General features: G+C 42.5%; 1 protein-coding gene across 1 annotated transcript; it reads left to right on the forward strand.

The window, feature by feature from the left end:
• Nucleotides 1–25,919: 25,919 nt before the first annotated feature.
• syndig1l (synapse differentiation inducing 1-like) lies at nt 25,920–104,939 on the forward strand. The gene is made up of 4 exons (XM_049590538.1): nt 25,920–26,487; nt 37,840–38,486; nt 86,792–86,929; nt 100,043–104,939. Exons 2-4 carry the CDS (start codon nt 37,995–37,997, stop codon nt 100,199–100,201), a joined length of 789 nt encoding a protein of 262 aa, XP_049446495.1. The 5' UTR covers nt 25,920–26,487; nt 37,840–37,994; the 3' UTR covers nt 100,202–104,939.
• The last annotated feature ends 39,240 nt before the right edge of the window (nt 104,940–144,179 follow it).

Raw genomic sequence — 144,179 nt, forward strand, 5'->3', positions numbered from 1 at the left:
CCAATGACATGGACCCCACATGTCCCCCTCAATGTATATGGTGACTACGGCCCTGTCAGCATGCATAATTAGGCTGCAGTTGTCTGGGTGCGCAAAGGTGAAGTGCACTGGTTTTGTCATACAAAGTTTGATGGAGTGTCAACTGGACAATATGGAGATATTTGCATCTTGAAAGCCGGACTACAAATGTGGATAGACAGGGAGAAACACACGCAAGCCTAAGACATGGTAAGATATGATATTCCTCACTATATGAAGTGACTGATAACAAGATCTGTATAATGGGTTGTAAAGAAATTCGTCAGGTTTTTTTTGTAGACAATTGATCTGGATTTATAGAGTGATGGGATGACAGCACAATGATGTGTGTGGTATCTTTGGAAAGCTCTGGTACTGAGCTTTCATGTGATATGCGTGGCATGTCTGTGCTACCCTGCATTCATGAGTAATCCATCCAAGAGTAATGTGTGTGCAGAGCTGTATGAAAGCTCTGTTATACATCATTTTAGTGTAACTTTATCATTTTTTTTTCACTGTGAAAACATTGGACTATCGACAAGTGCTTGGTCTTGTCGGAAAGGTTTTTGTGCCTAAACCTAACCAGACCTTAACCACAGGGCATCATGATGATTTTGGAACAATGGGCTGTCAAACCAATGGGCAGTTCCCACATTCCTCACTGACAGGGAGGACTCCAGTGATCAAACTTTGCAGTCCAAGGATAATGTGGCAGCCTACATCGAGTTCAAGACACATACGGAGGATCCTCCTAAGGTTTGATGGTGGTGAAAGGAGCATGTTAAAATGTTTCCTAACCTGGCAGTGATTGTGCAGAGTGTTTTCGCCATCCCAGCATCGAGCTCAGCCAGTGAGAGAGACTTTCCCTCTGCTGGATCTGTAAAGCAAGAACGGAGAACACAGCTTAATGTGAGTGACTGTAGCCTGTGTGTGTTTAATCATGGGTTTGGGTCTTTTTGCAGGACTTTTATTAACAGGTGCAGCTTTGACTTGGACATAATGATGGGTAATGGGTCGGTTTACAGGTATGGGCGGGTGTGGGTTTTCATAAATGGTCCCCTGCAGGACTCTGATCCACCTGTGCGTGGACTTTCTCACTCTTTCTCACGACAGTTGCTCAGAGTGCTGCCTGGTACATCTCATACTGCTGCTAAATGGTCCCCAGATGATGAATCTCAATGATTTTGGTGACCCCATGGCCCTCTGCGTGAACTCTCCAGAGGATGACACCTTTAGGTTTTAAGACAGCACTTACAAACATCTCATTTCTTATTTCCTAAATGAAGAAGAAGAAACACGACCTCTACAAGTATTTGTGCTGCACCACTGAACGTGCTTTTAGTTGTTGTTCATTTAGATCTTTTCCTCGGATGGTTGAATGCACAGTGCAGTGCCATTTTCTGAACTGCTCACAATTCCAAAAGCCAAGTAGCGGGAAAAATGTCCCGCTGGAATGAAAGGCCATTTGTCCGACAATTCAGTGTACCAAAATCAAAAGCACATTGCTTCGGAGGGCCATCTCTCTGACTGCACACTCCTCCAAACAGATGCATATGGCTAATAATCAGCAAAATGACTCATCAGACCTTCCAACTACCAGAGTTGGACATGAAGAGGCTAAAAGAAGGCATTCACTGAACATGGTCAATGACTGGTGAATACACACACATACATCAAGATTCCTGTGTTTGCTGATTGAATAAGACCTGTCGAACTGAACTGAGCTGTGGTCTGTTAGTTTGTGCAGTTCTGGTTTCTGGTGATATATTCAATCATTTGCTGTGTGCTGTATTGTTTTGTGGCCTCTGGTTTGACAGAGCTATTTTCTGTTTTATAACTATTTGTCAGACTCTAAAAGACACCTCACGTTATTTAAAAAGCATCAGACCTCGAATTAAAGGAGCAGTCCGGTATTTTGCACTGTGAGACCCATCTCTGGGTTGTTTATGATGAAATAGAGTGGTTAAGACCAAAATTGTGACGATTGCTCCTTTTTGGAGAATTTGTCTTTCCCCTGCCTGCCTTAACACTGCTGCCTATGGCCATGTGTGAACCTGTCCTAAAACCACCCTAAATGTTCGTTTTCAAAGCCATGAAACTCACCGAGTGCTCAGTGGTGTTCGTTGATGTTCTGACATAAGAATCGTAGCAAACTGTGGTTTCCGTGATGATGTATTTGACATTTTGTGTAATCCATTGGTTTTCTATAGAAGCCTCATTGTCCGTTGGTAGTAATCCGCCACCGGAAACGGAAAGGGGGTTGTTTACGACAAGGTTGTAGTCATTGTAGTCTTTTAGCTCAGAGAAAGTGCCAGCTCGACAGTGCTGTGTGCGCTCCTGGAGGAAGAACGAGAACAAACGAAAAAGTTTTGTAATAAGTTTAAACAACTGCACAATGGATTACTCGCTTGTAAACAACCTTTGCAGTACGATGCCTTTGAACACAACGCCAACCTTCTTCTTCTGCTTCTTTTCTGTGTCCCATTACATTGCAATGGTTTCCTGCCAGTTGGCGACACCCACGTAAAGGAGCATTATCGCCATCAAGTGGGCTGCAGTGTATAACGTGTCAGGGTCAAACGAACGATCAAGCAGAAGTTTACATACGGGTGTGAGACAGCTGAAAAAATAGTTCCAGAGTCGAGATGAAGAGCGAAAACACGGATGGAAACCACAGTTTGCTACGATTTCTATGTCAGAACATCAACGAACACCACTGACCACTCAGTGAGTTTCATGGCTTTGAAAATGAACGCTTAGGGTGGTTTTAGGACAGGTTCACACATGGCCATAGGCAAAGCCAAATTCTCTGAAAAGGCGCATTCGTCAGTATTCTGGTCGTAACCACTCTATTTGATCATAAACAACCCAGTGCAAAATAACAGACTGCTCGTTTAATTTGATTCCTAATCAAGACACTCTGGTAAGAACAGCTTTACTTTGGTAATATGGACTTCAAAACTGTTTTGAAACACAAAGTAATAGAATTTTACACATACAATTAAAAAAAACGTGATTAATCATGATTAAAAAATGAACCATGTGACAGCCCTTGTGGATTTGTTTACCACATTCATGCCCCCAGGATGGTAAACTGTTTTGACTTAAATGACCCTCAAGTCTTCTTAGGCTTTTATCCTCAGTACGCTGGTATCAAAACTGTCAATATGTTATTTGTAGCAGCATGTATCCAACAGTTTCACAAAGATCGCTGCAGCCCTCGGGGACTGCGACAGAGCTCTGGACTCTCAGTCTTGTTTGTGTGTATACCCTGCTCTCTCATACACCAAATTAGTCAGGGTGTGACTCACTCCCTGCATGTTGTCAGAAATAATGCTGGAGCACTCAACATCATGTCAGTGATAATCTACGACATACCTGGAGCGGGGTGGAGCTGGAATACTGATACCACCTGACTGTTATCAAACAAGAAATAAAAAAAAAACACACAACAACAGAGATGAATAAATCTCCTCTCTGACAGGTCTAATGGTTTGGCAGCTGTATTAATCAATCCTCATCTGGAAAGAAATGGCAGACTTATGGCGTTCACACCGAGCTGTGCTTTGTCTCTGTCCGTCCACTGAACCGAAGATGATGTGTAAAAAATTGCAATTGATTTGGTTTTGTACACAACATGCAGACGTGCTAATCATTGATTAATTACCTCATATGTTTTCTATCTCATTATGAGGGTGACCTCCCGACAGGCAGCGAGAAGAGAACAAGCTCAGTAAGTATGTTGTAAGCAAGTCATTATCTGTCTAGACTATCTGTGTGCTAGATTTTTAGAAATATCTGTGTAACATTTATAGATGTTTCTTGTATGGTACAAGGATTGTAAACAACACAATGAAACACATCTTAATCAAATAATGCTCTATTTTAGATACATTCTTCCAAAGAGAAATCCTCTCTGATCGATGGCCTCGACAGTCCGGCACTTTGTGAGAAGTCAACCAAACTTTCATTCAACTTCCTGCCTGCTGCTCTGTATTTCTGAGGACCCTGTTGCAAGCGGCTTTATAGAAAAAGTAATTTACTTACGGGGCAACCACTCGAATCTCCAACCTTCCCGCCTGCTCGCTCTGCTCCTCTGTACTCATATAATACACCCCGGCGTTATGCATGGACCAACACAGAGTCTGACATTTTAATTGAATTTACAGAGAAAGGGGCTTTGACAGCCAGATTCTCTCAGCATGGTATAGTAACTCCAAGTTAAGTTTCATTTCCAATATCCACCTCCGGCTGAGTCATTCAGTCATAATCTCCGTAGCTGGAGGGTGTCATCACTTTCTGCAAAGTGAGAGAAAATGTATTGCTCCACGCATAACCCCTTTAGTCGTCAATATCTCTTACAAAGAGATTAGGCCGTATGAGACGTGCTAAATGAGACTTTAATTGAATTGGGGCATTAACGCAAAGCGTGTGTCCACAAACCTCTTCGTTCCCATCAACCCCATATTTGACTTCATTCAGTTGTGAGTACGTGCTGGTGTAACTGTGGCCACTCTGAGGACCTTGAAATCACAGCGCAGTGAGGAGATGTAAAGGTGCCATTACATAAATGAATAGGACTCCATATTTAAGTAGATGGGTGATAACTCTGCGATAAATAAACTCACCAGAGTGATTAATTATTAACAAGTTATTTTATGTAAAGGCAAACACTGGAAATAAAGAGGGAAAAATAGTGATTGCAATATGTTCTGATCTACCTTTTGTCAACATGTCATAATCACAGCTGAATAAACTTATAGAGATTAATAACTGCATGTGTACTCAAGTGCTCAATTTGGAAATCAGTAATCATTCAGCTTACAGAGCTATTGCCACACAACCTCCCACATGTGGACATGAGCACCTGGAGGAAACCCTCGCCGACACAGGAAGAGTATGCAAACTTCACACAGACGGGCTCCTGCAGCCTGGTCCGAACCAGGAACTCTGTTGCTGTGAGGCAACAATGCTAACCACTGCACCACTATTCGTTTTTTTTACTATTATTTTTAACATTTAAAATGGGTGAAATCAGATTTTGCTGTAGAGCTGCCAGCAGCATACTGCTTCACTGCTAAACCTTTACCCCAAAAATCCCAAATAGCCCATATATTTAGAAATGATAATCAAGCATAATTCAATATGCATCATTATTAATTATTAGACAAGGACATTTAAACTTAATGAAAGGCCTAGTTTTTGTGACACTGACAGTTTGACAGATACGCCAGCAAGATGCCGAAAAAGTCAAGCTTCTGGAATTGTTTCAAAGATGTCACCCAAAACATTGAGTGCCAGATAAAGGAAACAGTCATCAAGACTGCAACCAGCCGGGCAAATAACCTGAACACTGCAAGTAACAGCTCAGCCATCCTTCAAAGTGTTCTTCTCCTGGCTATTATGTTAACGTTACCGCAGCCTGCATGCTAACAAAGTGGCTACTTGTCATGTTATTTAGGTGCAACGGCTGAAAACTCATTTCAAAAAATGTCCCTTCCCTTGAAGCTTTGATTAATCACAAGTATTTCTCTACAAAGCTTTGACGCCCTAAAATTGGTATTCAGGATGCCCTAAACATTAGACACTAGGAGACTACTGTTAGCATCTCAGGCTAATGTTAACTAATGGTTATTAGCAGGTTGAACGACAGAGTTGTATGTTTTGTATCTGTGTTAGTATGTTAGGGGGTGAAGTTAGTTTGACGCCTTATTAGGCCCACTTGGCAAAACCATTCTACGTTGGTGTGGGGTGTCTGGGTCCAGTAATGTGAAAGCTATTCAAGGAAATAGACTTTTCCCATAGAAAACCAGTGGAGTTTGTTAAAAAAAAAAAAAAAAAATAGCCCTACTCTATGTTGCTCATTGTTTTCTGCCTGTGAGAGGGAGGTGGAAATCACTGTTGAACCCAAAATGAATATCTAATATCAGTCGAATATCCAACGTCAAACTAACTTCACCTCAGTCTTGTGCTAAACAGGCAGAGATAAAGCTGGCGCAGAGTTAACTCTGAATCTATGCTTTAATAGGTAAATTAAGGCCTGGTTGTTCAATAAATAATGTCAGATTGCACTTTTTCTGCATTGTTGGCCAATGTACAGTCCTATTCTTACCTTAGATTTTTTTGCAAGTACTTTATAAAAATTTAATGTCAGCTTAAATATGGAAGTTACTTAAAACGTACATCCCTAATTTTGATATATCTGGAACTATTTGTAGCAAAGATATATTCACAAAGCCTCTGTCTAGTGACTGAAATAGCCACATCTACACATTTTGCTTAAATAAGTAAAACTAATAAAGAAAACTCTGCCAGTAAAGCTCACATCCATTTTGTATTAATGTCAAAATGAGCTCCGCACAAGAAGCAGTTTGAGCTTGAGAGCAGTGAGGCGTAGTCCTGATTCTGTGTCTTGTTTTTATAGTAATTCTGGTTTCTCCAGGTGTGTGTGTGGGTGTGTGGGTGTGTATGTGTCTTTGAGAACTCAGTCCTGGCTGGTGATTAGACTCCCTTGCCTCCTTCAGCACTCAGCAGTGAATATTCCTGCTGCAGTGCCTCTTAGTGCATTCTGACTCATCCACAGATTTCTTCAGATGTCTGCCCACAATGAAGGTGACTCCAGTAACCACCTCTCTGCACACGTAAGGCAGGTTTAAGAGGAAAGATAAGAATGCGAAAATATGGTTCACATCCTCTGAATTTGAGATTTTTGTTGATCTTAACTCAGTAGTAGTTTATTTCTTACTGTGAGCTCAGTTAAGAATAATTGCTTTCAGTCTTCACTGATGTTCCCCAAAATATACTCTGATATTAAAATGTCAGCGAACTGGTTTAAACCAAATTTGATGTGGACTTTATGTCTTCATGTTTTTATCTTCCTGCAAGAGGAGACGTTTCACCATAGTTTTAGTCATCAAATGTTGGTAGTGTCGTTTATTACATAGCGATGATGTGAAGGTGATGAAGGAGACTCCGCTGACACCGTCTTGCTTGTATATAGAAAGGTTTATTACAAGAAGTACAGCATCAAATCATGCATCCAGATTGCCCGTGAGAGTGTTCGAAGCCAATATGAACTGCTCTGAAAAACAGCTCCAAATACCATGCCTATATAGAGTTCGGTTGTTTTTGTGAACTTTGGGACAAAATGTGACAAGTGACAGAGAGACAATCCAGATGGAATCCAACCTTTCCACCTAGCTTATCTATCCTTGACCTGGGCCCCTAACTGATCATAACAGACCCCGGTCGTCACATAACATGGCACATCAGATACTACAGTAGCTCAAACATACTTTTTTGGTAAAATGAGAAAAAAAAAAAAAGGAAATAAATGTATGAATGTAATGATGTATGAAAATGTATATTTTCATACATCATTGTTCTTCTAGGCATAAAGTGATTTTTCAGCCTCTGATTGTAAAAAATATGTACCCTATACACCGATTTAAACTGAACTATAAACTATAATTACTACTTTTAACTAGAATGGGTGCCATACATCTACAACCTGGCACCTCTTCCTCTAAATTTTGCCAAAGTTCAATGGTGGTGGCTTGTTTTGAGTCTCTGTAGCTAGGCTAACTATGGATTCAAAGCTCAAAAACGGAAAACATTGAATTTAATGGTGAGATCATGAATAGCCAACTGCAGAGGAGCCACCTTGTGGTAAAAGATATTAATGCCCTCTTTGTTTTTAACCATTAGTGATGTTGATGGGCCAGTGTAGGTACCTTCATTATAAGGCTCAAATATGCCTTGTGGCTCCGTACAGATTTTTTTTTTTCTGCCAAAAATGTCTCTTTGAACAGTAAATTAATAATCCTCCAGGACTGTAACATCGGATCAAGGTCGGAACACATTCGCGCCACAAACGAACTGCACCGGAGTTCGTTTGTAACCGAACTGAGACCACTTCTTGAAGAAGGTCTCGGCCTGGTTGTTTTGGTGTTCACACCTGCACAAACGAACCGCACTAAGGGGGCAAATGGAGTTTGACTGAACCAAACCGAACAGAGCCGGTGTGAAAGCACCCTTAGGTCTCTCTAGTCTCGTCTCACCACTATGTACATAACAGTATATCTCACACACTTGTGTTGCAACGCTTTATCAGAATGCACAGATTTTACAGTGTGAGATGATTTAACACCTGCAGTTGGTCTAAGTGAGTTTCCTGGTCTGTTAAAACAGTGCAACAAATGCTGCACCAGTTAAAGGAGAATCACTTTGTTAAAATTTAATAACGCTCAATAATTTATCAGGTTAAAGTCTGGGTCTGAAGAGGACAGTGTCTGGGTCCAGACCCGGGGGATGCAGAGGCACGGCAGGTTGACAAGGGGGATGCATTTTGATGATTTTAAAAAGGAGGATGGCGTTCTCCCTCAAATTACCTGCTGATGGCAGCTGAGAATTTGGGCTGATGTTACTCATAGAGGACGGTTTGATAAGAATAGTTTTAGAGGCAGAATGCACCTTAAATTTAATATTTGCTACACTCAGGAAGAATATGTGCCATCTTCCACCATCTAGATGCAATGCTTGACAACCTTCTCTCCTATCAGACCAGCATTGCAGCAGCTGTCTTGATTCCTTTCCCCATAGCAACCTGGATATCACCCTGTCTAGACCACTCAGTCGACAGTCCGTCATGACTCCCAGTACAGGAATTATATTCCAAATTCTGCCAGAGCTGCAGTCTCTCTGTTTCCCAACGCAAGCTGAAAATACATCTGTATGTCACTCCTGATTAGAGACAAGAGGGAAAAAAACAAAGTCAGCACGGTTGTTGAAGTGTGTGATAAATATCAGGAGAGCATAAACAAATACAGCTCTGCTATCACAGCATGTGTAAAAATCAGCTCCAGCCACTTACGCAGAGCAGATGACGTCACCACAGAGAAATATTATCTGAAGGTTTGAACTGATGATTAGGATTTTCCACAGGGAGCTGCATGAAATATCAATTGTGCCCTTTGACTGGCATTTGGACACGCTGCTCCACTGATTACCCAGGGTAGCTAGCACTGTATTCTCTGCTAATAGGGCAAAACTGACATGCTGTTCATTAGTGGGGCCTAGTAATCAAAGGTACACAGACCCTCATTAAACAGTTGCCAATCATGTATCCAGGATCAAGTCAGAGACAGCAGCAGGAGGCTTTGCTGAGCACTGAGGGGCGGCGAAATTAGGCCTGGTATTCTGGCAGGCACCCCTCTTTTATGATAACATAGCAGCCGAGAGATGCAAACGTATATGGGTTTGATTTTGCTTCCATGCTGATTCTTAACCCCTGAAGAAGAAGGAGGTTTTCCTTCCCTCAAAAGACAGATGAAAGAGACCGCACCAAATTAAAAAGTGACAGACTATTAAGAATAATAATAATAGAGGCACGATCCACCCAGCTGCGCAACTGTTTCGGCAATATATTTCCATTAAGATAATTCAATTTGCAGTTTAGTTAATTGTTGAGGAGACCGTGCTGCTGCAGTCATTGTAGTGCGCGCCGGCCGAGTCATTTCTTGGCGAGACTCCTTTTCAAACGTCGATGGCTCAGTTTGTTGTTGGGTATTCGCTGGTGGGCGGGTTGTGTGATCTTAAAGCAGTCTTCAGGGGTTACCCGTGGTCACACAAGCAGAGATGCTGACTGGTCGGTGGCTGAAGCAGTAATTGTCAGGCACAGCACAACAAACTCAGGCAGGTGGTGGAATCAAAGAACCAGAGAGAGATGCTTAATAGGACACCCAAAGGCTGGCAGTGATGCAACAGAGATGGAGAGGGTTCCTGATCAAAGAGGAGGATGAGCTGAGAGCAGCCATCAGTGGGATAAAGTCCCACAGAAGTGCATTTTGCACTCTGTCTGGTTTATGGCTTAATATGAATGCAAAATACCAGTCGGACTGATACAGTACATCTGCTATGTTAACACTCAGACAGGAAATACAAACTTAATAGTAAGTATTTTGAAACCATAGGTGTTTATCATATGTGCAAACACAAAGACACACACAGCCCAGTCACCAGAGGAAAACGTTCACACAGTTGTTTCTGCAAAACAGGACTACATTACATTTGTGTGTTTCATATTGTACTTACATGTTTTTAAAGTGAAATAGTATACAAGCTGACTTTCTCACTGGCAGGTGGAGGGGATGGCGCATGGCGTGCCTGCCAAGCTGCAGACCACCGTTCAAGACCAGAAAAAACAACAATAAAAACCGCTGTGTTTCCAGCAGCTTCCCAGCCCCTATCGTTGGGTGTTTTCAGCACCCAAGACTCTTTTTAGTATTGATCCATGGCTGTTTATCTAGTGGCTTTTTAGCACCCAAACATGAGTGTCTTTATGGACCCACTGGTGTTTTGTTACTGCAACTTTTTAGCCTCCAATTTTGGGTGTTTTAAGTGACCCAAGGTTCTTTTTTCAGCAGTTTTTCAGCACCCAAACGTCTATGTTTCTCAGGGACTGGTCACTGTGTTTCAGCGGCTTCTTAACCCTCAAACATGGACATTTTTTTTAGCAACCTGGGGCAGCATATCCTGCTGGAATAGAGGCACAAAAAGTGGTTGTTGTTTAGAGTCTTTGATGAATTTCCAATGGCTCTTTAGCTCCCAAACAAGGACATTTCTAGCAATCTGTCACTGCATTTCTCGCTGGATTAACGGCTCCAAAAGTGGTTGCTTTTTAGTGAGTCATTGCTGTGTTTCCAGCATGGACACTGTTTAGCGATCCCCCGCTGCATTTCCCACTGAAAAAAAAGGCAAGACAAGGGGTTGGTTTTTAGCGAATCTTTGCCGTGTTTCCAGTTGCTTTTAGGACACCAAAGGTGGTTGTTTCTTAAGAATCAGTTGCTATTTCTCCTGTGCCTTTTAGCAACCAATTGCTGGTGTGTTTTAGGGACCTGTTGCTGTATTTCCATTGGCTCTTCAGCCGTCAAACACAAACATTTTTTTAGCAACCCGAGGCTGCATTTCCTGCTGGAATAGAGGTATGAAAAGTGGTTGTTTTAAGCAAAACTTTGCCGTGTTTCCAGGGGCTTTTTAGGCACCCAACGTGGATGTTTTTTAGCAACCTTTCACTGTGTTTCCTGCTGGAAAAATGGCATGAAAAAAGTGGTTGTTTTTTTAGCAACTTATTGCTGCATTTCCAGCAGATTTTCAGCCCCCAAATGTGGATGTTGTTAGCAACCCATGGTACATTTCTTGTTGGAATAATCGTTCAAAAACTGTTTTTTTTTTTTTAGTGAGTCTTTGTTGTGTTTCCTGCGTCTTGTTAGGCATCAAACATTGCTGCTTTTCAAGGATCCATCACTGTTTTTCCTGCGGCTTTTTAACCCTGAAACATGGATGTTTTTAGCAACCTCTTGTTGAGTTTCCCGCTTAAAAAGTGACAAGAGAAAGGTTGTCATTGCTGTGATTTCAGCGGCACCAGAGGCACCAAATATGGGTGTCTTTTAGTAACCCATTGCCGCATTTCCTGCTGGAATAATGGCAGGAGAAGTGGTTGTTTTATACCAAGTCACTGTTGTGTTTCCAGTGGCCTTTTAAGTATGCTTTGCTGTTTTTTCCGTGGCTTTTTAGTCCCCAAACATGGTGTTTATTAGCAACCTGTTGCTGTTGCCAAGTGCCATGAAAAGTGTCGGCTTTTTACCAAGACATAGCTGCTTTTCCAGCGGACATTGTGCCAACAAAACCCAGTATTTTAATTCAAAACATTATATTTTCCTAACCATAACCAAGTGGCTTTGCCATAATCTCATCACATATTAACCATAGCATGAAATGTAAAGTTTCAACATATCTGCTACATAATAAATTGCAAATGTAACGTGTCTGTGGGTTTGCAGAAATTTACAAAGCCAACATTTTTTCTGGTGATTGGGTTGCACATGCACACACTGAGAGATCCACATAAGGGTGAAAGCCTCGAGCCATGCCGGGAGCTTCACAGGTTCACCTTGAGGCCAACCTCGCCCTATTTTTCCTCTCCTTTTCTGCCACTAAAGGGATCTCCTTCATGCCAGCACTTGATGTTCGTCTTGCTGAGCAGCATAATGACCATAATTAAAGTGACTGGCTATTCTACCCTTATCAGTCATAACACCATGAGCCTGTCCAGACAGTTACACACTGGGAAGGTTTATTCCTTTTGTGACTGAACAAATCTGCGATTATTTAATTCTCTTATCTTGAGAGCGATTCATTAAAACAACTGACAGTGGAGAAATTGCTATGCACAGTTGAACCACTAAACCATGTTCAGTTTGCTCTGACAAGAGATTTTCTGTTAAAGGATTAATCTCAGCCTGAGTAGGTCTGTATGCCTGAATTAACTCTACTCGTTTCTTCTGCTTTTAATGACAACTTCCACTTTTATGCACCAGAGTTCATTCATCTGAACAGTTCTGAAAAAAAGATCAAATCTGAGTAACTCGTAGTGTGAGTCTGTGTGTGGCTAACAGAAGAAGATATTACCTCCATATGGGACGATTTAAGAGGTCAAAATAAAATATGGTGATATTAGCAATTACCAATTACTTGTAATTGCACAAGTGAGAATTCACCTGTCTTTTATGAGTAGGCAAAATATCCAGATGTGCGATGTTCACCAGACCAGAGACACAACAGTGAAGAGAGTTGTTTGAGCAATCCAATAGACACAAAATAAAAGGATCTCTGGTGGAAAATGGAAATTGCTGCGTCATTTTTAAAGGCAATAAGTGGGAAAAATGTCAATCTCAACAAGGAACCGAAAAACTATTAAACCGAGAGACTTCATGGATTCCCAATGGAGCTTAATAATAAAAGGCCAGTTTCTACAAACAGAAGGGTGCTTACAAGCGTAAAAACAATTAATGTTTGACACGAGGGTGGGCAAGAAAGACAGCATTATTGAGGACTCGCCATGAACGTACATTAAAGACATAGCTGGAGTGAGGAGATACGTCTAGACACAGTTTGTCTTGACAGCCTCGCTGCGTTCCTCCAATAATCTGCTATGACTGACTGCTCTCTTCATATTCAAATGACAACAACATTCATGAAAGACCTTCAAAGTCCTTTTCTGAGCAGTGTGTGTTCAGCAGCAGGGAAGGGTCCACTTCTAGCTTGATTATTTTCAGACGTTTTCTTTTTTTGTTCCATTTGGTGAAGGAAACACAAAGCTCTGTTTGAAAAGCCGCTGTGATCTGCTCTCATTCATTGTAGAATCACAGGAACGTGTAAACAAAGTTAGAATAACCTCTAAAAATGAATGGGATTTCATTTAAATTACTGAGACAAGTGCTTTGCATTCAAACAGACTTGAAGTCAACAGATGAAACAGCTCCGAGTTTGGTTTCCTTTATGTTCTGAGCACAGAGGGGTGACGCTGGTGTGTTGATAGCATGCAGACAACTATTTTGTCTCTGCTCACAGCCTGAAATTCTCTTAGAAACTGCAGCATTGGTGTGTAGGCGCTATGCTATGGCTGAGTGTACGTGACTGATGTTCTTACTTACTGATACCCTCAGCAGAGAGCTTAAAGCCCACAAAAGCTTTTTTTTTGTTTACCTCGAGGTGGTTGTGCTTAGTATGCCGCATACAAACCTTGAGCTCCTCTGCAATAGCCACATTAAACACATGAAGCTAAGGTGAGACTCTACCACGCTTGCAGCTGTTACCTTGAGACGACACTTTAGCCTGAGGGTCATAAATATATTCCAGTGAATTTACCATGACCTAAAGCAGATTCTGAGTCTATATAGGTTATTATACACGCTTTCTATTTTGATATTTAAAACTTTCCTTACCCCAAAGTAACTCTTTGCAATGCAGATATTGCGGGGCGGCTAATTGAATACATCACAAAGATATTATGGTTGTCAGTGGTCTTTAAGTGCTCCCTGAGGTTCTTCTTTGTGTTTTGTCAGATTTTCAGGGATATGTGGTCATTCACTTTCTTGGTGAGAGATAAGAACACTGACACCACCCTCGTGTCTATACTATACCACGCTTTTTCCATTCCACTGGATGCGTGTCCGTTGCGTAATGGCTGTGCTGGTTATCCGCTGCGTGCTCCGCCATCCGTCACCACCCACCGGCTGCGTTTGCTGTGCGGAGTGGTGCAGCTCCGCCGGACAGCGGGAGTCACGAGATCTCATGAATTCACGCATAATCACGCAATATAACAAGATGTAGTTTCTATAAACAGAACCACAAAACCAGAGGAGTAATAGGAAGACATCTCGGTGCACCTCCATGATTAAAGGGATAGTGCACCAAAAATGAAAATTCAGCCATTATCTACTCACCCATATGCCGAGGGAGGTTCAGGTGAAGTTTTAGAGTCCTCACATCCCTTGCAGAGATCCAAGGGGAGAGGAGGTAGCAACACAACTCCACCTAATGGAGGCTGACGGCGCCCCAGATTCAAACGTCCAAAAACACATCATTGAAACCACAAAATATCTCCATACTGCTCGTCCGTAGTGATCCAAGTGTCCTGAAGCCCCGACATAAAAAGCTGTTTGGAAAAACCTCATTTGAACTCTGTTTTTAGCCTCATTGTAGCCTGTAGCTCTGACTGCCTCTCTGGGCACTGCGCTCACGTGTGTGCGCTTGCACGAGACCGTGAGACATGGGCACCGCCTTCATGTGTGTTCATGTGCTTTTGCTGGTCTCACGAGCAAGGATCACTACGGACGAGCAGTATGGAGATATTTTGTGGTTTCAATGATGTGTTTTTGGACGTTTGAATCTGGGGCGCCATCAGCCTCCATTAGGTGGAGTTGTGTTGCTACCTCCTCTCCCCTTGGATCTCTGCAAGTGATGTGAGGACTCTAAAACTTCACCTGAGCCTCCCTCGGCATATGGGTGAGTAGATAATGGCTGAATTTTCATTTTTGGGTGCACCTCCATGATTAACATCTCCTCGTCCATGGTGTCAACGGGGTGAAATGACGTCTGAAAACCTCTGACCTGTTCAGGCCTGCCTCCGCCCATTATGACGTTTTCAAGGTGTAGTGCAGGGAAATATGATCCGCCGTGAACCCTGTGCATTTTATTTTGAAAATTAACCGGATGTTTTGTTTCTGTGCACGACTTCCTGCCCCGCACGATCTGCTCTGTGCTGAATTGCTGCGTTGTGCTCCGGCGTCCAGCAAAAATAGCAGTCCTGTGTATCTGTTGCAGAGGGCTCCGGAGCGCCGCAGCTGTGACGGAGCCGGTGGAAACACACACATTGACTAGAATTGAAACGTATCGGCTCCGCTGCCGTTCCGGAGCGCAGACGCAACACACACACATCTGGTGGAGTTTGGGGGTCAGTGTAGACGTGCCACTATGCCAAGCTGCGCCAGAGATGGACCTTATCCAGAATAGGTCAAAGAGCCGGGCAGCCCGCCCTCAAGCAAGTAGCGGTGACGTCTTGCGGACAAACGAGCCGTGTGTGTTCTGAGACTCAGCTCACCTCTGTCTGCAGGAGACGAGAGAGAAAGGCATTTTAAAAAGTCTCTGTGTGTTCAGCTCTCAGTACGTCTGTAGCTTCTAACTGAATCTCTGTGGTTTGGAGTTTAGTTTCTCTCCTGCGTCCTGTTTTTACTTCAGATATCTGCTTTATTTTACTGTTTCATTTTACGCTATCCGCCGAAGTTACCGCTTGAAAACTCAACATTTCCTTATTTGGTGCTTCACAATAAAAGTTTATATACAACAAAATAACGTGGGACTTTTATTGATAAGAACTGGGATGAAATGTGTCATTACTTAATTTGTGGAACTGAAAGTGAAATTAAAAAACAGCCACATGAGTGAACTGCATGTAAAGTCAATGTAAAGACATGATTGGACGTGAAATCCTGCCAGGCTGCACTTTGGACATGATGGACGCAGCGCAAATTAAGCAGTGCAAATAAAGCGAGTAGCATGATTTCACTTCATACACTTATTCGCGAGAGTTGAAAAATCGACCTGGCGACTTATTCGCACCGTGATATCCAATCAGCATTGAAATCCTCTGAGGACTTACTGGTGGAAGTTCATTCATCGATTCAGCAAGTTCATGCATGAATAACTCATATCATACATGAAGCGGGTCAACACAAAATATTCTAGTATTCAAACTTGCGTGAGTAATACATTGTGGAAAATTCCCATCCCGTTTGGTGTGAACACAACATAGGCCCTGTCACTGTGGGGGTGTGCCTTTGTCCTTGACACAGAGCTCCAGTCCTGCAGCAGCAGTCTCATGATAAACAGAGAGGGGAGCAGAGCGGATTAATACGCTGCACAGAGCTCTACAATGATATGAAATATTAACTATTTTAAATAGTAAAATTGCAGTAAAGTTGCTGCGATTGGAAAAAACTGCAAGATCGTACACAATTCACAGGGATTGGCTGAATGTGCGTTAATTGTTGTGATGAAAACATCATGAAATCCTGGAGGGATTTCCAGTCTTTAAGCTAAGCTCACTAGCTGCTCACTCCAGCTCCATATATCACATATAGATGTGAATGTGGTATCAGTTCACATCTAACCCTCGGCAAGGAAGCAAAAACATTTTCCAAAAACTATCCCTAAAATGTCCTGTAATGACCATCTATGCATTGTCATTTGCTTTTCCGGGGCCAGGTCGCGAGGGCAGCAGGCCAACCAAAGCACCCCAGACGTCCCTTTCCAGCTCCTCCTGGAGGACCCCGAGGTGTTCCCAGGCCAGATGAGATATGTAATCCCTCCAGTGTGTTCTGGGTCTGCCCCGGGGCCTCCTACCAGTGGGACGTGCCTGGAACAACTCTAACAGGAGGCGCCCAGGAGGATCCTGATCAGATGTTGAACCACCTCAGCTGACCCCTTTTGACATGAAGGAGCAGCGGCTCTACTCCGAGCTCCCTCTGGATGTCTGACTCCTCCCCCTATCTCTAAGGCTGAGCCCAGACCCCCTACAGAGGAAACTCATTTCAGCCGCTTGTATCTGTGACCTCATTCTTGCAGTCACTACCCAGAGCTCATGACCATAGGTGAGGGTTGAGTATATTATTTACACCACAGAGAGGCAGCCACATTACAGTGTTTATATTCAATCCAGAAACCTGATGAGAAGCATAATCAATGTTTAGGTTGAAGAACAGATGGCAGTTCACACCAGCATCGCCAGCAGCACGTCTCCTGTTGTGACTTAACTAAATTATGAAATATATAATACATCTGTGATTTAATTAGCTTTACGTGTCAACACAAATGTGTTGTGTGATGAAGAACTGAGGAAACATACACCGCACACACACATTAAACACTTAATACATCCAATGTAAACACTGCATAATGCATGATGATATATACACCGGTAATTACCATCCAGCACCTGTAAACATCACCATCATCTGGCTCAGCTGTACCAAGTTACGACTTCTCAAAACTTTATTTTCACATCACTGCTCATTTGTATTCCCTGCCGCTCCTCCCTGTGAATGTCTGCTGAGAGGTAAGAGTGACTCTAGATGTTGTAACTCCGAGCACGACACTGTGGACGAGGCCGCTACCTTCTAAACTCATTTGGGAGGAGGTCTCTAAAGGTGACAGATGAAACCATGAGGGGAAAGCGATAAAAAAAAAAAGAAGAAGGTGGGAGGGGAGAACAAGGCGTTCATAGAGACGAGGTACCACCGGTCTTAAAGAATTCTCCCCATGCATCTGCCATTATCCCAGCGTGCCTGTCTCCTGTCTGGAAACAGACCTGTGAGCCGCTGAGCCCAGGGATATTAATTTGCAGCCCTAATGTTCTGTGGCAAAGGAATTGGAGTCATCTCAACACAAACAAATTGGATCTTGCAGCTCATCTGTGATGCAAGCCATGCCCGCAGGTACGCTGGCGAGCTGAATGACCCCTTCCGACAAGCAGAGGAGGATACGGCTAAATTCTCAGGCATGACAGCGGTGCAGTGGACAGGCTGGGTTCAAAATAAAAGGGGTGAAGCAGGGAAGAAAAGCTGTATGGTACTGTATATATGATTGATAGGTTTGTGATGAGTTTCTGAGTGCAGCTGGCCGGTGGATCTATTTGTCAGATATGATCAGTGATGAATCTTCCTACAGGCAACATAGGAGACCTCCTAGGGCGCCACCTGAAGGGGAGGGGGGTGGTGTCTTTATCTCTCTTTTTGATTTGAAAAAAATTCAAACATAGGGGAAGGAATGATCCAAAGATCTAATGCTGAAGGGGAACCACCTCTAGTCCTGACTAGGGATGGCTATTGTTAGGATTTTATGTTTATGTTATTTTTCATTTCTAATGAGAGAAAATAAATCCATTTAAAAATAGTAAATTCAGAACAGGATTATTGAATATTTTAAATATAAATACGTGTTGTTTCTAGAGCAGCAACAGTATTTTTTTCAAAAGCAAGGTCACTATATAGATAATATTTCAGTCAGGAACACTTTTGTCAAAAAAAAACTTCCATTTGCAGTATTACATTTGGCGGTATGGCTCTGTTCTGGGGCCTCTTTGCTTTTCTTCAGGCGAGAAAGCCTCTTCCATGCACCTACGTGGAAAGCCAAAGGCGGAGAAAGCACAACTCTCTGCCCTTCCATGTGCAAATGAGGAAAGCCTAAGGCAGAGAGGCAAACCTCACTGCCCTTCCATGTGCATACATGGAAAGCCTAAGGCAGGGAGAGCAGCAGCAAAGACCCCCAGGAACAGAACAGAGCAGCATCAATGACAAACAGAAATGAAATTGATAAGTCAGGCACTGGTAGACCAGCAGCTCCTGAGTTCAGGGAGGTAAAGTAACTGTTTCTGCCAGTGGAGTCTGGCTTTGTAGAGAACATAGCTAACTTTCACTTTCAGTTCAATTCTCCATCAGAACAGGCTGTCCCAGAAGCACTGAGCATACAACTGGATAAATGGGACATGGATTATACTGCATGAGTTGGGTGAGAGTTTGTAAACGGACGTTTTAATATAGTTCAGTCAGGACCACTCAAGTGAAAGAAAACTTTATTTCCATTTGCAGTATTATATTTGGCGTCCATTCCGGGGCCTCTCTGCCTTTCCTAGGTCTAGGCAGAAAGCCTCTTCCATGCACCTATGTGGAAAGCCTAAAGCAGAGAGAGCAAAACTCTCTGCCCTTCCATGTGCCTACACGGAAAGCCTGAGGCAGACAGAGAGAGCAGCAGCAAAGACCCCCAGGAACAGAACAGAGCAGCATCAATGACAAACAGAAATGACATTGATAAGTCAGACACAGCATGAAAAGGAGGAGCTGGGGTGGAGGCAGGTTGCAAAGCAGCTTGAAGCAGGAAGCAGCAACAGTAGGCAGGACAGAGCAGTTTAAATAGGGCGCCCCCTGAATGAGATTTGCCAATTGGTTGCATAGAAAGGAATCATGTGATCTATCAGCTGACTCCCTTCATCAATCAGTTGCTCCATCAGTTGACTGGGCTGTTTGATTTCAGCTGATGGCGCCCGTTGTGACTTCCTTACGCCACTGGGGACACACAACATAAAACTACAGCGTCAGACGCTCACAGGCAGCCTGACATTGACCAGTGGCCAAACGTTGGCTGGGTGTGTCAGGGCCGTAAGAGGAATGAAAAGCCAAAAGCCATCTGGGCTGTAATACCAGACAAAGTAAACAGAAGAAGATGAAATTTGCAAATTCTGTTTGTTACTTATTAGTAATGTTTGTTTGCTAAGTTACGTTGTTTCATTGTGCAGATTTCTCATTATCTCTTGTTCTTGTTTGCAACAAATACAGTAAATATAAAAGATTCGTGGGAGGGATGAGATGCCCAATTTGTTAGGCCCCGCAGTGGATATGATTGCAGTGATACTGAGTTAGAGAAAAAAATAATACTAGATGACAATATGGGGAAAAAACCCCTGAAATTCTGAGAGAGTGAGAAATAAATAACAGACACTGCAGGGTAAGACCAGAGGGTGGTTTGGGAGAAAATGTTGAAATGGAGGTGTGATCAGTGTTTCAGAACACTCAGGCTATTACACAGCCTGTCAGAGCCACCTCCCCATGTGCTTGCCCTCTTTTCACTCCCCCGTTGTCCATCCCTTGGTCAAACCTCGGCAATGATCAGAGCAGCTACAAGACTACATTTGATCCTCTCACTTTCTGGCTATTTGTTGACCTTTCTCCCCCCTCGTCTTGCTCCGTAGTGCACACGTTCAAATGCCACAATATACAGCACATGAAAGGCAGGAACGTGTGAATCCCTCGCTGCAAAAGTGGGAGCATTTTCTCTAAAGATCAAAATGCCATGATCGTGCTCAGGACTCCACTTACGTACTGTTAAAGAAGATTTAGATCCCAGATAATGATATAGGATTTCAGACCTGGTGCAAGGCTACCTTTGAAGTTCACCCGCTTAAAGAGCTACTTGATCTACGCATTAACCCCGTAGAGGCTGTCGAGAACTTTAAGTAACGACCTTCATTTAACAGCAGCAACATAAACCACACCTATCTCAGAGTTATGGCCCATAAATCAGAAAGTATTTATAATCCAACATATATATATATATTAATGGTCAATAATGTAACGTCTGCATTGAATGAGATCGCTGCTGTTACTTTTTATAACCACATTTCTCAATATAAGAACCACCAGTGAAAATGACACCAAAATGATGGGGCACAGTCCTTCAGCACAGCAGCCGCAATCTGCCGCTGCTCTTCAGTTTTCATTTCCACACAGCGTTAATAGAGCTCCCTATCACTCCAGAGTCTGCGGAGATATTTGTTGAATTTCTTCTCTTCGCTCACACTCTCACGTCTCATAATGTCTCGCCTTCTTTGAACTCCAAAACACGGCTGAAAACATCGTGTGTGCGCAGAAACAGCAAAGCATGTGCACACAGAACATGGAGTCTGACACCATTTGGGTTTGTCAGATCAAAAAAGAAGAGCTGTTTTTTTCCAACCCTCACATCCTACGGTGTGTGTGAGTGTGTTTATTCTTTTTTTTTTTTTTTACCATACCAACAACAAGACATTCAACAAAAGAGGACAGTCGGCCACATACAGAAAACAATGATGCATATATTATTGAATAACGACTCTATCACATACATTTTCAAATTAATAATGTTATTAATATCTGTTAGAAGATGCAGGAAGAGACGAATGATCAGGCATCAGCTCCACCTGCAGGGAGGCTGAAATATTTAATAAATGATTTACAAGTCTCTGATTAGTCCTTATAGGTTTTCCAGTAGAGATCATCAGTGATGTCCAGTTCGCCAGAGATATCTTTTTGTTTCTTTTTTAGCTTTCTGTGTAAGTAATATGATTTCTTTAGTAAAGTTAGTGAGAGTAAAATGTATATCCTCGCATGTTTTAAGCTTGCTGAGGTCTGACAAGGTGCAGGGTGAGGTCAGGGGAGCACTCTGACCAATAATGGTGGGTAGGGGTGATTTTTGTCTATAATGAGATGCAGGGTGACACTTCCATAACAGTCAGGTGCAGTTTTTCTTTCTTTCTCAACAGACTGAGCTCTGCAGTGTTCCTACAAGAGCAGAAGATGATCGTTTTAATCTAAGATCGACTACAGAAACAACCAATTTGCCAGAACAAGTGTTGGCATTAGTATGTATTTGGTGCGAGGTTTGTATGACCTTTAATATATTTGTTTTAAAATGTCAAATAAATCCAGTCAAAATGTTTCTGTAAACTGCACATATGTTTACGCTGTTGGCAACGTGTGGTTATGTTTAGGCAAAAAAAGATAACACTTGGTGTTGGTTGGGAAAAGACACCTACGTTTGGTGGCACAAAAGTCGGTGAAAAACACCTAGGGTCAATGGTGCAAACATCACTGGGAGTTGCTGGGAAGATTAGGTGAGAATACCTGTTATCAGTGGCCCAATAGGTGGAAATTGCTGTGAGGGGTTGGTAAAAACACCTGGGTATGGTGGCTATGGTGGGGGGGGAGTAAGTGGTGAGGAGTAGTGGATATAGCAGACAATATAAACATGCAGAGTCCAAAACAACAAAAACAATCATGCACATTGTGGAATTAGAGGGACCACACAGTGTGGCTGATCACAGACACTGTCCTTGGCCCTGAAAGAGCCCACACTAACTCAACACAACAACACTGTCAACTATGCCAGAGTAGAATAAAAACTAATCCCTGCACTGCGCCTATGGCAGGCTAATACGTTGTTACTCATCACTAGACGTCTTTACAGAAGAACGATGCGTCTGTTAAGGCATCAATGATTTTATCTGCGTCCAGATCTTTGGTCCTCCTGCTGTTTGGTTGAATTGGTTGATCCTCTATCGCACGAGGTCGCTTAGGGACCAAGAACCGCCTGCCACACTGTTTCCACAATCACTTCAAGCTGGCGGGGGGTCACGTGCTGCGCTGGGGCAGGACCTACCGTAAATAATACATTATCAGGCACCTGATAATATATTATTTATGGTGCTTTCGCTAATTGATGCATTAGCCTATTCATAGATAGCCTATTAATAAATTCAAACCCCCCCCCCCCCCCACCCCCCCCCCTTCCGCGCCGCCTATGGTTGGCTCAAAAGTTGCTGGAAATGCAGCGATGACTCGTTAAATCACAACTGGTTTTGTTGTTTGTTGGTCTCAAACAGCAGGTGCAGGTGTCTGTCTGCAAAGCTGACACGCTGACTACAAAGTCAGTTTACACGAGGCGTCTTATAGAAGCAGCACTATGAGCTGACTGCGTATCTGATTTATCCTCAAAAGTTCAACTGTAATGTTGAAATGTCAACATGCCTGGCATTAATGCTGAAAGTCTGACTTCATTCTGAACCCAGTCAGGCAGCGACTTCCAGTGTCGGACACTGACAGAAAAAGCTGTCCTTTCACATCGGCATGATATGCAGCCGCTGGAGGAAACATGGCGGGACAACAGTGAAAGTTAACATGGCAGAATTCCAAGAAGGGTGGGTGAGACGGGTGGTGGATGGGTCCAGCAACCACTGACTGAATAAATAAACAATAAAAAAACAACTTTGCAGTTAAAATCCAGCTGAAATCATGTGTTCAGTAAACCATCTTTCTGTTACTGGAAATAGAGCCCTGAAGCAATGGCATTATTATCTATTTCATTATCTATGACATCACCTTTATCCATCTTAGCCCCGCCCACTTCAGAGCAGTATGAACAGAAACACAAAAACAGAATCTGTCATGTAAAATAAAGAAAACTTTGTCAGAAACTGATCATGCAGGAACCTCGTGGCTTATAAAGAGAAGCTGATTCGAGAAATACCTCTTCGGGTGCTTTATTCATTTCCGCTCTGCAGGTCTATTTTTAAAACTGAAGAAAGCTAAAGTGACTAATTTGTGTGCCAAAAAAAGGCCGGGGAGTTCTTTCTCTCTGACATTAGTCCTGTCCACTTGAACTAATGGACTCACAGCAGACCTCACTGGTCCTCTCACAGTAAATGTAGTGGCTGTTTAAGAAATGTGCTGCTGTTTGACCTGAAGGAGAATCCACAAATACCCAATCACAAACCTGCTCGCTCTGGTGTTTGTTTATACTTTATTATCACTTTAGTCCAGTCAGTCTAACTCGCAAATGGGTCCAACCTGAGGGAAACTGCAACAGTAACATTTCATAGTTTATATTGGTCCTAATACCCTCCTGCATCCTCCTGCATCGTATATTAAAAGCAGACCTGTGTGGCTTTAGTGGAACATGTTCTTTTTCAAGGTCAAACGCAACAACATTTTACAGTGACATGGTCTGTGTAAAATGATGTTAATATTAGAGGGTCTATGTGCACATCTTCAACATATTTGGTGCCTTTTCCTGAGATTTTGGGGCAAATCTTCTCAGTAAATCACTTTTTAAGAGGATATTCTGATGTGTTGTAACTGTATTTGCGGCACTACGACCCAACAACCATTTGTTTTTGGCAAATTTTCCACTTTCCACACCTGTCATGACATCTAAACTGGGTATAAATTATTCTGTATATATTTAGTGTCTATATCGACATCATTCTTTGTAAGTCTGAGAGTTAAGTAGGGGACTGTAGTGCAGGGCAGGTGAAGGGTTGGGTTTACACGGAGATACAGAGTGAGCGGACTGGTTCTATTAACAGCTACTCTGCTCTACTCTATCCTGTTCTATTCACCTCTTATATCAGCATCTTTACTCTTATTGTCATCATCTTATTGTCTTCATTCACGTAAAACAATTTATTTAAATTTAAGAAAAATGCAAAGGCAATATGAAATGCTGTGCCTCGTGGTGATGTACCAGAAAAAGACATCTTGTACATCTCAGATGGGACAGGAAACACAAACGAGACTGTCATACTGGTCCAGTCCATGGGCCCAGGTCAGAATATTCACCGGCTGGTACAACCCAAGTTGGCAGATTCTAGTTTAGCATTATTAACACTTTATCTAGATGATATTTTAACATATTAACCCAAATGGCAGCTTAGTCGCAGAGATAAACCTTCAGTGGCACCAACAGTTAAACCAAAGCATGAACTAGAAAAGCACTCAGAGATTGCAGACCTCCGCCAAGTAGGTGATATTCCCTCCCCCTCTGCATCAGATTTTGCATTCTGCATCACAATCAGGTTATTTGCATCACTATCATTATTAGGTTATATATGCCGTCACCATGGAGACACTGTGGTGTATTTATTTTTCGTTTTTATTTTGTACCAACACAGAATATAATATGTTTCTTTGTATTTTTCACTTTCTTTTTTCCAACACAGAACATTAATTTCAACTTTAGAATTACAACAACATTCAGCAAGTAGAACAAGACGTGCTTTCCCGCCACCAGATGGCGCTATTTTCACCATCTTAATCGCTGCTGAGGCTGTCAGACCATAGACTTTATTTACTATTTTATCCACTTTGCTTCAACCGATCACCACCAAAATTTTATCATCTGTTCCATTATCCACCTATCCTGAAAATGTCATCAAAATCCGTTAATAACTTTTTGAGTTATTTTGCAGACAAACAAACAAACAAACAAACAAACCAACACTGGCATAAACATAACCTCCTTGGCAGAGGTAAAAAGCCAAGGCATGTTTCAAGTTTGGTCTCATTCAAGATCTCAGTCTGAGTGCTGATATGCATCATGTTTTTCATAGACTAACAAATTTATATGTGCAGAAAACTGAATGATAATCTGCTTTATAACCTAATTTTACCAAATTTGCCTGGATTTTAAGCGGCACAGTGGTGCAGTGGTTAGCGCTGTCGCCTAACAGCACGAGGGTTCCTGGTTCAAGCCCTTCTGTGCAGAGTTTGCATGTTCTCCCCGTGTCAGCGTGGGTTTCCTCCAGGCACTCCAGCTTCCTCCCACAGTCCAAAGACATGCAGGTTAATTGGTGACTCTAAATTGTCCGTAGGTGTGAATGTGAGTGTGAATGGTTGTCTGTCTCTATGTGTCAGCCCTGTGATAGTCTGGTGACCTGTCCAGGGTGAACCCTGCCTCTCACCCAGTGTCAGCTGGGATAGGCTCCACCCCCTGTGACCTCTAACAGCATTTATGAAAAATGAACGAATGAATGTCTGGATTTAAAAAAAGAGATCATTTGGGTTGCAGATACCCCCTAACTGCACATATATATTCAAAACAGGTCACATCTGATGCTTATATATAAAAAACATCCCAAAAACAAATGTTCAGAATATAAATTATTATGTTCAGATGCATATTGGCTCCACATTTTGAACCCTGATCCACTGAGTATATAATAGCATACTCTCAATCTGTCATTTGGAAGTCCCGAGAGATGACAAGAAACTTCGAATGATTACTATTGGAACTGTTCCTGAGTCAAAGCACAGACTGACTGCACTGCTCGGACAACATTTAGCTCACAGGCTTCCCACCTGCTTCCAAACTACTGTGTCTGACATTATCTGTGCTGTAATTGTCTAAGGTGTTGCGTCCTGGTGACGCTTTGCAGGAAAAAAAAACAAAACATCCGCCCTAAGAGGACATGAAGCACCTTCACACGGTGGAAGTACTCAGTCAAAGTGAGCGCATGCATGCAGGGAGGGTGGACGCTGTTTTCCGTCTGTGCGCGCATCGCAAAGCGCATCGGACTCTCCTCCTCTCTCCAACCGCGCCTGCCTCTCTGAACTGAACCTCCCCGCGCCAGGAGGACTCATCTCTCTTCCTCCCTTCCTCACACACACAAGCTGCTTTAACTTTCAGAAGGCGACAACATCTCAGTGTGCTCTCAAGGTAAACGCTTTGTTGTGGAGGGAGACCTTCGTATTTATAGAGGAGAGAGATTACGAGACTGTGACGGCGCGGCGGGTTTTTCTCCTCTCTTTGCCGAGCGGAGACCTGTTCAGCCCGAAATGATTGGCTATTTCTTCCAATGAGAAAGTCTGAGAAATGTGTTTTTTCCCCGGGCGACACCGTCAGCATCCCAGCCAGAATGTACGGGCGGAAACAAGCGAGCGTTTGCATCCTCCAAACAATATTTGGATTGTCCAGAACTCAAAGGTAAGAGGATGAAATCATCAATTAAGGGCTGATATCTGAGTTTGATTTTAACAGCGCGCCTTGTGCTGCGTTTTAAAGCTGCAAAACGCGTAATTATAATTATCTAATGATTGCCAAAAATGTGTTTGTACATTTACGCACACCTTTAATAGAAAGAAGTGAAGTGTCGCATCGCAGTCTGTGTGTGTGTGTGTGTGTGTGTGTGTGTGTGTGTGTTGTGATGGAGGATGTTGTTGATAAAGAACTCACACAGTTCCCACCTGCGACTGCTGGAGCATAAATCCAATCCTCTTGTCTTTGTGTGTGTTGTGATGGGAGATACGCTTCTGGCATGAAGTCATCAAGTCACTCTGTGGGCTCTGTGCCGTGAAAGTGCCCTTTTTCTGTGTGGGGATTGGTCAGAGGGACACTTGGCCGGGGACACAGAGTGCATCCAAGAATATGTTTCAGACAGGCAAGAAAAAAACAAGCAGGAGCTGAGAAGGAGTGGTTCAGTGTCTACATCAGTTTTTAAAATGCAATGCTGTAAGTTGCTTTTTAAGGCGCTAACAGGGATAAATGTTGGAGCCAGGGTGAAGCAGCTTGTGGGAAATAAAGAGGCATGCAGCAGGGAGCTGATGCCCTCTCTGTCTTATAAACACAAACACACACACTGCTAATAATCCACAGCGTCTCCCTCTGATCTACCCCAGGTGCCTGCAACAATTGGGACGGCACAAGTGATGTCAGGTCTGATCGCTGCTTGAAATGCAGTCCTAATAGATTGCAAAACCTCAGCCAGAGAGGAGCTGATTTTCCACTCAGCTTCAGGTGGATTTTCTTGAAAAAAAAATCAGAAAAGCTTTTCAGCCTCACTCCACGACACATTTGTTTCACCGTGTTGTCTGATCTCAAGTGTTTTGTTTGTTGCTGTCAGTGGAATAAGCTGTGGAGCTCTATCTATCCGTCCATCCGCAGAGCTGCAACGATTAATCAATCAGTCCTCAACGATTAAATGAATCACCACTAATTTGGTATTGATTAATCCGGCTGAGGAAAAGAAGTCAAAATCGTCTCATTCTCTTCTGTGGATATTTTCTGGTTTCTTTACTCCTTTAGACCGCTGTTTGTGTCCTCTGTGAAACCAAAAGTCAACGCAGTTATGTGACTTTAGACTTTACGAACTACGCAAAGTACTTACATTTATGTCGCTTCCGTCCTGTACATTGTTATTTTAACCAAAACCACGATATTTTACTAAACTTAACCAAGCATTGTTTTGTTCTCTAACCCTAACCAAGTGTTTTTCTTTCCCCAAACCGAACCAAGCTGCGAAGGCTTCACAACAAAGACTTTGCATTGGACTATTTCTTCATGTTGCCGTCGTGTAATTTAACACATTTCGTGCCCACCACCACGTAATGCCTTTTAAAGAAGTCATGTGTGTTTCTGTGAGACTGTGGTGCAGTATCAGTGTGTTATATAGTTGGCACGTGTAGTTCAGTAGAAGGAAAATAGTTCCTACATGAAACTGCTCAGTGCTTACTCATCTTGAGTAACCAGGTTATGATTTCTGGAAAGAGACACTGATGTTGAGTTTTTAAGCGTATTTTCTTTGACCAGGGGCGTCATAGTGGGGTGGGGGGGGTAATGGGATTGATCATCCACGATCATCCATGGCCCCAGTGGGAGGTGGAGCTTATGCAAAGTCTGGAGTGAAAAGTTTGGTTTCGTAGTGAGTAATAGGTACGGGTCAATACAGCATAGTATCGCTGTGTTTCTTTGTGGCGTTTCATCACACACTGCCAAGTGTTGATTTTATCATGTAAATTATTTGTAAGCTAAATATGTCATTCCACTCAGCAGATATTAATTGTATTTACTTCGTATGTACACCAGGTGGCGCTGCATTGATATTTTGTGCATTAGCGTATAAAGGTAGGAACAGTGTTGTCGCCATCAGGGCAAAAGGTTTGCGACTGCTGTGGCGCGGGACAATGTGCAACGTGCTGAAAGCTGTGTATTCGGTTTGGATGAAAGATGAAGAAATGGACATTGATCCAACGTGTGTTTGGTGGTACGAATAAACACGGTGACTGTTTGGCAAGTGGAAGCTGCAGGTTGTTGTCCAAACTCAACACAACCGATGAAGCCGCGGCGTCAACTGTGCAAAGTGCGTCAGCCAGGTGAAACATCCATGTAGCTGCAAGTAATAGGCTTAGCTGCTATATTATTCAGACAAATACAAATTGAACTTTTAGCAGCCTAATAGAATAATATGATCATTGCTTCATCAGTCCATTACATACACTTTGTTGTGGCAAACAATCAAGTGAGATAAGCAGACTGAAAACTTTATCTTATTAGATAAAACAGATGGTGACAACTGTTTCCTTTGGGGACAAAATTTACAGGTGAAAAAAGGTAATAAATCACAATATATTTTATCGCAATACTCAGCATATCGCAACATATTTAAAATCACAGTAATACTGAATTGTGACTTAAGCATCATGATAATATTGTATCGTAGATTCTCTGGTGATTCCCACCCCTGGTAATTAGTGCCTTAAATAAATTAAAACTGGCTGAATGAATTGGTTGAAAGACTGAACTTTGTATAAAAAATAGTGGAAGCTCTCTGAGGCCCCTCTCACCCGTTAAACGTGCAAAATGGTTTAGTCTGTTTAGTCTAAAAGCAGCTAGAGCTGTGTGAGTGACAAAACAATTTCTTTGCAAGAGAAAGGGAAAATGGGTGGGTTTGAAAAAAAGAAAAAGAAAGCAAACGGACTATGCCAAAACAGAAAAATGAAAAAGGTGCTTAAGAGAGAGAGAGAGGAAGGCGGGGGGCCCACAGAGGCTGCTTATGTGTAGGGTCCAGAATTTGGTGCTACACCCATGCCTGTGACAGTGAACTGGATATCTTTGGGAGATGGACAAAATAAGATGTTAAAATACGTCATCTTGGGCTTTGAGAAACACTGATAGATGATTTTCCACCATTTCCTGACATTTTATAGACCAAACAACTAATCGATTAATCAAGAATATAACCAACAGATTAATCAACAAGCATCTATCTATCTATCTATCTATCTATCTATCTATCTATCTATCTATCTGTGGTTTCAGAAATTAATGCAGGAGACAAACTCAGTCGAGCCATCAGCTCCTGGAGACTGTGATCAAATGATCAATAGGCAATGAGGACAACTTATCCAGAGCCTGCCTCTCACCAACAACAAATCACTCTAGCAACAGTCTACGTGGCTGCTATTGACAGCAGACGTCCCATTGAATTATTCAAACACATGTGGAGATTTTCATTGGAGGATTTACACATCAAGGAACACTTTAAACCGTCTGACGGAGGTGTGGAAAACACTAAGCCATGTGATAAAAGTGCAGGCTACGTGAGGAGGAGATGAGGGTCCAGAGCGAGTCCTGACTCCGTGTGTGCGCGGAAGGCTCCTCGCTAAGGGTTTAATGTTTTATCAGCTCCACAGATAGACGTGCAGACGGAGGGGACAGACTATCAGCAGCGGCTGCTGACACAGGAATAGGATTGAGATTAATTTGAAGTGGATTATGACATTTTTTACACAGTCTCCTTTGATGATAATAGTTCATAAAGGGATCAGTCAACACGGTTATAAGCCCATTACTCACTTCATCCCTTTCTGGTGCTTAATCTGTCAGTGGACTTTCATGTGCCGCGGCCAGGGGGTAAGGTTCACATGACAAATGTGCTCCGGGATGCATTTGCATTTTCCGCAATGAGCTCTCATGCATTATCCCGATCTGTGATCATCAATAACTACCTGCCGTTACCTTATTACGCACATTATACGCCAGCCACCGCTTCCGAAATGAAATTACAGAAAGATGAAGTTGTTGTTGTCGAGTGCAGTGAGCAGCAGATCACCACAGGAAAAAAAAAAAGCTGTGAGAGACACAGGCTGGATGAAATGGGTTGGTAAACATGGCCGACAGATAAGATGCATTGGTATTCAGCTGCATCTCGCAGTACTGGCCTCGAGGCCTGGCTGATAATACCCGCTCTCGGCTTCAGGGTCAGAGGTCTGGGGTTGATTGGCAATGGGCTGACACAGGGAAACAGAGTGTGCTGACTGGAGTCTAATGGGGTTGAAGCGCCACGGATGTATCAGCGTGGCTGGCATGTTAGTAACGCCAGTCTCACTCTTAGCCCCGCGCACCTGGATGCTTACAGGTTGTTCCCTAATCTGTTAGCCCGTTGTCAGACACCTCTGGGCTCTCTGACACAGCAGCACTGCAGCACACAGGGCCTGCGCCTGTGCCATCTCTGTCATGCTGGAGTATTTTCCTCGCCACAGCGTTTGCTCTGCCTCATTCGCTTTCAGCCGTACCTCCCAGCTCTTTATACCTCCCGGCTGCTGCTGTCTACCAACATGCCCAAACGCACTCAACCAGAGAATCGCATATAAGTATGATCTCTCTCTTTCCTTTCCCGTCTTCTCTCTGTCTCTTTTGTTACGCTCTCTCCTGAACACCTCCACCCACTCGTACACACGTATATTTACTCAAGGCTGTCCATGCACAAAAACACAAACGGCCACAAACAAATGTGCATACACAGAAAGAGAGAGACACGCAGATTATTTCTATGACTCTCCGCTGATTCTGAGGTGTCCTACATTGCTCTGCTCTCACTGAAATAGCTTATTCACACTTAAATTCCCATTTGCCGAAAGAAAAAGAGCCCCTCTCTGCAGCCACAACACGGCAGCGACGTATTTTGGAAGCATGACAACAGCAAAAAGATTTCTCAGAGCGTCCCTAAGTAATGACATGAAAAGTAATCCGCTGTCAGCTTGTGTAGCCTTTGTGCAGAGCAGGAGCGCTACAGGAAACAGGGAAGTACTTGGAAGAATACTTATTATGGCGATATGGATGACAGCCATTGTGTCTGGTTCCATGTCAGAAACTGTGAGTTCATTAGCATTGATCTGTTTGCGATACCCGATGCTCTTTGCTTGCTGAGGAGAAAACAAAATGGTCGTTTTTTTGTCTGGGGCTGTGTCGTCTGCCATCTCTGAAATCTTTAAATCTTTTTTGGAAGAGTAACATTCAGAGAATATTTCCTGGAGCTGCAGAATTCCACCATCACATCTGAACTGTGGCGCAGGAGCAAGTAGAAGTAGCCTGTGCTCTCGCAGGCTGCCTCACGTGATTATGGTAATCACAGCTGCACTTCACTGTTAATGCAGTGGTGATTTATTGATGTTAAAATGCTATTTGTAGCCCCTTCAACTTAAGTGGCAATCCTCCGGTTTGAAAAATATGCTTTCTGACATTCCAAAAACTCACAAGGGTGCGTTATGTAAAAGTTGTCTTTGACATCCAGCTGGAACTGATGAAGAGGAGCCAGTGCAAATGAAGAAGAAGGAACTAGATGTCCACAGAATTGGTTTTGATTATTCGTCAAGCCTACCCAGGAGGTCACAGCTCACACAGCAACACATCATCAGTACATTAAAGTCACAGTTCAGCCCCAAATGTGAAATACATGTTTTCCCACTTACCTGTGTCTATCAGTCGAGATTAGGGGTGGGGAAAATCGATACAGTATAGTATCGCAATATTTTTGTGTAACAATATTGTATCATCACACAGTCTTAAGTATCAATTTATATGCTATATAAATTATTGATATGACAAATACAAATTAAACTTTTGGCAGTCTACTAGAATAATAATATAATCAGTTGCTTTCTCGCATTTTATCAAGCATTTTATCGCAATACTCAGTTTTCTTGTGATGGACACATATTATGCATAAAGAGCGAGAAAATCCACGTAGTGTGGGAGGCAAGGGTCAAACAAACATGGGCTTTCAACCAGGAGACCGCTGTTTGTGTCCTGTGTGAAACCAAAAGTCGATGTAATTATGTGACTTTGCAGACTTTACAACTACGTCAAGTACCAGAAAACTTCAGTTGTAAGCCTCGTACCAGTTAAACTCCCAGCCCCTTTTACCAGCCCTGTGTGGCTCCACATTTTGACAAATAAATGCCTGTCACAATTAGAGGCCTGGTCTGGTTGCCAAGCAGTTTATTTATTTTATAGAAGTTCTTCACTTGTATAAAACTGTTTTGTTGGCTACCTCAAATTATGTGTCCATTCCTCGATTACCCTGCAAGTTATTCATATTCCTTTAGTCCGTAAGGGTCCTCAGATCAAAAGAATCAAAAAGGTTTTTCATAAGTATTAATCCAAGTTGTGAGAATTGTTTTAACAGGATAAAGTGGTGTGTCGGTGTGCCAGCTGCCGTAATCCTCAAGTGCTGTAACTCTCTCTGAGGCATCTGTCGGAGCTACACTATATGAACGATTCATAGCTGAAATGTTATCTGAAGCCTAATTTTTATACAATTATATTCATACTGGTTTAAATAAACAATTTGACTGCAATTCCTTTTCTTTGCTGAGCCACAGTTTTGTGTGAAAGGGTTTAAAGGCCTGTCCCAAATATAGGCCTGTTGATTTCAGTAAATTAAACAAATAATAGCCTGAGCTATTAATTGAAGTTTTACATATATGGTATATGTCACTTACATCCTGTGCATTGTTATTTTAACCAAAACCAGACTAAACTTAACCAAGTATTGTTTTGTTCTCTAAACCAACCAAGCTGCAAAAGTTTCACAACGAAACTGCCACCGTTCATTACAGACTTTGCATTGGACGTTATTTGTGTTGCCATCACGTAACTTAACACACTTTGTGCCCACCATCACATAATGCGTTGTTGAGAAATCACATATTTGCGTATTTCTGTGAGACTGTGTTGCAGTACGAGTGGGGAGTTTTGTAGTTGGCAGGTGTAGTTCAGTAGAAAGAAAATAGTTCCTGCATGAAACTGCTGACAACAAGGTCTGTGGATTATCTTGAGTAACCAGGTCATGATTTCTGCAAAGAGACATTGATGTTGAGTTTTTCAAATGTATTTTTTGGTGCTTTGAGCACCACAAGCTGAGTGCCATCTAGTTCCATTTAAACCTCCTGAGACCCTGTGTCCTCGTATGATGACATCACATTTTGGGTTTACTTGACCTTAAACTTCATTCTACTTAACTCAGACTTCTTGTCGTCATTTGTGGACACTTTTTTGTGCCATCTAGTGGTAGTAAGAGCACAATACACTAATCCATGTAAAAACAAGATGGCAGCCATCTCTGCCAAGTCAGTCTGCAGCTGATCCCGACACAAAAGTGGACAAAACCTGATCACGTTATGGTTGAATTTATTTATGATTAATAATGTTTGCAGCTTGATATGGCAACATATTTGACCAATTTTAGCAACAAGATAAGAGACTGTTGATTAGAAAGTACTCGTTTGAAGACATTTGGACTTATTATCGTTGACAGTGTTGAGTTTTTATTTTCACTTATCAGGTCCTACTGATCCCAAATAGCTAGGAAAAAAATAAAAATGCACACCAAACAAAAACTTGGGTCTCATGAGGATATTGGAAAGAAGTCAAATATCTCTTCTGTTGATACACTCAGCAACTCACACTGAAACAATCTTGACTGATAAATAGCACTACAGGTAAGGTAATTTTGGGGTGAACTGTCCCTTTAAGGACACTTTAGCAGTGCAGATGCCCCCACAGGGACTTGAACTCATGTCAGAGACCATCCCGGCCCAGAAAAGCAGCAGTATATGCAGCAACAGCATCCTAAGTAGACAGCAACCTCAGCACCTGCTCGTCTTCAGTTTTTCATGAGAATTTGTCCATAACGTGAAATACTAACACATCCACTCAACTGACTCGAGAACTGCGATGGTGTGCATTCCCTGGAGCTATACGCGGACCAAAGTGCGCACTGGTGTGGAACAACCATGTCAGCACATTCAGAGGCAGGAGGTCCAACAGGGAGGAACCATGAAAACTTTGTTGGCTGTCCGGTGCTTACGGAGCTTCAGGAAGCCCTGGGAGCATGGGGCTCGTGTTTTATTCATGGGGCAGAAAACATGAAAAGAGTAGCAAACAAAAAAATCTAAGGTTGGGGGAAATGAAGAAGAGAAAGAGAGATTTAGAGAGAATGAAAGAACTGCAACATAAATTTGAAAGGGAATCTAAGAAGCGAATGATTACACCTTAAATGAAAGATTAAAAGGGGAGTTACAGAGTGAAATATGACAGAGGATGCTGCATAAATGAAACACACTGCAGGTTACTGGCCAGTCATTCTCTTTCATCTGTCTGATGGATGCTGGATAATAATACGGAGCTTAAGAAGTTAGAACAAGGAGAGATCCTTCTCCTTTTGTGGAAAGCCACGTATTCTGGATTCCTCTTCTTCTTAAATGAATACGTGACACCGAATGTAAAGGTCAAGCAATACAAAGACAGACATTTTGTTTGCTGAATAGGAATCAGCAGAGGTTTGTGACCACGATTAACCAGCGGATAAAGAAAATATATGAATCGCCCGCTGGATGATTAATGTTACAAGTTATTAACCTGTGCACCAACGAGCTATTATCCATATCCCATCACCACAATGCTATCTGGCATTATGTGTAATCTTGTTGTCTTCGATTCCTCTCTTTGAGCATTTGGAAATATTGCAGTAAGCCAGACATGCACGATTGAGGCCAGGACCCCAAGAAATAATCTGCTTTTGGCATTTCTATTTTAAACGCAGATTAATCAGACAAAGGTTAGGGGTGACAGCGGAGAAGCAGAGTTACTTTTTGCAGCGTGGAAGGAAAGAAGTTTATGATTTAGTTTTGATTCTTGTGAGAGTTAAATGTGGAGTAGATGCATCATTTTACAGCTGATTTAGGCCTTTTAGCCTGGTGGCAAGTTCATGGTCTGAACACTACAGACTGTCCTCTGTGCTGCCAACACCCAGAGCAGGTATTAGCATCCACTGTGCAGCTGGCATCAGTATTATAACGACTGATCAGTGGTGGGTGACTTAAACAACTTCTAAAGGCAGTGAGAGTCTATTTGCAGAGTTGTACCTCTCTGGTTTACACTTACAGTGAATGTCAGAACATTTAAGACCCAAACCTTGTCAACTTTGCGGCAAACAGCCACAATTCTGTTCTCTGGGGAAATGTATGGAAGGAAACAACCGCCACACAGAAGTGATCAGCAACTAAAAATGAATCACTACTGAAAATGTTAGGGCTGCCCCCGACTAAGGACTGTCCCTAAATCACGACCAATAGAGGGAATCGCCTTGTTGTTTACAAATACTTCCAGGTAGAAAACAGCAGAGTTTAGCTATATATATATATATATATATATATATATATATATTTATATATGTGAATATCACCGTTTAGACTAATCTGATGTTTGTAAAGTCTATAAATGCAATGATTGAACAAACATTACTATTTCTCTGTGCACGTTTTGTAATTAATAACATGGTTATTGTAGATTAGCTGGGCTAACTGTTAACTGTTAGCCGTTAGCGATGTCTGTTATAACTCAGTAACTCAGTAAACGGTCTGTGAAAAAAAAATATTTTCCAGCGGATGTCTTAGTTACAACATGATTGAGCTAACTGGAGTAGTTTCATGTCGTATCCGACAACGGGAGGCTTTTAACAGATGACGTCCTGATGTTAGCTTTGCTGCTGCTGTTAGCTGTCCCTGTCAGCTGCAGCCACTGATGCTTTCTAGACATCGTGATTTCCCAAAACTGAATAAATACCACACATAGCAACACAAAACTGCTTTGCTAGCTCAATCATGTTGTAACTAAGACATCCGCTGGAAAAAATATTTTTTTTATGGACCGTTTATTGAGTTACTGAGTTATTACAGACATTGCTAACAGCTAACAGTTAACACTTAGCCCGGCTAATCTACAATAACCATGTTATTAATTACAAAACGTGCACACAGAAATAGTAATGTTTGTTCAATCATTGTGTTTATAGACTTTACAAACATCAGATTAGTCTACACGGTGATACAGTGACGTGAAAAATGTGATTGATATATAAGATCTGTAGTTGACCCTTAAATGGGATCGAGTACTTAAACTTTTTACTTAATAGAATATTTCATTTATAAGGACAACATTAATCAACATTTCTGTAAATGTGCCAGTGTTAGACAGCTGGCTAATTTTCAACTGCAGATGTCTTGAAACCAATAAAAGGATAAAATTCACAGGACAAAGACAGCTTAAAAACATAATGACAGCAAGTGCAACAATTTACTGACTTATATCACTGACAGTGTGCCCTCTGATACTCCCACCCCCCGCAGGTACAGTGAAGTGGTGCGGCCCATCTAACATGGGTCAGGTGCACGATGCGCTAAACTCACAAGTGCCACTGATGCCAACATGTGGAGCAGACTGCAAATAAAAGGAGCAGAGAGGCAGTCGGTGCGGATGATGGGCCCACTTTTGAAAATATTCTCCCCCTGCCCGTGTTTCCTAACGACTGACCTGGTCGTAGGGTTTAAAGTATGGAACGATCCACAGACAGTGAATCTGGAAAGATGTTCCTGATGACACTGAAACCCCCCCAAGCCAATGTTCTAAGTTTATCAGTACATGCTCAGTTTCTGGACTGAAAACACTACAATAGAATTAAGCTCAAAATCAGCCTCTCATTCATCATCTATAGAGCAGCGCCAGACTTTATACTTGATGACATCACCAGTTATAGACTTCTCTGTTTCCTGGCTGTGAGGGAGAGCAGCTCACAAATATTGACTGAAATTCATGCAACCATGGAATTAACATATTGGAAATCTTAATTTAGATTGTGTTCCCCTTTAACTCGTCATCATTAATGATTACACCAAAAACATCCCAATATATAGTGAAGTTCTGCCGGCTGTGTTTTTTAACCTTTATCATTTATTTCCATAGTAAAGAAATTGTGTGACCAGTGTAAAGCTCATTTCATCTTAAATGTTCGCCATAGATTTATACCCGTGTGTTTTAGGAGGCTTCAGCTGATCCCCGTCAGAAACTGAGGCTGATGACGTTTAATAAGACCAAAACAATGGAGCGATAACAATGAGACTCTATTAAAGTAGACTGCACCGCTGATGTATTGCTGTTGCTACTCTGGTATGTGTACGTGTGTGTCAGTCACTTTATGTGTCGAGATTGAGGAAGCAAATTAAACTTAATTGAATCATCTGCGGGGTGCAGCTCCTGACAGGCGGGATGCTGTAAAAGTTGTTGCTGCAGAGGAAACGACAGCTAAACTTTTGATCTAATGTGAGCAAGTGTTTGGTAAACTGTTACCTGCTGCTGGATGTCAAATAAAATCATCCTTCCAGTTTTTATATTAAATCTAAAACCTCTCTGTGTCTCTGCTGCTGTGTGCTTCCTCTCTAGATCTCAGAGTGCTGAATGCTGAATGCCATTAACACCTTCACTGACATCGACGCACACCATTAAGGAGTCTTACTTCACCTGTTACTTTCCCGTCTCCTTGCAAGAGCTAACGTCGCTGAGAAACTCCTCTTGCTCGCCCTTTGACCCCTGCTGCTATGGAGAACCTCAGTGAGCTCCAGAACCCGTTGTTGGACAAAAACAGTAAGCACATGGTCAACGGTTACGGGGGCGACTTCCCTAATAACCAGTACCAGGAGAACATTATTAACTACTTTGCTGGCGGAGGAGGTGGAGGCGAGGGAGGAGGAAAGGTGAATAACGGCAACGTAGTGAGCAATACCAACGGGAAGATGAAATCCCAGCAGCTTTTGGACGCCACCTCGCTGCATCTGGCGGTAGAGGCGTTCTACAGGCCCAACTTCATCCTGTACAAGGAGGACAGCGGCAGCATCAAGGCTAAGGAATACAAAAGCGAGTGCTGTGAGACCACGTTCACAGAGAAGAAGGCCAAGGAGGCGTCCAACACGGCGGGGGCGGACACGCCTGGCACCGAGGATCCCCAGGCGAAGCTGCTGGAAGACGGCGAGCACATCAAGATCCAAACTGTCTCCTATGAAGTTGAGGAGGAGGAGTACGTGGAGTACGAGGTAAGAGAGAAAATGTCTGAGTGGAATAAAGGAGCAAGCTTGCATCTGACAAGAATTGATTTAGTTTTTTGCTGTTAATAGCCAGTTTTCATGATACTCAGTGACAATACTGTGGATTGTTTAAAGTAAGAAGCCCTTAAAGGAATACTCCCCCCCCCCTCCAAATGACCATTTGTACATCACTTACTTACCCTGTGTTACATTGAATTTATGAAGAAATATCTGTTTTCCTTGCATGCCCACTGTGAGCGAAGAATCCAAAAAACTGAGAAAATTCTTGATGCATTGAAGTCATAGGGGTCCACATTTAAAAACAGCAAAACTGTATCAAAACATCTATTTACTAACTTTCACACACCTCGTGCAGTAAAACCAAAGTCTCATTTATCCAGTCGTGGGCTCAGTACTTCCTAAACACTCAGCCCTTTCCAATGGAGAAGTAAACCTACCAATGCTCTCTTCAACGCCAGACTCCACTGACAAAAACAGTCATTTTAATTTGCTGAAGATGGGAGGTGCTGGTGTACCGCCACTGCCTCGATTGGTTTGTTTGTGTTATTGTGTGAGTCTGGTGAATCTGAATGAACCATTTAAAACACCAAAGTCACACAATAACACAAACAAACGAACTGATCGGGGCAGCAGTAGACCAGCAGCTCCTGTGTTCAGCGAGGTAAAATCACTGTTTTTGTCAATGGAGTCTGGTTTTGTAGAGAGTATAGTTAGGTTTCACCTCAAGTTCAGTTTTAAATGTTAAGGTTTTAGTAAAAATGCATGTGTTTGGGAAGTACTGAGCATACGACTGGATAAACGAGACTTAAACTGCATGAGTTGTGTGAGAGTACGGAAATGGCTGTTTTGATATAGTTTTGCTGTTAAACGCAGGCAGCTGTGTGAGAACAATGGTTTTCCTCATGAATTCAATGTTAACACAAGGTGAGTAACTGGTGGTCATTTGGAGGTGAAGTATCGTTTTATGCTTGCTCCATCATCAATGCACAGCAATGCACAGACCATCAAGGACACTGCAATGCTCCAGAGATCCACACAGACGAATGTATTTAATTATCTCCTCTAGGCATAAACCTTGAAGGGATCATGCGTTTGGTCATGTGTGTACATGTGTGAGTGTGTGTATGGATGTGTCTGCAGCTAATCTTGCAAAGTACTGGTCCCATCAGCCTATATTTGTGTGTGCACGTGTATGACTGTATTCTCAAGGACCTCATCTGGCTGTGGTAATCCGTAACTGTTGAAAAAACAATTTAATTGACTGATTCATACCGTCTTTAATTGTCTCAGAAATTGACATCTAGTAAAAGTTTGGTCTTATCTTGAACCGGTGCATCTGCAATATGGGATGAATAAGTCAATTGTTTTTATTATCTTCACTGCCATTTTGACTGTAAGGGAGCCGGGACAGACAATTGACGCTTTGCTAAGTGCCGCCCCCAGACAGAGACTGGCCAATCATAACACGATTGTTTCAGATTTCCTTCATTTCCAGGCTGGTTTTGTGGATTTGGAGCTAAACGTTGTGTCTGGGGCACATCGTGTATTAATGATACTCGTTACCTGGAGAGGTTGGAAAAAGATATACGTTTCTTCCCTGTTCCAAAACCAAAATCAGACCCTGAAACGTGTAGGGTTAGCTAACGTTAGCTAGCTACTGAAGATATAGCCTACTGAATGTATACACATGCTGCTTTTGCTTTGTAATGATTATAACTAGGGATGGGCAAACGATCAAAATTCATTATTCGATCATCAAAAAAATTAACGATCAATTATCGATTAATTGATAAGCGAGTATTTCAAAAGAGAGAAAACAAAAGAGTGCAGTGCAGACTGTCACTGCAAGAGAGCGCAGCTGCCCCAGTTTTGAGCTTCAACCGCCAGGCCAAAGAGGAAGAATGGCACGCATGCGCAGTTCACCCCTGGGTGTTTACAACTGTTGCCAGCCAGAGTTACAGGCTTCGGTTTTCAGCAAAACCTCCGTCTTTCAATGGCGTAGTGTTTTCAGAGGCCTCAAGGGAAGCCGCAGAGGCTTTGGAGAGTGATGAGAGCCTCCGTCTGTTTCTGATTTTTTGCCTGGCATAGGTCCGGCGGGGGTCTCGTAGGCCCGTCGAGCCGCCGTGCTCGCTGGGCAGAAGGGTCTCATTGGCACGGCAACTCGCCAGGCGGGGGGTCTCGTTGGCACGGCGGCTCTCCGGACCTATGCCAGGCATTGTAGAGGAAACACTGCGACTATTGATCAAAATTATTTGTGATTGATCAAAAGCCTTAACAATCAATCACTGATAATCGAAAATTGATGCCCATCCCTAATTATAACAGTGAAACAAAGAGCGACCCTGCTGTACAGGAACCAGTGAAGGGAAGCAGGGAGACTTTGCTCATATTCAACCAGCTGTGTGTCATCACAGTGTGTGCAGATGAACAGTGTTTGGCTTCCCTGGAGATCCCTGCCTGTCCAGCGGCGGAGGTCTGGGTTCGAAGCCAAACACAGTTCATCTGCACACACTGTGATGCCACACAGCTGGTTGAATATGAGCAAAGTTTCCCTTTATATTCATTGTGTTGTGTGGCGATCAGCAGTGATGTGGTGGTTCACTTTTACACTGTGATCTGTAGCCTATAGTTCGGCTTTAGCTTCTAACTATCTTTGTCTTTTTAACCTGTTGTTGCTGCTGAGTCAGTTTGACATCCTGGATATATCCTTCAAACACAGACTGCAGACCCCTCTGTCTGCTGCTCTCTGACATCACTCTTTCATTTCTCCAGAAATATGATAATACAGTATTTCTTCAGGGAGTGCAGTTAGTTACAGTGTGGGCTCCATGCTTACTGCGACAGCTTGTCGGACTATTGCAAAGGGGCGGGGCTTAGAAAAAGGTCAGTTCCACCAGGTGCAGCTGTCACAAGACTTGAAGATTTTTTTGATTTATTAATTTTTCCTTAATATTGTGCTTTTACTATAACTAAATAAGCAGGCTACATCATCAAATGTTGTTATTTCCAACTTTGTTGCGCTGTAACCTTCAAACAAAGTTAATACTATTAAAAATCCAGTCATCTATCCATCTTTCATATACAGTGCCCGTTAGCAAGACTCAATCTGCTCTGTGCAACGCGTCATGGCTCCATCAAAAATAGACAAGGCATGTATTTTACTAGCTTCTTAGACGTGCTGCGGCACATCTGCTGAAATTACCAGAATTGTCTAAAGTGGCCACGATCAGCTTGAGCGACCACCTGATGGAGATCTGCACTCCACTTTTCAAGTTTTTAGATTTTAATGCAGTTGAGGGACATTTCTGGGAGAAACTTGTGTGATCTTAGCCGTTAATATCAAAGTGAAATGTATCTGTGCAGCTCTGATGTGTTTGTGTTAAATGACAGAAAGAGCATGTTTGTCTCCCCGTGGTATTTGTGCACTTGTATCATCACATGATTGGGCTGGACGCCTGGATCAGACTGACATTTTACTAACCACAAATCCCATTTGATCCACTGACCTTGGCCTCAATTCCCAACTGTAGTAAAATTCCCCGTCAGATAATAATAAATCGCCCATGCCGTGCCTCACCCAGGGATATTAGGCGCTACAGCACCAAAGCATTAGCCGCAGTATTTTAAACTGGTGCGGCCAATAGCACAAAGCACTCCAAAGGATTTAGGGGGATTGGACAGGCGGGATAAGGTGTTGAGTTGGACCAGTGTCCTGCAAGACCTAATGGACTGCCTGCCACACACCCTGCCAGTCTGTAAGAATTAACCTGGATTGCTGTGATAAACTTGTAGCTGCTGAAATGCAACGTGACATGGGTGCATATAGCTGGAGGGGCTTTGCAGAGAGACAGTGCCTTTCACATCATGAATAAAAAAACATGGCTCCTCACTAACTTCACTCAGAGAAAGAGAGAAGAAAAAACACTGATGTGCAGATGCCAGAGAGCAAATAAACCTGCACATTTTCTGATACAGTTCCTTCTGCCGTACTTTTTCCACTAGTAAACGTAGGTGGATGCACAAATACAAACAAAAAAAAAGAGTTGGAAGCAATGTAATGCACCAACTGGAGGCTCCGCTTAGCTGTTCAAAGGTTAAGTGAACACATTACCATATTGTTCATATAATTCCACACGCTTCCTGTTCACAAATGAGCAGGCGCATAAAAAACAGCATCATCAGGCCGCTCCGACAGCGTCGAGATGCAAAGAGGAAAATACACAAAGGGACTTATTATGTAGCCTCCCAGCAGTGGACCATTGACACCACAAAGAGCGGGTGTCTCCACCACCCTGCCCACAGTCTGACACAATGCAGAGAGCTCAGACAGGAGAAGCCCCTCCGCTGACAGGCACACGCTAGTTGGCGTTCTAAATGTTCAGCACTTAAAAAGACACTCCACATGATGTGTTTATTATGTAACCTGAGTCTGAATTGTCCGTTACCAAACAAAGAGCAACCTCTTTTTATTCATTATTTATTTACTGTTGTATTTTTGGAGTTTCTCTCCTAAGCGGTTGTTCCTAATGTTGAGGGCAAAATACAGTTTTGTGGGTTGGATTGGTGATAATATTAATTAGCTTAATGGTACCCTGTGGGGTTTTCTTGTAAACAAACAAAGGTTGTGTGTACACACACATTGTGTGTATCCTTGGGCTCTTAAGAAATATTAAGATGTGTTTCGTTAATCATAAAACATTAAGTGGGCTTTTCACATCAGGGACCTGAGCCTGGATCCAAGTACACTTGACCACAAAGTCCAGTTTGTTTGATTAGCGTGAACATTGTGTATCGTATCAGGGCACATTGCGCCGATCCACTCGAAAAGGTGGTCTCAAGTTTGGTTCACGTGTAATCCAGTATGGTATCCATCAGGTGTGAAAACCAACTGTATCAAAACACAGAAGTGGACCGGATTCAGAATGTTGATCAAAACAGGAATTGTCGGAAATTTCTCCATTAGCACGGCATTTTCGTGCAGTTTACAAGCTGCTACATCTCTGTAAACAACATCTTCTTCCTGTTTCCAGTGGATCTTCTTCTTCATTTGTTTTTGGACAAGGCAGTGTTGTTCTATTTCACAAGATGTGAAACAGCGCCCCCTACTTTATAACAGTGAAAACATGGATTGTCGGAATATCTCGTCAGTGGCGAAGAAGCGTTCTGTCACAACTGATGGAAAATCTTGTCAGTGGTGGAGATAGTGTTGACAAGACTGCAAGGAGGTCTTAACCAGTTATTAAACAAAGTAATACTGATACTTGTATATCAGATGGCAGCTAAGCCTGTCACAGAAAGACCCAGATTTAGCTGTGCTGCCGCCTTCAACCTGCAGTCGGAGCTCCTGCAGGAGGCGGAGCTTTGTCTGGCTGCAGTGTCAGTGTGTGGCGCCTGTGTACTTGGGTACAAAACATTACTAAGGTGAAAGCTGAGTGGCAGTGGAGTGAAGGGCAAGCTGGTACTGGCCGTTGGGCAATTCTAGCAAATGCCAGATGGCCCGGCCCACCATGTGAGCTGCAAGATCACCTCATGCAATATTGGAAACAAAATTATAGGGGAATTGCCGGTTCCACTTGATGTTGGAACAGCCTGTCTGATTAGAGGTTACATGGTCCTCAAATTGTCAATTGCCCACCTATACTGTAAGGTAATTACAGCAGTGCCAGCCATCGTCACCTCCCCCCACCCCTTCAGTGGATTGGACCATCATGTAATGTCAGAGGTCAAGCAGGGATGTCAAGCGGGAAATAAATGAAAACGGAGGGCGGGATGATTGGAGAAATTGAAATAAAAATAGGCTACAAAACATAGCCAAAAATATGGAGCAGAGAAGGCTACAGGAAAAAAAAATAAACCATTCAAGGCCGATGCTGCAAGGTATTTAAAGATTTCACATCTATTTAAAAATAACGTAACCATAGTGTTGAGACGTTAATGTTAACAGCAGTGATAATAAGCACAACAGTCTGTCAGTGACTCCAGAGGAGGAAAGACTTACGTGGAGGACGAGCAGCAGCAGCAGCAGGCTGCTGAGGATTCCAGCAGAGAAGAACGGTGAGCTGAGGACCTCCCAGCAGGTGACACATGTGACAGTGACTCCAGTTATTGTGCCGTGAGCTTTGAGTGTTGTTGTACCGTAAATCCTGCTGAGATGCCGGTGAATCTTTGTCTCATTTAAGATGCTGTGTTGCTGTTAATTGAATGTACCTGTATTGTAAAACCTGTGTTGATGAGATACAGGTGAATTTCTTTGTACTAACTGTGCAGAAGGGTTCGCGTCGTGTAAATCCTGCAGGTATGCAGAGTTTGTTGTGTTGCTCTGCACATTCCTGCCACCAACTCATTCACAAAGGAAAATCCAATCATAGAGCTTAAAAGAGGGTTCCTACAGTCGTGAAAGTCCTGGAAAAGTTATGAAATTAGAAAAACTGTTTTCCAGGCCTGGAAATGTCTTGGGTTTAACAGAGTGTTTTGGAAAATACTTGATTTCACATTGTTATGGCTTTTGTTTAAAATATGTTTATAAGAATTGCAAAACATGTCTAACGATATACAAAATGCGGTCTTGTATTACCGATTTAAAATCTAGCGCTGCATTGTGTGATCGTAGAAATGTCACGAGTACCATGTGTTACACATAGAGCAGACCGGTTGGTGTCATCACCAATGAAACGGGATAAAATATGATAGAAAATGGCGAGTGGGAGCTAAATTGTGGTTTGAAAAAAACTAAGAGACACAATCTGCTTCCTGTGTAAATCAGTTAACTCTTAAATTCTGGGTCAATAGACACTTTACAAAGCCCCGCCCCTTCATGATGGTCCATCAAGCTGTCGAGGCAGTTATGGAGGCCATACTGTCACTAACTGCACTGCATAACATAATCCAATATTTGGAAAAGGGAAAAAGTGATTTCAGAACGGATTAGACAGGTTGTTGTTGAGAGGAGATATCCAGGATGTCTAACTGACTGAGCAGCACAAAAGGTTAAAAATGTAAAGATATTTTGAAGCTAAAGCCGAACTAACGTCATCAAGATCTTAGAGTAAAAGTGCACCACCACATCACTGCTGATTGCCACAGAAGACAATAAATATAAAGAGAAACTATTTTCAACCAGCTGTGTGTCATCACAGTGTGTGCAGATAAATGGTGTTTGGCTTCACCGCTGTGCTGCTGCCAGCACCTGGACCAGAGAGGGCAGAGAAGACGGGGGAGCCCCGGGGAAGCAAAACGCTGTTCATCTGCACACACTGTGATGACACACAGCTGGTTGAATATGAGCAAAGTTTCCCTGCTTCCCTTCACTGGTTCCTGTACAGCAGGGTCGCTCTTTGTTTCACTGTTATAATCATTACAAAGCAAAAGCAGCATGTGTATACATTCAGTAGGCTATATCTTCAGTAGCTAGCTAACGTTAGCTAACCCTACACTTTTCAGAGTCTGATTTTGGTTTTGGAACAGGGAAGAAACGTATATCTTTTTCCAACCTCTCCAGGTATCACTCATACACATGTCCCAGACACAAAATTTAGCTTGAAACCCACAAAACCAACCAAATAATAAAGATCTGAAACGATGAGTGAGAGTCTGTGGAGCACAGCTGTGTAGTTGTGTGATGGGCCAGTCTGAATTCGAGGGGCAGGACTTAAGCTTTTTGAATTGGTTCCTGCTCTGATTCGCACCTCTGACTGGCTTCCCCTCCATGGCAGCGTCAACCAAGGCTAATGGGTATTGTAGGATTTCCACCAATCAGCTACGGCAAAGTAACAGACCAAACATGCATTGTAAATAATCCAAACTGGTGATCACAGCATAAGCCAAAGGACCATTACATCATCCAGAAGAGCCTTGTGCTTCTACGTTACGTAGCATTGAACACAGAACTCAGACAGACATTGAAACTGCTGACCTGGGTGCTGCCTGAAGGGAGGTGAACAGAAGATTAGTTTCTGTCTGTTTTTTTGTTTGTTTAGCTTCTAGTCTTTATCTATTTTTTGTCTTTGGCGACATCTTGTCTGTAAATGTACAATTTGAATTAAACAAAAAAACAAAAAGAAAAGAAACAAAGATGAAGTAATCAAAACTGGTGGTCATAACCTTAGTCGGTAACACTTTACTTGAAGGTATGACATGACACAGTCAAGAACTTGTCATAAACATTATGTACATGTCATTTATGACTGCTGTCATTAAGTGTCATTTGGTTTTTGTAATGACAAGTTGACATTGTTTGGGTTGTTTTGATTATGACAACTTGACATTAACCAGGATGACATTACCAGAAGTTGTCTTTGTCATGACAAGTTGACATTAAATTTGTTTCGAATGTCTTCATAATGACAACTTGACATTAACCAGGATGACATTACCAGAAGTTGTCTTTGTCATGACAAGTTGACATTAAATTTGTTTCGAATGTCTTCATAATGACAGCATGACATTAACCAGGATGACATTACCAGAAGTTGTCTTTGTCATAACAACTTGACATTAACAAATGATGATGTCAACTTGATGTCAACTTGTCATTACAAAAACTGAATGACACTTAATGACAGCAGTCATAAACGTTTATGACATGTACATAATGTTTATGACAGGTTCATGACAGTGTCATGTCACTCTTATGTAGATACCTTCAAGTAAAGTGTTACCCATTAGTCTATAGGTTTATAACATTATCCAAAAGAGTCTCTTGCTTTCATGTTATGTAACACTACATATTACATATATATTACTAGTATTGGGTTTCATGGAATAATGGAAATGTGAATACAGAATAAAGAAAGACTCTTCTCAGCTTTGCAACTCTATTAATTATGAATTAAATGGAGAGATTGTAATAATTGTATGAAATGATACAGAACAGTTGAAACTAAACAGCTTGTTTATTTTCTCAAAGTGTCAAAGTTCTCGTGGACTCTCTCTGCGCCGTATGAGTAATTATTGTTCTGTCAATAATTAAATTTGAAGTAAAATTAAATTATTATCATGTGTATCAGCTGGTTCAGGGTGATGCCAGGTGCATCGTGGGTGTTTGTATGCGTGTGTGTGTGTTGGTGTTTAATTAAGTTTGTTTTTTTCCAACTGTTAACACATCGTACATTCAGCATGTCAGTTCATGCGCAGCGTTTTAGAAAAGTTAGAGAAAAATGTTGAATTTATCTCCTTAAAGCCTTCAGTTGAAAACTCTTTCAGTGACCTGAAATACAATTCAGTCTCCTTCTCTCTTCATGAGGGAGGTACGCAGAAGAAGAAAGGTTTGGGAAATGGAGGCTTCCTCTGAAGAGGGAAGGATTGGGACTGTGACAAAGGGCTGGAACATGATACCTTTATATCCCTTCAATTTTCTGCTATAATCTAAACTGCTCTCTTCTTCATAGTGACGCAGCAGTGTTTGTGTCTGTGTGGTGGCTGGGGGAATTTTAGGAAGCTCTCTTTGAGGGAAGGACAGCTGTGGCACAGGATGTTTTGTTTGATTGTGGGTGCAGTATGACAGTAATTTTAGGTCGGTGCAACATTATAAGGCACTGCCAGCTCGAGAGCAGTGATACATATAAGGGCAATGTTTGCTGCCATTGTAGGCAGTAAAAAACAACCTGTTCTGATTCGCTGGTCGTCAAATACCATCACCCCCCATGGTGTGTGATACTGACCTATGAAACACAGCCGTCTCCTGGGTGAAACACTGTAGCACGTGGTAAACCCTGATACAATCGCAGTTATCAGTTGGCAACACAACTACTTGGTTAAGTTCATAAAAAAAATATGGTTTGGTTGAAATAGGTATGGTTGGTACCCTACGAGGCGGAAAATTGGGCACCTGGGATCAACTCGCCAATCCGGCTCTGTGTGTCTAAACGCTCGCAGCTTGCCGGCAAAACGGTCCACCATTCGTGGAACATCTGGCGGTGTAAAAGGGGCTACAGTTACCCATGGCAACAGAGCTTGTAAACAAAAACAACTAAAGAGTCTCTAAAGCAGCTGTCAATCATATCAATCACTGCTTGTGAACTTCGGTCAAACAGTCAAACTAGCCAGGGCTGGTTACATATGAATCCAGATTCTGTTACTGCATTGCCTTTTTCTCACCTCAGATGTTTTCAGAAACATATTTAGTGTTCTGTTCAGCTTTAAAAGGAGAGAGTTTGTGAGCTGGCTGCCATGTTGGATACAGTTAACGGAGTACCAATCGCCGCCCACTGGCTGGACCAGCTTTCTTATTTTACAGCTAAACAGTCACTAAAATATGTTTCTGAAAACATGTGAGGTGAGAAATCGGCAATGGAGTAACAACCTTGATTCATACTTGATCAGCGCTGCCTAGATTGACAGTTTGACCACAGTTCACTGAGTAATTGACATGATTGATAGCAGCGTTAGAGACTTCTGGGCTCTGATTGGTTTTTGCTGACCACATCACAGTCTGATTCTAGCAAATGCCATTAGAAGCTGTAGGAGAAGGAGGAGGAGGGATATGATTGTTTTTCACGGACAGTCTGGCCCAATCCCAATTCCTATCTTAACCCTCAATCTTAACTTTCAAGCTCAACCCTCAATCTCACTAGCCCTTAAAAACCAAGTGTTAGGGCTATCTTGAGACTTAGCAGTGGGACACCCCTTAAAGGCAGATACGTCTTCAGACTGTGGGGGGCAGCAATACGCCACAGCTCTGTCCAATCTGTCAATTCAAAAGAAGAAGAAGAAGAAGAAGAAGAAGGTACATTACGTCATCAGCAGTCGTAGAAGAGGAAGGTTACAGATGAACGATACGAATCATGCCGTCTGCAGCTGCGGCTACAGTAGATGACACCGTCCGGTCATCTTACAAAAATGTCGGTGCAAGTTACTGCCTCAAGCAAGGGAGTTCAAGTAACTCAGGGCCTTGTTCAAGAGTGAGGGTAGAATGGACCTGGGATGGATCAGCGGATTGGTGTGGCATCTGCAGTGATGCAGGTAATGACCAAAAGAATGATACTGTGGATACAAGCAGCTGAAATTCTCTGAAGGGTGTCTGGGCTCAGCCTTAGAGATAGGGGGAGGAGCTAGGACATCTGGAGGGAGCTCGGAGTAGAGCCACTGCTCCTTCACGTCGAAAGGAGTGAGTTTAGGTGGTTCGGGCATCTGCTCAAGATCCTCCTGGGTGCCTTCTGTGAGAGGTTTTCTAGGCACATCCCACTGGTAGGAGGTCCCGGGGCAGACCCAGAACACACTGGAGGGATTACATATCTCATCTGGCCTGGGAACGCCTGACGGTACCCCAAGAAGAGCTAAGAGCGTTGCTGTGGAGAGGTTGTCTGGAATACTTTGCTCAACCTGCTGCCACCGAGACTCTGCTTCGGATAAGCAGTTAAAAATGGATAGATGGACCATGATTAGCAGATTTTCCCAAGTAGGCAAAGTCAATCTGCATTAACATTTTATGTCATGTTCAACTCTGGTGAATGTTGACCAATAGCAAGCAGTCTTGAAGGTGCTGACTCTCAAGAAAATGGAGAGCTGAAAGGTCCAAGATAGAGGAAGCTGTGTCGCTCATTAGCTGTGTCGCTCCTCAGATGACACTGGCACACAAAAACGATGTGGTGTACAGACAGTTATGAGACAGGAGTCGATAGTGTAGTATAAATATGTACCACCTTCTGAATACAAATTGCTCACTAAATGACAGTTACTGTAGCTGCAGTGCTTTTTGGTGTGACGTCTTTCATGGGTTGAACCACTGCTGCCTTTTCACACTCCACATGTCAGCCGATTTTTAAAGTTTTTAAATCCCTCTCTATCTCGTCTGTTTCTCTTTACATGCGGCTCCTCCTCAGTGAGTTGTATCGATTTAATAAAGGAATCAGTAAAGTGAAATGGCTTTTGCCTGATTCAGCTCAAAAGCATTCAGCAAGAAAAGTTTGTGTCGCTAAAAATTATGTTTTTCACCAATCATGTTGCTCAACTGAATCACCGCTTGTACGATGTCTAATCCATAATAATCATAATCCTGCAATGTGGAGCGATACGGCTGTTACAAATGCACATTACATGTGTTATCAGAAAAGATTTCCTCAGCACTTTCGTAGCGAGATGAGACCAAAGTAGTGGCAATGTCAGAAAGCTGATTATCTGCTGTCTCTGAGATTAGCAAACTTTCCTTACTGTTAACAGAAACACATCCCTCACAGGCTGATACAGCAGCGAATATGTCAATATGTAATGTGCTATATTAGAAGGATTACGGTAATCAGAGGTATTATTGTCAACAGGAATTGGAAAATTTGGCTTGAGGAAGTGACAGAAGGATTCTAAGAGGCACAGACTGTTATGGAAGAATGCCACCGCTCACCAGGTGCTGCACACAATACAGGAAACAGTGTAAAATAATAAGCTTTAAATCCTCACCAATTCATAAAAGGTCATTAACTCCAGGCGGTACAAGATGTGCTCGTTCTGCTTTCCATTTCACTTGCAGATATTGAAAGCATGCTGTTTTCAGAACCCATCACTAAAAAAAAAAAATGAAAAGGGGGGGCTCTACTGCGGTGGAATAAAGAGTTCTGCATGTTGCTTTTATATGGGTTTATTAAACACAGCAGAGATTCACCAATTATCAAAGTACAAGAGTAAATTACAGATTGCCTCTGAGGAGGATTGGGAAAGTAGAGGAGAAATTTAATCAAGGAGATTTAAATTTCATTTTCCTTTGTTTTCATGTCTCTACCTGTCAAAATTGAAATGCATTATAAGAAACTACTGGGAGCTTTTAATGGTATCACTTGAGAAATTTGCAAACCTCCTCTGATTCCAACCTCTCGCTCTCACTTTACAGTTCAGTAATAGCTTGCAGAGGGCAAACCTTTTTATTCAAGCACCAAAAACATCCAATTATCAGTCCTCGGTAAGATTCACTGAAAGTGTTTCTACAAAATGTATTCTCTTTGTGGAGAACCTTTTCATGCCTTACATCTCCACAGGACAATTCCCTTTATTGCTTTTAAATCATAAGAGACTTATCTGTTTGTATATCCTCAAGTAACACCACTTTCTCTTCCTCCTCGTTCATTAACTTGCATTTATTCTCTTTGAATGAAAACAACAGCGCAGTAACATCTGACAAACAGAGGGTCCACGAGCTCTGCTGAAGTGCCTCTAAGCAAGGCGCTGGATCCCTCACAGCTGCAAGGTCGCAGTCGTGCACTATGCCCTCCATGTAGAAGATTAAAGCCAAGAGAATTTTGCCTTCAGAGGCCGACAAGGCACAAAGCTAAAGTCCCTCCATGTTAGAGGCCTTTGTGCTGGACAACTAAGACGATCTCATCTGTCTCCTTTTATCAGCTCCAGCCTTAACAAGTGTACAGTCAGACTGCAGTTCTGCCAAGACGACCTCTCTGTGTCTCTGCCTCCCTCTCATGTCGACCATACACCACAAGACTTTGAAAAGACTTTTAAAAGACTAAAGTCTGACACAATCTCACATCTGAAGACAATGTGAGGTTTTAGTCACACACTACAAGATTTTACAAAGAGTGGGGATCATGCAGGGGTCACTATCTGCAAAACTACAACTAGATTCCATAAAGCTAAAAAAAACAAACCAGCAGCTGGCCAGCTCACTCAGTGTGAAGGTCCATGGTACAGGCAGGCAGTCTAGAAATGCATCCAAAACTTATGACTTTCATTTCATTTTCCATAGCTGCTTATCCTGTTGGGGGGTGCGGAGGTGCTGGAGCCTATCCTGGCTGATGAGGGGTGGGGTTCACCCTGGACAGGTCACCAGACTATCACAGGGCTGACACATAGAGACAGACAACCATTCACACTCACATTCACACCTACGGACAATTTAGAGTCACCAATTAACCTGCATGTCTTTGGACTGTGGGAGGAAGCTGGAGCACCTGGAGGAAACCCAGGAATTGACACAGGAAGAGCACGCAGACTCTGCACAGAAGGGCTCCCCCACTCTGGGGTTTGAAACGGTTGCTGTGAGGCAACAGTGCTAACCACTGCAACACCGTGCAGCTCTGTGACTCTGACTGTAGTTAAAAAACCTTCAGAAATTCACAGATAAATCAAAGCGTTTCGACTAGAGAGTCTTCATCAGGGTGTAAAATGCATTCAAAACAGGTCACATGACATATTGGTGTAACCCACTAGAAAAAAAAACACACTGAAAGAAACTGCAAATGAAAATAAGGGAAATATTTACTGTGAGTGAAACAAGAAAAAAGCAACCTGGTCCCACTCAAATTCGGCGAAATCTGGCCCTTGGCCAGTGGCATGCAGCGTCAGAAACCAACGAAAAAGCCGTCCTTTAACACTCTGGAGTCCACGGATGCGCCGGTGCATCCAAATCACATGACCGATTTAAGATGACGTGGCGGCAGGACGCAGCCTCACTGAGTCTCCATTTCAACTTGTGTCGAAAGTGCGAACTTCAAACTATATACCACTTTTAAATTGTGTTGATAGGCCAAGTAAAACCAGACTTATGGTAAGCAATTTATGCCATGCTTTTTCCTGAGTATAGTCCTCATGTTTGGTGCAGGAACAAATGGTAAAAATGGACTAACAGAACGAAAGTGCTCGTAAGCAAAAAGAACATGACGACCCTCTTCCTATTGGTGGTGTTTTTTGTGTGATTTTAGGTCCAGTGTGTTAAATACAGTAAGTCAAAATGAAAAAATAACTGTGAAGTCACACAGGTGAAGTCTTGCTGAAAAAAATGACACCATATAAGACAAGGTAAACAGTTTTTAAGGTGAAATTTAAAGGTACAATAAAAAGTAGTCAAAAACAGTCAATTATACCCTTTACAGCAAAGGGCTAACGTCTGCATGGTATGCAGCCAGTTGCCATTATAGTTTAATGGCACCCAGCGGTGTCAGGGGGAAACACGGCGGGACAAGAACGAAATAAGGCAGCGAAAGTCTGAGTGGGGCGGGAGGAAGTGGTGGTGGATGGGTCCAACAGCAACTGTCCTGTGAGCCTATGAAGCCAAACCCTGTTCTTTTTTCCTAAACCCAAACACACACATTTGTTGTCGGATGAAAAAACCTCAATTTGCGGTATTGTACCAACATAGTGCTTTTATTTTGAAAGAGACTTTATGTAAATGTTAAATTTCTTGTGAAAACGGAAGTGTATTTTGAAAACAGACAATGCATGTCACAGGCTGAACTTAAAGGACTTCGGTATTTTTCAACCTGGGCCCTATCTCCCCATGTGTATGTGTGCGTATGATTCATGGGTACAACTCGTTCTAAAATTGGTTCAGTATTGAGCCGTGAAACGAGCTAAAACGGTAACGGGGGCAAATGCGTCCTGTATAAAAGTGCTTTTTTTTTTGCCACTGACCGGTTCAGATCACCAGTGCTATCTCTGTAGATAGCATATTGTAGCGGCCCCGGGGCAGTGGTGAGTGTGAATGAGTGTAGTCAGCTGTCAGTCAGTGTTGGAGCAGAGAGGCAGAAGGTGTCCCCGCTGGGTACTGTAAGTGAGTATGTGTGTATGAAGTGTGTTTGTTATGCCAGAAGAGTCAGAGTTTGGGACAGAGTCTTTTACGTGCTACCCCCTGGAGTGTTACCGGAGTTTTTGGAGTGCTCAAATAAACGGGCCTTTTTCCAGAACGCAAGAACAGGATGTCGCGCAACACCCCGTACAGCTTTCATAGGCTGCCTTTGTCGGACGGCGAGATGCTGAAGTTGTGGCTAGTTGTGCTACAAATGGATGCTAACACTCCTGTCCAGACACTGCGCCTTGCAGACCATCGGGTCTGCAGTGCTCACTTCTCCCAAGATGACTACTGCCAGCCGAAGAAGAGAAGACATCCAATCCCGAAACACCTCTTCCTCAAGAAAACGGCTGTCCCACGAGTAGAGAGAGCTACAGACACAGTGGAGCAAAGCTCGTGACACCACACAGCCCAGAGGTAAGGGAAACGCTTAGTATACTATTTACAGAGATAGCACTGGTGATCTGAACCGGTCAGTGGCGAAAAAAAGCACTTTTAATGCACAAACTTATACGGGACGCATTTGCCCCTGTTACTGTTTTAGCTCGTTTCGCGGCTCCCGGCTGCATCCGCCTCCCTCAATACTGAACCAATTTTAGAACGAGTTGTACCTATGAATCATACGCACACATACACATGGGGAAATAGGGCCCAGGTTGAAAAATACCAAAGTTATCCTTTAACACTCTGGATTTTGTCATCTCAACTTGCTTCCAGCCTCTGTTGGTTAGCTGCACAGTTTTAGTGGGAAATTATAGAGAAAGATCAAGAGAACCAACATTTGATCATGTTTACTGTTGAACTGGTTTGCTGCTCCCTGTTTGGTGCAGGAGAGAGCGCAGCTATTGGTCATTGACAAAGTTCACATCATTGAACTTCCCTACATGCATAAGCGGAGACTAAAAACTTAGGATAACTTAGGAAGCATGTTTGATTTTACTGGACTGACTTTAGGCAGCTCTGAGTTTTATGACCACCCCCCAACAAATAATCAAGATGGAGGAAGCGCGCCACCACTCTGGCAAAATTCTCATGATTTTATTCCAACATTGGAAATTTGTCTGCAGAGTGCTTTGGTGTGAGGCCAGCAGTAGTCTCTCTGCTCACTGGCAGGTGAGATCATGTTCAGTGAGAAAAAGCCTCTCTGCTTTGGCTTTCCATCCATAAACAAAGAAACACTTGTGACACGCTGTATGCCTGCTCACGTCCCGGCTATAATAACCAAGTTTGAATACCAAAGCAGCATATGACACAAGAGAGGCAAACCTGTATTTAAGATTTCTCAAGCATGAAACAGTGATTTGATCGATGTTGTCAGTGCCCAAATTACTGACGGTTAACAAGTAGCATTTATGAGCCGCGGACAAATTGCTGCTTTGCTTTATACTCAGTCTGATGTCTGACAACAGAATAACAAAAACATCAACAACTAAATTGTGTGTATTGCTTTACAATTAAGATGGTGACGGGGAGTGGGAGGTGATGGAGCTGAAGGTTTTGTTCGTCAAAAAAAACATCAGTGTGTCAGAACTCTTGCGAACGACCTGAAGATGCTGGTGTTTGAGATGCTCCTGACACTGTGAGAGGCAGTGACAAAGTCCTGGCAGAGCAGAGACACTAAACTGTTGCTCCTGAACCATAATAAGCCGGGAGACTCGTCACTGTGGACCTGTGGGTCTGTGAGTCAGTACAACAGAGAATAGTTCCAGGAAGACTGAGGTAGTTCAACAAGACAGGCCGAGGTCCAGGCGTTAGTTCAGTCCACTCATCCCTGTGATTAGTGCTGGTAGCCTCAGATTGAGGAGCTGACGGAGGTTAATGAACCAGCAGGAATTCATTTACTTCGATCTACACTGAATCCCATCACTGCACTTCTTCCTCAATTGTGTCTGGGGTTAGACCGCACATTTTACAATATCATTAAGACTTTCTGTTTGTTGGTAACTCCTTTCAGAGCTACACTCAGCGGCCATTTTATCAGCAAGGCATCAAGACGACCCGCTGAAGATCAAAGCAGCATCAGAATGGAGGCATGGTTGTTGGTGCCAGACGGGCTGCTCTGAGTATTTACTGGGATTTTCAGCACAACCATCTCTAGGGTTTACAGAGGATGGTCCCAAAAAGAGAAAATATCCAGTGAGCCAAAATGCCTTGTTGATGCCAGAGGTCAGAGGAGAATGGCCAGACTGGTTCAAGATGATAGAAAGGCAACAGGAAGTCAAATAAGCACTGGTTCCAACCAAGGTGTGCAGAAGAGCATCTCTGAAGCAACAACACCTTGTCCAACCTTGAAGCAGATGGGCTACAGCAGCAGAAGACCACACCAGGTGCCACTCCTGTCAGCTAACAACAGGAAACTGAGGCTACAATTCACACGGGTTTTCTCACCAAAACTGGACAATAGAAGATTGGAAAAACCACATTCAGATGGAAGCATGGATCCATCCTGCCTTGTATCAACGCTTCAGGCTGCTGCTGCTGCTGCTGGTGGTGTAATGGTGTGGGGGAGATTTTCTTAGTACCAACTGAGCATGGTTTAAACACCACAGCCTACCTGAGTATTGTTGCTGAGCGTGTCCATCCCTTTATGACCACAGTGTACCCATCTTCTGATGGCTACTTCCAGCAGGATAACGCACCATGTCACAAAGCTCACATCATCTCAAACATGACAATGACTTCACTGTACTCCAATGGCCTCCACAGTCACCAGAAGGACCAGAGGTAGAGGGGTAGAAAGTAGGGAAGGGGCTACTGGCCCCCATTTAATGCCCCGGGCCCACATTTGTTTTAAGTCGCGGATCGCTATATCGTGGCTGGAGTGGTCTCATCACAAGTTTCTTTTTTTGCAGTTATGGTTACAGACTCTCTCTCCACCTCTCTACGCTCGAATTTTCAATGAAATTCATTTGCTTAAAAAAGAGAGAAAATGCACATTAAGCAAAATTAAAGATGAATTTCACTGATAGCATTTCCTCCCCTCAGTTTTGCTATAGATATAGTGATAATATGGCTATTTTGAACTCTTTAGGCCATGATAATCATGTAGTGACAATGTCATATGGTGCCAGCCGTGATGGAGAGGTGACTAATGAGCGAAAATACATTTAAAAGCTGTAGCAGAATAAACAGCATCTAAAATTGGGTTTCATTTTATGAAAATGGTAAGGATGATCGCTTTAAGGACAATGCTCGCCAGCTGACGTGATCCTGGATATCTTTGATCTTGCATTCAGGCTTTCGGCCCATTAAAATGGAAAAATGTATTTTCACCTGCATAAGAAATGGCACTTGAGCTCAGGATAAGACTCGCCATTTCTATTTGTCTGCCATCTGTTACAGCGTCTCCAGTGCATGAAATTTGCATTTATCAGTCCATTTCATATTCACATAATAATCTGAACATGTGGTTGTCCTGCCCCTGTTCAACATTTCAATAAAAACGGCCTCTACTCAGCTTTTCTGATTGAACCCTTTTTCTTTTTTTCCAGCGCAGGCACTGGAGCGCTGAAATCATGAGCGTGGGTGTGAAATCAATAGTTAGATCAGATTTAAAATAAATATATTTCTAACTGCCCTCTGCCTCACCTCTGCAGCATTTTAAATCAGACCAGTTTGATGAGACGGGTTATCCGTCCTCACTAAATTCGAGGGGACATGAGCGCTTACGCCTTCATTAAATCCGAGATGTAGTCGTGCTGCAGTTCAGTGCACACATATTGTTCCTGTGCTGAAGGCTCCAGCACCCAATATGAGCCTGTGTCGTGTATTCCACAGTGAAATCTCTCAGAGATATCCCATTTCTCATTTAGCAGTAAATGACAAACTGATCTCGCGGATCATTTCAACTCAGCAGTAAGCTGGTCTGGCCACTGGAATTTAAAGCTCGCTCTTCTCTGCTAACTGGGGATATTTATCCTGCGATTTGGTGCGTCTCTCTGAGCTGAAATCCTAAGCTGCACTCTGCGGCTCCGGAGAAGTGATGTGACACAGTTGTGACACGTCAAAGAAAATAACTTCATTGCTTAATTACTTCTGTAAACACATCAAGAGGAAACAAGTCCCTCATCCTTGTTTCCACATTTCTTAAATCACTGGTTTTACATGAGGTGATTAAAACAAACTCAAAATTCAAATCAAAATTATAAACAGAGTCCCAACATTCACCTGCAGTTTCTGGTGTTTTGTCCCCAACTGTCACATGTCCCCATCCAACCCGGTCTCACTGGAAGTTGTCAGAATCCAGCGTTTAGTCAGTGACTTCCGTCAGACGCACGGTGATTTAAAGGGAGCTGGCAAAAGCTTGACTTGATGTTTATGCATTGTCTATCTACCAATATATCTGACCAAAATAACCTAAATGAAACTAAAAAAGCTGTCCTTTCACGTCAGTAGAATTAGTGACCAGTCGCCCTTATTGTTTAATGGCACCCGGCCGCGTCGGGGAAATGCGGCGTGACAACAACAAAAGTTAAGGCAGCAAAACTCGGAGCACGGTGGATGGATGGGTCCAACAACCACTGATTTTCAGCAGGACAAAGCACTTAAAAAGAAACACTCTGTGCAGGAAATTTAAAGTGTGTTTGTGGGTTGCTTGCGGTCCATTCAAAATGGAACCATGACCCACCAGTTGGGAACCAGTGGCCTAGAACGTTCAAGTGCTTTTTTTCCGGGGAGCAGGCGATGTGAGGCAACCCAACGATCGGCCTTCGTTGACACCAGATCTTTGATGTCCTTTTGGTGTGTCTGGGCCTTTAGACATTTTATCATCCAAAGAATCAGCCTTGATGAAAATTCCTGATAGAATTAAATATTTCTCGACATTTTTAATTCCTGATTAGTGCAGGAAAAGGGAAAAGTTTAATCTTTAAAAAGCTGTTTAAATAACATTGGTAAAATGTATCTCTGTCTCTAACTGCTGTCTCACATTTTTTTTCTGTCTATAAAAATGAGTTCAAAATGGATCATGTTCATTTTAGTTTATTTAAGCAGGCTGATAATATGGCACTGGTTGCTCTACCGCAGGAAGGAGGTGATGAGAGAGAGTCTATATTTTAATCTGTGTTAACTCTTTAAAACTGGTGCTCAGTCAGCTCCTTAGAAATAAATGTAAGAAAGACAAAGGAGCTCATCATAAAAACAGCAAAGATTTAATGCAGCCAATTATAAGCAGTTGGAAAATATTTCAAATAATTTATGATTTGTAATATCTCGGTAAAAACATTCACAGTTTCACCTTCAAGGTAAATACTGACCTCATTTTCAAGAAGTGTTCACAACGCATCCGTTTATTACACAAGCTCAACATTTCCTGGCAATCGTATGTTATAGTGGAAAGCATCCTAACTTTTAACATGATCATGTGGTACGGTAATCTGAATATGGAGAGGAGAAACAAGCTGCAGAGAGTAGTGAACGTGGCTTCCAAAATCACAGGGAAGCCGCAGAGGTAGCTCAGTGGCATGTATGAAGAACTCAGGATTATTACAGGGTAGCGACACAGCGTGATGCTCCTGAGACTTTGCTGCAGCTCTTTGCACAGTAGGTCCATTTCATTTCATGGACACTATGTATAGTGTGCAATTACTGACTCGTATGTTGTGAGTTGTATTTTTTTTTTTTTTATGAATGGGTACCTCTTGCAGCATTTTCTATTTCTGCTTTTATGGAGCCTATAGGTTGTTGAATGTATGTTTTTTTATGGGATGGTGAATGCACAGTTTTATGTTTGTCTTTGTGGCATGTGTTACGGTGAACCCAAATTAAAAATTAGGTTTTTGTATAGCTTGTGACAAGTTGAATTTCACGGCTCAACTTATACAAAAAATGGAGCACAAGAGAGAGATAGAGGCTCAAACTCTGGGTTCTTCTCATCTTCTAAATGTCTGATAATTGACAATAATGATTGAAATTACTGAGAAAAGTAAGAAATAATCATTGAAGATGGGTTACTTTCATAAATAAGGCCTTAAACTTTATACACTGTTTGCTTCAGTATTGTTTAGTTACACTTAAGCCCTGTTTCCACTGAGCAGTGGACTGCATCTGTGTCGCCGCTGATGAGGAAATACAGCGAGTGCTGGACGGAGCAGTGAGTGACAACAACCCCGCCCACATTTAAGAGGACTGTCTGAACACACCGAGAGTCTAGGTACCATGTCTGAAGGGTTACTGCTGGTTCCAGAGGTACCATACCGAAAGTGTTTGGTGGAAACGGGGCTATAAATATGCTGTGGACATTGTGCCGAGAGAAATAGTGTATCATCACTGTCACTGCTCACTCCGTCCTCAGCCCTTGAACTGTCGATTTCACAGTTTTAAAACATCATTTGATCCATAATCAAAGGTGGAAGAAAAGGTATGTGACAGTTTAAGATCCAAATTTGTGCAAATTCAACAGTGATCAAATTCACACAATTTAGCACCCTACATTTTCAGTCTATAGACTGTATATGCATCAGAATGGTGTTGCAAAGAAGCACTCGCCCACCACTGCAGAGACCTTGGATTAAATGCCGGCAGCCGTCCTTTAACAGGGACTACAGTTGGCAGCGTTCCCAGGTGGGAAACTGTTGAGGGATTTGTGTCGCAATTATAGTGATTGGTGCAGGTTGATTGGATGTCTACACTCTCCTTCTGTCTATACCCCTTCCAAGAGTGCGTGGGAGTTAGCAGCAGGCCTGGCTCCAAGACGGTGCACAAGCATGCATTGCATCCTCAGTTCAATATTTTGCACCATCAAATGAAATCTGAATAATAAATGGCAATGGCACGGTGGTACTGTAGGTGTTTAGGTGCAAGGCATCTCCATGCACATCTTCTATTTTGGTTAATGTATGTGCAGCCGTGCAACAAGCAAAAGGGCTGGGTGAAGGTGAATATAGATCAGCAGGTGTGGTGGAGATTAAATACTCTCTCAGTCAGCCACATCACCTGTCTCATCGCTCTGGAACAGCTGTGTCAATCACAGTTAAATGAGCTCAGCCAGCGGAAAGTTTCACCTCAGGAAACGTCTGGATGGTTCAGAGTATCATGACATGAACACACATCAACACAAGCCTGCACCCAAAGACAGATGGAGCCTGGTTTTTCAATCAGGTAGTTACCATAAATAAAAAATAAAGAAATTGATTTAATGAAACTGTTTATGTGTTTATCTTGGACCAAAGCTATTTTCATTTCAATTCAATAAAGCTTTATTCATCCTGAAGGAAATTCTTGTGCCAGAGAATGCTTCAAATTACAGTAACCACAATTCTAATGATTCACAACCAGTAACAACCAGAAGACCGAGCAGGTTCCCCGAGTCAGACACTCACTGGGCCCAGTTTTGGAACAATAGAGTATTAAATGTCTCGCAAAACATACAAATATAAAGATGGAAGTGTTTTCAAGGAGCAAAAGCAAAAACCAGTGTCTTATAAAGAAACAATAGGAGTATGCTAAAGCCCCGTTTCCACCAAGCAGTACAGTACAGTTTGGTTTGGTACACATTTTTCCATTTCCATTGTAAAGAGTTGTGGATGGTCCCAACAGAAGCGTTCCTCCATCACTTTAGTTTTTATATGACACACACTTTTAGTAATGACTTTAAAAATATAGATTCATTTGGAGCGGATTATGTGAAGGTCATATATTCTAATCCTCACTTCCTGTGGGCTACAGCAACACTAAACCCCTGAGCTTGCCTGAGAAGGACTAAATGCACAAAGCTGCTATTTTGAAATATCCCATGGAGAGAGACTCTCACTGCAGCCTGTTCTATTTTGTTGTGAAAATGTGGGCGTGCAGCCTCGTTCTGTGGACGATAAACCAGGTGCAGACTTCCATCTGTGTCACCGCTGATGAGGAAATACAGCGAGTGCTGGACGGAGCAGTGAGTGACAACAACCCCGCCCACATTTAAGAGGACTGTCTGAACACACCGAGGGTCTAGGTACCATGTCTGAAGGCTTACTGCTGGTTCCAGAGGTGCTGGACTGAAAGGGTTTGGTGGAAATGGGGCTTAAGTACAAGAGTTAGCCTACTAAAAATAACTAAACTGGTGGGAAAAAAACAGACTGCACCTGATAATCAATGTTATATTGAATCTGATATAACAATGAGAAGCAGTATTGCACATGACTGAGAAAAATGATATTGCACCACACTGACAGGTGATCATGATACTGGAGAATAATAAGCAATACTTAGAACTTTAGCCATCACTCTAATGTATCTCACCTTGTGCATGGTCACGTACTTTAATAATTAATGTCACACATCAGTGTTTGCACTGCATTGTGTTTCAAAAATAAAACATAAGGTGCTACTTTTGCTAAACAGAAAGTTGGAGAGGATGAGCCCCGGTGGCCGGACATCTCCTTCATAAAAAAGCAGAATATGAGTTATAACCGATGAGTGTGTTGTGTTTAGAGGTCGGTATGGTTACACTGTAGCAGCCTGGTGTTGTTTTCAGGCGATTTAATGATGGCAAACACAGTGAACAGCCGTGCGTAACGGCACTGCGCTCCGACACGGCACTTCTCAGGCTGCAGATTTATCAACATATCAATCCTGCTGCCTTCAGATGCTGCGGGGATTTCATGAACCGAAGGAGAAGCTGTTCATACAGTATAAAGCAGCTGTGGGCCACAGATACTCCACATTGATTTAAAGATCAATGAGCGAGAGGTTGGAGAGTGTTTAATTAAAATAAATTATTTAAATTTTAAGCATTAATCCGTCCCGTTGTTGCAGTACATTTGCAGCACGCATTTAATGTGAAACACAGGCACCTGATAGCTGACTGTATCAGTATTCTGCGTGACGCTCATAAAAACGAGGATTTTATGAGTTAAATAATTCATAAACAAATAAGTTATTTTCTGTTTGTCTTAAAAGGACAACAAAAACAAATTCAGCACCACTACAGTCGTGTCGTTCAGGTTGTTTATTTCACGTCTGCACTGTTTTTCATCGCTGCTTCCAGCCCACACTGTAGCTGGCACTGCACCTGCACTCATTTCAGATGCACCCTAAGTCATTTTGTTTTGGAAGTGGGCCTGGTTAGCAGCACAAAAAATCTGAGCCCCATTCCCCGATCGATAAATCCACTGTCACATCCGCACAAATAATTAAAGGTAAACGAATCTGTAGAGTTATTGGGGTATTTAGTAATAGTGTTTAAAATATATTCAAGAACCTGTACAGTTTGAAATCTTATTTTACCCCACTTTTCTCAACATACTGTAAAACATTATAGAACATTACGTTTGTCACAGGCTTTATGTCGTCATTATAGCCTGACTGAAGACAAAGGCAGGGAGCCATCTTACTCTGGTCCCCAGACTGAGAAAGAATTACTGTGCCTCATAATAAGTGGAGTTACTGCCTCGGGGCTGAATGCCTCCACCAACCAGTGAAGCTGCAGTTTACATCCATATCTGTCCCGACTCATATAAAACATGTAGTAGAGACTTTGATGATTTAATTAAAGGTATTAGGAGTATTTTTTATTTTTTTGCAAACTGGAAGTTATCACTATGATGACATGTACGATTCCAGTGGATATTTTCCAGAGAGAAACATGCTGTCTTCACTTCACTGGAGACACTATTTTTAGAGACTACAGGGGACAGATATACCTCCTTTACACCTAAATTGGCAGGTTTTTTAAACCTGCTAAAAACAGGCGATAGACTGTACATAGCACTGCAGTAGACGTGGATACCTTTCTGTTTTTTCTAACTGGCATGTCACAATGGGCGTCACAGATATGCTGGGAAACGGGCCATATTCACAAAGCTTCCTAGTACTATGAGTTGCTCCTAGAACATTCTTTGAATTGCGACGTTTTCCTAGAATTTCTCCTTAAAGTGAAGACTATGTCCTTGTAAAGATAAAGGTTATTCACAGCGCACCTTAGACCTGAAAAGAGCTTAAAAGAGTAGAGAGGAGGGCTTTTAAGAGGCTGAAGAGTTTCTTAATGAGAGGAGAACATGGTGGAAACACAAAGAGGTCAGAGAAATATTCACCAAACGCTGGATGACAGTGAGTAAATGAAATGATATAGAGATCGTGCAGGAATAATATCTGTGGTTGATGTCATCAGGGATACACACACATTTCCCACCTAACGCTATAATGTCAGAGATAAAATAATCACAACACTAAGATATTTGGAAAACTGGAAAAACACAACAGTGCAGCAGTGATGACTTGAGTCTGTCTCAACCTTCCATCAGCAGATTGATCACACTAACACAGTCAGCAGTTCATTTCATGTCCACTGGGTAGTCTCACAAAAGGGCGTGTCTGTGACAACCAATCACATCTGTTAAAAGAATGCATCACACCTAGCAACAGGGTCGACCACACCTCCTCACTGAGGTCAAAGTTTCTGTCCCTTCCTTGCTCAGAGTTGCTCTGAGAACTTTCCTGAATCACTCCTAGGCTAGGACTCATTACTAAAAATATTTAGGCTAAGTGAGGAGCTCTCTGAGAGAGTTCTCACAATGTTCGTGAATATGGCCCCTGGTTAGTAAACAGTAGAAAGCAGCATGGAGGGTGGTTACTACTTTTTCATGTCTGATACTTATTAAATTTCTCTTTTAATTTCGAAGCAGACGTATTTGGAATGATGTCCGAGCACTGCTTGGATGGAGACAGACATTTGTGGCAGTGTGTTGTTGAATCACGCCGCAAAAGAGGCAAGGTTTTAAAGCATAAAGCATGCCACTTGTTTCTACTGCCAATTGGCTTGTTGCAAAGTCTGCTGGTCAAGTGACCACTACAAATGCAGCTGTAGCCAGTATCTCACTATCACTATCCTCATTCATATTTTAAGAAGCTGCAAATTATATTCAGCCACAAAATAAACCTGAAAAGCTGCAAATCAGAACGGAAGCACAGAGAGTTGTTGACTAGAGATGATACGCCGTCTCATGGTGGTCACTTCCTGTCGACGTTACAGATCAGAAGCACAGAGAGTTGTTGACTAGAGATGATACGCCGTCTCATGGCGGTCACTTCCTGTCGACGTTACAGATCAGAAGCACAGAGAGTCGTTGACTAGAGATGATACGCCGTCTCATGGCGGTCACTTCCTGTCGACGTTACAGATCAGAAGCACAGAGAGTCGTTGACTACAGACGATACGCCGTCTCATGGCGGTCACTTCCTGTCGACGTTACAGATCAGAAGCACAGAGAGTCGTTGACTAGAGATGATACGCCGTCTCATCTAGTTGCATTGGTGTGAACCAGCAGATTTTTAGAACGTTGCAGAACGGTGCATTACAAGTAGTTGCTCGTTTCAACTCGTCTTGTCACAAATCTTTGGTCTGAACTGGGCTTTAGTTTGTCCACCCCGGTGTCATGTTCCATCACTGTTGATCAAAGCTGGAACTATGAATATAAGTAAATACCTGACAACTGCAGAGCATTTTCCCCAGAATGAATGCTGATCAACCTTCCCACTACAGAAGAGAGCCAGATGTTCTGGGGTTTTTTGTTTCCCAGTGGGAATGGGGCTATAGAGAGCTTCTTCTCATGGTGCAGTAACAATCACATGAAACTCAACATCAGTAAAACCAGTAAGCTTGTGATGGACTACCAGAGGGACAGAACAAAACATGAAGTTGTAACCATGACAGCAGATGATACTTCAAATGTGGATGTTGCTGCAAAGAAGCTACAAATTCTAAAGCACGGATGATTGACACACTTGAAACCCGGCAGCACAGAAGATCTATACAATCAGCACAGTTTCAAGATTAGTGTCACCAAATGTCTTCCCGACTGTTCCTGAGATATGATGTTGAACAATGGCCAGAAAAGTGTTTATGCAGAACATTATGGTGTCACAATGAAGTTTACTTCTGGATACAAAACGTAATCACTTCATTCAAGGTCTTTCACTGTACGCACTTCAGTAAAGCAAGCCTTGCAGAGATCTACCCAAGTGTTGACAATAGATGTGACCCCTGTAACAACACCCTGCAGACCTTGCCGCAAACCAAACAACCTCCAGGCTTTTGTTTTTTAACCCTGTCTAAAATTTTAGAAATGGATTGGCAGCTCTGCACCCTAACAGCACTTTTTGTGTTTCCAGAGGACCTCACTACTCTGACTGCCGGACAGGCAGATATGGTGGCATTTACATCTCTACCAGCTCGTTGCAGAATTTTGCTAGAATTTAAGTCCCCTAATCCCCTGTCAGCCTCTGTCTGGCTTAAGGACCTGGTATTTTTCTCTTAAACTTGAGAAGATAAATTCACTCTCAGGGGCTCTGAAGACCGTTTCAATAAGAAATGACAATGCTTGATAGTGTATTTTAACAGCGTCCGAAAACTCCCTCTTGAATAGGAGAGGAATATTATGTAATTATACAATATTCACACACAGGCACTGTTATTTACAAGACCTTATCTCCTCCTTTTTTTCCTTTCTTTTCTTTTATTTATCCATTCTGTCTACTGTGCTTTATTATTTATATGGAATCAGTGTCATTGTGTGTTGACCCTGTATCTTAATGGACTTTGAAGGTAGAGGCCGGAGGGATGTTTGCTAAAGAAAAGAAAAATCAAAAGTGAAAAATATTGTTTCAGCTGTAACCCTGTATGATCTGCATTTATCCTTAAACAAAAAATGTTTTGAGAGGTCACAGTGACCTTTGACCAACAAAATCTAATCAGTTCATCGCCAAATATTGAGCATAGCGTTAGTTCAGGCAGGACATGATGTCAAGCTCAGCTCACATTCCAGCTACATCAGCTGATCTCAAACAGCCCAATCACCTGATGGAGCAGCTGATCGATGGAAGGGAGTCAGCTGATAGATCACATGATTCCTTTCTATGCAACCAATTGGCGATTCTCATTCAGGGAGCCCTATTTAAACTGCTCTGTCCTGCCTACTGTTGCTGCTTCCTCTGCAAGCTGCTTTGCAACCTGCCTCCACCCCAGCTCCTCCTTTTCATGCTGTGTTGGACTATCAATGTCATTTCTGTTCTGCACTGATGCTGCTCTGTTCTGTTCCCGGGGTATTTTTGCTGCTGCTCTTTCTGCTTTAGGCTTTCCATGTTGGCGCATGGAAGGACAGGGAGGTTTGCCCTCTGCTTTAGGCTTTCCATATAGGCGCATGGAAGGACAGGGAGGTTTGCTCTCTGCTTTAGGCTTTCCATGTAGGTGCATGGAAGGGCAGGGAGGTTTGCTCTCTGCTTTAGGCTTTCCATGTAGGTGCATGGAAGGGCAGGGAGGTTTGCTCTCTGCCTAAGGCTTTCCTGGTATGCACGTGGAAGGGCAGTGAGGTGTACTCTCTCCGCTTTAGGCTTTCTGCATAGGCCTAGAAAAAGCAGAGAGGCCCCAGAACAGAACCATACCGCAAACTGAAATAAAGTTTTCTTTGGCTGAAGTGGTCCTGACTGAACTAAAGAAATTCCCTCAAGTTGTTGTGGAATATAATGTTCACAAGAATCTGCGGCTTGACGTATGTACAACTAAACACAATGCCTCCAGCCATGGCTGTTGCCGGTGTGGAGGCATAAAACCAACCACATAAGGGCTGGGGTGACGAATTGTTTGACCTCATAAGCAATCAAATGTTAATAGCTGTTCTAAATGGCCTAATAAAGCGGACCATCATAAAGATTGAGGGGATGCAATAGGGCTTAAAATATGGAATAATGGCACACATTCTCAGACAGTCTCTCTTGAAAAAACATTGACAGTGTTTTACTTCATTGTTCAGATGGAAAGTGATAGACATGGTTTGTCCATAATGACAAAGGAGAGGTAAAAAGAGAAATTCAAACCCTGGCTCCACTCCTGTCTTCTTTACTTGCATCAGTTATATTTGAGCAGTATATGAACATATGACTTTAATTTTAAAAATCAAAACTGTTGTGATGTGAAACTTTGGTTGAAGCAGTAACTAGAACATATTAAAACATTCTCCTTGTTCTTGGTTTTGAAATCTCCTGAAAAAGAAATAAAGTAGCACAGCATTGTTTCCCTGCCAAACCTCACTGGTGCTTTCTTAATCCTCGCCTGAACGGCAGCTCACGGTATTAAAAAGTAAACAATGAGAGAAATGCTTCTGTAATGCCACAGTTTTGAGTAATATCGGCCCTCCAGGGATGATTACATGTTACCAATCTAAGCGTTTTTTTGGGATGGCATTCGTGGAATGATTGTCCATCAGCCTGTTGGATTTAGATTTTTTTTTTATTCCAGAAGAAATTAAAGAGAGGTGAGGCTATTTCTGTGATGTACGTGTAATCAGTTGGCAGTTACAATACCTTGCTTTTCAGCCTTATCTCCACTCTGCTGCTCACCTTCTCACTTGGTGTAAATATGCAATACAGCCTTGTCATATGGCGTATTAAACGGCTATATGCACAGGCAAATCGATTACCCTCTGAATTATAGATGCAAGCTGCTTCACTCTGATGCTGCAGTCTCAGTCAGAGCGACATGTGTCTCAACATGTAGGAAGGTGTTGGTTTTAGTTTTACTGCAGCTGAAATTTGAGTTTGGATCTTTGGATGTAGTGTTGTGTTGTGCATTCATGAGTGCATGAGTCTGTGCATTGGACTGTTTAATCCAGTCCCATCTGCAGCTTTTGGATCAAGTGTTAGGGAGTTCATTTAATTAGTTTAATGCAGGCACATATTCTGCTCCTGCTTGTTGAAACACATTTAAACGATCTATAGCACACACTCCACAGCGAGTGGTGCAGCTCCTCTTTTGCTCGTTAATGGCACATAATCTGGGTGCACAGTAACATGCAAGGGGCAAAGGGGTTTTATTTAGTTCCTTTATTAATCAAAGGTGTGTTTGGGCATAACATGAATTTGACTGATCAGAGTGTCTTCTCCTATTCTCTTTAAAAGCCAGGTATATCTGCACCTGGCACACTGCTGTAAACTGGAGAAGCTAGCAGTATGCTGCTGAGAGTAACGCAGTTAGAGCAGTAATGTTACTGCAGCAAATATTGTGGGATGTTTAAGTTTAACTTTTAGCATCTGACATAATCAAAGCTACACTGTTCTTTGTGCGTAAATGTGCACAGTGTCTCTCTTAATAGCGATTCAGACAGCAGCTCTGCTCTGCTCTCTGCTATGTTCACATTATAGAGAACGTTATTAATATTTTCCTCATCAGTGTTGGATTATTTCACCTACTCGCAATCCACTCTAACAAACAGAGTGCAAGCTTGTTGTAAACTGTTGTCAGTCTGTCCATCCCATTCTCATGAACACGATATCTCAAGAATGCCTTGCAGGAATTTCACCAAATTTGGCCCAAAAAGCCACTTGGAGTCAACGATGAACTGATTACACTTCAATCTTCAAAGGTCACTGACTTAATGAAACATTTAATTGGCCATAACAACAGAATTCATATGGCAATATTTTACTCTAAAATCTAATAGGATAAAACAACAGTGATAACATTTAAAGTATTTTTAGGGCTTTCCTGCCTTAAATTGAAAGGACAGTTGTTGAATGAAGGTGGGGACAACATGTAAAGCTAATGGGCGCCCCAAGGTGATGACATTTTTTATCCAAAAGGCCAAAAATCAGCTTCACTGTGACATCATAGTGTTCAGTTTACTGGCCATTATTTAACGTCATATCTCAGGAACAGAAGGGGACATTTGGTGGGATGCTGAGTTGGTGACACTAATCTTGAAACTGTGCTGACTGTATGATCTTCTGTGCCGACAGGTTGAAGATGTGTGTGAAGCATCCACGGTTTCGAATTTTTAGCTTCTTTGCAGCAACATCCATATTTGAAGCAACTGTCACTGCGACATATGACTCTGGGCAGACGTGGATGCAAATAACTGCGACTTGACTTGGTCTTTGAGTTGATCTATGGATTATGCAAATATTTAACACTTCCATTAATCTACAAAAAAAGGCTTTTTTAGCTTTTAAAAGCATTTTAACCAGTTACACAAGAGACGTGATAGAAAATGAGAGATGGGAGAGACATGAATGAAAGGGAAAGGTCCGAGGCCAGACTCAAACCAGGCATAATCGGCACTTAAAACACGTAGGCCACTGGGGCGCCAGAACAACTGTTTTTGTTTTGTGTTTCTCTCTAATAATGAGGAATTTACATGAAGAATTCTGTTTTACAGGAAAATAAATTCTTAATTTTTGTCAGATTTAATCAGCAATTTCTTCAAAACACAGTTTTGCTTGTGCATTTGCACCTGTTTACAAAGCAACAACAGTGCGGGGCATGATGTGCAGAGTTTCCCTGTTGTTGCCTCATTACAACATCCTAAATTGCACACCTGTCAACAAGAGGCCACGGGGCAACGGAGAGAAAGAAATAACAAATATTGTGTTCATTAATTCACCGCAGGTAGTACTACTCCCCCCAGACGACTGTAATACATGTTTGAGAGGACTGCATCATGACGAGGCTCTTATCATTGCGATCACACGCTCTGTGACTGAGTGTCCCTCTGAGGTTCCTGAGTGTGGTGGACCTCGTAGGGCTGCTGAGCGCAGGCAGTGCGTAAATCACAAGGTCTTATTAGCCGCACGGTAAAGCTTGTATTTCTTTTTACCGGTCGTCCCCCTTTGGTAGCACTCAATCACACCGCCTGATAAATTACAAACCCCAAAGAGAACACCTCGGACACATCTGGGGCCGTGAGCTCCTGACCTGGAATAACTTAACATGACCATCTGGAGCAGGAGTACAGAGTGTACGTTGTAGTGATGCTGCATTAGGATGCAAAGGGTGCAACTGAATATTGTCTTGGCGAGAAATGTCTGGCGACAGACAGGGAGGCCAGATGACCCACAGATGACTCTTATGCAAAGCAAACATGCACCATCTTTTGTTGGAATATAATTAACTGAGATCAGACTATTAAAGAGGGCGCAGATTCTAATGACTTGTGCCTGCTCCCTTTCAAAATGCCGTGCTTTCTCATGGACACAGGGCGCCGTTGCAATCAAAGCATGACATCATGTGTGGTTTTTACAATTTCCCAATGAATACCTTATTCTCCATCAGGATTGTGAATGTGCTGAAAATGTCATTTTGTGCCGCGTTGCATCTTTAATGGCATTCGCTCATTAACTTTGCTTATGCATTCAGCCAAGTAATTGAATTCCCTTTGGTTGTAAAGTAGTTTCTTCCTGCATCCACTTCTCTCTCGATACCTCCACCTTGGTGTAGCTGCACAATAAACCAATTAATTTATGTAATCTCAGCTGCCGGTTTTTGCTTTGTAAAATGGTTGAAAAGACAATATTAATTTGATTTAATGTGATTCAGTGTGCTCTGTAATTTGTGGTGAGTTTGTGGTGTGTAGTTTCTCCTGTACATTCAGGCAAGCGAGTCTTAGAGAAAACCTTGAAGGGTAACTAATGTATTTTTCAACATGGACCCTATTTCAACATGTTTTTGTGTCTAAGTGACTAATTGGAACAACAATTTTTGAATTGGTCGAGTATCAAGCATAGTATTGAGAGTTCTGCAGCCAGCAGCACCAAAACAACAATGGAAGACTGTCTATGTATGTCCACTAAAAGTACTTTTGTTTTGCCACTGACAGGCTCACAGTGTTATTATAAGTGTCTGACAACATCATAGAAAGGATCCCTACAGAGATAGACCTTTTTGTTAAAGAGTAAGATCCTTTTTCTTTAACTAGAAACAGCCCCAAAATTGCCTCCGCCAAACACACCAGACTCCATTTAAATAAACAGTCATTTTAGCATGTATAGAGGCAGCATGTTTACACATCTAATTTAGTGAATTAAGGGTTTATTTCAACCAAACAAGAGTTGATGGTTGTTGGAACAGTGGGAAGATGAACCAAGACAGTTTTTGTGAGTTTTATATTGCTTCTGTTGACTTTGACTGAAGTGTGCTTTATGATGATAAAATTATTGTTTATTTAAATGGAGTGTGGTGGGTGTAGTGCCACCTAGCGTCAGTGGTATTGTGTCGCATTGTCGCAACGACCAAATTGAGCGTGGGGATCAGAGATAATCAATAATATGACTCTATTAGACTCTAAGTTAAATAAAATGCAGGCTGCAAAGCCACCAGTATACCTCTATGTATATGTAGAATGAGAAGGTGTGTGGACACTCCACTAAATAAGTGAGTAAAGAGACCGAGCAACAATTATCAGATTTATCTGAAGAAAAAACAAATAGTAATGCAAATAATTATAGCAGAATGCACAGTACCAGTACAAACAGCTCACAGTAAATGACACCAATATGTACAGTACCAGTACAAACAGCTCACAGTAAATGACACCAATATGTACAGTACCAGTACAAACAGCTCACAGTAAATGACACCAATATGCACAGTACCAGTACAAACAGCTCACAGTAAATGATACCAATATGTACAGTACCAGTACAAACAGCTCACAGTAAATGACACCAATATGCACAGTACCAGTACAAACAGCTCACAGTAAATGATACCAATATGTACAGTACCAGTACAAACAGCTCACAGTGAATGATACCAATATGTACAGTACCAGTACAAACAGCTCACAGTGAATGACACCAATATGTACAGTACCAGTACAAACAGCTCACAGTAAATGATACCAATATGTACAGTACCAGTACAAACAGCTCACAGTGAATGACACCAATATGTACAGTACCAGTACAAACAGCTCACAGTAAATGACACCAATATGTACAGTATCAGTACAAACAGCTCACAGTGAATGACACCAATATGTACAGTACCAGTACAAACAGCTCACAGTAAATGACACCAATATGTACAGTACCAGTACAAACAGCTCACAGTAAATGATACCAATATGTACAGTACCAGTACAAACAGCTCACAGTGAATGACACCAATATGTACAGTACCAGTACAAACAGCTCACAGTGAATGATACCAATATGTACAGTACCAGTACAAACAGCTCACAGTAAATGATACCAATATGTACAGTATCAGTACAAACAACAGTAGACACAGTGGAATTATACCAATATGCACATGTAAACAGTCCCCATTCTAGAATAAATGCTACCGTATGGAAACCATGCGGCCGGTTGGAGCTCAAATTGAATGGGAAACAAAGTCCAGTGTTCACTTAGCTGGGCGTAACTTAGCTGGGCGATGTCCGTGGATAGCTGCCTCCGTGAGAAGAGAGCAGAAGGAAGGGAGGGGGGTATCACTGTCCGAGGGCTGCCGTAGAATGGCAACCAGGATGTCAGCCGACCAACACTCGCTACCCGCTCCCTGGTTGCGGCGATTTGCGATGCTGGCCAGCTAGGAATGAACTAGCAGCCAGTACAGTCCAGTCCTCTCTGGTCTAGCTAACATTTAGCCGTGTTACTTACTGATCCATTAGAAAGAAAGCTAGCTGGACATGGGTTTTGAAGCCTCTTTGGTCATGGAGCTTCCTCCATCTCTTGAACGCCTGACTGAGGTTTACTCTTGTTTTTCCTCTTCTTTTATCACTCTCCTTTTTGCTCTTCTTTGCCTCCTCACACAGAGGAGCTCCTTTTCTTTTGCTAGGCCGTTTTTCACTTGTCTCCAAACTTTGTCCGTCTGCCATTGTGCTCGTGACTCAACTATCTCATGCCCAACTCCTCATAAGGACCAGCTCCAGTCCCTGATTGGCTGACCGACCAGTACATGACGCATTTCCTGCCGTAAAGCAGATTTTTTCCATGAAATGTCGCCCCCGGTGGCAGAAGCTTATTGCAAAGATTGCACAGTCACTAAGTAACCTATGTAAACACTGATAGTCTGATTTTACTGTGGACACTACCCTGTGCAGCCCACATTATTTTCATCATGATATATTTAGGAAAAGATGCTCTCTGTTGCCTCTTTCAACCTTTTTGACCAGAAACAACCAAGACGGTATAACTGCAGCTAGAGCAGCGACATGATCCCCCACCATGTATACACATCAGTCGATGGTCAGCTCCTTGGTCCAGAGTGAAAGCCCTGAAGGAAATGCTACGTTAGCATTTAGCTAACTAAAAATCATTTGATTAAAGTAAACATGGTTAAAGTTAGGCCAAGGATTACATCTCATTACTTAAAAGGTGAATGACGTCTTCATCGACAATTAATTATAAAGTGGATTATTGCCACATGCGGCCTCATATTTGTTCACTACAACGTCGCGCTGTGGCAGCAGGGTTCAAATAACTGGCATGTTGATGGGTATGTCTTGTACTGTTGGTGGCCGTAGTTTGTAGGGTCGTGTTGTGTAGGCCTAATGGAATGTGTCTCTTTTGCTAAAGCCACCAGTCATTCAAAGCTGACAGAAGCAAAATAAAACAAACAAAAGCTATCTTGGTTTGTTCCTCCATTGTTCCAACAACCACCAACTCTTGTTTGGTTAAAATTAAACCCTTAATTCACCCAGTGTCTGGATCCCTACAGTAGGGATGTCCCGATCCAATATTCGGATCGGTATCAGCCGCTGATATCAGCAAAAAACGTGCATCGGCATCGGATCGGACTGCATGGAAAAATGCCAATCCAGAACTCCGATCCAGTTTTTCATGCAATCCGGATCCGGGTTTTCCGGCCAGCCCAGCACTCCACGATTCAAGCAGTCCATTCCAGTGATCCGCTCCAGCTCTTACTATCAATCCACCAGGCCAGCAGGCAGACGGCAGACACACACGGAGGGTAGGAAGAGTAGCGGTCAATTTAGTTAACTGACTATTTGTTTTCTGCTCTGTTTTTTTGAGAGTGATATTTTTATTTGGTTTACACTCTTACTGTTTAAGTAAAGAGCACTGATGGCACTGTTTTGGGCACAATTAGTGAAATTGGAGCCATGGACGGACTACATAAACACTACTAAAATAACTGAAAAGGAAAGGCTGCATTGTTTGTTAAATGTCAACAATGTCTTGTGGTGTTAATCTATTTTTTATTTATTAGGGGGCCAAAGCACAAGTGTGTGGAGTCTTGCTGCTATTTTAATTTCATTGTTAGACATTTAAAGATTTCTTGTGTTGATTCATTTTCTATTTATTAAGGGGCCAAAGCAGCCAAAGCAAACCAGCTATATTTTTTATTTAATGTTAATGTTCAAGTTTAAAGTTTGTTTATTTAACCCTGTTAACAATAAACAGGTCAGTTTCTCATACCAACTGTTGTGGATCATTCTAACTAACCTGATTAAGTAGTTGTTCTTTGCTTGATCAAACCTTTTCTAACATGACTGACAACAAAATAAGTGAATATGTAAAATATGCGCTTGGTTCGGATCGGTATCGGCCAAAACTCAAGGCTGTAATATCGGTATCGGATCGGAAGTGAAAAAGCTCGATCGGGACATCCCTACCCTACAGAGACAGACCGTTTGTTAAAAAGTAAGATCCACTTTGTTTAATCAGAAACAGCCACAAAACAGCTATCACCAAACCCACCAGACTCCATTTAAATGAATTGCAATTTTATCATCGTAAAACATATACGTCCACTGAAAGTGTTTGTTTTGTGCCACTGACAGGCTCAGATTGTTGGATGGATGTTTTTTGTTGAACTAAAAACAGACTATCACCAAAACCACCAGACTAAATTTAAATAAACAGTAATTTTATTATCGTAAAACACACTTTCGTTCAAAGTTGACAGAAACAAATGAAACTTATAAAAGCCACATTGGTTTGTCTTTCCACTGTTTCAACAATCACCAGCTCTGGTTTGGTTGAAATAAACCCTTAATTCACCCAGCCCAGTGTGTAAACATGCTGCCTCTATACACACTTGAATTACTGTTTATTTAAATGGAGTCTGGTGTGTTTGGAGCAGTGATTTCAGGACTGCTTCTGTTTAAACAAAAGGATCTTACTCTTTAACAAAAACATCTATCTTTGTAGGGATCCTTTCCATAATGCTGTCAGACACTTAAAATAACAATCTGAACCTGTCAGTGGTAAAAACAAACACTGTTAGTGGATGTAAATTGGCAGTGCTTGGTTTCCTGCAGGGATTACACTGCAGCCAGTTTTCGCTGCTGCTGGCTGCAGCCCTCTCGCTCAATACTGGACCAATTTTAAAAAAAATGTTGTTTCCATTAGTCACTTAGACACAACAGCATGGAAAAATAAGGTCCAGGTTGGAAAATACCAAAGTTATCCTTTAAATTGAACCGTTTTCATGGACTCACTGACTTCGCTGGATGTACTGGGTAAAATATATATTAACGTTTTCCCCTGTGGAGGCCTGTGGCATCTGACTGAAGAATTCAGCTCCCACAAGAGAGAACTACATAAAGAAAACTGACTGATTTTGATATATTCTTAAGGAAAATAAGCTTCAGACACATTTATTATTAGTGTTTTATTTGAATGGGGACAGAAGAAGAATGAAAATAAATAATAACGACAGCGTTCTTTGACTAAAAAAAACATTGTAACATGACCGTGCTTTCACAGAGCTCCAGCCGGATTCACCGTGTCTTTTTGCAGTCACGACATGTGGACTGGGCACAAAGCCCACATTTATTTATTTATTTTACTGTCATGAGTAAATCATGAACGGGGGATCATCTCCGCCGTGCTTGGTTTGAATTTGTAAACATGTTGGCACATCACAAATAAAAAAAGAAAATCAAATAAATGTGACATCCTGCGAGACACTTTGTACACAGCGGAGAGGTGCATTCCAAAAATACATAAAAATTCATGTTCAGGCCTCATGCCATCCTCATGTCATTACCTGCCTCCCACACAGGAGTTATGGTACGAGACATTCACACCACATCGGACAAAAAGGTACAAAGACATATCTCCGGGGAGACTGGAGAGCAGGAGGTAAAAAATAAAATAAAAAAGCAGGGTGGACAGGGGGACAGTTCCTGTAGGTTGTGGAGACAATCTGGCAACAAGTAAATGACACGAGGCCTCCTCTTGGTTATGCTGTCATGGCAGAGTGGTGAAACCATCCATTAGTTCTTCATTACCTGTCAGCCTGTTGCCACATGTTGACAGGATTTACGCCCCACAAGACATATCTGAGCGCAGCCAGCAGCACCGGCATGCATAGTCATTAGGACTTTCGGGTATAGGGGGGAGGTGGTGAGCGAATGTCAACACACGCACACACATGCTCATTAAAAGTCAGGTAGGAAATTGGTAAACAAAAATTCTGTTTACTTCAAATCAAACACGGCTTCTCAGTAAATCCACAGTCTGTCAGGTCTGACCTGTATCTTCTGGTCCGCACAACTTCCTGAGAGTGTGATTTGAATTCATGGCAGACATGAAATGAGGAAGAATAACAGATATTTGTGTAATCATTCTCTAATAATCGCTCCATGAGACGGCTCTGCAGAGTGGCCTCTTTTCTTCTGCTGTAGATCTCCTGCAACAATTTTAAAGTGTCATGATTAACGACCTTCCTGAACATCCAGACAGGTCTGTATGTAGCTTCCTGTACAGAACATGCAGCCCTGTCTGCAGAGGTGTGTTGAGTTTAAAGCAACCCAGTTACCAGAGGCAAACATTGGCATTGTATGCTTCAAATCACGAATATGTAAAATTTGCACGTTTCATACATATCATATTAACCTTTTGTAGTGACGTAGTATATGAGCTGAGTGTATCAGTGGAGAAGTGGAGGGGATGATGGATGGCGTGCAACCTTGGAGAGACGCTGAGGCCACTGCAGACCAATGTTGACCAAAGACAAACAACAAAACCGGTTGTGATTTAGTGAGTCGTTGCTTTGTTTCCATTTGGGACAAAATGTGGGTGTTTTGTAGCAACCCATCACTGTGCTTCCTGCTGCATAGTGTCACGAAAAGCGTTTGTTTTTCTACCGAGGCATTGCAGCTTCTCCTGCTGTGATAGTAGCACGATGGTGGTTGTTTTTTAACCGAGACATCGTTGTGTTTCCTGCGGGACCGTTCCCCCAAAACTGAGTATTTAAAGTCAAAACATGATCTTTTTCTAACAATAACCAATAGCCTAAACCTAACCACATATTAAAATGTAAAATGTACACTGTTAACAGTGAATTTTATTGGCTTTTTAAACCTGTTGTTATCTCTATCCCTGCCTGTAAGGTGACCTTGAGAGTCTTGAAAGACGCCTATTAATAAAATGTATTATTATTTATTATTAAAAATTCAACAGATCTGTTACATAATAGCATGCAAATATGACGTATCCATGGTTTGCAGAAAAAAAATGTCCGCCGCTTTGGAAGCTCTGGTCAATTTTGGTGTGAACGTACAGATAGACTTTGGATATCATGATATGGTAAGTGTCTTTTTCTGGTTGTAAAGGCTGCATCACAGTAAGATGATGTCATTTCCTGAACTCTCCAGACCGTTCTAGCTGTTCTATTGTTTGCCTTTACCCACTTAGTCATTTGCTGCATTCGTTTTGTACTCAGAGGTCGGACGTGGGAAATGGGAATGACGTCACCTCCGAGTTGACAACAGTTTTTGCATTCTAGTTGACGACGGTGGACAAGTCGGAAAAAAACATGGACGCCTGCAACAAAGCCTTTGTTGCCCTTGCACTTTGGGAATATAGACAGCTTCAAAACCATCATACACTCCATCTGATGAACACCGCAGATGAGGCTGACTTGATGTGAAACAAATAAGATAAAATTGCTATAAACAGTACTTTAGCAGAGTGTTTACTCACTATGTATGTGCGGTTGCTCCGAGTTTCCGAGTTGGAAATCCGATCCGATAAACTTCAGACTGGGAACTGGGAATTTCCAACCTCCGAGTACAAAACGAACGCACCAATTATATCCACATTACTGATGATTATCAAAAATCACATTGTGATTTTGTGATTTTTTTTTTTTTTTTTAAAGCACCGGTAGTCAACCCTACAATATCAATATTGAGGTATTTGGTCAAAAATATTACTATGATTTTCTTCCTGTCACCCTGCCCTAGTCTGAGTCCAGTGTTCCATGTCACAAAGGTGGCTTTCTTTTAACCTGGCTAGATCGCCATGGTAACACATGCTACAGGGCTCACATGGTCAGCTTGAAACTGGCTAAAAAGCACCTTCGCTAATCAGCATCACTTTACAGTCACACAGTCAGTCTACAAGTGACACGCTCTCATCTGAGGGAATAAATGCAAACTTATCAAGCCATGAAGTTACATTAGTGATGCCACCTGACAAAGCTGTGCAGTTTTAGCACCACAAACAGCATGCATCATGTTGCCATGGGAACTTACACGCACTAAGTTAGCAATGCGGTTTATTTGCAGGGTTGTTCTTGCTCTTAATAAACCACTGAATGTATTTGTAGTGTTACCTAATCTGTTTGCACACTCTGGCCTTAAAATAATCCTTCTATAAAATTTCAAGTAGCAATATGCATTAATATGTCAACAACTAATGATCATTTTCATTGTTGATCAATCTGTGAATTCAGTGATTAAATAATTAGATTTTTGGTCTATAAAATGATAAAAATGACCATCAGTGCTTCCCTGAGTCCGGGATAGTGTTCTCAAATGTCCTATTTACTACTATATACTAATCAAAACCCCAAAATATTCAGTTTACTGTCATAGAGAAGCAAAAAAAAAACAACACCCCAAATATTCCCATTAAAGAAGCTGGAATCAGAGAATGTGTACTTTTTCTCTCTCTTAAAATAGTTATCAAGCTGATTAATGAATTATTACATTAGTTGGTGATTAATTCAGCGGTTGACAACTAATCAATTAATCATTGCAGCTCTATATATATATACAGAGCTGCATACATACACATATATATATATTAATAGTTTGCTATATTATTAATCAGTATGACATTTACTTGCATATTAAATGCAGAATAATTCCGTGAAACCAAACCATAATGTTGCCACTTTAGATTATTCTGATTTGCTGAAGTTTGTTTTACACTGCTGGTATAACACCGATTAGAAACGTGATTGGCATTTATCACAGATAATAATTCATTGAAAAAGTCTGAAGAAGAGGAGGAGGAGGAGGAGGAGGAGGAGGAGGAGGAGGAGGAGAATGTGGATGCAGTTGTAGCTGGGGAAATGAGGCCAACTTGGCATGCCAATTTTGCAATGAGAGCACGACGTGTATTTGCTAGCATCTACTAGCATTTAGCATTGTCGTGCTGATCAGTGCCTCATGTCATGCTGCATTTCTATTGGTTGGTTAGTAGACGAAGGTTGTAACAGCAGTCACATGGTGAGATGGTCATCCCACAGACCATGATCCCAAGACCATGACAAGGGCCACCATTGTAGAGCCACGACCAAAGATATCGCCATGTTTCTTTAATGTTTGTCATCTTTTATCCGGGACAAATCTCAGAGTATACCGGGCTCAAAGCAAAGAAAGCCTGGCTCTGTAGAAGTCGCGTCGTGCTACCCCTCAGGTCTGCAGCGACTCCAGCTGACCCCATTGTTGGCTTGCTTAACTGACATCCTCTGCCTCTTGTCTCTCCCTCTCCCCCAGTAGCCTAAGCCAACCAAGCAGCTAGCATCCCCGGATGATGTATGTTTTCATTCTCCAAACAGCCAGAAGGCTGTGCAGATATTGTCAGTAAGCTCTGAGGCGCAGAGCAGAGCAGGGCTGGCTCTGCAGAGATTGCTCAACTGCGCTTGCTTAAGGCCATGAAGGCAGAATGACATTATGCAGAATGTAGGCCGCATTATGCTCATGTGTTATGACCTTTTTGTGCCTCCACATCACATTTAGTGCATGGAAATATATCGATCATCTCAGCAGGGGTCTGTGTTCATTCATAAGCTTCACAGCTTGACAACGCCGAGTGGCATTGTCTGAGGCTGCAGAGACAGATTAGAGAGCTTTTGCTTGCTCAGTCACTTCCTGAGTTTAATATACTTGTTTTGTCCTCCAGGATGTCTATTTTTGGATTAAATTAGTGTTCGCGTGTGTGTTTCCCCCACCATTAGTGGGCAGGGCCCCCACACATTCAACCACCCGCCCACTAATCCCCACCATTAATAAGGCAACATGACTGTAAGGGCCGCATGTTATTAAAACTAATTGACAACTGTTTCACCCCTCAAAGCAAATTCATTGCCAACACTCTCACCCAGTAACAGTAATTTAACTTTTAATACAAAGCAAACACCATGACACTGCACTCTTGCTTATTGGAATAAAACACACACTGTACACAACAGAATTACCTGTACTAAGGAGCAGTGACCTGATTCATTCAAATTATCCAGCCATAAAAATGTACCTTTGTATTAAGTTGATCCTAATTATTTTTTCAGTGGTGTTTTGTCCAAGCTATAGCTTTAAGGATGCAGTGGTGGTTTAAGCGTTGAGGTGCTGACAATGAGCCACAGCGTCCCTTGTTTACTTGTTTTTGTCCCTTTGTTACTGTCCACTCTTACAGTGCTGCAATGTAAATACATTTACTCGAAACTCAGACTTAAGTACAATTTTGAAGTACAGAAGTTGGGTTTCATCAACCTCCAAATCCAAGATGGCTGCTCTGCGCATCAGCAGTATTGAAAGCTGTAGCATAAGGGGGCGTACACATGCTGCGTCTAAAACATGAGGTCTGGTACTTGGTGCTAGTCTTGTGCCTTTTCTGTGCCAACTTTCAAGAGCATGGAGGGAGGTTACATTTAAGGTTGCTAAGCAGCCTTCACCAGCACCGTATCACAGCCTATTTACCCGAAATCCTGAGTGCAGAGCTGATCTTCCTCCAGGAGCTGTTTTGTAAGTGTGTATTAAGCCAAAAATATTGATCCGTGAGAAAGATGTAAAGCTCTGGTAGCCCTGCACCAAACTGATCAACTTCTCCTTCGTATTGACAGACTGATATTTACAGAAGAAGGGAAAGATGTCTGTCAGCTGTGATTGGTTGTTCCTCGTCACGTCATGTGGTGTGTGCTTCGCTCTGGCATTTGAGCATCCCTGCTGCGCGTCTACATTAAAAACAATGAATTTGACAGCACAGGAAACGCAGCATGTGTACGGCCTCTTATACTGTTTATTAGCACCTCTGTCTTGTTTGTGTCTCAGTAAAACAGTTGCACACACAGTCCTGTCCAATTTCTATCTGTGGACATGTTGCTGAAGTATTTGTGTGTGCAGAATATAGCAGAAGGCGGTCAACTCGGGTGTGATGTCATTCCCAGCTCTGACTCATGACTCCGGAGGTAAATGGATTGCAGCATTAACACTTTAACTTTGGTATTTTAGGTATATTTTGATACTGATAATTTTGTACTTTTACTTAAGCAAACTTTTGAATGCTGGACTTCTAATCGTGACAGGAGAGGTTGTCCGATTTATTGGTTTGGCAGATTAATCGGCTGTCGGCTTTTTCCTGTTCCAAACTACCATCATTATATCAGCCTATAAAAATCCACAATTGGTCGACCTACAACAGAGCTGTTCAACGCTGTATTATTACGACTTTTATTAAAGTCAAATATGAAAAAAAGATCTGAAAATTTTAAACTAGGGATGCACGATATTTGATTTTTTGCCGATATCCGATATGCTGATAAATAACAACTCCCTGAGCCGATAACCAATACTGATATTGATATATCTACTTTTTTCCCAACCTAATTTTAGTGATCCTCAAGTCTCTTCTGTAGTGGAATTAACATCATATTATGCATGCATACTCTTATCATGACGGCCCACCAGTAGATGGAGATATGAAATACTTTTCAGTGTATGTAATATTCAGTCATTGTACAAAGTAAGAAAAACTATTCTGATTCGGCTAATACCATTGACATGCTACCCTATTTAAAACACCCAAAAAAGTTGAATAAATAAATAACAATAGTTATTTAAACAGTTCCTTTGCCACTGGGATTTTATAGCACACAGTCAGCCCAGAGATGCCCCGAAAATTCAGGAGTAAAGGGAGTCACGGGTCCAAGGCAAGACAGGCCAAATGTTTTTTAAAGCCTCAACACCTGCCCCAGAAAACCCAACAACTCTGTCCAACGTAGACGTGGACAACTCCAGCCCAGGCCTGAGGCCAACACACGTCAGGGGCGGCTGCAGCTCTGCTAAAAGACTGAAGTGTCTGGCCTCTATACAGATATCAATCTGTGGTCGGACGGAACGCCATAATCTCAGTGTCTGAAATAATCCAAATTCATTAGGTACACCACAAGCACAAAAACCACATGCATGGATTAAGAGTTATAAACCCTCTGAAAATACTCGCAATAATAAGGATTCCACAGCAACAAGATGTGAAATGAAGGAAAAGCATTTCCTCTGTCAGATTACCATCTTAAACGTGATGATTGGACTTTTGATAACATCCCCATGTTTTGCCTGATTTCCCCACATCTCTGATTGAAATATTCAGCTTCATACTGAACTCAATTTCTCTGACACAACAGTTTATTGTCAGCCTTGATGTCTTTCATTTATTTCTCATGTTCCACCCTCATACTGGATCATCCCTCAAACAGGATGATGTGTGAAGGATGCAGCTTAATGGCTCATATAGAAACCGTGACCTCAATCTGTGATTTCTTTTCATTACAGGCAGCGTGGAAAATAAATCTCTGTTCTTAGTCGTACCTTTGTTGTGGTGGGAAAAATGCACTTTCATATGTGCGTTAAAGGTTGTATGGCCAGATGTGGGCATAAAAAACAAACTTTGAAACTGTGATACACACTGATATTTCCTGGATGAGGAGTGAGAAGCCTCTAAACAATATGCAGATGTATGAGCGTCTGTTCTCCTTTGCTGAAGGCATTTCAGCTCTGTGTGAGGAATGTTGCGTGGAGCGTGAAATAGTTTCATAAAGCTTTAGGGAGGAGGTGTGTTTGATTCATAACTATTTCTCATTTCGAATGAAGTGTACTTTCAACCGTAGCTCTTTTTTTTGTAATGCCATCTGTTGTTTAGATGCCAAAATGTAGGAATCTGCATATCTCAAAACTAATGAGAAACTAATGGGCCATCACAAAAAGTCCATGAATACGAGCTGTGACATTACGTGGAAGGAAATGATCCGGCATGCAGTGACTCGTTTATGTTTTGTTTCCCATTACACAAATGGCTTTTTCCTTTTTCGATGAATGAAGATTCTTTTTCCTCACAGTTGACTTAAAAATCACCTCTACCTGTACAGAAACTTTTTATCTGTTTCAGTGAGATCTGACTCAGTCACTGTCTGCACTTCACCAATGATAACAACTTTCAGGATACTGGTCCACTTACCTGTCGAAAGAGGGTGCTACTTTTGTTTACTTATTCAGATTGGCCTCAAGGGTGGCTCCAAATATTTGTGGGGACATGAAATGTGTGTGTAACTACGTCTTGTCTGAAGTTGCAATTAATCATAAAATGGTTTCTGTGAATGGAAAGTACGGCCACTCACTTTCTTGCCAAGAGCTGGATAAGAACATTGATGCCACTCTCATGTTTGAGCGGTAAATATTAAGCTATAGCTAACAGCTGGTTAGCTTAGCTTAGCTCACAGACTGGAAGCAGGGGGAGCTAGCTGGCTTGGTTCTAGATGTTCAGTCAAACAAAATTAGCCTACCAGCACCTCTAAAGCTCGCTGATTAATAAATGATATCTTGTTCATTGAATCAGTATAAAAACTGGAGTATAAAAATGACATGCTGTGGTTTTACAACTGATTACTTAACTATTTCTTGGCTGTGAGGTTGCCACTTCCGTACATAACCTCTCTGTGAAAACACTAACTGTCATTTTCATGCTTTTCTAAGGACTGAACAAACAGATTTAATGTTAAGTAGTGAGCTTTAGAGGTGCTGATCGCTGACTTTTGTTACTTTTGGACAAAGCTAGGCTAGCTGTTGCCTCTGTTTTGAGTCATTCTGCTATGCTAAGCTAAGCTAAGCGGCTGCTGGCTGTACCCTTGATGATATACTCTACCCTTCAAATGACCATTTGAATGTAAATGACTCACTCCATGTTATGTTGAATTTGTGAAGAAGACTTTCTGCACACAGCCACAGTGAACAAAGAATCTAAGAATAGAGAACATTGGTAAATTGCAGCAACACTATATCAAAACATCTGTTTACAAATTCTCACATAACTCATGCAGTATAAGCTAAGGTTCATTTATCCAGTCATATGCTCAGTATGTCCCAACCAGACAGATATTTCCAACTGGAAGTCAAACTTATTTACGCTCTCTTCAAAGCCAGACTCCATTGAAAAAAATAGTAATTTTACTTTGCTGAGCACAGGAGCTGCTGGTCTGTCACGGCCTCGATCAGTTAGTTAGTTTGTGTTAGTGTGTGACTTAAGTGGATCTGATCTATCCCTCAAAACACCAAAATCACACAATAACACAAACTAACTAACTGTTGGGGGCAGCAGTAGACCAGCAGCTTCAGTGTTTAGTGAAGTTAAATTTCTGTTTTTGTCAATGGAGTCTAGCTTTGAAGAGAGCAAAGATTCATTAGGCCCGTTTCCACCGCAGGAACTTCGGGGTAATTTTACGGGGCCAGGGCCGCAGGAACCACCCCGAAGGACAGAGTTCTGGAACTTTTACAGGGGCTAAACAAGTCCCTGCCTCAGAGTAGGTACTCAGAACGGCCCTGAGAAACTCCTGGCTGGGGCTTGGGGATTACTTGGTGCTGATTGGATATACTCAAGACGGGATGTGACGTTTTGTAATTAATAACATGGTTATCGTAGATTAGCTGGGCTAACTGTTAGCCGTTAGCGGTGTCCGTAATAACTCAGTAACACAATAAACGGTCCGTGAAAAAAATATTTTTTCCAGCGGATATCTTAGTTAACTTAGTAGTTAACATGATTGAGCTAGCAAAGCAGTTTTGTGTTGCTATGCGTGGTATTTATTCAGTTTTGGGAAATCTCGATGTCTAGAAAGCATCAGCTGACAGGGACAGCTAACAGCAGCAGCAAAGCTAACATCAGGACATCATCTGTTAAAAGCCTCCTGTTGTCGGATACGACATGAAACTACTCCAGTTAGCTCAATCATGTTGTAACTAAGACATCCGCTGGAAAAAAAAAATTTTCACGCACTGTTTATTGAGTTATTGAGTTATTACAGACACTGCTAACGGCTAACAGCTAACTACGTCCCTATGCCCCTATGTCACCCCGGTCAAAATGGTTGTGCAACGATTACGTCACATCCAGAGCCCGTAACTTTACAGGAACCTTCCTCCTACTCCGCCCTCTCAGTGGAGACACGGCGGTTGAGAGGGCTGAGCGAGAGGACGTTCCTGTAGTAGTTCCTGCCCCTTAAATAGTACCAGGAACTTCTTCAGTGGAAAAGGGCCTATTTTCTCCTTCAATTTAGTCCCCCGTTGCAAAGGGCTGTCTGTTTGGGAAGAACTGAGCATATGACTGGATAAATGAGACTTGGATTGCACTGCATAAGTTGGTTTGTATATGGATGCTTTGGTAGAGTTTTGCTGTTGTTAAACGTGGCCGCCTGTGACTTCAATCCATCAAGAACTTTCTCAGTTTTTGGATTCTTCGTTTGCCGCAGGCATGACAGAAAAACGTTTTCATCCTGAATTCAATGTGATACGGGGTGAGTAATTGATATATACTGGGGGGTGGAGTATTCCTTTGAATTTTCCAAATCAACATCAGAGTGGTAGCTATCGATTGCCTTAACTTCTCTTGGCAAGACAGCAAATAAGCGTTGTGCCCAAAATGTCAAACTTTGTCTGTAACATAGATGTATGTATTTAAGAGTTGACTGGACCACCTGTTTGCTTACTGCTACATCACCACTTATGAACTGTAACATGTGTACAGGTCAGAATACAGGTGTGTGTTTTAACCTCAGTTACTGTTTTTTGTGCAGACGGACTGCTCCAGCGACAGTGAGAGCGAGGACAACTTCATTGTCGTCCCTCCACGAGACCACCTGGGCCTGGCCATCTTCTCCATGCTCTGCTGTTTCTGGCCTCTGGGGATCGCAGCATTTTACTTCTCACAGGGGGTAAGGACACACACACACACACACACACACACACACACACACACACACACACACACACACACACACAGGAATAGTATGCATAACTCACACCTTTAAAATTTTGGTCTGTCGCACATGCTAAATGACACAGCATCTGTTTGCTGCGGTGTAGCATAAAACAGGTGCATCCTCCTACACACATACACATATCCTCATAAATTCTTAGACATGCAGGCACACATGCACGTACACAGCTCTATGTATGAGTCATCACCAAAAGATGAAGGCCTATCACACATAAAAAGGGACTGACAGCTGACTCTCTTACTGCCAACGCAAGGCCAATTTTTACTGGGCAACCCATCAATAACTCAAGGCCAATCTGTAATGGCTGCTTGATGCTCTGTAAACAGGCGGAAAGACGCCTTTAGGAAGAGTATATAAATCACTTTCAAGGCTCCATCTGCAAACTCCAAAAAAAGGAGGTGATCAAAATACCAAGATGAGAGCAGGCTTTGAACTAGTGGCGTTTGAGGATTGAAGATGAACCCAATTGCAGGTGTGTGGACGGATGAAAGGTGACGAACTGTCAGACACATTTGAGCTGCAGTTTGGGAAGCAGAGTTAGTGGGAAGAAATGCATGGAAACATACTAATAACATAGTTTAATCCTTCAGAAAATGTTTGGGATTTTTCTCTGGGATGGTTTTAAAATGTACTTCCTCTGGTTTCAGGCACTCAAATACACCCTCGAGTGTAAAATTGCAAATATACAACAGTTACCAACAAAATAAAAGATATAATCAAGATGTATTCTTATCGTGGGGCAGGTCGCTCTCAAAATAAAACACTTTCTGCTAGCGTTATCTCCGTTTCCATGGAAATCATGAGGTCTGACTAATAACTGGGGAAACAAGCAGTCATGTCTGTAGACTCCTCTGTAATGAAGCTCTATCAAGTAGGCAAATAACCGAGTCACAGAGCCGATTCCTAGCCCCATGCTAAGTCAGCAAGCCAACTTGAGCTAACGTTACTGCTTTGTAGAGATCGTGGGACTGAATAAATGCCACACACATAAACATGAAATTGCATTACCCCTTTAACACTGCACAACCTGGCAACATCTGGCTTTTGTATGTAATTGGAAAGGTAACAATCGGTATTCATGCTTGGGTCAAATGACTCTGCAGTAGCTGCAGGTATTTATTGGCTGTGGAACAATCAGCAGTAATGAAAATACAACATTCGGGTCAACATGGATTTTTATTTAGCACCTTTACCAGTGAGATGCAATGACACAGCAACACAAAATACCATTCATCTCTATCCACGCAGCACTCAAACATAGTTCCAAATTAGTCCACACTGAGTTTCAGTCTACTGGCAATTGGAACAGAGTCTATCGCCTGTTTTAGAGGGTTTTCCCGTGTTTTAAATACCTGCACACACATGCTAATTTTGGAGGAAAAGGGTGTTGTTGTAACTAAGATATCTGCTAAAAAAAAAAATTTAAAAAAATCCATGGACAGATTTAGCTCCTACGTCCACAAACTTTACCTGCAGGATATTTTTTAAAGTATATTGCTGATGGGGTCCAAACATTTACAATAGCAGCGGACTCCAAAGCTTTGTAAAGTGCTAGAGTCAAAATTTATTTAAAATAATGATTGATTTATTGTTTCCAAAATTCACAATGCATTTTTTTTTTTATCTCACATGGTATTCTGTTTCATTTATATTTGTTGAGTTTAACCTTTCAAAGACATGCAGGTTAATTGGTGACTCTAAATTGTCCGTAGGTGTGAATGTGAGTGTGAATGGTTGTCTGTCTCTGTGTGTCAGCCCTGTGATAGTCTGGTGACTAGGCATAGGGAAAATGAAATATAAATATATATATATATATATATATATATATACAGAGAATTTGAAAGATGAATAGCAGAGAAAAGAAAAGATGTTAAGTATTGGTTAGTACTGTCACCCACTGGGTTTTGATTCAACTATTGCCAAATGGCGGAGTAATATTTTTAGTGATGAGGCCGGTGTGCTGTCATACTGATTTGATCACATTCAAAATGTCTAGTTGACCGAGCAGATTGCCTGGACAGATCTACTTGTCAGTTGTAAACAGTATCAGCCATTTACTCTTGTTTTGGATCGAGCTTTGTCCGCTTGGCGTTTCACCACGCTACATTTGTGTTTTACGATGATCTATGCGCGAATTTCGTAGCTTCATCTTGGATATGTGCTGCTTACTGTCTGGCACCAGGTCGCTATCTTTTTATAAAGTCCCGACCAGCAAAGTGTCTCTGCAGACAAATACAACACCACACATTTCTAGTGGGCCATAAGTGATGACTTTTGTATGAGTTTATAGATTGTTCTTTAGGAAAATACTGCACAGTATATCTTTAACTGTCGAGGAATTATACCAGAGGAGTGTCTTTACAGTTAAACTATCAACTCTAATATCCAGAGCTTGTTAAAGACCTTATGGGTAACAGATAAAATAATATTACCTGCCAGAGATACTTTGATGGAAATATAAAGCCACATTATTATGAACTGCAGAAACGGCAGTTATTTCCAAAGAGAACAAACCCTTGTGATTTTAAAGAGCGGCTGTCACCGTGTGACGAGGCAACACTGTTCAGTTTGAAGCTCTGCTGCTGACATCGGCAAACTGCACATAATGGTCGTCTAATGGATTCCAACTGGACTTCTTCCCTCTTTTCACTTCAGTGGGGAACAACTGCGTTGATGGTGTGTCAGTCAAACAAAGAGCAGAGCGATCGCTACTTGTCGTTCCACGAATCAATTCAGTCTCTCTCTTATGTGCACCATCGACACAAAAAGCCACATTAAAAGGCCATCACACCCACGCCATATGTTGAAAAGGACATGGAAACGCACATATCCTGTAAACACAAACACACACACACACACACAGGAGACAGACAAGCGTTTCAGCAAATTGTTTTGCCTTTGACTATAAATTCTTATCAAAAGCTGGAACATTTAGCTGACTTATCTGCGAGGGCGAGAAGTCCGAGGCAGATGAAGGCAGTCAGTGAATTATCTTGTCAGGAGCTAATTTGATTCTTCCTGGGTAATTATGGGGAAGTGATGGCTGTGTTTAGGGATGGATGGCTTTTCTGCCAATCTCCCTCCTTTAGAAGGTGCCGTCCAGAAGAGCTGTCAGGAAAAGATATGGTGGGAGTCTGGGATCGCTTCATTTTATAGCTCAATAACCCACTTCACTGGTCTTCATTTCTTTCAGTCGTTCAGGGAGCCCCCTCCCCACCCCAACCCCACTCCCCACTAAATGAATTAATTCTGTAGGATTCAGCACAAGGATATTGTAAGTTCTTATCAGAACTTAATTATCTGTTCTGCAGCATATGTTCTGACAGAAGAGTGTAGAGATCTGTACTGACCAACAAAGTCAGAGTGCATGTCCAGATTAGTTTACACCATGTGTAAGGTCAGTGACTTTCAGTGGGCAAAAATCTGCTTCAAAAGACAGAATTACAGGTAAAGTTATGTATTTATCAGCCTGGACCCTATTTTTCCATGTTTTGGAATCTAAGTGATAATGGGAACAACGACTTCTGAAATTCGTCCAATTGTGAGTGAGAGAGCAGCAAGCAACAACAACAGAACTTGTCTGCAATGTTACCACTTGGGCCATGTTCATATCTTCCGTTTATTCAGCCCTAGAGTGGTCTCCTCTGGTCTGAATCAGGGACTCATGTTGTTCCAAAGTTGTATAATTGCCTAGAGTTGGTTGGTGTTCTCACGGCAGCATTTACAAGAGGACCAGATCAAATGCCTTGTGTGAGAAAGCTGCTCTTGATTGGTCAGAATTTCCATGTGGGAAAAATCCAGGAAGTAAAGCAAACGTTGAAGAAGAGTACACTTGCAAGATAAATGTGACACTTTCTAATGTCACAATGGAGGGACAACTACGCAGGTTGATTTTAGCGCTGCTCATCGTGGACTATATTGCTGTCATTGTTCATTTTAGTCAAAGCATACAGTTTGAAAACGAGGCGCGGCTCCAACTAGAAAACAATGTTTTGATGCATTGGATGTGCTGAATGTGCATATTAAGGCAGTACAGGAGGAGGTGCACATTAATAATCCTCCAGGACTGTAACATGCTCATGTTTAACCCAAACAATGTGTCATGTGACTGCAGTTGCTTCACATCCAGGTCGCAACACCTTCTCACCACAAACCAACCGCACCAGAGTTCCTTTGGAACCGGACTGAGACCACCTCTTCAAGAAGGTCTCGGTCCGGTTGTTCTGGTGTGTTCACACCTGCACAAACGAACTGCGCTTACGGGGAAAACGAACTTGAGTTCAACTGAACCGAAGGAAACAGGGCAGGTGTGGAAACAGCCCAAAAGTGTCTGACAACATTATGGAAGGGATCCCTACAGAGACAGACCTTTTTGTTCAACCAGAAACGGCCCCGAAATCGCTACCGCCAAACTCACCAGGTTCCATATAAATAAACAGTATTTTAGCATATATAGATTCAGCATGTTTTCACATCTAACTGGGTGAATTAAAGGTTTACTTCAGCCAAAGCAGAGCTGGTGATTATAAAAACAGCGCAAACACAATTAAGATGGCTTTTGTGAGTTTTATCTGTTTCTGTCGACTCTGAATGAAGTGTGTGTTACGAATCAAAAATTACTCTTTATATTAATGGAGCTTGGTGGTTTTGGCGAAAGCGATTTTGGGGCTGTTTCTTCTTAAACAAAAAGGTCTGTCTCAGCAGGGATCCTTTCCATAACGTTGTCATTCACTTAAAATAATAATCTGAGCCTGTCAGTGTCAAAAACAAGCACTTTTAGTGGGCATCAGTTCACGTTGAGTGAGGCGTGTACTACAATGATAAAATTACCATGCATTTAAATGGAGTCTGGTGGGTGAAGCGATCTCCATATTAGGACAGGTTAAACTAAAAGGATTTTACTCTTGAGCAAAAGGTCTATCTCATAATGTTATACAGCTCTTAAAATAACAATCTGAGCCTGTCAATGACAAAAACAAACTGCAGCATTCTCTCTCAACACTGGACCGGTTTTAAAAAGTGTTGTTCCTATTAGTCAGTCAGACACAAACACTTGGGATAATAGGGTCCAGGTTGAAAAATACCAAACTTACCGTTTAAGGTTTAACATTTATCTCCAGCCTTTGTTCTCAGCCTGCTTTTGTAGTTGCTGCTCTCTGCCGTCATGGGCAGTGTGAGCAGATGCATTATGGGTTGACAAGGGCAGCAGAATGAGCCGAGAGGAAAAGTTTTGGAATTGATAGCACATCAGCTTTGTCACTTACTTCGAGGACATTTACAAACAAACAGCTTAGCGACTGTAATAGAGTCTGTGGACGGCAGATCAATAGTGTTTTGTCCCATTGGAAGGTCAGGCCTCGTCGAACAGAGAGAGCTGCCGCACGGCTTCCCAGGGAGATGAGTTTGAGTGAGGGCATTAGCGAACACACAGAAACAGACTTTCATTCATGTGCTGCTTTAAAGAGCTCATATCCTATTTGGCCGAAGACTACATCTTTAATTCTGTGTAACGTCTTTATGGTAAATAGTCCTTTACTGTTTTGGGATTCAGCGTTAGCCGCCCACACACACAACTGATAATGACTAAAATACCGTGAATATCAGGGGAAAATTAGCTTGGAGCATTTGATTGGGAAGCGGAATTGAGTTTCAATTATTGCCTCTAATAGGGTGAGTGTTTTGTTTGGAGATGCTGATAAATGTTTCTCTCAGCTCTGAGACATCTGTGCTGGAAAGTGCAGGGTTGAGGAGCCGCTGCGATTCCGTTCACGATTATGCAAATAAGACTCCCCTGAAGATATCTTACAGCATTCAAGTCATCAGAATGGATGGAAACAAACGAGCTAATTATTGTGAAACAGTTTATGTGTTTGCACGCGTGTCGGTGCAGCGGAGGTCGAAAGACAAGAGAGCTGGAGAGACAAAGAGATTCCGGGGGCTTTCGGTGTTTATTTCATTTTGTATATTTGTTTATTTCGTGGAAAAACCTGTGAAGGAGGCTGAATGGACTTCCAGGAGCGCTTCGCAAAATGAGTCTCCGTGCAGCTAAGTCTGAGATGTTATCTTTTTTTCTATGACACCACATTTCAATCATTTTGTCAAGGTTGTGGAGATAAAGCCTTAATGCTTCTAACCATTTTCCTCTCAAGGGGATTCAAGGAAAAATCTTCACACTGACATTACGCAGTACATTATACAAAGCGGATGTTCAGTGAGAAGACAGCACACACACACACACACACACACTGTCAGCCTACTATACTCATCTGTTTAGTCCACAGTACACCATTATTATATGTAGCCTTTCAGAGCCGTGTCTCTCAGGAAGCCACAGCACGTTTTATTTAATTATTTGTGTAAAGGTGGAGACAAAGATTGATAAATCAATCTCAGTGTTTAATAAATGCTTTCACGGGAGGAATCAAATAACAATAAGCATTTGCCCTTCAACTCTGTTTCCTGCCAGTGATGCAGATAATTCAACTGTCGCCCGTCACGTTACAACTCTTTTTTAGGATCGTCTCTTCCTAAAGACCTTGCTGGCGGCGCTGTGATACATAGTCAAAAGGAGAAGGCGCTGTGTCTCATTTTCGAAAGAAAACTCCAACCTAATTTCCCATCAGACCTCCATAACAGTGCTTTTGTTTCAATAATTACTGTATTGACATGGAAGCTAAAGGCTCTGCCCAGAATACATGTCCTTTGTCTGGATGTGCTTCCTGACCTTTCCAGGCGTTTGTCTGAAGAGTCTTTCTCTCTGGCTCTCATCTGGCTGTCTTTGTCTTGGACTATTAGGCATTGTCTTCCAAAAGCTTCTTGGCACTAATGAAACATTTGGTGCACAGTGGGAAAGACCCCATGTGAAGTGTTTGTCAGTGACAGCGACCGGCAATGGGGAATGGTAAATTGAGTTTTTTATATTTATTATTTATTTATTATTCTGTAGATAAAGGTGCTGCGCTTAAACATGCTGTGAGATGCAAAGCTGGCTGCGTCATAAGGAGAAACAACTCAGCCACAGAAATCAGTGGAAGTCCTGCAGTGAGACTGTGCCAGGGCCGCCTAACCAGTCGGTTTCTCAGTGCAAGAAGCACTCTTATTTCTCAGTCAGTACGGTTACATGATGGCTTCTCATTCAGAATGAAATAAATCTGAATGAAATCTTTTGGAATTAAAGTCTTTCCAGGTAGTTTACATGGGAAATATTCATTCTGAATGAGGGTTTACATGGAGATCAGTTTAATCGCCTTTATTCAGGTCTGCGCAAGGTTTGGGGCAGGGAAGGTTTCTGATTGGATAGGGGGCGGGGCGGATGTTACGTGTTTACGTTTACCGGAAGAAAACACTGTAGTCCTCGCTCCGGATAACAAGATGCTTGACGACGCCGTTCTTAGTGCCTTTTTCGGGCTTGTTTTGCTTATATTCTTGAAGCAGCAGTACGACAACAACCTTGTTCTGCTAATGCTTCGTCTGTTGAGGAGGAGAAGGGAGGTAGAAGGTCGAAGAAGGGAGAGAGAAGACCGTGCTGTGGCGAATGGAAACCGGTGAGTGCAACGAGTCCGACTGCTCTATCTCAGCCCGTTGCTATGCAGCCCGTTGCTATGCATGCTATATACGTCATCGCGCCAGAAGGGCAAGGAAACGAGCATGCGCAGAAAGACGGAATTGCTGGAATGGGTAGGAGGTGTATACAAGACAGAAAAATTCTTCCATTCGGGTTCTGAAAAGGAATATTCCACCCCTGTGCACCCGATTTGATTTTCATTCGGGTTGAGGTGTTTACAAGAAGCATTTCTATTCAGGTAGGGCTTCCAGCCCAAATGCAAAAGGAATACATGGCTCCATGTAAATGCACGTACTGTGTCATCCAGCAGTGAAGGAGGAGCTACTCAGGTACTTTACTTATGTAAAAGTACTGTACCACACTGTAACATTATTTTGTTAGAAGTAAAAGGTCTGCAATGAAAATTTTTCCCAAGTTAAAGTATGTTAGTATAATCATGAAAAGCCCAGTTTCCACCAAACACTTTCGGTATGGTACCTTTGGAACCAAAAGTAACCCTTCAGACTTGGTACCTAGACCCTCGGTCCATTAAACGTTTCCAACCCCAACTCTCCACAGCAGGACTCCACAGGACCAAACATGTGGAGGGTACCAAACGGTTCCATTGGTACCATCCACATTTTTTCACAGTGGAAACAGAAATAAAAACGTACCACATTGAACCGAACCGCACTGCTCGGTGGAAACAGGGGCGTCGAGGGTTGGCTGCTGTTGGCAAGACGTCACCGCCACCCACTTGGAGGCACGTGCTCTTTTGGCCCTACTTGAGAGAAGGTCCATCTTTGGCATGGCTTGGTGCGGCTCGCCATGTTAAAACTGGCAAAGGAAACACTAACTGGTACAGCATGGTTTCATTCGGCATGGATTGACAATAGGCAATAGGTAGGTACCTCGAATTTGTACTTAATAAGTACAATAATTCATTTTCCGTAACCGCTTGTCCTGTTGGGGGTCAAGAGGCAGGGTTCACCCTGGACAGGTCACCAGACTATCACAGGGCTGACACATAGAGACAGACAACCATTCACACTCACATTCACACCTACGGACAATTTAGAGTCACCAACTAACCTGCATGTCTTTGGACTGTGGGAGGAAGCCGGAGCACCTGGAGGAAACCCACGCTGACACAGGGAGAACATGTGGGAGCACCTGGAGGAAACCCACGCTGACACAGGGAGAACATGCAAACTCCACACATAGGTTTCAAACCAGGAACCCTCTTACTGTAGCTATGTTTCCATCCAAAAGTGATTCGAATCATTGGGAAATGCGCATTAAAAGAAACACGAATCTTGTGTGTTTCCATTAAATGTACGGACTTTGGTGAAAACTACAAACTCTCGCGTGAGTTTTCCACAGAACCGGAAACAAAACAAGTCTCGCATTCTTCTTCTTCTACGTTTTCTGGCGGTTGGCAACCAGCTTGTAAATGCATTACCGCCTTCCCGACCCGGAGTGTGGATATCACCATGGAGAGAGGTGCGCTACGTCAGATTTAATTCGAACATAACTGTTTCCATCCCCTGTTTTGCGAATCAACATTTTTTCGAATCAACCAAAACCCGGCTGAAGCGAGCACATTTCAGTTTGTGCGAATCAGGGGATTTTAATTAAAATTTTGGCGTTTCCATCATAATTTTCAGATGCAATACTTCTACATGTGCATCTACACAGGCTGATGGAAACATGGCCTGTGAGGCGAGAATGCTAACTGCTGCACTACCACGCCAGCAAGTCAGCACGTTAGTAAAGACATTTTAGATTACAATTTGCTTCATGTCTGGCCCCCTGTTCTCAAGCTTTCGGTAGCTTATAAGGATGTCCCATTTCACATCTCCATTATCGCTTATGAATTGTACTTTTATTTTTCATCTGTCTTTGTGAATATAATTTATGAATCTTGTGAATCCTACCCTGATGCCACCCTGACATGGTGACGTGCAGTGTTACAATCAAGACCTCGCATGTCATTCCACTTCAACAAACACAACAAACCACTTGACATGAATAAGTAGCCAGTTAGAGATGTATCTGTTCTGCTTGTGCTTTTCTTAGCAGTGTTCTGCAGTGATGTATGCACCATCTCTGTCTTATTATATTGAAGGCAAAACGCAGGCTTAGCACATCACACTTTGTGTTGACTGTAATTTGCATTCGTCTTACTGAATCGACTTGCTACAAAATTGCAGACATTAAGATCCCAGACTGCCGAGCCAAACAGGGATGAGTAGAGTCTATATGGGAGTACGCTGTCTGGGGCAGCTGCTCTGGCCCTGTCTGCATGACTGTAGTGCCAATGGGCAGAGACGATGAATAATAGAGTATTTTTTAATAATGTCAGGTACAATACACAGATGAAAAGGCATCAGTCAATATTAAATATACATAAAAAGAATCTGTATGAATAAAAACTGTCACTGACATGTAGCCTGTGTGTGTCAGATCTGTTTAAATAATTACAGGCTTTATTTTTTGATTTGATACCACAAGATTCACCGACTGTTTCTGCCTCTCCTGTGTGTGTAACTTTTACCTGAAGCTCTCCCCTCAATAAGCCAAAAATAAAGGAGCCACAGGGTCAGGTACCTGAACCAGCTGGCTCCTCTCAACGAGGACGAGCGGTGGCTCGATTCCAAATGTCCTCGCAGATTTCTGAGCTTCTCAGTCTGTTATGACGAGCAAGGTTAGGCGTCCTGCAAAGAAACCTCATTTGAGCCAATTCTATCCGCAGTCTGAGAGCTCGCAAGGAAAAATCGAAGGTCAGAACAAGGATTTGTGTAGAGCCTTGCTTTGGTGTTTATTTTTCTATTCACCGCCGCTTACAAAATCAACATCACCGCACACTCTGCACACAAGCAGCTGCAATCCCTCTTAACCTCAGCTGTGAATAAGAAGCGTAACCTCGTCTACCCGGAGCTCTACTTCCAAAATGAATGGGACAGATTTTTATAAGAGATGACCGTGGCCTCGGAGTTGGAGGTCGGCTCCATTATCGTTAGAGCAAATTCAATAGAATAATGAAAGTCATTTCCCGCTCGCACGCTACATTTCAAACTGTTCCCTGCATGCATTCAGCACAACAGTGTGACTGCTGTATTGTTCTATAGGTGCAATAAATTATGCATCGACGCCAGGGAGAAAAAAAAATGAATAGATTAATATGTGATGGCATTTGGGTAAAATAGAACAGAAATTAGTTTAGGGGAAGACAATGGAGATGGAAAAGCCAATACAAAGTCCAAACAAAGACACTGTAACACTTTGTCTGTGTGTGTTATTTCTGCTCCGCCGCTGACCTCTATTCATCTCTATGAATGAAAACAACAAATCAAAACAGGCGTCTCTTGTCCCTCCATTCCCCTCCTGGCAAGCAAGTCTATTCAAATAGGAAGATAGCTAGAGGACACCCAGCAGTGTAAACACATCAACAATGGGCAGGATACACAAGAGAAACCACTATTCAGCCGTGTATTTTCAAGGAAAGCATCCGTGTCTGTTATCAAGAACCTCTTTTAGCATCTGTGACATCGCTGATGTTACCTAACATGGCTAACTAAAGGGCGGGTCCATCTGTGCTCTTTTTAAAGCAGTGACACAGGCTACAGCACTGATGCCCTCCCCGCCCTCAACCTGCACACATATGGGTCCTGACAGTGTAGCATGGCGAGTGAGGAAAGTGTTAGCTCGGAGGATTTGATCCAAGATTTGAGTCAACTTTAGGCTTTATAGTGGCAACATTTTAAGGACTGAGACAAGGACAGAGATAAGATGGAATGCAGCAGCGCTTTCCAAAGACAGAGAAGGTGGAAGGTGGACTATAGTGGCTGTTTCAACATACAAAAGGTCCTAGGCCACTTAAGCCTCGTCTCCACCAAACACTTTCATATTGTACCTTTGGAACCAGCAGTAACCCTTCAGACATGGTACCTAGACCCTCGGTCTGTTCAGACAGTCCTCTTAAATGTGGGCGGGGTTGTTGTCACTCACTGCTCCGTCCAGCACTCGCTGTATTTCCTCATCAGCGGTGACACAGATGGAAGTCTGCACCTGGTTTATCGTCCACAGAACGAGGCTGCACGCCCACATTTTCACAACAAAATAGAACAGGCTGCAGTGAGAGTCTCTCTCCATGGGATATTTCAAAATAGCAGCTTTGTGCATTTAGTCCTTCTCAGGCAAGCTCAGGGGTTTAGTGTTGCTGTAGCCCACAGGAAGTGAGGATTAGAATATATGACCTTCACATAATCCGCTCCAAATGAATCTATATTTTTAAAGTCATTACTAAAAGTGTGTGTCACATAAAAACTAAAGTGATGGTCAAAGTTGTCACAGTGAAATTTAAGGTGTGCTGATGGATTCACGTCATCAACTCATGCATTGAGTAACATTACAAGTTAACGTTCCACCTTAAAAGTTGCCGGCAGTCGGCCCAGTGAATGAAGTGATTTTTTCTCAGACTCCAGCTGCTGTGAGAGGCAGCAAAACATCCTTTCATTTTATAGTTACAGTTTACTAATAAAACTCTCCACAGTATGAACAGTGGTTACATGAGCCTCAAAACCAGACACAACTCAGCCCTGAGCAGAGTGAGCGTCCTCTACTGACCAATCAGACTGCAGTGTTCACAGCTCCACCTTTTAGTACCAGATCTGTGTGCTAGGTACCCCAACAGAGGGGGGACCAAACATGGGGACGCTAAGGAACGCTTCTGTTGGGACCATCCACAACTTTCACTGTGGGAACAGGTAGAAATGAGAAATGAAATGAGGCTTTAGTCCTGTTCCTCTTCTGGAGATCTGCAGTCCTCACATGAAGCAGGGAAAAAGTTGAGCAGGGTTTATTAAGAACCCCAAAAAAGAAAAACAAAACAGGCCCTTCCAAAATGACATCTCGTACGGTCCACTAACACTGCATAACACGTTCAAAATCTTATTACAATCCAAACCAATTCAAGCTTCATGTCGTCTTTTATGCATAACGCCATGCACACTGAACTGCCTCACAGCACCATATCTGATGTGAATAACTTGAGCCTGTATTCTAACACATTAATAAAATAAATATAAACATAAGCTAACTATAGACCTCAGGTATGGTTGTGTTAACTACAGTATAGATAGATGTTTTATAATTTATTCTCTTTTTTTGCTTTAATGAGCGATTATAATAAAATCTGTGTTGCTCATATGTCATTTATCATTCAGCACTGGCAGCCGATATGACAGTAACCTCCAGTCCTTGACATTTCCACACTAATTGCCATTTTTTGGTCCTGCCATGGACAATGAGCTCTCCTGGGTTACGCCAAGCCACTCGGTCAATAGGCCCGTCCTCCAGTCGTAATTTTTTTCCACACCGCCACAGAAATAACAGACAGCTTCTGTGATTATGGTTCCTTTGTAAAGTGGGTCACTGTTTCTCGTGAGGTCCCTCCAAACTGTATCTGACTTTCTTCTCCTCTTATATTTTCTCCTCTCCAGACCACCAAGGCGGTGAACAAAGGTGACTTCCCACTGGCCAACATCGCCTCCAGACGTGCTTTGTTCCTCGCTGCCCTCTCCATCACTATAGGCACCGGCGTGTATGTGGGGGTGGTGGTAGCTCTCATCGCCTACCTTTCTAAACCAGGACACATATAGCAGCCGCACCTTCCCTCCGACACACCTCCAGGGAGCCCAGGAAGAGAACAACTCCCCCCCTCATGGGAACGCCATTGCTCCTGCAGACTTCGAGGAAAAGTTTTTCGGGGATGTACAGTTTTTTCCCTCCGCCTTCCTTTCTTCCCAGCTTTCTCTCCCTACAGGCCCTCTGTCAGCCAAGATTAGCCACAGTGACTGGAGAGAGGTCAAGCTGGAGGGTGAGAAGAGGGGGAATTGGGGATGGACAAAGTTTTTTCTTTTTTTTGTTTGAGAGGGTTTGAGTAATGGAAGAGTCCAGTTTGCATCACATTGACTCAAACCCCTGTTGGCTTCATCCTCTTTTGGCTGGTTTTTAACTTCCAAGACCCCGACAGACACATCGTGGAAGAAAAGACTGGGACGATAATGCCACACACTTAAGCAATTATTATAGAGCAGAGGCTGAGGAGAGTTAGAAATCAATACAAAATCACTCTTAAACCAACTCTATGTTGTCGTTATTTGAGCTGCAGTTAAAATCGGAGCTTCTCTGTGGAGTCCCGTCTCCTGTCATCTCAGTTCACCACCCAGGACTGTCTTTAATAGACTGTGAGCTGCCCTCATCGACTGAAAAACACCAAGGCTGCATTTGTCTCCGGGCGGACTGCCTCGCAGTAGATGACCACGCTTCTTAAATCATGACAAAGGAGGGCTTTTATTTCCAGAGAAACTTGTGAAAAAAATACAAAACTTCTGATCATAATTTCAATCAAAGAAGAATAAAGCGCTGAGAGATAAAAAAGAAAAAAGCGATCAAACGCGATCTGAGGCTGTTTCTTTCTCATTGAACAATACGTACTGGCATGAATTACAAGGATCTGAACGGAGCCTCAGGCCTGTATTTTACCTCTGAGAAGGTGTCCATCCATCAAAGACATGCCCTGAAATCTAACAAAATCTGCTCACGCCAGATATGTTTTGCCTACGTACATGCAGATTGTTTTTATGTTTGTCTCTTTGTGTTCCCTGCTGTCTAAAAGGCACCTTGATTAATCTCGCTTTAAGGAATGTTCATTTATAGCCTTTGAAGTAAAGCACACATGCGAGGTGGCCAGATGGTCCCAAATTCAGGGGGAAAACGATGCACAGTGTCTCCCCCGGAAATGCTGCATCTGCTAACGCAATGTGAAATGAAACATCAGCCGCTCACAATGGAGCGAGGAAGTTATAAATCAGGTAGATAATGTCATTAAAAGGCAGGCCTTAGTATCCTCCGGTGCTGCGCGTATAAACAGAGCGTCGCAGTCTGACAGCTTTGAATTGAGCTGTGATCAATTATTCTTTGCATGACTCTTGCTATGTGCCAGCAGTATACTGCTACGCATGATGGATTGGATTTAGAGCTTGTTTTTGTCAGATCATAAAAAAAGCTTAAATTAAAATTGATCAGGCTGTGAAGGGGCTCGTATTTCGTGCAGCGCTTAAACCCACACCCCCCCAGCTCAGCTATTAAAACAAAGGACATTTCATAGTAATAAAGCATCGAGACACTGCAGTTTGTTCCTTCGCGATTTCAAGAATGGTTGAAACAGACAAATTCACTGATCCTCTTTGTATGAAGGGCTTATTAATTACAGAGACTTCACTTTGTGTTTTTATATTCCAGATGCAGTCAGATGCTAGTTCAAGCCTCAAGAGGTGACATTATACACTTAGTTTCCCTGCACAGGTCCTGCATTAGTCATACCTGACATTTATGGTGCACAATTAGCTCCCCGTAATGGCTTGTTCTGAAGGAATGTGTAGTCTCTGGAGCATAGCCCTAAAATAGCACAACCACATTAATTTCACTAATAAGCCACTTTTGGCGTCGCCGGTTGCTGTCAAACCCTGCAAGTAAACAATCCATTTACACATCCTCGGCTCTGTGAACATTTTAAAATAACCATGTAAGTCGGCTCTGCTGTGCTAATGAAGAGTGAATATTGCCCATATTCTCCACGAGGGGAAGTTTCCAGTGTGCTTTGCTTGAATAAAACTGCAGCTCAGACTCCGAGCTTTTCTTTGAATTTTCTTTTTGGCTGCCTGTGTGTGCAAACATCCAGCGGTGTTTTGAGTAAAGGCAGTCAGACAAGGATGAGCTGAATGCCGAATGATTTCTACGTGTTTGTTTGGGGCCCTACGATTCAACTCATTGAGTGTGTGGTCATCTGAAAAGCTTGTCAATACCAGGGGCGGAGCAAAGGGGGGGCCTCTGGGGCTCCAGCAGTGAATCTATGTGATTGGGTTAAGAAATCTAGTTTAATTGGGCCTAATATTTCTATTCCAGCATAGTGTAACAAAAACAGGTTTCAACATTAGTGATTCTGCTAGCACAAAATTTTACCCTGCCAACACTTTCTCACTCCCAACTTGTCAAATACTGACGCTTGGTCAGTGGCCCTGGGATGGAGGGTCAAATTAAAATTAAGTTTTCACAGGAAATGTACAGTTTCTCCTTTTTAATGGCATACATTCTCCTCTCAAATTACACTTAGAACATAGGTAAACATTTTGTTTATTGGTAAACTATATTAGGGCGTGTGTAGCGCACTAGTTGGCATTGTTGGCTTTTTTACAGGAAATTCAGACAGTTGAGCCGGCATCAGAGACGGTGAAGCCTTTCAGTGACTGAAATCACTCTGATTAGCCGGTCAGATGAGAAACAAGTGAAGAAAGGAAACAAATGAAGGGTGTGAGATTGAGACAAACTTTTGAGCCGATGAGCTCTTGAGCAGAAACAGTTTGTAGTCGTTTGTGTTATTGTTCATTTGTGATGGTTATTATCATTTGTTCTTTCAACATGGGGTTGTGCTAATGTGCTAACTGGCTAACTGGCATCTTGATTTCATCCTGACTGTCTTTCAGTTTCTCTTTTTAAATGACAAATACAAACTCCTGTCGCCTGCTGTATGTATATTTTGTCTCACACAGGCGCAGAACGTATATGCTAGTTTGCCGTCGGCTGTAGTCTTTGCAGTGTGTTCAAGTGCAGCTTTTTAGCTGGGTAACATGTGACGAGAGGTGATGCAAGAATTGGCCTTCGCCGCCACGAGTTCTTTGATGTCGGTTTGGTGTGTCATGGGCTTCAGGTTTAGGCAACAAGAGTAAGTGATTTGATTTGGAAAAAACGTCATGTTTGGCTTAAAATAAGTGTAAAATAAAAATAAAAACAAAGTAAAAATAAGAGTTCGTCGTTCGACGTTACGATGAGTCAATCACGTTTGCACACTGAGTCCGAAACTTTCGTCCATCATTAAAATGTTTGGAACAGATTTGATTTTCTGCATTTTTTGCATCTGTCAGAGCCTTGAGAGACTAAGAATCAGTGAAGAAAATGTGGTGGCGGGACACAGCCACAACAAGACAGAGGAACGGGGCGCACAGAATACTTTCCTTCCTCAGATAGTGATATTCAGGTGGATGATGATGAAGAGGAGGAGGATGTGGACTGCACACAGAATGTGGAGGACAGCTCCGCCCCTTCATGCAGCTGTGGTGCCAAATCAAAGACAGGGAGGGAGTGATGACAGCCAGATCAGTAACTCCAGGGGAAAGACGCAAGAGAGGAAATGTGTCTCTTCATTATTCACATATGGTGAATTCTTTAACAACAAATAGAACAATAAAACGCAGAGGAATCAGTGTGCAAGGTTTCTGTGCGTAATGATTTCTTTCAGATGTCGGATTAAAAAACACATCGGTAAAAAATGGGCTCTGTGCGCAAAGGCCTTGAGTTGACTGACTTTATGTTTCAAACCAGACACAAACAGTGGGTTCCTAGGCGAAAGTCCGGAGTTTGTTTGACCCATCCACCACTAAACGTGCCCATCCTACGCTGGTGCGTCAGTGTCTGACGCTGAGGGCCACTGACCAAGCGTTGATATTTGCAAGTTGGGAGTGAGACCGGATTACTGTGCCTATGTTATGGAGTTTAAAAATGGTAACATCCAACAATGTTTGCCTCTTTTCATGTGGCGTTTGCTGTGTTTTGGTTTCAGAATGATGAAGACAGGTGGAGAACAATTAGACACACAATAGGCTTTAAAAGATGATTTTTTTTCTTGGCAGCTATTATTTTGTTTTTCCAAAATGGTCGACAGAATTTTTGGCATGGTATTATCTCAAATGGCTTGAAAATCGGCGCATAAAGCTGCTGTAAGAGGGAAAGAAATCTGCCAGGCCTGAGGTTTGGACCGAGCCCCAAACATCTGGCTCTGCTCCTGGTCACTACACTGTATATGTTTGGCCTTATAATCTCCGACCCCCTCTGACCACGCGTCCTACTGGTAACTCACGAGCTACTGATTTCACGTCAGCATACGCACACATCATGACCATAACTATACTGAAAGACTCTGTACGTCTGCTGTCATCTCTTGGAGAACGTTTTATTGCTGATAACGATGAACATGCTTTGTGTTATGTAGCGTGTCATTCAGATGATGTGTTTTTATCTTTGGCAACCTGGTATTGTGCAATGTGTCACAACAGTACGTGGGTTTCAGTGCTGTTGTTAATTCCTTCTCATTGTGATGAGTTAATGTACACATCCACGCAGCAAAGACTGAATGCATTCCTCAATGCCAGGGTGATAGTGCTCTCTTTGTGTCGTGCTCTTAAGCCGAATTAAAGATGACATTTTTTTTTTATTCTGTTCATGTTTTGGGGATTTTGTGTGAAGGCAACATGTACATAGTGCAAATAAAGACATGTTCAAATGTAATGACAAATAAATCAGAAAGGAAGGATGTCCTTTCTTAAAAGCAAAAAAAAATCTTTTTCTCTGTGGTTTATATAATGTGAAGCTCTATTGTCGGTTTCATATCCGAAAAACACTCCACGACCTGAGAGAACTGGCCCAGTAATTGCTTGAGTTGTCCTTAAAGCAAAAGCAAACACAGACTGAGTCATGGAGTGTAGGTGGTTTTTGCCAGAAAGAGATGGAGGAGCAGTTTGGAAATGTGTAGCTGCAGTGTTCTCATAGCTGTGTGCAGGAAAGTACACCTTCCTTTGTGCTGTCACCATCATGGTTATTGAACATAAAAGCAGAGCCACACTCAGCTCAGCATTTCACACACTGAACAACAGAGCTACAGTACAACCTGACATCTCACACTGCGTCTTTATATTATTTTGATTGTCACATTCATGCAGTCTAACAGAGTCTTAGTGGGTTGAGTTTGTCAGGCATGTAGTGCACAGTATTATCTGCAGCACTGGTTCCTCAAGTACAGCTTCATCGACACCAAATATGATCTTATGAATGGAGTATAAACTGCATGAACTATTCCAGCTGTTTATTATTACTTTTTAGGCAACAATATCAACTGGATATTAAAGCTGCAAGCAGCGATGATCGTGCCCTCGCACCTTAGTGCAGCTCAGGGGTGTTTGATTGATGATTTGTACATCAATTGATGACCAAAAAGTCCCGTCTCCACTGAGCAGTACGGTTCAGTTCAGTTTGATACACTCTTTTTCTGTTTCCACAGTGAAAGTTGTGGATGGTCCCAACAGAAGCGTTCCTTAGCGTCCCCATGTTTGGTCCCCCCTCTGTTGGGGTACCTAGCACACAGATCTGGTACTAAAAGGTGGAGCTGTGAACACTGCAGTCTGATTGGTCAGTAGAGGACGCTCACTCTGCTCAGGGCTGAGTTGTGTCTGGTTTTGAGGCTCATGTAACCACTGTTCATACTGTGGAGAGTTTTATTAGTAAACTGTAACTATAAAATGAAAGGATGTTTTGCTGCCTCTCACAGCAGCTGGAGTCTGAGAAAAAATCACTTCATTCACTGGGCCGACTGCCGGCAACTTTTAAGGTGGAACGTTAACTTGTAATGTTACTCAATGCATGAGTTGATGACGTGAATCCATCAGCACACCTTAAATTTCACTGTGACAACTTTGACCATCACTTTAGTTTTTATATGACACACACTTTTAGTAATGAGTGGATCTTCAAGCGTTTATATAGATTAATTTCAGTCAGGTTATGTAAACTGCAGATATTCTAATCCTCATTCGTGAAAAAAAAAAAAAAAGCACTGTGTAGTGTTGTTCCTGTGGGCTATGGCAACACTAAACCCTGAGCTTGCCTTAAAAGGACTTAAAGGAAATGGCCACTTTAGAACGACAATACAGACAGTACTTACTGACCCTCATGCCGACAAGAAGTCCAGTGTAGTTTTTTAATCCACAAAACTTGTTTTGTTTTTTGTTTTGTTTTGTTTTAGCCAGATTTTGAAAATGTAATAAAACTCTGCTAATGCATTTCAAAAACATCACAACGGCTCAGCCATCATAATCCAAGTGCCGTGAAGCCGCGACATGCAAAATTGACTTGAAAAGACGGAATTTACTCCACTTTTATAGCATCATTTCTCGCCGTGCTCTGTTACATGGCAACTCGCGAGACTAGCTGATGGCTAGTGGTGGTGCTAGTTCTCGAGTCTCGCGCGAGTTGCCATGTAAACACAGCAACACTTGGATTACAACGGACGAGCCGTTCTGACGTTTTTAGCGTTAGCTGAGTTTTATTACATTTTCAAAATGTGGGTTCCATGCACTTCAAGTGAAGCTGTTATTCCGACTAGCTGTTATCCTCCGATACCCTGAACGAGTGCTGGACGGAGCAGTGAGTCACAACAACCCCGCCCACATTTAAGAGGACTGTCTGAACAGACCGAGGGTCTAGGTACCATGTCTGAAGGGTTACTGCTGGTTCCAAAGGGACTGGACTGAAAGGGTTTGGTGGAGACGAGGCTAAACATCGATATGTGACAAGGTCAGAGTGAGAATGTGTTGTCAGATCTCACCTCTGACATCCATAGTGTATGCTATTAACCATTACAAGGCTTAATAGTAAAGATTTTGATCTTTAAAATATATTTTTCCAGCCTTGCTGAAGAATCAAATGCCCACAAAAGTCAGGTTTGTCCCAGTTTAATGCTTATCAAGACACTTTGACAATTTGTCACCTGTCTTTTTCTTTTTAATCAAATCACAGTTTCTATTTTGGAAGTAGGAACTACTACGACTGCGTCAGAGATGATTCTGGGGTATTGCAGGTTTAACATGGCGGGTCAGTGTACATGCAACAAGAGTGGGTGTGACTGCAGCACCAGCTGGGGAAGAGCTCTCATTACAGGAGTGAGTAAGGAGTGAGTCACAGGCTGATGTCTCTGTCAGTGAACAACGGTGCAGCACAACAGACGATGTTGAGATGCCCGCCTAGTCATCAGGGGTGAAAAATGCTCATATAAAACAAAACAAAGAGCACGCTCCGCTGTTTTTTTTTCCTCCCTCCACCAGGATATGCTAAACAGGCGATGCTCAACAGCAGACACACAGGCAGATTGAATTAATAAGCGCCATAGATCAAAAGAAGACTGTTGTGTTTCTCAGCGTTCACAGACTTTGCCTGAGCAAACAAGACAGTGAGCAGGAAAATATTTTGCTCATCCTGTGTTGTTGTGTCTGATTTGTGCTGGAGGGGTTTCATATGCTCTCCTCAAAAATAATTTGTGAAGTTATACGTTCTTCAGGAAAAAAGGCCCTGTTATTATAAATCTACAAATAGAATCATCACAAGCTTTCAATCATTACAGAATAAATTTAGATTTGAAAAGCAGTGCTGGGCGTCCGACTCCCCCGGTTCCTCTCATATGTGGATGAGTCAGTTTTCATCATTTCAACAAGCGTTACTTTCCCCGCATTTAGCGGATCATGCCGAAGATTTTCGTGGGAGAGAATTGAGCCTGGTTTTATTTGCTCTCCTCGTGTTCCTAACTGGAAGCTACGGCGCTAAACTGCAGTCTCCTTCTGCAAGTGCAGTTCCTCCAATTGGTTATTGTATTTCACTGAAGGATGGTGCAACACCCTGGAAACCTCCACCTCCACACAGCACTTGCCCACACATGACAGGAAGTGCAAGTCGGTGGAGTTGTACAGTCTCCAGTTATAACGTTCACAGGTGGCTCGGTGAGAAGGAGTCGTGGAACAGCTTCCACACTGTGGTTCAATTTGTGTTTTAATTAAAGCTCGCATGGCACATGTCGCTCCCTGATTGTTGTCTGAGTCTGATTCTTTTCTTAGCTGCCGCTGTTTTCACTGCAGTAAACATTCGCTCAGTTCTTTTTGCGACAGACGCGGAGACGACAGCCTTTGTAAACCTGAAGACAGAGACAGGAATAGAAAGAGTCTGAATCTGATTGCAAATGTTATCAAATTTTTTCATATTGTTTTCCCAAGCTGCCAGACGATTGGAGGCGCAGTAATCCAGAGGTTCCCAACTCCTCTCATATCTTTTTGAAGTTTGTTTGGGGAGATAAAGCGCCTTCGAGGCACGCTGGAAGGATTTCATACTGATGAGGAGGCTGAGGAAAATGGAAAATGAAAAGCAAGCCGGTGACCTCCTCAAACTGAGGTCATCCTCTCTGATGCTTCTCTACAGCTGTAAAATAAGAAACAATGCAAATCATGTTTCTAATGTCTGCCTGGGCTAACCTGCTGGATTTGGTTCCTGCAGTGGGGCATCTTTCTTCAGGCCTGAGGTCTTCAATGTTTTTTAGGCCAAGGACCCCCTGAGTTCAAAGAGAGACGGAGCAAGGACCCCTGCCACAGACTGGATATTGGGGAAAAAATTGGGTTGCACTTGAGTTAATTCTCTGAATATTTTCGGGTCTTCTCTCATTCGCTCTCGCCTGTAGCTGCAAAGTCAGCAGCAGTTGTGATAGTTAGATGCACCAGCCTCAATCTCTGCACTATCACAGATTTTTGGCGAATGTTGGGCCATTTTGCCGGCAAGCTGCGAGCGTTTAGACACACAGAGCCGGATTGGCGAGTTGATCCGAGGTGCCCAATTTTCCGCCTCGTAGGGTAGACATATTGGTGGAACCCTTTTAGTTTAAACAGACCGAGGCGGCCTTCTGCAACGGGAGGGGCTGTTGAAGACTTGTGGGAGGAGCTGTTGATGACTTGTGGGAGGAGCTGTTGATGACGCCGCACGTGCGAGCCACTGGCGGTGGATAAACAGGAAACAGCTGATAGCAGGAATTAGCGAGCAGCTAGTAGCAAGAGGGAAACACAAACCTGACAGACACTGTAAAGATGAGCAACTGGGGAGACAAGGAATTGTGCGCCCTCCTTGTCCTCGCAAACGAAGAGGCCATTAACCGTCAGATGACGGGGACGGTGAAGGACGGGCCGACTTACGAGAGAATCAGGAGAAGGACTGACCAGCCGCGGCTTCCCTCCCACGTCACTGTTTACGTCACACGCTGAGCTACACGTTTTGTTACTTGCTCACGCCCCCCATTGCCCCAAAAAAGGCACATTCTGTATAAACAACAGTAGGTAGGCGGCATTTTGCTGCACTCCCCGATTTTGTTTTTATACTGCCAATGCTGAAAAAACACTGATTGGGCTTTCCTGCAAATTTGCACAATGGAAAGCGTCATGTTGTTTCACAGCAGGTCATCAGTACCCCACTTGTGAATTCTGAAGCTTTTATGTGTCTTTAAAAATGCATTTGTCAGGTGTGACGTGTGATAGAAGAGTAGTAGCAAGATTAAAGGGAAAGGTGAACAAGATGGTGGTGAGACCAGCGATGCTGTTTGGTTTAGAGACAGTGGCACAAGACAGGAGGCAGAGCTGGAGGAAGCAGAGATGAAGATGTTGAGGTTCTGTCTGGGAGTGACGAGGATGGAGAGGATCAGGAACGAGTACGTCAGAGGGACAGCTCATGTTAGATGTGTTGGAGATAAAGTCAGAGAGGCCAGACTGAGATGGTTTGGACACATTCAGAGGAGGGATAGTGAACATATCGGTGGAAGGATGCTGAGGTTGGAACTGCCAGGCAAGAGGCCTGGAGGAAGACCAAATAGGAGATTTATGGATGTAATTAGAGAGGACATGAAGTCAGCTGGTGTGAGAGAAGAGGATGCAGAGGATAGGGTTAGATGGAGGCAGATGATTCGCTGTGGCGACCCCTGAAGGGAACAGACGAAGATTTGTCTTTAAAAAGGTGGTTGCTAACAAGTGGCTAAACAAGACTACAGAACGTCATCACACGAAGTGTGGCTTTAAAGTCTTGTTCATGTTGTTAGCTTATTGCCACGTTAGCTTTTTACCTCTGGAGATTGAATTTATGCTTCCAAAGTAAAAAAAAATTGGTGTTTATTTGTGAAGATTTTCTTGCTGAAACAAAACGTGTGCAAGTATCATAAACATTTGTTTGCCACAAAGCATATTTTATCTCACTGGCTTTTTGTTGAGGGAGCCAGGGCGATGCTATCTTCTGGGATGGACTACAAAGAAACATCATCCCTGCAGTACAGAGAATAATAAAGCGGTTAACATAGTCGCCTCACAGCAAGAGGGTTCCTGGTTCGAACCCAGGGTGTGGAGCCCTTCTGTGCAGAGTTTGCATGTTCTCCCTGTGTCAGCGTGGGTTTCCTCCAGGTCCTCCAGTTTCCTCCCACAGTCCAAAGACATGCAGGTTAACTGGTGACTCTAAATTGTCCGTAGGTGTGAATGTGAGTGTGAATGCCTGGTTTCCATTCACTCTGAATTTTGTCTGGATTCTGGTTCCGGTCTAGAGAGCGGATCCGGAATTTACCAAATTCACCAAGGTAAAACTTTAAATTCTGGTGCACCATCGATTTCCATCTCCAGTTTCTTGACGTTGGAAAGTCGAATCGGAAAAGAAAGAAGAGTGAAGACTGTCGCCACGATCGATACATTTTAATCATTTAAACACGGACGTACAACAGTCTGTTTTAGAAGACGTTCTTCAAGAAACTTGGTTGATAGAGCATGCTACATGACGAGCATCACGCAGTTCTCCTCTCTCTTCTGCCCCCACCGCCCCAAACTTTATCGAAAAAATGCATTTACAAACTACAGGTATAATGAACAAAACTAGGATCAAGTGCCTCTTAAATAAAGCAGACAACTGAAATAGACAATAACTTGTAATACAATTAAATACAATAACAGAGAAAGGTTAACTTAATGGCTTGGGGCTTTTCTTGTAAATTATATTCTTTAAATTAAAAAGTTTCACCGCATTTTTATTAGCTTGGTGCTTTTATTTTGACGGAAAGGCGCATCCATCGAATTCTGGATCCTGCCTCTCTCGCCCTGTTTCCGGTTGCTTACCAAAACAGCCACTAAACGGCCCCAGACCAGTCCAGGGTGAACCCTGCCTCTCACCCAATGTCAGCTGGGATAGGCTGGCATATGCTCTGAATGTGCTCGGTCCGGCACTGTTCATGATGCCACCTTATTTTTATTCATTTATTTATTCATGTGGGGAAAAGAAAATAAAAAACAACAGATATGCTAATTTGAGGTTTTTAATGGAATTGCTCGGGGCATTAAAACGGTTCTTGAACAGATTGCAACCTCAGATAAAGAGGCTCATTTAGCTTACGCGACTCAGGCACTCTGTAAAAATAGCACAAAGAACAGGTGCTGGTTTTTAACATACCTGGTGTATTTGCAATGCACTGCTATTTGAGGGGTAAAAATAAATAAATAAATAAATAAAAAAGCAGCTTATAGGAGCGGGTGCTGGCTTTTCTGCTGAGAGGATGAGACGTCTCTCAAAAGCACTAAACCATAAAATAAAAACAAAAAGGCACGCAGATGTTAGGCCCTCTAAATGTTCTCATCTTGGATGACAGGAGTAGCCGGGCCCCGGGCTGTTTCGGCTGTATTTCCATAGCAGTCCCTGAGGCTACGGCTATAGATCACAAAAGCATTCTGGTCATGAAAAAACCCTTTGGTACAAACTTATTCCCATCTCCAAACTAAACGCTGCTGGAGAGCCGCACCTATCCCTCCGTATCCGGTCTCTATATTTAGACTGAATATTCTTTGTGGGTGTATTTGCTTTAACTTATCTCCTTCAGTAAAGAAACCTTGGTGGAGAGAAGACAACTGTGTCCCTGCTGAATAGCGCTGATGAGAAGACTGTGCTGTTATTCATCAGAAATAGTTTCAAATACCTGCAGTAGACTGAGAGACGTGCAGGAGAATTCTATTTAGCCAAACAGAAGATGACATTGAAGCAAATGTTGATTTCTTGCTGCTTTTTTTAAAGAATCATCACTGGGGTCATAAAACCATAAATTACAGCTGGATGTTTGATTCCAGGCATCATAAGAGATAATGTGAGTTGGTTTATTGTGAGGTTGGACTTTTCTATGCCAGCGTGCCTGCACAGTAATGAACGTGTGGCAGTTTGAGTCAAGGGGAAATACATGAAAGAGCTCTTGAATTAAATTGTGCAATTATTTGCGCATGTAAACTGTCTTTTTTCCCCTCGACACAGCGTCAGGATGGTTGTTTACCTTGCAGCAGCAGTTTCTCTATGCGGGCAGATATCCCGGCTGTTACTGCTGCTGAAGAGCGAGTGAATAATGCAGGTCTGCCTGAGAACCTCTCATACAGAGGAAAAAAACCCTCTCTCTCATCTGTGACTCGGCGCACCTCTCGCAGAGTATAGGCAGTGCGTTTCCAGGAAAGCCCATTCAAATGCAATGAAAGTGTTTTCACATAATAATGTTTTCACATAACTCTGGCTTTTATCTTGCTGCTGCACTTGTCAGTGTGTCTGTAAGCAAAGGGGGAAAAAGGGGGCGAGATGGAACTAATTTTATGGATTCTGAAGCCCTCAGGAGAGAGCCAGATACCACTGTAAAGATTTATTTATCAACTCAAAGGCAAGCACGGGAAAGCGGAGTCACAGAGGAGGAAACATGATATTGTAGAGGAATCTATGTATGTAGAGCTATTCAAAGTCGGTCAGAGGGAGCAGCTGGGCGGCTGAAGGGGAACATATCTTTTTTTGGAAGATAAGATAAAGTAAAAAGCTGACAAAGCTGTTATCAATGAGGATAACAGATTCATGCTACAAGTTATATTATTCAGCTTTATGGGCCTGCGGACTGTTGGAGTGGAGCATTTGTGAAGCCTTTCCTTTACTTAGGGACACTTCAACATTTTGGGAAATGCTTATTCTGAATGAGGCTACAGCGAGCAGCCGGTTAGTTTAGCATATAAACTGGAAACCAGGGGTGGAATTTAGATTTCAGAGGTGTGTGTGTGTGTGTGTGTGGGTGGGGGGGGGGGGGGGGGGGCACGGGTAGTACAAGCACAAAGCCTCAAAAGGGCTTTAGTTCTTCAGATAAAGTCGGGGTCAGGCTACAGTAGATTTGGGACAATTTATTCCCAGTTCACCCCTCCTGACAATCGGAGGACAGATCCGATCTGGGACCTTGGGCGGTATGTTCAGCACAGATTTTGAGAACCTCCTGAGATGTCACAAGCACCTCTACAAAAACAGATTGTGATCAAAATAAAATGCAAAGACAGGGATTCTTTTCCTAAAATCAATAGCAGGGCTGTGCATCAACATTTTTGCACACAGCACTGGAGCTGCAGAGTTTAAAGGTTTGCAGCTCACGACAATAAACTATAACATGAGTATAAAAGTATCGAGTTGGTTTAAATCCACTGTAGTTTGACACAATTAAAAAGCTTTGTGAGGGAGTTAAAAAGTCATTTTACATCTGTTGGTCTTTCAAATGAATCTAGTGCTGGAAAATCATTTAAATATTTCTATATATATTATATCTTACATAGTCGTTGTATCACCCAGCCCTAGTATGTCGGCACGGTTCACATCATGACATTGATTAAGAAACTTTGAGCAGAAACAATAAAGGTGGTGCAATACGGTAAAATGTGTAAAGTGGAGAGTAAAAGGTTTTTTGTTTTTTTATCTAAATATGTAACAAAATATGCAAAAATAATCAGTTTTTATCTCTTTAGATATATGAAAAATAACGTTTAACACCATAAAACTCTAAATGGAGCTCAAGATTTTAAAATGTGTCTCGTCTCTCAATTTTGATACCAGACACTCCAAGCTCAACTATGATAGATACTGTTTTTCTCATTTCCATCCATCCATCCATCCATCCATCCATCCATCCATCTTCATCTGCTAATCCATGGCCGGGTTGTGGGGGCAGCAGTCCAAGCAAAGCACCCCAGACGTCCCTTTCCCCAGCAACACACCAGCTCCTCCTGGAGGACCCCGAGGTGTTCCCAGGCCAGATGAGATCTGTAATGCATCCAGTGTGTTCTGGGTCTGCCCCGGGGCCTCCTACCAGTGGGATGTACTCAGAACACCTCTAACAGGAGGCGCCCAGGAGGATCCTGAACAGATGCCCGAACCACTTCAACTGACCCCTTTAGATGTGAAGGAGCAGCGGCTCTACTCTGAGCTCCGATCTGCGACCTCGTTCTTTCGGTCACTACCCAGAGCACATGACCATAGGTGAGGGTTGGGACGTAGATGGACCAGTAACTCGAAAGCTCTGCCTTCTGGCTCAGCTCCCTCTTCACCACAATGGTCCGGCGCAGCGCCCACATCACTGCAGACGCCGCACCAAACCGCTGATCCATCTCACGCTCCATTCTACCCTCACTCGTGAACAAGACCCAGAGATACTTGAACTCCCTTGCTTGAGGCAGTAACTCACTCCTGCAACTTACAAGATACGGACACCATTCCAACTTTCATAGCTGTTTTGTAGAGGGGGCATGTCCCCCGTGTTCCCCCTGTATATTACACCCCTGCTTTCAACAGGGGAAACAGACTCTGCCAGAAAGTAACAAAATATACTTCCTGACAGCTCAAACCAAAACTTTGACGTTTTTCCACTTCAGCTTTTGGATGGATTAAATAAATGAGGTATTTTTTGTTATTAGTGAGCTGGTAGGAGGATTTTGTTACATTTGGCAGAACCAGGCTGTTTCCTTCCCAGTCTTTGTGCTTAGCAAAGCTAACCAGCTGCCGGCTGTAGCTTTGTATTAACCATAGATATGAGAGCTGCATTGATCTCCTCCTCAAACTCTCGACAAGCAGCCGAATAAGCACATTTCCCAAAATGTGAAGTCATTCCTTTAAAAAGAACTGACTCAGTCATTCAGTAAATAAAGTCACACGGGGCAAAATAAACACCAGTAATGATCACATTTATCAATTAACGTCAGTAACAATAAGTCTAAAGACGCTGCAAGACACGAGCACGGTCTTTAACATCTCTCTATAATTCAAGTCTCAAATACAACTGATTAGCAGTCTGACACCGCCGTGCACACACACACAACCAAGAAAAACACACACAGCCATTTAAATCTGTTGCCAGTGGCAAAAGCACATCAGTGTGAAGTGAAAACTAATCTCTTTTTCCCTCCATATTGGCTTTTGTGCGCGTTCAGGTTGCCTCATAAACATTTCCAAGCAGTCACGACTGTCTATGAAATTCAAAAGCTATCTTCCTCAGGACAAAGAGGAGCAGGGTGCGGTATGAAACCTAATAAAATGGACAACTCAAAGCGACCTGCTCAGAGTAGTGCTGCGGGTGTCTGCTGACAGATGCTGGTCCTGAAGGAAGTGCCTTCAAAAGCGTCCATTTTTCTTCCACACTGGTGATAAAAAGGACAGAATGTCGACTCTTCCCTCTGTTCACAAAATTAATGCTTTTCATGGCAGTGTGTGAGACAGACTGTGTGTCACTGTGTGTCACACGCTGGATTAAAACGCTATTTCATTAACTGAAACATTAAAAAGGAATCAGCGCAGCAGTTAAAGGGGCTTAGACCTTTCACACCGGCAGAGGTACAGCGGGGCTGCCGCTAATCAAAACCAGCGGTTTGCCTCAAGCGGTGATACACTGCAGGGGAAATATGGGCAGCCGTTGCTTTTATGACTGTATTGTGCCAGTTGGCGCGTGTTAATTGACAATGAATGCCTACAAGGCAGGACTGACTTTCGAATGTCAAGGTTGCAGAACACCACTCCCAACTGAGTGAAGACTCAATTATTTCATCCCTTTTTCTTTTTCTGACGTGACTTTCTGCACATATATGTGGTCATTAAATGCCTCTGTGGTGTGTGTCAGCCAAGTAGATCATAAATAGACTTGTGTTTCATATGGATCTGATCAACGTTTAAAAAGTAACGTTATATATGAGCTGACTTTGTCATCGGGAGGTGGAGGGGATGGTGGATGACGTGTCGCCTTGGCGAGATACCTGCCAAGCTGCAAACCACTGTTTGAAACCAACAAGTAACACCGGCTGTTTTTTGGCAGTATTTCCGTTTGTAGCGCTACACCTGTGTGTTTTTAGTGGTGCTTCTTTGCAGTGTTTTTGGCACCAAACCTGGTTGATTTTTTACCAAACTTGGTGATTTTAGTGGCACACTGGGGTCAACAAATAACAAAACAAAAGCCATTTTGGCAACCCTTAGCTGCATTCCCACAAGCATTATAGGCAGTTAACATGTGGTGTTGTTAGAGCCACATCGTGACATTTCTCTGCAAAGTTTGTGGCACAAAACCTGATTGACTTCAACCAAACTCGGGTGTCTTGAGTGACATTTTGGGGCCAACAAACAACAAACGGTATTTTTTTCCACCAGTGGCTGTGGCACCATACCTCGTTGATTATTACCATATCTGAGTGTTTTTAGTGGCACACTGGGGCCAACAACACAACAGCTGTTTTTTGGAAACCCTTAGCTGCATTTCCACCAGTGATTTTTGGCACCAAATGTCCGTGTTTTTAGCGCCACATGGTGGTGTTTCTTAGGAATGTTTGTGGCGGCAAACCTATTTTTTTTTAACCAAACCTCAGTGTTTTTAGCAGCACATAGCAGCCAAAAACAACAAAAGCAACTGCTTTTTGGCGACCCTTGGTGGCATTTCCACTGGTGTTTGTAGCACCAAACCTGGGTGTTTTTTTTTTATCCAACTTGGGCGTTCTGAGTAAGACATTGGGGTCAATACACAACAAAGCTTTTCTTTTTTTCCACCAGTGTGTTTGTGGCACCATACCTAATTGATTTTTACCAAATCTGATGTTTTTAGTAGCACATTGGGGCCAACAAACAAGAAAATGGAGTGATTTCTGGCGACCCTCAGCTACATTTCCACCAGCATTTTTGGCACCAAACCTGGATGATTTTAGCACCGTGTTGTGCCGTTTCTCAGCAACGTTTGTGGCACCAAACCGGATTGCTTTATTTTAGGTGTTTTTAGCAGCACATAGCAGCCAAAATCAACAAAACCAATTGTTTTTTGTCAGCCCTCGGCAGCATTTCCACCAGTGTTTGTAGCACCAAACCTGGGTGTTTTTTTGAACCTCAGAGTTTATAGCGAAAAGTTACGGCCAACAACAAAATTATTTTTTTGGCGACCCTTGGCTGCATTTCCACCAGTAATTTTGGCACCAAACCTGGGTGTTTTTAGCACCATGTTGTGATGTTTCTCAGCAATGTTTGTGACAAGAAACCCGATTCTTTTTTTAGGTGGTTTGGTAGTGCATTGCAGCCAAAAAAACCCACACAAATCCAATTGTTTTCTGGTAACCCTTAGCAGTATTTCCACTGGTGTTTGTAGCACCAAACATGAGTGTTTTTTTTTTTTTTATCCAACTTGGGTGTTTTTAGTGACACACTGGGGCCAACAAACAACAAATTGTTTTTTTTTTAGTCCACCAGTGTTTGTGGCACCATACCTGGGTGTTGGCACTTTGCAGTGGCATTTGTGGCACTGAACCTGTTTGGTTTTTTGTTGGCCGGCAAACCACGGCCTATCAAATAAAGTTAAATATTGTACAAATGTAAAGTATACATGGTTTGCAGAAACGTACAGTGCAAAAAGATATGGCAATTGAGTTGTTCCATAATGAATTAAATGTCACTAAATGGTGAGAACGATGACACGTAAAGCTCTTGAGTAATAAATCTGTCCACTTCCTTTAACTCCAGGCAGACAACTGTCACATTAATGATTTTCTAAAAGATTACAGCATTTCAAATGACATCTGGACCTCCTTGTCTTCAAGTGCGCTCATGCTTGATTGAGTTAACAGCATCACGGCGGGAGTTTTACAACATTCTGTCTCTCTCTGCGGACTAGATGAGGCCTACAGTATCATGCAGCTATAGGCAACATGAAATGGAAACAGTAACACTTTGAATAATGCACCAGCCACCCACACACACACACACACACACACACACACACACACACACACACACACACGCTACTGTCATTATCCTTAACAATACACCCGGCTCTGTGGGAACACCTCTTGCAACCGCCACTTGCAACTCCTCCTGATCCTCTCAACTCATAATTTCTTCTTTCAAACACGAGCCTCCCTGTGGTGTGTCGGCAAGATTCAAATGGCTAACTCCATTATCTCAGCCTCAGCTGGTGAACTGGTACACAGAGTTTCTTGAGATTAGTTTCAGGTGAGATTTCTCTCCCTTATTAATATGGAGGTACACTTGCCGTTCTCTCAGCTTTGAGCTCAAGAAACAAGAGATTGTTTGCAGGAGGCTGCACTTAACACTCTCAATTTTTCTTCCAGCTGGAAATCAACAGTCTGATTATGAGTCTGGCTAATTGCTTCAGCGCTGGAGCCTCTTTGATTAGCAGCAGTGCTCCTTTCTAAACAAATTAGGACTCAAACGACACACAAAATTGAAGAATTTGCCGCCTCGTGTGCAAAAGCAAACTTCATTTCTGGGAGACAAACTGTACTGTAGGTTTGCTCCAGCTGAAGCGAGTGGTCTGTTTGAATAGCTCTTCAACTTATTGACTGCTTCATGGCGCTGCGTTTGTGCTTGTGAGCACAGACAAAAGCCGGCAACTCAATAGAGCTTACCAGGATAAATGCTGCTCTGGAGCCACAAGCGCGCTCAGATCTCACAGTGACGAGATAAAAGAGGGGTTAGCGACATACATGAGTCAATGTGTGTAACCTGGGGAATGTTACCAAGACTGTTTGGCCTTTAAGCAAAGCAAGAAGTGGAGTGGCAACAATCAGCTAGTGGCAGAAGGAGACCTTTAAAATGGGGACCAGTCACTCAGATGTCTTGGCACAGTGAACGGAGTGATCACTCCTCAGAAAGGTCGCCAGGATGTGCGAAAAATGGCACTGTACCTACTGTAAATACCATCAAAGGGAGCAGTAGGAGACAATATAGGAGACAGAGTAAGAGAGCAGGACAGTTCAGAGAGAACCATGTATATATGAGGGGAAAAAGAGACGGAGATTGAAAGGAATGAAGACGAGGCCGGGGCAGCCAGGGCCGCCTGACAGACAGGTAGTGATTTACTGCCTTCCTGCTGACTCTCACGTTGTTGTCTCCATCCCTAATTGACAGTCAATTATCTCCCGATGACAGCCCCATCCAATGGGCGAGCCAGTCTGCGTGAAGGCTTTGTTGACATCCCCGGGGCATGGCCAAGTCTACGAGGCTCGACTCCGGTGACAAATCAATCCTGCTTGTAGACATTCCTCCTTTCCCCTGGAGGATCAGGAGAAAAGACCCGTTGCAGACATGTGTGAGTGAAGTCCAGGAACAACACCTACGCCACAGGAAGGAGCAGGTGCTTTTAAATTTTAAAAGAGGCTGATTGCAGGGATGGGTGATTGCACTTGATTATTATGATTCAAAGAATGGATAATGATGACGGAGGAGGAGAATGGATGTGCTCTTCACAAAAAATAAAACACCAGGTTGTTGCGTGTTTGGAGGGAGACTGCCGATTGTTCCAACAGCCTAAAACTCTGAAGCCTCGTTTGTCCAAAAAATGTCTAATTGGAATGAAAGCCCATTCCTTACATAGCCCATCATCCCAAAAACAAACCATTGTTTGATTGTCCGCTTTCTCCCAAAACACACACTTCCTGCAGTAAGACAATACTTTGTATGTAATATTCATTCATTGTGCCAATTAAGAAAAAGCACGTTGGTCGATTCTGATTCATTTTAAAGCCAATATCGGCCCATACCGATGACGTGCTGATATTATTGTGCATTCCAAACGGATATGTTGCATTTGTGAACATTGTTGTGATTTATGTGTGGGTAGATTTAGGCACAAAAAAATGTGTTATGGTTAGAAAAAGATTATGTTTTGGCTTAAAATGCCCATGTTTGGTACAAAAGTTGCTGGAAATGCAGGAAGGGGATGATAAAAACCACCTGGGGTCAGTGGCTCAAGCTCCACTGGGAAACAACACAGAAGGTCGGTAAAAACACCTCAGATGGTGGCTCAAATGTCCTTTGGAATTGCCGAAAAAGGTTGGTGGCTTAAACACCTTTGAGAAGTGCTGCAAAGGGCTGGTAAAAACACATGGGATTGTTGGCCCAAACATTGCTGGGAACTGCTGTGAAGGGTTGGTAAAAACACCTGTGACTGGTGGCTCAGCTGCAACTGGGAAATGCATCCAAGGGTGAGTAAAAACACACAGGATTGGTGGCCCAAACATTACTGGGAATTGTTGTAGGTGGTCGGTAAAAACATCTGGGTTCCATGGCTCAAACACTACTGGTAAATGCCGTGAAGGGCTGGTAAAAACACCCAAGATCAGTGCCCAAACATTGCTGGGAATTGCCATGAAGTGTCAGTAAAAAATACCTGGGTTCAGTGGCTCATACACCTCTGAGAAATGCGGCCAAGGGCTGGTGAAAACACCCAGGATTGTTGGCCAAAATGTTGCTGAGAATTGCCGTAAAGGGTTGATAACAACTCTTGAGTTCGGTGGTGCGAACACCTCTGGGAAACACAGCCAAAGGTTGGTAAAAACACACTGGATCAGTGCCCATACATGCTCGAACTTGCAGTGAAGGGTTGATACAAACATTTGGGATCGGTGGACCAAACGTTGTTGGGAACTGTAAAAACACCTGGGTTCCATGGCTCAATCTCTGCTGGTAAATGGCGTGAAGGGCTGGGAAAAACACCCAAGAATGGTGCCCAAACGTCGCTGGGAATTGCCATGAAGGGTCACTGGAAAATACCTGGGGTCGGTGGCTCAAACACCTCTGGCGAACGTGGCCAATGGCCATTGAAAACACCTGGGCTTGTTGGCCCAAATGTCGCTGGGATTTCCATGAAGGGTTGTTAAAAACACTCGGGTATGGTGGCTCAAACACTTCTGGGTAACGCAGCCAAGGTTCGGTGAACACATCCAGGATTGGTGGCCCAAACATCGTTAGGAATTGCTGCAGGGGGTCAAAAAAAAATGACTCGGGTTCCATGGCTCAAACACCAATGGTAAAAGCTATGTAAGGGTCTGGCTCAAATAACTCTGGGAAACATAGTCAATAGTCAAAGACACCCTGAACGTGGCTGGGAATTGCCCCAAGGTGTTGGTAAAACGTCCTGGTGTCAGTGGATCAAACACACTGGAAAACTGACACTAACTGCAGGAACTGTGTGTTTTTGGAGAAACGGGACTTGGAAGCAATGGGCACATGATTTGGGGATAATGGACTGTCTGAAAAAAAAATTGGCTCTTGGTCCAATGGGACATTTTTTGGACTAATGAAGCTTCAAAATTTTGGGCCATTGGAACAAAGACATGGCAGTGTTTGGAGGCAGATGATCCAGCTGTGTTGAGTGAGACATAATGGACATTAACACATTAGTAGTGTTTCTAAATAAACACATATACACACACACACTCTTACACACTGTAGGCTTTAAGAGCTCTGATATTGACATAAAACAAACCATAAACAGAGACCTGCTGAAAGCTCCCCACCCTATGGTATCGAGCGGGATGCAATAGTGAACCAGTCGGCTGTTAATCAATTGTTAATTATGCTGTGGGCAGAGGAATCCAGCTGTTCAGGTTACTGTAGAAAAACTCTTATCCTGGGTCAAAGGCTGCTTGTGAAGCACGGTGGCAGCAGAATCGATGTATTGATGAAGTTGCAGCAGCAGAAGGATCACAGCAGTGTAAAGCACGAAAAGGCACACTGTAACACAAGTAGATATTAGAGAGACTGAAATGTTAGCTTCTCTACACAGTGTGCGTTTCTATGTGCCGAGCGCCTTTTTTGCGGTCCTTGAGACGCAGCTCAGGTCCCAAGGTTCCCATCAATCACAGCTGTTGTGGTAGACGTCTTTTTTATGTGAAGTCTCTTTTTTATGCGAGGTCTCATCTCGCATCATCGATGAGAACAGCTTGATAAGGGTGTGCACTTGGCTCTGTAATGAAAAGACGTGCTGCCAGGCAAAGAGAACGCTTGCAAACAACCCCTAACACCTGTCCAATCAGCCGACAGGACAGAGCCTTAAATGTTTTGCATCGGTGCTGCTGGTGTTCGGAGCTCTGAGCTCACAGGGAAACGCTAGTAATTGGCTTCTGTTTGTTCCTGGCCTTATCAGTGTATTACTTTCATGGATAACTTGGAACTAATTAATCAGCGTACAGAGGGAGAGATGGGATTTGCCTTTCACTCTCACTCACTTTCATTTTCCTTTTCATTTTCTTTCAAACGTCATCTCTTCTCACTCTGCTCTTCAAGCCCTTTTGGAACAGTGGGAATACAGATATGGACTCGTAGAAGAGGTCCAGATAAATGCTTTGAGTATTTCCCAGTTTAAGAAGCTCTGTTTTTACTCGCCTAATCCTGTGTTTTTGTCTCACACTGCCACCACTGTTTTGTTTGAATGTTTACAATATGTGTCTGACGGCTGCCCCGCAGCATCTTACGCTCATTTGAATGCAAAATAATGTGCGCTTTTTTTTCTTTTTAAAACCACACTGTGTTCAAATAATTGCTTTGATACAATCTAGGAATTTCATCTATTAATGCCCGAGGACATTTTTTTTTTATGGAAGCTGACTGAGTGTTGTTAAACAATGATGCTGACTCGGCTCAGAACCACATTGTTACACATCTCTGCTTAAGAACATGAAAAATACACACAGCACATCCTTGAAACAAGAGCAACACAACCAACCTTGGTGCGCTATTATAATTCTACAAATATCAACAAGGAGACGTGACTCATTACTCTTCAGTTTTGTCTTGTGATGACTAATTAAATCAAGGGCATGTTCTGTTTTTTAATGGCCTGATGTGACATATTTGATGGCTTTGTGTTCAGTCGCTTTGACTGTCAGAGGCTACACTTTCCAGTGCATGTGTAAAGGTGCGGACACACCAAACCGACATCAAAGAATTAGCGGCGACAAAAGCCAACTGTTGCGTCGTCTACGTCGCCTCACGTCGCCCTGTGCCAGTTGCATTTGAACACACTACACGGACTACATCCGACGGCCAAGTAGCACGTACGTTCTGCGCCTGCGTGAGAGAGAGCGGAGTGAGAGAGTGGTACATCCTGTCAGCCGAGGGGTTTCCTATCTGTGCAGCCGAGCACCGCAGCACCTCCACTGACTATTACATCCAGACGGTCCCGGTGTTTCCTCTGCAGGCTCCACTTCACTCAGCTGCCCGATAAACCCGCTGCTTCTTCCCACTTTAACCTGAATAACAAACCAGGGCTCGGTGCTCCGGTTGGATCCAAACGGAGAGCCGGGGCTAGCTCAGAGACTAGCGGAGGCTAACTGGCTGTGCTTCCCTCCGGTCATGCTGCGGCTAACGCTCCGCTAGCCGCTCCCAGCTAGCTCCGGTTTGTTATTCAGGTTAAAGTGTGAAGAAGCAGCGGGTCTGTGGGGCAGCTGAGTGAAGTGGAGCCTGAGGAGGAAGCACCGGTTAGCCCCGGTTTCACTACAGGCAGATTCACTCGCTACAGGGGCGAGGAAATAAAACCTGAACAGCCAATCAGAGTGATCTCTCTCATCGACAAGCTCCGCCACCGATTCAACATGCTCAGTTGGCCAAAAAGCCGCTGATGCCAAAGGGCCGACAGTGCGGGACACACCGCAAAAATTTTAGTTCACGGGCCACATACAGTCGGATTTGATCGCAGTAAAGCCATTGTCTGAAATCCTATAAGTAAGACACCTCCAAATTTCTCCTTTATTGTTTAAAGACATATAAACAATATAAAAATATAGAATATAAAAATGCTAATCCACTTACAAAACAGGTGACAAACAGCCTCTGATGTCTTCAGAAGAATAAATGTGATTTCAACAATATTTCTGTTTTTCCACATTCAGTCAGTCACTCGCTGTCATTACATGTGTATTTTTCCATGCATTTCCACTCTTGTGTAGTAGTCCTGACAACACCACACCAAACTAAAGTGAAAGAAAACAACTGCATTATCGTCGGGGTGGGAAAGCCTCTGAAGCCACATTTCACATGAAGAATGCTACTCAATGTTTAACTTGCTCCTGAAACCTGGCACCTCTTATGACCTCTATACACTGTGCGATTTTAGCAATCTTACAAGACCACTGCATGACACACTGTGAGACGTGAATCTAATAAACTTTGGTATGACGTCAAGTTTGATGTGTGCAGATTGTACGATGGCCGTTTACTACTGCATCGCAGGTTACGACGTACGTCAATATGCAACGTCATCAGCATACGTCATCCATCTGCGCCACCACAGGTAGCTTGCTCACCTGGAAGTTGCAGTTGCAGTTTCCTTCCATGCAGCGTCTTTTTTCTGGCGGTCATGACAGCAGCTGGAGGAAACATCAAATCAACAAGGCTTCTGCTGCCACAGCTCCACCAAACTTTCCTCTTTCTGGGAGTTCCACACACTTCTTTTTGTTCGCTTTACCTCCATGGCAAGCGATCATTTGTTTGGGTTTAGCGCCGGTCTAAAATCAGTCTAGACGGCTGTCTATCAGTGGCTTGCAGTCTCTGCACTGGCAGACTTAACGTGAGGACAGTGAATGTGTCATAGTTCGTATGACTGAAGTCCATGAGGGCTCATTCGGCAAGTCCAGAGGGTAGACGTTTCAATTCTGCCTATGAGACGTTAGAGGGCTTTTAATTTGAAATGAGGACTTTTAATTTGAAACAGGAAGCAGTCATGTTCTTTTATTATGGCTTTCGCTCACCGCACCAGCCCTGATGTTGTGGTCCAGCCCAAAAACTCGTGTAAGTATATGTTAAACAGTCACACAGCAGAAGGGAGCTGCTTCCTCTGGAGCTCTACCCACTGATCATTTAACACAACCCTCCTCCCTTCAGCTACGGTTGGTGATGTACATCCTCGCACAACTGGTGGAGGCTGCGCAGCCATAGGCCTCTATCACAGCCAAGTTCCGCTGATAAAGATAGTTTGTCAAATGTCTGGTGGGCACAGATTACTTAAAGGAGAATTTTGTCATTGTGGCTGCAGCTGTTCCACCATTTAAACAAGTAGAATTCACTTCAGTTTCAAAAAAACAAATAACATGTCATAAAATGTCACCAAAGTAAAAGATAAAGAATAAGAATAAGGTAGGCCGAAACTAAAATCAAGAGAATATAGGGGTAGTAAAATCAATACGATAGCAATAAACAGACAGCTCAGATAAAATCAGGATATGCTTTCTGATAAAGGTGTGTTTTTAGGAAACTTAAACAAAGCCAATGGCTCAGACAGCCTCATATCCTCGGGCAGGTCATTCCAGAGCCTCTGGGCCTTGATTGCAAAAGCTCTGTCCCCTTTGGTAGCTAAGCTAACTGTTAGCGAACTTAGTGATTTGCGTTGAATTCTCATTGGTGTTTGTTCTTGTTTAAACAATGTACAGTCAATATGAAAGATGAAAATAACAAGGGGCCTTGTTTAGGGCGCTGAACATGCAAAGTCCGGCCCTGCTTTGCAAACCTGGTGCTCTGAGATTAGGTTCAGTATATGTGCCTCATATTGTGAGACACAGCCACAGGCACACAGCTGTGAGCAACCAAAGCAAATTATAACCACAGTCCTGTGATCATGGCTGTAAAGGCTTGACCACTGCAGCAATGTGTACTTGCTGAACAAACCAGATGTGCCCAGTCTTTTCCCGCAGTGCTGACCCTATAGGGAGCACCATGACCCCCACTGTGCATCCACATACTGTGATCACACAGCTAATTGGGCAAATCAGGGGCAAGCCAGCAGCTTAGAAATATCCTCTTCACATCTCCACTGCCACACCTTATCATAAAGATCCATTAAATTTCAACTGATAGTCAGAAATTATAGAGCCAGAAGCTGCCACCCAGATGTCTACTATCACCGCTGTGTTGAACAGAGCGCCTAAAGTTGCCATACTCTTGGCAGAGAGCCCTCCCTCCTGGCGGTGTAAAGCCTTCACATAGCCAGCATACGAGCTGTTGTTTGTATAGTGTCTTGGCCACAAGCTCCTTCACCGTAAAAGACGAGCAGCTGCTGCGAGCGTCTCAGGGATGCTGTATGTTATGTTCTGCATAGCATTCCAAAGTACACACACACACACACACACACACGAGACAAAAGTGATGCATTTTCTGCAGCGTGGGTTGGAGAGAAAAGGGCATTGAGGTGCACACAAACATACCACCAGACAAGAACGTCAGTGTTGGACAATTCTGCACAACCCTGGATTACAGTGAGTTCAATGTCGAGGTATTTTACACCCAAAGCATATGTGTTTTTTTCAGATGATAGATTTCTACTACATCACACTGCAGCTAAGGTACGGTGAAGGTTAGGGAAAGATGAATAAACTATAATCAGGCTTGGTGAACAAAAACCGTGAAGGTAAGGAAAAGATTGGGGTTACAATTAATAAAGAAGCAAATAATTAAACGAGATGGGACGAAAGCTCTAGTCTCCTGCACACACCTTTACATTCGTTCCATAAGGGACACTACTTCCTTCCGTGGCACTGAACAATACTGGATGTAAATCATGACGTGCGGAATCATCCAATACGGATGTAATCCCTCGGATACCGGGCTGGAGCTGGTCCCAAATTAGCATGTGCATCCGAGGCTCAAGCGATGGATTTGCCCTGTTTGTTTGTCTAATCCATCTGAGTTAACAAGCAACTTGGGTAAAGCTCATATATTGTGTACCTGGTTCCACAACAAAGCAGTCTTAATAGAAAAGTTCTGCCTGTGAGAGGGGCATGAACACGGCCACCCAACTGACCAAAGTTTAGTATTGAGTGGGAAACATACATCAGCTGTGTCAGTTCCCATTTACAGCTCGATGACCTCAGAAGCTAACTGACACACCTTTTCCATGAACGGGAACATGTTCCGCTGTTCTTGCTCCTTATTTTGAGCCAGAGAAGTGTTCCTATTGTGAAAGTCGCTGAAAAATCGACGTTGCTGCTAAATCCATAAGCCTCAGCAAGAGAAAAATGCCAGACAATAGCTCTGTTGAATCACAAGACGAGCACAACCCAGAAGCAGCGGAAGAACCTAATGAAAAGAAAGAACCAAACAATCCCCTGGAAATAAAACCTCGCAGGTTTTCCTTGACCTGCGGTGCAAACTCTGACGACATCAGTGAAGTTGTCTTATTCTACAGGTTGAGGAGAGGAGTCTAGCATGTAATAATCCTCCACGTCTTCTTAGCATTAATAGTTGGTCCATGCTTGTTTATTGGATAAATACAATAACAACAAAAGGTAATCAATGCGACCTGCCATCTTGCTACTACTCTTTACTCCACTGTGCATTGTCTCTTGAAGACATATCCTAAATTACAATGGTTTCACTTAAACTGGCGGAAATGTGGGCTGATTTGTTAGATCGCACCAAGGTTCAAAGAATCCTCAATGGAACCAGTTCAACAACCAGAGTTAATTAGGTGTAAAAGGGGGAATGAGAGGAGTCAATGGGTTCTGGCCAAAGGGCCTGATCAGCCTGCTTCTTAATTCAACTGATTCAGAGAATGCAAAAAAAGAGAAAGCACATACCGAGTTCATTGCTCAAGTGGCGAACCCGTCGCTGCCTTTCAGGAAAGCTCTCAGATGATCCCTTTACTGGAGGCAACAGAGGCAACATGAAACGTTTCCGGACTTCCAAATTTCCCACAAATGTAAATTCAGCTTACAGACACATCATTTGCATTTGGCTTCTTACAGGTATTTGTGGCACTGTCTGTTGCACTGTGCCATTCCTAACTTCGAGGACCAGATTCCAACAGCTGCTGTCTCTCCTCTCCATTTTCATCATGCGCCTTCATGCTCGAAACACCTACGTAAAACGTGTGGGACAGGAAATGACACTGAGAACACAACTTTAATTCAACCCAACAGCCAGAGTAAATGTTGGCATTGTATGTTTCTGCAAACCACAGATACATCACATTTGTACCTTATTATGTAGCAGATACGTTCAAACTTTACATTACAACAACGCTGTGGTCAACATATGGTTAGGTTTAAGCCCAAAAACCAGTTGGATCTGGTTAGGGAAACTGTAATGTTCTGGCCTAAAGCAGTGGTTCCCAACTGGTCCAGCTACGGGTCCAGATTTCTCCTTGGTCATTAGTTCAAGGTCCATACAGGTTATACATTCAGCATCATGTCTGCGAGTTAGTTTACTGTCTCTGATAAGTAGCTGTCTGTTATTCACTCACTCTACAGCAGGAAACCACACTTCAAAATAAAAGCGTGTGCTGTAAATTCATTATACTTCAAAATAAAGTATGTTTTTTACAAACTTGACACGTTTGCAAGTCACTTGTGGTCCTTTCCGAATGTACCCGCAACCCACTTTCAAACCATGACCCACCTGTTGGGAATCACTGGCCTACAACACCTGGTTTTGGGGCCACAGTCCCTGCTGGAAATACAGAGAAATGTACATTAATATTTTAATGCACATTTTCATTTTTATTTCATTTTATTTTAATTAAATGTACATATTTCTGTTTCATACTCTTCTTATAATTCTGGATTCTTTACATCAGAGCAACTGTAACATATTACAATTTCCCCTCATAAAGTATTTCTGATTCTGATTTTTGTGGCACTGTCCCTGGTGGTAACACAGTGATGGGTCACTAAAACACACCCATGTTTGGTGGCCAAAAAGCTGCTGAAAATGCAACAATGACTCGCTAAGAAAAACAACTGGTTTTGTTGTTTGTTGGTCTTGAACAGTGGTCTGCAGCTTGGCAGGCGTCTAACCTCGGTCCACCATCCACCATCCCTTTCACTTCCTGATGACAAAGTCAGCTATTATACTACATCACTTTAAGAATGTTATGCTACATAAAAGACAGGAAACGTACAATGCCAACATCTTATCCTGACGACTGGGCTGTTGAATTCCAACTCAACCAAGGACAGGTTACGAAGCGGTCACTTCCAGCCCTAAACATACAGTATATAAAAACATACATTTTACATGAGGCAGTATATATCAAGTAATTAAAATGCTAAACACAGTGGTGCTGTGTGTTATTAGCAAAAGATGTATTTTTTATGTTTCTGGTGAGTGTGAATCGAATGCCATTTCCAAATAATTGCATTTGAGTATTCTTTCATGCTTCATTATCAAGAGGGAATTCAAGCCTTACGGAGGTCTTCTATTATTTAAGAAACAGCAGGGATCATATTTGGGGTGTAAAACACTTTGACACATTTCTTTGGTGATGAAATGTTTCCTTATGCGTCTGCCTAGCATGAAGCGCTTTCACTACAAATCTATCATTTGAGTCGCGGCCCATGGGAGTTGTGCCTTGTCATTTCTTTCTCTCTGCTCAGCCTCAGAGTGTGGGAGGAGTGCAGGAGGGCCTCGCATTAATGCCTCGCGCTTTTAAATGGAAGCCCATCGACTGGGGATGTGTGTTCATTTCATATGCTTGATATCTAACTCGGAAGGAGGGATGGGAAGTGCGAGGATTAGCAGGCGGACAGACACACAGCATGGAGGTCTGTCTGGCTCTGTTGACTCTGTGGGATCCCAACAGACTCTGTGCACACATATACGGGGGCCAGAGGTACAGCAACGAGGCGGCTGTTGATGTTCCAAAACACACACAAGCCGATATGTGGATAAGTAGGGCCTACACACACTCGCACACGGATAAATGTTAACACGTACTTGTATATATTAATGCCAGTAAGAGCACATTTCATTTGGATATACTGCTGTTATAATAGGCTCCCTTAATTTTAGAAGTAGCTCAATGTCACATATTTCATGCCCTCCCTGATATTAAATGGATTGGTAGCTTCAGAAAAGCAGATTGACTCCCACTCAGGAAAAACTCTCAGCACACTGTATCAGAATTAAACACACATTATCACAGCATTTGATCACAGCTTTTGTATGACAAGCAGCAAAACAGCATATTATGCTTATTACTGCACAGATTTATCACGGATGGATTATTGAACGGGTCTACTGGGTGTCAGGGGACGCCCTGGCCTTCATCTGCAAATTGTTACTCAAATTAACATGTACTGACCAGGACGAGACTCAAAATGACTACAAAAGATGCAAAACAACTGCAAAGAGAAATAAAATGACTACAGAAATGAGCAAAACAACCACAAAAAGACACCAAACCACCACAAGGAGACACAAAACAAATACAGAGAGAAAAAACAACCAAAAGGAAAAAAAATGAAAACAAAGGCACACAGAATAACCACAAAGAGACACAAAACCACTACAAACAGATGCAAAGCAACAGCAAAGAGATACAGAGACCACAAACAGATGCAAAAAATGACAAAAACAGGCAAAATAACCACAAAGCATCACACACTGACCACAAAGAGACAGAAAACAACCACAAAGACACAAAACAACCACAAAGAGACAGAAAACAACCAGAGACATAACACAACCACAAAGAGACACAAAACAAACACAGAGAGACACAACACAACCACAAAGAGACACAAAACAACCACAGAGACACAAAACAACTACAGAGACACAAAACAACTACAAAGAGACATAACACAACCACAAAGAGACACAAAACAACCACAGAGACACAGAACAACCACAAAGAGACACAACACAACCACAAAGAGACACAAAACAACCACAGAGAGACACAACACAACCACAAAGAGACACAAAACAAACAAAGAGAGACACAACACAACCACAAAGAGACACAAAACAACCACAGAGACACAAAACAACCACAAAGAGACATAACACAACCACAAAGAGACACAAAACAAACAAAGAGAGACACAACACAACCACAAAGAGACACAAAACAAACAAAGAGAGACACAACACAACCACAAGGAGACACATTACTACAAAAATAAACAAAATGGACAAAAACTCATAAACACATAAATGACCTCATAGAGACACAAAATGACCAGGACAGATGCAAAATTAACTCAAAAAGACACAAAATTGCATCAAAAACACACAATACAAACACAAAGAGACACAAAACTACCACAAAGTCTGTGTGTCTTGCTCCAGTGTGGGAGAGGTGGTGGGGCCCACTGTCTCATAATCCAGCCATGATGTATATGTGTACATGCTGATGTGCATTCCTTCATTAATCAGTCATACTTAATGTGTTTGCCTTTATTTTATTACGATTAGAGTTTCACTACAGTTGCACGCTGGGTAAACACAATCGAGTTCCTGAAGTTATACTAGTTATTCCATCCTGCTGACACAATGAATGTGTCGTCCTGGCTGTGTTGAATGAGTAATGTTAGCATCGTTAGCATACGTTGGAACAAATACAACAGGTAATATTTAATCATGTCAGTGTGTGTATACTGTCACATTCTTAATGAAACAGAACTTGATTCATTTATTCAATTAAATTAACTTCAACTGACAAAATGTGTGTTGCATGAGCACCCATCCATCTTACCTGCCGGTCATGAATTCAAACTGCCAAACAGGAAGTGATAGCATCCAATGGGCTTCATAGTAGGAGGAGCTCAGACTGTACCATTCTGGGGGGGGGTCACTGTTGCAGCGGAAAGTCTTTTTTAGTCGTCTACACACACAACCTACACTGTTGATATTTCTGTGTTAGGACAATTAGAATAATGATTTAGAAACTGTTCTGTTGTTTTTACACAGAAATGTTGTTTCTACATAAACCCTACTTCCTGGTTTGGTAGTGTGCTCCAGTCCCTCTGGCTTGTGGGTAATAATTGTTGTAATTGTAATAATTGTGAGCTACATTTTTTCTTGTTTCATCATTCATTCATTAACTGTAGCACAAATGAACCTGACTCTGTTACACCCCTGCAAAACAATGGCAGGTAGAAACTAGAGTTACTCCTAATCTAACGTGATAAAAATAGCAACTCAAATGTACACATGAAAATAAATAAATAAAGTAATAGCTCAAGTGCTATTCAGGATAAAGGAATAATTACTTTATGTAATAGTACAAGTTACTTCTGTGAGTCCAAAATAACAATGTGGAATTATTCCTGCTAAAATATTCATCTCATTCTGTAACAACATGAATTAAATGGTGATGGTTAATGTAGCTGCACTTGTATAGCGCCTTTCCAGCCATTTGCACCATGAGTCACATTCACCCATTCACACACACATTCACACACTGGCTGAGGCTACCACACAAGGTGCAGGCTGCTACTCAGTTTTTAACACACTCACGCACCGATGGAAACTTGCGGAAACTGCGGACAGGAGGAGGGATCGAGCTGCTGATCTTCCGATTAGTGAACAGCCCGCCCACTCCATTCGTATGGAGTAATTAAAATAACCCAACAATATAATGTGCACAGTAACTAAGGTTATAGGTCTGCCTGTGAAACACTTAAATAGACATGCATATGTTTGTACAGGTAGATTTTAAATGTCAGAGTGGAGGCTGTTACACATTAAGTAAGTAACCAGCTTATTATTATCAGCAATAAATACAGAGAATGGTAAAAATATATATAGAGGGGTAAATGTCACCATCGTTTGTCACGAGCTGAAAGGTTCACTATGCAGGAATTACTGGTTGCTGTTTGTAAACACAACATTTAACCTTGGCCCTGTCTCGCCACACTGCTGCTTGCGTACACTACAAGCTTCTATTGTAGGAATTTGTTGTGATGGAAAAGCCAAAACTTTAGCAAGCTACCAAAGATACGCCACCTAGAGGCCAACTCTGCAGCCTGGCTTCATATTATCAGCGCCATTTATCAGCTTTCATTTTAATTATTGGAATAATGCGTTATAATAAAAATGTCCCATTATTGGCTGATAATCTATCAACATTACTTTATGACGTTTTGAACGTTGGCTGATTTTCATTGATTTATTTTTACCGTTTATAATGTTGTTGATTTAATATTGATTAATCCATGTACAGTGCTAGAAAACTATTACAACATTATTATAGGAGTTATTTTAGTCCATGTACTTCAAACTGTGACATAGAGGGACCATGACTCAAAAAACACTTGTATGTCCCTCAATAAAATGGCTGCAAACACCTTCATGTGACACAGCCTGTAAATAAACCACATAGTCACTTTGACCACAACATTTAAAGGCTGTTAGTGAACCATTAAAACAAACTTTCCGTTCACTGAGCCTCATTTAGACTATAAGACGTACACTGGTACTGACAGGCGGGAAAATACAAAGAGTTCATTTATTTACAGATTTTATTTATTTATTTTATATGTATATGTGGGACACTGCCTAATGTGGGACACTTAAGCTCAAGCAGGGATAGGTCTTCCCCTAGCAAAATAAAGTTAATGTAACTGTGGGCTCACACAAGCTGTGATATCACATGATCAAAATTACATGACATCTGAAATGTCCAATCATTTGTTGGGGCGGGGCAGCCCTCAAACAGGAAGCACTCTGTGTGAAGACCACCAAGAGGTTAGTGACATAGTGTTCAGACAAAGTTGATATTAAGGGCATACATTTCTTAAAAAAACAACAATATTGCTAATTGTTTATCAGAATGTGTTTGTAACATGTTTATGCATCACAAAATATCCTAATGTGGTGTAAATATTCTCAATATTCAGAATTTCAATCAAAATTCCTACTGTCCCACTTTAGGAAACATGTCTCCCTAAAGTGGGACAGTTCTAAATGTGCTTCTGTTAGGCAAAACTGTGTGTAGTTAAATATACTGAGCAATAGCAATGGTTGTTTACATGATTTTATTGTTATAATGCATTATTTGGCATATTTTAAATAAAGAGCTAACGTTTTTCAATAACTGGGAGTTGCTGTATCATTGTATCAAATGCTAAAATGGTTTAGGAGTTTTTTGTTTCTAACTTTAGACTTTTTTAAATAATGTTCATGATAAATGTTTAAATTCAGAAGTTAGCACAGGATATCACGTTATTGATTAATTAAATGGAATGTATTTCAGGTCACAATGGCAAAGGTGAGTAAGGCAGGGAGATGAAACGAGGGAAAGAAAGAAAGAAAGAAAGAAAGAAAGAAAGAAAGAAAGAAAGAAAGAAAGGAAAGAAAGCTCAACCACTGGAGGGAAGACAGAATGAGGGGAGCCATAGCAGAGTTCAGAGAGATTGCTGGGGCTGGTGGAGTCCCACAGCTGAGGTTACAGGGCCTGGAATGTCCCAAAATCTATGCTACAACTCAGGGTTAAAGGTGTGTAGGCATGTGGACTACTATGGAATAAAACATGGAGCAGTATTACAACCCTATCTATTTTATTTGCTGTTGTTTGATTTGCCATTAACAGCAATAACATTAAAGGTTATTTTAGTAAACAGACACGTTTGAAAATTAGCATTTATTATGTGAATTAAGGTGGCGTTTAAACAGACCTTTCAGTGTCCCACATTAGGAAATGCTGACTGCCCGAGACAACTTGGCAATCAGAATTTTGATATGTATAGCATTTCTTTTAGGAATGTAATATCAGTATTTTTTCTTCTGATTTTATTAGATCACAACATGGGGATTTCAGAATGGTACCGGATGTATATTGAAAGTGTTTGCTTCATATCGCAATATAGACCAGAAGTCTGTCATTATGATATTTTATCTAGCGTCACCAGTTAACCTTGTCTGCATGTCTTTGGACTGTGGAAGGAACTCAGAGCACCTGGACAAAAACCCAGGCTTACACAGGGAGAACATGTGAACTCCACACAGAAGGACCCAGCTGCCTGGTGAACCTGGGACCCTCTTGCTGTGAGGTGACAGTGCTAACCACTGCTCCACCGTGCCACCACAGTCCAAAACATGACAGCAAATCTGTCCTTACAAGGCCTTACACTCCTCCCCAGAGAGCAAGCCGTGCTGGAACAATACCAAACCATCTCTGCAGTGTGACAACAGCAGTTCTGTCAGAGATCCAGCTCCAACATGGTGTCACTGCTGACGAGCAGAGAGGGATTGGTTCTGCTGTCCAGCGACTGTGGGGCGACTGTGGCAAGGAAAAACTCCCTCTGGGAGGAAGAAACCTTGGGAGGACCCTGGCTGTCTGGGGGGACGATGGCTGTGACATATCCAGCTGCTCCTGGTCACGGGGCGTCTTCTTCTGTCCTTACGTTGTTGTCCGTCCCTCAGTGGTTGTAACCCCCTAACCCTAACCCTCGTGAGCCTCTGATTGGCCACATTAAAAAATGATTGACAGATACCCCGCCCTCTCGAGCTTGCGCATACGTACATCTAAACCGGTGGCTCTCCGGCTCGGCAGGAGGATGTTATTGAGTGTCGCTACCTGATGCACCTCCTTTTTTCCTCTTTTCCTTTTGTCCACTTGCCACAAATGGAAGAAGGAAAGTGTTGCAAAGTATTGCAAAACATATTGCACAGGAACACACACACAAATAAGATTTTGCAGTGACCCTTGGGAGGCTCTGTCCCGAACACAGAAAGATAAGCCAAAAATAAGGAAACGTCTCTGCAGATAAACACACCATCACACACTTGTAGTGGGTCATTAGTGATGATTGAGAGGAATTGTTTTTGTGAGTCTATACATTGTTTTTTAGGAAAATCCTGCTCAGCCTGCCAGCAAGCATAAAGATATATGCCATGTTTTCAAGCTTCTGAGTGCCTCATTTAGCAGCCACGCTGTGAATTAAATGCAGAGGAAGAAAAAGCTGGAGTGCAATTTCACTCCTTACTGCTCGGCCTTTCACAGCACACACGCATAAATGTGTGCGTCTGTATATACGTGCAGTCATGTGTTAAATTCTGCACGTGTGCGCAGAGTGCAGCTGTGATGCTGTGTGATCCATGTGGGTGCAGGTGGCTTATTGGCCAGCTTTGCTTGTGTTCGTGTGCGTGAGCCTGTGATCCTGAGCACAGCTGTGATATGGCAATAAACTCAGCATCAGATTCAGCTCAGGCTATTCATACATCATCCCCGCAGTTGGAAGATCCTACAGTCATTTGTGAAGATGCACTCTGGTAACCAGCTCCATCTTCAGAGCCACTTGTCATCCCAGCACTCGACAACAGTGAAATGAGGCCTCTGGGGCCCTTTAGAATTAAAAGTGTGACATTTTTCTGCAACACCTTAACGAAAATTCATACGTCTCTAATCTCTTCATGGAGCATTGCATGGCTGTGTTTATTTAAAGTGTGATCAGTAGCTTCTTTGTGTATATGTGTGACAGTAGGTGTCTGTACATGTGTGATTGTGGCGCTTGATTCTGTGTATGTAAGTGCATGTGATTGTGTGGGTGGTTGTGTTTTTTCAGAGCTAAGATGGAAAGCTTTGAGATGAGCAGAACAAGCCCTTTATTATTTTCCCACAGAGATTTATGTGCAATCTTCCACTGTGGCTCAGCGGGGCCGGATATCGGAAGACAGTAATCTCAGCCATGGATTTAGTGCCAGAGTCAAAGGGTCAACAACCTCTCTATCTGCACGGAACCGTCAACGTGTGATGGATAACCGAGACCGCAGCAGGACACACACAGTGCTCAGCCATATTGTTTCTGTCTGTTTGCACTGACAGCTGACGTGTAAGCACCTTAAATGTCCACTTATATGTCTGTTTACTGAGGGATTTAGACAAACTGGAGCTGCTAACTAGTTGTCTCTTTGTCTAAGGGTGTAGGTTTTCATTAAGAGTAGGGACCTACCACTACTATGGTATGGTACTATGGGAGGACAGAAATGTCCCTACTAGTAGTGAGCACTCAACTTGCTCCTTCTAAAGGCGGATTTGTACTTGTGCGTCAGCTCCGTGTGGGGCTTCACTGTAGCCCACACCATCTTACTATATAATGAGGAAAACTCTGTGTGTGTGTGTGTGTGTGTGTGTGTGTGTGTGTGTGTGTGTGTGTGTGTGTTCCATGTTTTCCTCCTCACTGACTTGGTCAATCCATGTGAAATTTGGCACAGTGGTAGAGGGTCATGGGAGGATGCCAATGAAGCAATATTACATCAATTGGCCAAAGGGGGGCGCTATAGCAACCCACTGAAATGTCAAACTTTGAATGGGCATATCTCATGCCCCATATGTCGTAGAGACATGAAACTTTGCACAGAGATGCCTCTCCTCATGAGGAACACATTTGCCTCAAGAACCCATAACTTCCGCTTATATAGATTTTCCGCCATTTTGAATTTTTGAAAAACACTTCAAATGGATCTCTTCCTAGGAAGTTTGAGCGATCTGCATGAAACTGGGTGAACATAATCTAGGAGCAATATCTAAAGTTCCCTCTTGGCAAAAGTTGGAAAACTTCCTAAAACTGAGCTTCTATAAGGCAATGAATATTGCGGAGGGCGTGGCTCATCACATAAAGGTGTAGAACATCTCAAGGGTTTCACCCATCACCACGCAACTTTGTAGGCATATGACCACACATAATCTGAGGGGACCCCTCCATTATTGACCCCATCAAACAAAATGGGGGCGCTAGAGAGCTCATTTCTTATCTAGGCCTAACCGCCATATGGATTTTTACTAAACTTGGTAGATATGTAGAACAGGACGCCTCAAGGTGACTGGAGAAATTTAACTCTAATTGGCAACTGGGTGGCGCTATAACAACAGAAAAATGCTTCAAAATGGCTAAAATGCAACCGACCGCTGTGGCTCCCCCTGTGGACCAATGTTGGTGTTGTTTCTAATGTTTGGTATGACTAAGTCATGGTATGGTATGCTGTACATAATGAGTATGGACTAGTTGTGAGCATTTATACTTGTGTGGTGGTGTGTCTGTGTCACTCTGCAGTTACACCTCCAAAACACTAGTTGGCAGTGAGGTTTCTGTGACGTGCTGTAAAGTTTAGTTGATTCAAAACACACATTAAACACACATTAAACATGGCTTAATAGAGACACTTCCAAACACAAGTACACAAATCAGCTTCACTATAACTCGCAGCATTCACAGACAAACACTTGTCTTTATCTGGACACATTTTCCCCACAAATACAACATGCTAATGTTTTTAGCACAAGCCTATGGCATTTTACATTGTATAAATTAGCCTAGCAGCTAGCAGACTTTTCCTCTACTCATATGAAGCCTGGGACAACAGCAACATTTAACAAAGGTAATGTTACAAAATTCAGCTCCATTACAGCTCACAAGGTTCACTGACAAAACAACTGTCTTATACTAAACACGTTTTCCAAACAAATACAACATGCTAACATTATTAGCACAAGCCTATGGCATTTTACATTGTATAAATTAGCCTAGCAACTACCGGAGAATACCTCTTCCCATATGAAGCAAGGAACACGGCTCTGCAGAAGACAAGTATGGCTTTCTTTGTGTGTGTGTGTGTGTGTGTGTGTGTGTGTGTTTTTCTGGTGTGTCACATTCAGCGTCATAGACAGTCCACCAAACAGGTTAGTAAACAGTAGAAAGCAGCATGAAGGCCAGTAAAAATGTTATGGCGGTTATTTCTTTGGGCGACCAAAATGTTACAACTAACTTTCATGAACTGAAACACACTGAAATAGCAACAGCTTTAGCTACATCTACACTCTGTGAATCTGGGGTTTTGCAATGGTTACTGGCCATGCCCTTAATCATGCATAACTTTAAGCCTTAACATTTAAATCTGTAAGTTATATAAAAAATCCCCTCTGTACAGTTGTCATGAACGGGGGAATTAGCTACTGACAAAAAACATTTTTCTACCAGGCTGTAAATGTTTATTTCTCTGTAGAGTTAGGCATTTCATTATCATGGTCTGTGGAGAGTGACTCACTCTTGGAGCCAGCCTCAAGTGGCCATTTGAGGAACTACAGTTTTTGGCTCTTTGGTGATCCCCGGTGATTGCTTTTTGTAGAGGATTCTCAGACCCCCAACTTCATATGCATCCTCAGCAATGTTGACATTAAACCTGCCCTTGACACTGTTTGAGGAGCGTGTCTGTTCTTTTCTCTGAAGACGTGTTTGTTGACCCACGCAAAATTTTACTGAAAGCTATTGTAAGGACTTGTGAAGGTACATAATTACTGCCTGTAATCAGCTAACTGCGTTGCAAATGAGAGATGACAAAGGTTATTTCAGAATAATTAGTGGTTTGAATCACTTTTTGGTAAGTGAATACTAATTCCAGGTATCATTAGAGCCAGGTCTCTGCGGATATCTCTATTCACAAACAGGAGACGGTTCACAGAGGAGAATTATTCCTTGTGTATGCCTTCACATGAGAACAGCCACATGCTGTCAGTCTGAGACAATAAGCTGTCACTGTTTCACTTGTGGTCTCGAATCTGAACAAAATGCTCCACCTATTCAAACTTTCTGAAAGCTCCTCCTTTTAAGCTGGATTTTTATTGATGATAATATAACGACGACAACCCCGAGAATCACCTGCAGTAAATAACTTTCTGTATTCAGTTTCTTCATTCACACATCCTAATTCTGATTATTCAGCACAGCTCTCCCATCTCTCTGAGCGCTCCTTCAGCCATATACTTTGAAAGCCCCTGGGACAATTACTGAGACACATTGACATGAAAATGTAATTATAATGTCATTAAATGATAATCAAAAACGCGGCCATCATAATCCCAGCGGGGCCACTACCTCCACGTAGCCAGCTCAGTGATCTGCAGGGCCTGTGAGGCACACGCAGGCATCGAGAACTGCTGGCAGAGCTGGCATCATTTCTAAAGAAGTGGATTCTTTCACAAGACACAAATACTACATGAGATAAAAGTCACTAAACACACAAAATAAATAACAGCAATTTGAACACGGTGATCAAAACAAGGTATCAAGTGCAACATTAAAGACCCAGAAACATGTTATCTTAATTAGCTTCTTACTATGAGAAATGACTTCCTGCTTGAAAACAAAATAATCTGCAGACATCAGAACATGTTTGGTGATTTCACATGAGAGATTTGTGAGTTTGTGTTTTTGTCTGAGCTCCTCTAACTGGTTTGACGTGGGCAGGTCTCAGTTGGACTATTGGATTGCCTGCAGTTTGGTTCACGACCCTCTCAGGATGGATTGTTATCACTTTAATGATCCTTTCATTCTTCATCTACCTCCATCACCAAGTCCAAATTTCAATAACTTTGGTTTATGACTAAATCACAGCCAAACTAATGACAGTCATGCTAATTAGGGGCGTTGGGCAAGCTACTTGGAAAATGTGATGAGCTAAGCTACCAGTTACTCTACATCAAAATAAAGTGTCACTACATTGAAGCGGACTGAACTGGCTGAATACTCACCTGCTCACCTGTCTCTAGGCTGCTGGACTGTCAGTCACTTACTAGTTATGTTAACCTGGTACAATATGCATTTATATTTTTGGAGACTTAGTAAAGTAAATCCCTTCTGTGAACATTTATCAATTGTTCTCATTTAAAATACGAGATGAAAAATGTTTGACTTTGGATAAAATGCTGCACTCGTCACTGTCACCGGCCACAGAGGACAAATGCAAGTATTGAACAACAACTGCCTTTTTCAGTGTGGAAAACACTTTAGTGGACACACAGCCTCATTAATGTAACACCTGTGACTGTCCAACCAGAGAGAATTTGGCTGTCGACACATCCTCCTGCAGAGTCCAAGAAAATCCCATAATTGAGCCAAGGAGACAAAACGGTTTGTCCCTAACATATCTGTTGGAAAACTTAACACAGTAATGAGACACGATGCTTTTTGGCTAGCAAGCTCACATGTGGGGCTGTTTTTTTTTTAAATAGACCTGTCTTCAGAGAGATCAAGGAGTGTGGGTAGCTGGGAAACAGAACAAGGAAGGATTTTAATGCTGCAACTATTATGACTGGGAAAAAAAAGAGCATATTCTTGTGTTTACATGTTGTTATATGTTATCAGCCAACGTCTGGGCCGATCTATCTGAGGTATGAGTCACCCAAACACAGAACAACTTGATCAGAATTGTTTGGCGTTTCATCTACTTTCACTCAAGAAAAAATTCCATCTCTCTGCGCTTCCAATCAACCAACCAACTAGAAAGTGGCAGCCCTATAACATACATTTTGTTGCTGCCCCTTCCACAGCAGTACATGGCCTAGCTTTTGTATTTGCACTCCTGCTGCTTCTCCAAACTGGGGGCGAAATGTTATCAAGAAATATTTTTATTTTGAAACTAAATTTTCCACCTGGTGTCATTCCCAAGTCGGCAAAATCCAGTGACTTCTGGCATCAGACACCAACGAAAAAAGCTGTCCTTTAACATCTGCGTGATACGTGGCCAGTCGCTGTTATACAACAGAGGATTTCACTTCTATGATCAACCGGGCTGTTTTTTTCGTGTCCCGAAAGTAAACTGGAAGACCCAGCCAAAGCCTGCAGGACCGAACGGGCAACTTTCAATTGAGTAAGTAACGTTAGCCTACACACATGCATAAATTGTTTATTTTCCTTGAATTTGTTTGCTTGATAAGTAAATAACTATGAGAATTTACATTTCTTTAGTTTCTTCTCATCGCTTATGTAGAACGGAGCAGAGGCACTTCTTATGCAAAACATGAATTTCTTATTACATAGTGCTCAGTGACAAAAAGTGAGAAACAGAAAGGTGAACGTTTCGGTGGTAAAGAGGATTGTCTTTACGAATTGCCTCTGATTTTGTTTTGCAGAGGTTAGTAGGTCAGTATAAATGACCTGGATGATGATGACAAGCAACTCTAGCAATTCATAAAAACATATTGGTGAAATGATTATCGCAGCAGATAATGTGTTATTTAGAGCCTCATTGCCGGTCCCCCGATCATTCCCACTATGTGGATGTACGCGGCTCTCGCAGATCTAAATATCTTCTGAAGGACTCCAAATGACACCAAACTTATCTGGGTGAGTAAACAACCGTATTTGGAGGGATAGTGGATGGGTCATCAGCGCTTGGGCAGTGACTTCTGGCGTCAGACACCAATGAAAAAGCTGTCCTTTAACATCAGCATGATACACGGCCGGTAGCTGTTATAGTTTAAAGGCAGCTGGCGATGTCAGGGGGAAACGCTGCGTGACGAGAATGAAATTTAAGATAGCGAAGGGTGAGTGGGAGGGATAGTGGATGGGTCCAACAAACAGTGACTTGGATGTGGAAAGTCCATGACCAAACATCAATATGTGATGAGGTTGGAGTCAGAATTTGATGGGAACTGCAGGTTTTGGCACTTTCAGGTTGGCTTCATTCTTCAGCCCCGGAGGTTGCAGCTTGATGATAAAATAAAGATATGGTGAGGTTGGGACGACCATAAATAAACAGCACGCATCCAAGAAGGAAGCCACAAAAAAGTGTGGACAGCTCATTCCAAAACAAGAGCGAATCCAGGGTTGGCTTTCATTTTCACTGGTGAGCACTGAAGGGGAGCATTGAGCATTTATTTTGAAAGAAGACAATGCATGTATCAGGCCGAACTTGACACGGCATCCCAGAACATCAACACCCAGGGTGCCATGTATGTCGTATCAAATCGACCAAACATCGATATGTGACGAGGTCGGACTGAGAATGCGTTGAAATTTTCAGAGGGTTTCAATGCTCATCTAATATTCCAAAAACAATGCTGATGAAGAGTACAGCCAGATTTATTCTTGTCAGGGCCACAAGTTGCAGTGAGGATCCTGTAATCATCCTTAACATACAATATCTTTGTTAAAGAAAACCATGTTCACATTTTTCTATCAGAGAACCCCCTTTAAAGCTGATCTGCAGAGCTCTGTTAGATATTGATTGTTGAGCCGCTCGTCGCCCTCACACAGGGGTTTATCCTGGGTCAGCCTGCGAGGCGTATTACTCATAATGTACATTATATTGTTTGACTTCTTTTTTCCCTTGGTTTTCTTCTTCTTCTGCCAGAATCATGTAGTTGTGGCTGCTGATTTTTTTATTTCACGGTTAATCAAGCATTCGTTTTCTTGCTACCGAGCCGAATATAGCTCAATTCCAGTATTTTATAAGCTTTGCATGGCTCAAAAAGCAGCGTTAAGGCTCATCTATGCTGTATATTGTTGTCTTCTGCAGGCAGGCGCTGACCCTCCAACCTACCAGCCATCAGAACAGACTGCAGCAGACGGTGATCCTGCTCTAACGACTTAACCCTTTGTCCAAATGCTGCTATACCTTGAGCTAGCAGGCTTTTTTTATGTGCAGTGGATTGCTGCAGAAGCCGAACATGTTACGTCTTTGATGAAGATGAGAGAAAACCAATTCGGCCAGGGAGGAGGCAATTCTCTCTCAGTGCTTCTCTCACACTGATTCTCCAGCAGCAGTTTGAAAGCTTGCCCAACAACAGGGTTGGCAGAGGTGTGGAAGCGCAGAGTGGTGGAGGTTTTTCTTGAGTGAAACACCAAACAATTCTGATCAAGTTGTTCTGTGTTTGGGTGACTCATACCTCAGATAGATCGGCCCAGACGTTGGCTGATAACACAAAACAACGTGTAAACACAAGACTGTGCTCTTTTTTTTTCCCAGTCATGCAAAAGGCGCTTATAGTTGCAGCATTAAAATCCTTCCTTGTTGTGTTTCCCAGCTACCCACACTCCTTGATCTCTCTGAAGACAGGTCTATTTAAAAAACACAGCCCCACATGTGAGCTCGCTAGTGAAAAGCAACAAGCATCGTGTCTCATTACTGTGTTAAGTTTTCCAACAGATATGTTAGGGACAAACCGTTTTGTCTCCTTGGCTCAATTACGGGATTTTCTTGGACTCTGCAGGAGGATGTGTCGACAGCCAAGCCTTGAGTTATTATAGAAAGTAATCCTTTCAACTCAGTTGTGAGCACATTTTTATCTGGGTAATTGCCATAAGAGTGTGCCGCACATACAGGCAGGAG

This window comes from Epinephelus fuscoguttatus, linkage group LG11 (assembly GCF_011397635.1).
Source record: "Epinephelus fuscoguttatus linkage group LG11, E.fuscoguttatus.final_Chr_v1".
NCBI lineage: Eukaryota > Metazoa > Chordata > Actinopteri > Perciformes > Serranidae > Epinephelus > Epinephelus fuscoguttatus.

Bases quoted from the DNA above. Each gene is read 5' to 3' on its own strand.
- syndig1l (XM_049590538.1), top strand. From the start codon at position 37,995: ATGGAGAACCTCAGTGAGCTCCAGAACCCGTTGTTGGACAAAAACAGT. The intron at 38,487-86,791 runs GTAAGAGAGAAA...TTTTTTGTGCAG, and splicing joins AGGAGTACGTGGAGTACGAG to ACGGACTGCTCCAGCGACAG. The intron at 86,930-100,042 runs GTAAGGACACAC...TCTCCTCTCCAG, and splicing joins CATTTTACTTCTCACAGGGG to ACCACCAAGGCGGTGAACAA.